Source organism: Tachypleus tridentatus, chromosome 9, assembly GCF_004210375.1.
Source record: "Tachypleus tridentatus isolate NWPU-2018 chromosome 9, ASM421037v1, whole genome shotgun sequence".
NCBI classification, from domain to species: Eukaryota; Metazoa; Arthropoda; class Merostomata; order Xiphosura; family Limulidae; genus Tachypleus; species Tachypleus tridentatus.
This window is the reverse complement of record NC_134833.1, coordinates 153,785,713-153,929,891: the sequence shown is the minus strand read 5'-3', so window position 1 is coordinate 153,929,891 and position 144,179 is coordinate 153,785,713. Positions and strand designations below refer to the sequence as shown.

Here is a 144,179-nt window from a genome sequence, read left to right as displayed (position 1 = left end):
GCCTCCATAATGTCTGTGGCACACTTATAAAGATACCCCATTTCATCACAGAAGATACAAGTGTTGGACTTGTTGGTATTTGGCTTTGAACATCGGACACCACTTGAAGTTTCTGAATCTTCATTCTATGATTGTTTACTTTTTCTTTTGATTTGTTATTTAGTATTTATTCACTGAATTTCTGATGACATGCACAATGCTATGATGCTCTGTTTTCCACGATTCATTCTAGTGTGCCTTTCTTGTCAAAGCATGCAGGAATAAATAATGCATTAAGAACTCTCTATTGCTGTACATGTTCCAGAATGTTTGTGTATACTTCTCTGGCATCTCGAGTTGGACAATGATGAGGATACGATAAACGTGATGTACTTGTTTTGTTCTAACACAAAACACAGCAAGACCAATCAAGGTTCGGGATGTTATGTGGTCATTATCTGTAATGAGACAATAATAATAAAATAAAACGTTTGTAAATAATTGTTATTTATATTTAACTATTTCACTATAAAAGCTTTAATTGCTAATTTTAATTAGTTATTACTTTTAATTAAAAAAACCTGAAGTGGAAACTTTAAACCTACTTGATAAGGGAACCGATTCAGCATGGCAGCAAGCAGCCTGAGTTAAACAAGTGCTCGAGAACAAAGATTAGTAGACAGGAAAGTTCAATATATTTAGGGAAACATGTGGGCATTTGGCATCCATAGAGATATGACGTTTAACAAACTATTATTCCAAGAAAGTGCAAAATATTACTTTTTCATATCAGATGGCCATTTTACGTACTGTGTTGTGTGGTTTATCCACACACATACTATAGGAAATATTATGCTTTTTGAACAATTGAACTAATATGATGTATCCAGTTCTGGTATTTTTTAAAGTTAATTATGGTAAAAATATTTTTATGCATTTTATCCTAAAAATAATGATAGTAATGAATTTCTCAACATTGAAAATGTACAAAACGATGAATTATATCAACTTGTATCGTACTTCGTAAGAAAATATGACATGAAGTAAATTTTAAAAACATTCATGGTGGCCATCTTGGATTTTTGCAAATTTTGATTCTCTTAATATGGTCAAAATTGTTTGGAGCACGAGGTTGTTGATTTTTTCATCTGTGTATCCAGTAGTAGTTTTTTTAAATGGTGCTTTTGTCAATAATAGAACAATAAGGTATTTTTATATCGCTGAGCCATTTCACTATTATCAAACGAAAGTGAGAATTTTGATTATTTTTATAAAATTGGGATCGATATAATATTATAAATAAAAACAGTCAACTCGTTTTATTCAAATTTTTAAAACGTGTAGTTTTACTTACATAAAAACAAAGGTAACAGAAAACCAAGAGTAAAATTCTAGCACACGTAACTTTTTAACGGCCAAAATTCTAAGAATGTTTAAAGCAGGATTACAAGGTAAAAATACAAGGTTTTGAACTTGTTATGTGAACTTCTTTCGTTGAGAGGGTTCTTTGAAGTTATTTGGTAAGAAAAGACAACCTTCAGTTGCGTAAGAACTACAGAATGGTTTCTTTCTTCCTTGGACCCGACATGGCCAGGTGGTTAAACACTAGACCCGTAATCCTAGGGTCGCGGGTTCGAATTCCCGTCACACTAAACATGCTCGCTCTTTCAGCCGTGGGTGCGTTATAATGTGACGGTCAAACCCACTATTCGTCTGTGAAAGAGTAGCCCAAGAGTTGGCGGTGGATGGTAATGACTAACTGCTTTCCCTTTAATCTCACATCGCTAAATTAGGGATAGTTAGCGCAGGTAGACCTCGTGTAGCTTTGTGCGAAATTACAAACAAACCAAACTTTCTTTCTTAACGTTTCTCCAAATTGCACCCACTTGTACACTGTTGTAACCTATGGTCTAAATATAACACTCGTCAAAATATATCACTGAATGACTGGCAATAAAAGAAACTATCATTTCTTCACTGTTTCATTACTAGCTTACTAACAGCCTGGCCTACTTGTATTTATGTCTCATTTAAAGATGTTCGTTGAAGTTTTTAGCTTTTATGACGTCGCCTAGGATATTCTGGGTATTTTAGGCCTACTCTAACGAAATGCGCCATCTAGCGAACAACTAAATTGAAATAATGAAAATATAGCTTAAAACACCGCCCCATCTTGAACAATCTTAAAACATAACATATGACATTACTATAAATTGTCCATTTACCAAGTCTTTATGGTGCCTTGCTTTTCTAAGGCCCATGACATAGGAATGAGATAATATATTGTCCTTTGTTATCACTGGCTGTTTTGTTGTTCCGTTGCTGGAGTAATTCTTCCTAGGTAGGTAACTGAATGAATATACTGGCAGGTTTATCCTTAATGATTCTTTTAGTGTGGTCTTAACAAACACTCCTCTTTTCTATAGATACCCTGTTTGCCATTGACGTACTTCTAAAGGCAATCACTGTGGATGACTTTTGTCTTAGATTACATATCCTTTTGGACCCTGTAAACCACATTGTTTATTCTTTTCTGTACAGCATGCAACCCTTTAAGTTTGGAGTGAGTCATCTGCGACAAGAACCATTTCGTTATATCATATCATCTTGATAGAATTCAGTTTTATCAGCATTAACATCATATTAATCTTTGGATTTCTAACAAGTCGTTTTAACTTTTCTCAGAGAAAGATCTTGTCCAATGTGTTCATTCTTCAAATACACAGGAACTGTTTCAACTACCAGTTCCTCAAGACACTGAAGAATTCAATTCCACTATGCCCCAAACACTACGTGTAAATTTGTTGGTGATAACATAACGTTTAGGGACAAAAACGAACCTGTTGGACCCTCTTGGTTGTCCAGTTTTCTAAGCCAAACTAAAACTATTAAGTATATTTAAAAGAATTAATACCAGTTCTTAACATTTATCAAGTTTTCTTTTAAACGCACTCAACTTTAGTGCCTCTACAAGATCCAAAGGCCACCCACCCACAGCCCAACCACCCTATTTGAAAAATAAAATTATCTTATCTGAAGACGGCTTCTACCTTACCTAAATCTATATTTGTGTCCCCTAGTTCTATAATTCTCACTGTGAAGTATGAAAAATGTTGGTACATCAACAGTATCAGTTCCTTTTACAATCTTAAAAACTTCTATCAGATCTCCTCTGACTCTTCTTTTTAAAAAAAATACAATTTTAAGGATCTAAATCTCTCCTCTTCTGACAACAAAATGGCACAATCCCAGGTGCCATTTTAGTAACTCTTTACTAAAACTTTTCCAACAATTTAATGTATTTCTAAAGACAAGGAGCTTAAGAGTGAAAACAGTACTCCATAACTGTACAATGAAATTTAGACTTGTATTCAACATTTTTATAGGTAAAACGTATAATCCTATTTGCCCTATCATTAACAACAGCACACTTTTCAGATGGCTTAGAGACTGATTAATCATTACACCTAGATCCTTTATCCTATGCCAGTATTAACGTTATTCCCATCCAAGTTATACTTATAATTCAAGTTATGATAATAAGCCATATGCAGTATCTTGCATTTATCATAATTAAAAACCATCAAATATTTATTTAAACAAATAACTAAATCCACCCTCTTCAAAGCCAACAACACCCAATACCTTAATATGATCCGAACATTAATTTATTGAGCATCTGTTATTAATTCAAACCAAGAAAAGAGTTATGATCCTAAGAATGAGCCCTGAGGTACACAACTTGCAACATTAATCCAGTTTGACTGAACTCTATTTATAACAACCCTCTGCTTTTCTTCCATCAAGCCACCCTTCTACCCAATTAGTTAATTTATTCCTCACACCTATAGACATAAGTTTCCTCACAAACGTATGTGTCACTTTGTCAAATACTTTCTGAAATCCAGATACATTAAATATACACTCTTACCTCATCTACACATGCAGTAACATTTTCAAAGCATATAAAAATATTTGTAAGGCAAGATTTTCCCTCAGTGAAACCATGTTGACAATCCAATAAATTTCTAAACTTTGTTAAATGGCTTTGCAAAACATCTTTAATTAGACATTCAAAATTTTTTTTTTCACAATTGTGGTAAGACTAATAGGCCTGTAATTACTGGTACAACCTTTCTTGATGGTTGGAGTGACGTTAAATAATTTCCAATCTCTTGGTACTTATCCAATATTTAAGGAATTATAAAAACGTTGTGGCAAGTGGCTCACATATCAAATCCTTGACTTAATTTAAAACCCTTGGAGACATGTTACCTGGCCCAGGAGCTTTTGTTAAGCTTTCCAATTTAGTAATAAGCCCAATAATTTCCTATCTTTTCGCCAAGCCTGGTTAGGTTAGGGTGCTGGACTCCAAAAGTGAGGTTCGCGAGTTCGAATCCCATTCACGTCAAACATGTTCGCCCTTTCAACCATGGGTGCGTCATAATGAAACGGTCAATTCCACTTCTAGTTGGTAAAAGAGAAGCCCAAGAGTTAGCGGTGGGTGGTGATGATTAGCTGCCTTCCTTCTAGTCTTATACTGCTAAATTAGGGACAACTAGAGCAGATAGTCATTTGTAACTTTGAGACAAATTCAAAGACAAACCTATCTGGTATCTAGCTAGTGTTTTATTATTCCTCTGACCTGGTTAGACCATGATATGCACCCCCGTCTTTTTATCTTAATAACAACTGTTAATTCCCCAACGTCTTGGCTGTGATGTCCAAATTATAATTTTCTGGCACTTTCTTCTTGAGAAGAATGTTTTAACAGAAACTGATGTAATTGATTTAAAATCTATAATAGAATCGCAAGATGATAACAGTGTGAGAGATTCAGAAGATGAACAAAATGGAAAAGATAGTAGTTTGGTTTGTTTTGAATTTCGCGCAAAGCTACACGAGGGCTATCTGTGCTAGCCGTCGCTAATTGAGCAGTGTAAAATTATAAGTAAGATAGCTAGTCATCACCGCCCACCGCCAACTTTTGGGTTAGTCTTTACCAAGGAATAGTGGGATTGACCATCACATTATAACGCCCCCACGGCTGAAAGGGCAAGCATGTTTGGAGCGACAAGGATTCGAACCCGCGACCCTTAGATTACGAGTCGAACGCCTTAACCCACCTGGCCATATAATTAAGGAAATGCATATTCACTGTCTAAGCCGGAAAATCTGCTTCAGTCGGAAATTTTACTCGGTCCCGTGCGATTCCGCCTTAGACAGGTTTTACTGTATATTCTACTGAAAATAATTTGCTAATGTCACTACAACTAACGTATAAAATAAACTTTCTGGTACATTTTCACAGTCAGTCGACAAATTAACTTGTCAAAATCCTTCACTAACATAAAATACTTCACTGAATTACTAGAACTGTACAAAACGACCTAATGTTTCACTGCTAACTTACTGATTAGTTCACTTGTATTTACATTTCATCTCTTACTTGTAAACGTCCTTCAAATTTACTATATATTATTCTAGCATCATGTAGAATACTATGCATCATAGATCCGTTTAAACATTACCTGTCCTTTAGCTAACATTTAAATTGAAAGGTTAAAAATATAGCTAATAGAAATATTATGCAGCCAATCATTGTGTCACTCCGATGTGAAAATTACATGATACGTTTAACCATAGCACTATTAAATAGTTAACTTATTATAATCACAATCTTTTGAATAGCTTAGTCAGATTACGTAAGCTTTATTAAACTTGTTAAGTTCCCTCACTTCTATTCGAAGTTTCGTGACAAACGCTGTTATAGCAACGACACAAAACCAGCTAATGGTCACGTTCCCGGTATTACGTCTTTCCTTCACCCATATTCGAGGTCTTATTAAGTTTCAGACCGTTTCCAATAAATTACTATTGACACACAAATCATAGTTACAGAAACCGGTTCATGGCAGCCACAACTGTCGAGGTGAAGTCAGTTATTATCCACTTTCTTGAGTAAAGGAAGTAAATTTTACTTTTACTGAATGCAAGAAAGGGTAAAACAGACTGAACTGTGGATGTATTTACAGTAACTGAATTTTCGTGTAATTTGTTTGAAGTCACTGAGACTTCCTGTAACGTTCTCTCGTAAACGGTCTATGAAACCAAAACATTTGATCGAGGTCATATCTCTGTTACAAATGTCAGTTGTCAATGTCGAAATATCCATTTCTCGCTCCTTTCATTTGGTTCAGTTCTTCACAGTAAAAGTTTTAAATTAACCACCGTATACATTATCACAATCAATTGTGGTTATTGATTTACGGAGGTTTTCTGGGTCTACAATAAAAACCACTGATTTACCTAGTGTGTTAAGCGCAAAGCTACACAATGAGCGATATTTACTGAATCCCAACGGATGTTTCCGTGTAATATTTATGTTCATACGCATAATGCTTGACCAAGTTAGAACACAAACCATTCATAGGGTTGGATTTAAACAATGACTTACTGTTGAGATTCTTGATGTTGTTTGTAACCACTTCAATAAATCCATTACATAAGTTTTGCCTGTCACATTTTGATATCTTTCTTATCCATATAGCTTTTATTGGGGGTTAAAAATATAATTTTATTAATAAAACATAGAAATATCTATCACTATACTGTTTAATGACCAAATGTTCACCAGTGGCACAGCAGCATGTTAACGAACTAACAACGCTATAATTCTGGTTTTGATACCTACGGTGGGCAGAACACAGACAGCCAGCTTTGTGTTAATTACAAAGAAACATTCAGCTTCAACAATTCTGAATTCAAGCCATCTAATGGCTCAGTGAGTATATGGGAAAACAATTTCAAAATAATGTTTCCTGTAGATACTGAAACAAATCGGTTTTGAACCCCTAATATGCTTACGTGTTTCAAATGCACTATAACACTTATTTTCACAGGGGTACAGCAGTATGTCTACTGGCTTAAATGATAGAAACCGAGTTTCTCTATGCTCGTGGTGGGCAGATTACAGATAGCCCATTGTGTAGCTTTGTACTTAACTACAAGCAATCAAACAATGGTATGCTTGTCACATTTGGCTTTATTGGCCAAATAAAAGAAAAACCAAAACTTGCATCAGTGCAGAAAGTACGATTTAGACTTAAATCTCCTCCTTTCTTGACAAGTTTCTTGTTTTCATCATTAAAATTTTGTCTCTGACTATCTCTTGCTAAGACTACTAAGTGAACTTTTCAATTTTTTTTTTTTTTAATTTCACGCAAAGCTACACGAGGGCTATCTGCACTAGCCGTCCCTAATTTTGCAGTGTAAGACAAGAGGGAAGGCAACTAGTCATCACCACCCACCGCCAACTCTTGGGCTACTCTTTTTGCCAACGAACAGTGGGATTGACCATCACATTATAACGCCCCCACGGCTAAAAGGGCGAGTATGTTGGGTGCGATGAGGATTCGAACCCGCGCCACTCAAATTACGAGTCGAACGCCTTAACCCACCTGGCTATGCCGGGCCTGATTTTTCAATTAAATTCATACGATTGTATTTAAACCAAAAAGAAGAGGTTGTGAGCTCCATCTGTCACTTCGAAATGTAAAATCGAAACCTATCATTACTAAATTCTAAATCACAAACAACTATCACGATTTTTTCTCTATTGTACGATAAAAAAAGATTATTTATATAATAATAAAATTTATAATATCGTTTCACATCACTACTAGTGACAGAAGTGCTTGTTTGTTTGTTTGTTTTGTTTTTTTGGAATTTCGCACAAAGCTACTCGAGGGCTATCTGTGCTAGCCGTCCCTAATTTAGCAGTGTAAGACTAGAGGGAAGGCAGCTAGTCATCACCACCCACCGCCAACTCTTGGGCTACTCTTTTACCAACGAAAAGTGGGATTGACCGTCACATTATACGCCCCCACGGCTAAGAGGGCGAGCATGTTTAGCGCGACGCGGGCGCGAACCCGCGACCCTCGGATTACGAGTCGCACGCCTTACGCGCTTGGCCATGCCGGGCCTGACAGAAGTGCACTCAAGCTTTCTAATTTCTAAAAATAAAAAATACAGATAACAGCAAGCTATTGAAAACGTAACCAAAAGCGTTTCTATATTATTGCGACATCTGTCAATATACAAGTTAACTACGTACAGTGAACAAATCAGCATTTAATTTCTTACTGTACAAATAACATAAATATTTTGAAATTAAGTGAAATTAACAACTTTTAAACACAAAACAGAACTGTGATGTAATTAAATTGTAAAACGTTACATGTTTGTTTTTGAATTTCGCGTAAAACTACTCGAGGGCTATATGTGCTAGCCGTCCCTAATTTAGCAGTGTAAGATTAGAGGGAAGGCAGCTCGTCATCACCACCATCCGCCAACTCTTTTTACCAACGAATAGTGGGATTGACAGTCGAAATATAATGCCCCACGGATGAAAGGGCGAGCATGTTTGGTGGAACGGGGATTCGAACCCGTGAACCTCAAATTACGAGTGGAACGCCTTAACCCGCCTGGCCAAAACGTTACATGCGTGATATTCAACATATCATGTTTTCTACCTGCTTTAAGTTTGTTTTCGGTTATTTAATTTCTAAGCATTTTTGTCTAAATCACATGGTCCAGAAAGTCACTGAGGTTGCTTTGTCATTTATTTTAAGTAATGTCTATTCTTCCCAAGGAGATACTTCAGTAACATATACCATTCGTCTTGAAAGGATCGGTGACTGTAAAATCCTTTGCTGGTCAAATTGACAATGTCTGTATGTTACAGCTGACCGATACTGTGAAAGAACAAAGACGCATGACGTTGTTAACTAATCAAAGAAACTAAGTTTACTCGTAGAACTGAAGTGTTTTGTTAGATCATTTCTATCAGAAGATTCAACGTGTTTTGTTCTACAGAGAACTGGTTGGATCACATTCAGGATGTTATTGCACAAGTACAATTCGATTGTCTTACGTCACCACTAGAGAATCATATGTATATTCCAAAATGATATAGATAACTGACAACTACCACTATATAGCATTACGTATGAAACCATCGTTGTATCCCTGAATTATATTTCTTAGTTACGGTTTCACAACACAAGAAAAATACTTTTACGAACATTTTGTTTCTTTTACTGCTACCGCTAATTTTAGGGCTCTGATCGCTGAAATTTAGTGGCTGATATATTATATATCGGACGTGTAATATACATATAGATATTACTGCTTTGGCTTCCCTTTTCAAACTCATTCTGAGGTTTTAGTAAGTAATTTTCAAATTTGACAACAGCTTCCATGCTTGGAAGTAGTCAACTATAGTGCTAAAGTTTAGTGCAAAGTTTCACGAAGACAAAACCTGTAATAATAATTTAACATTTCATTAAATTGTTGATAAACAAATTTGATTCTTTCTTTACTTCGTGCTATTTTTACCACAATGAGAGTTTTTATGGTTATTTCAAATGTTTTTCTTTCAGAAAAAGAGGTAGCAGATCCACCCTTATCATTTCGTTTTCCCATATTCTGTAACCAATGTCGATTCTCACTACCAACAGCATCTGATTAGTTCACTCTTTTCTTATACATGTCTTACACATTTGTAAGAATTTGAAGCGAAAACTGCTATCCTTTCAAGCAATCCTTACAGCAGTTGTGGCGACACTAACATTTTGGTTAAAGCTAGGCTGAGAACATTATTATAAAGTTAAGATTGAATTGGAAGTCTCATCTTTCATAGTGTCTGACGGCTATTTTTGTGCTTGGCTCATGTTTCGTGCACCATCATATGCAAGTTCGACAACTGGTTTAAACAATACAGTCCATTTTTCTAATTGTGCCTTAATTAACTTGTAACGTTTATGACACTCTAAAGTAGTGTTAACCAGTTAATCTAAGCAATCATTCCTTCACATTATTGACACACAGTGACAATGGATTTAGTAATTCTAACGAGGAATGTACCATTAGGCAGTCAACTGTGCCAACTCGCTCCTTTTATTTCTTCAGTAATTGACTGTCATATTAAAATGCTACAACAGCTGAAAACTGTATTCAGTGATGGAATTCAAAGCTACAGATTGTAATCACATTTTACTTTGAGATGTCAAGCTTGAAAACACTTTCTATTTTGTCATTTGTGCATCTCTTAATGTTTCTAACATAAGTCTTTTTTCTTACCTGGATTGAAGTCCACATCTGTTTCAAAAGTTATCCAAACAAGAAGTTCCTAGAGAATACAATAACAAAGTACATTCATACCAAAGATAAGGAATAGAGGCCATATTTCTGGAAATGATAGTATGGGAAAAACCTCCAAAACATTCAAGTAGGTGGAACCATTTTGGGGATGGAAAAAACAAAACAAAAAACTCTTACATCAACTGATAATGAAAAACTTATTTCAAAACCATTAAAAGTTCTAACAGATGAGGAATGAAATTGTGGTAATTTGTTTTTATTATATATATATTTATTCACCTTGGATTTAAACCCAAGGCCTGTTGCATATCTAGTGAATGTTCTACCGATTGAGATATAAGGTTAAACACCTAAAACCAGATAGTAAGTTACTTTTTAACATCTCTAACTTCTAAAAACCTCAGTCGTATTGACACAGCATCCTCTATCCCAAGATCTGCTTCATCATAAAATGCATAAATAACATGAACCTGATTGGAGCATTAAATATTAAATATACAGTACGTTGGACTTTGGAAGCAACCACATCAAACTTGATGTGCACTGAAGTAATATAACTGAAAGAACAACAGAAAAACACCAAAGAAAATAATGTTTGACATCAGTTTATTTAAAGAACACTTGATTGTTTTCTGTGATAAGTATTACGGTGCATAATTATGAGTACACAATATTGTTCTTCAGTAAACATTCAATATCCAAAACTAAGTAAGACATTACACAATAAACATTGAAAATCCAAAACTAAGTGAGACATCACACAATAAACATTCAAAATCCAAAACTAAGTAAGACATCACACAATAAACATTCAAAATCCAAAACTAAGTAAGACATCACACAATAAACATTCAAAATCCAAAACTAAGTAAGACATCACACAATAAACATTCAAAATCCAAAACTAAGTGAGACATCACACAATAAACATTCAAAATCCAAAACTAAGTAAGACATCACACAATAAACATTCAAAATCCAAAACTAAGTAAGACATCACACAATAAACATTCAAAATCCAAAACTAAGTGAGACATTACACAATAAACATTCAAAATCCAAAACTAAGTGAGACATCACACAATAAACATTCAAAATCCAAAACTAAGTAAGACATTACACAATAAACATTCAAAATCCAAAACTAAGTAAGACATCACACAATAAACATTCAAAATCCAAAACTACATAAGACATTATACAATAAACATTCAAAATCCAAAACTAAGTAAGACATCACACAATAAACATTCAAAATCCAAAACTAAGTAAGACATTACACAATAAACATTCAAAATCCAAAACTAAGTGAGACATTATACAATAAACATTCAAAATCCAAAACTAAGTGAGACATTACACAATAAACATTCAAAATCCAAAACTAAGTAAGACATTACACAATAAACATTCAAAATCCAAAACTAAGTAAGACATTACACAATAAACATTCAAAATCCAAAACTAAGTAAAACATTACACAATAAACATTCAAAATCCAAAACTAAGTGAGACATTACACTATAAACATTCAAAATCCAAAACTAAGTAAGACATTACACAATAAACATTCAAAATCCAAAACTAAGTAAGACATTACACAATAAAATGGAGCTTCAAGAATCATTCTTTTATTTTATTAAAGAGAAAATAAAACGTAAAAGTTGAAACAAGACTCTCTAACCATTTTGTACATGAAAATAAGGAATAGATAAGCCACAGAAATGTTGATTGAAAAAAGACAATTTATTTAATACACATACATATATTTAAAATGGTACAAGAAAGAAAATGACTACATGTCAAATGTTTGTTGTTTAGTCTGGCCTGTTCATGGAAATCACAGTACCATAACAGTTTCTGCCAAGTTGTTTGTTTGTAATTAAATGCAAAGTTACACAATTGGCAATCCACGCTGTGCCTGCTATGGATATTGAAACCTTCAGACTCATCAATGTGCCACCAGGGGGCATGCCAAATTGTAAACAAAGGAAGACATTACATTTTGTGCTTTTGATCCCAGATTAAGATAAAAACTAATCCCAAAACTATTTCTGTAATACCGAAATTAAATAATAAATACTTTAATTTACACATTATCATCAGAGACACACCAATATGGGTTATCTTCCATTTTTAACACGCTTTATTGTTCACATATTTTAGAAAGTAGTGTTGACCTGGGTTCTTTGGTTCACAAAATTTTTTTAAAACATTAACCAATTTTGTGAAACTAAGTAGACCAACTTGTGTAATGTGGAATTTTTAAGGTTTTGATACACCATTACCATATTTACTATGATTTGCTCCCAATCTGTCTGTGTTAATATTTTCTGCCAATTTCAATTATACAATTAAGTCTATCTTATTAAAATACTTCAATATTGAAGTATCAAGACTTTGCAGAATTAAACAAGGACTGAAGAAGTAATCCTATATTATCTGATAATTCTACTAAACCAAGTGCTTTAACCCATATTTCAAGGTAAGCATCTTCTATTCTAAAGGACACTGAAACATTGTTTGATTCTCAGCAATGTCAAGAATCTTCCGTCTGTGTATGTTTTTGCAATAATTTAGAAAAATGAAACTATTTCACAAGATCCAGGTAAAACTATGGAAGAAACTGGAGAGTTTTAAATACTTCGACACAGTTCTCTCTACATAACAAAGGCAGCATTACTACTATCTTGTCTTTTTTCTTCTTCTCAAAGCTGTTCACAATACTCATTGTCTAACGTGCTACAGACCATGTGCCATGTCTGAACAGACAGCTGCAGTGGTTATTATAAATTGAAACTCAAAAAATTATTTTTCAATTTGTTTTAGAAAATATAAAACATCTTTTTGCAATTATCTAAAATTTGGCACTAGAACTGGGCAAAAATGAATGTTTACTATTTTGTTATAATATCCACACAGTATACAAACAATATATGTTGTTCCAGTTATATTTTGTATGTCTTATCACAGGCTAAAATAGTTGGAGGTAGTGAGTCTGTGATCCTATCATAATCAGGAGCAGATTTAATAGTTAGCTAAAGCTGACTGGGCTTCTATTCATACCAACATTATACATCAAGCAAAAGCAAATATGGGCTTGCTAGTCCTCATTTTGCTTTAACTGACTATGCATATAGGCTTAAATCCACCCTGGTCATAATCTGGTTCATTGCACACACAGAAAAATGTTTATTTACAATAAAACGTTACTACATCACACCACATGACAATTATTAAAATTAAACCCAATGCATATGAAAAACATCATTTTAAACAAACTTTGGGTTAGCTGTTTTTGATTATCTTATATTCCAGATTTAATTTTCATTGATGTCAGTTTAGCCCAGCCTCTCTCTCAATCCTATGAATGCTGTTCTATCACAACGTTTCTGTTGCACAGAAAAAAAATTATTTTATATTCTCGGAGCAGTCCCAAAGGTTTTCCTCCTTAATATCAATAAATCCCAGAATATTTTCTGAAACATTTTCTGTATTTTATATATTTATAGCCAAATTATAGGCTGAAAAAGATACCACTGCTAAATGAGAAGCTAAAGCCTTGGTACAGATATCTCTTTGTATGATTATGTAACAAAATAAAGTTCATCCTTCACCTTGTAATGGATGTGCCAATGTAGCAGTTCAAAGATGGCAGTTACAGAGTTTTTTATGCCTCATTTTTAAAAGAACTTGTACCATTTTTCAACAAGCAACAAACTTGGATGTTTCTCACCTGGGTTACTAGACCATGTGTGAATAAGTGAAACACTTGAAACTGTTGAAATAATAAAAAGATTTAATCAGCTTCAAAAGCATCATGAACTTCTACTGTTAATCATCAGGCACTTTCACAATTGAAGTGCTACTTAATTAAAAGCCAGTAGCTTTAAAATGTAGATTACACCCTACTCTCCAGTAACAACTTGAAAATAATCATACCAGTCTCATGTTGTACATAAAACAATTGTTCTAAAGATAAATGTGGATTTCAGGGTTGACCAGCTGAAAGCTAGCTAGCTATACAATGAGAAACATCAGTCTCTCTTTATATATAAAAAATTACTATTAAACATTTTTGGGTGACCGTGATTTGAGAAATTTGTAAGTGTTTTTGGAGAACATATAACTCACGCCTGAAGACACGGTCGTGACAGCAGTCAAGTACCTGAAAAGGAAACACGTAATGATTAACTATCTTGGTTCCATTATGATAATTAATTAGTTAGACACCCTTATATGGTTATGATATTTTAATAATGCACAAGTTGATACAAGATTACAATAAGAATAATACAATTAAAGTTGGCGTTAAGTGTTCTAAGCACTGGACTTATGGAGTTTCTAAATGTTTTGGTCTCAGGATTGATATCTAATGAGAGATACAGAAAGGTTATACACTTCATAATTCCCATAAGACATAGTGTCTGGAATGTCAGTTATCCCTTAATTTCCAAACAACTGAATTTCACAAGAAATTCAATACCAGTACTACACACTTTGCTTTAAACTATTAATACTAAAGTAATGGACATTGGAGTTGTAATATAAGAAGATTTATTGGATAAATAACACAAAAACATAATACTTTAACAAGGCGTAAGCAAGAATGTTTGAAGATATTATTACGACAGAAATAAATTACATAATTACATCAATGTCTTTACTCTTAGGTCAAGACTTCTGGTTGTCTACAGAACAAAGAGGAGCTACACATTTACTTTAATTAAATATTTAACTATTCTCTTCTACTTTAAATCCTGTGTATTATACTATATAGCATATTACTGTAAACTTATGTGATGGTTTTGCTACTTTTAGGTAAACAAACTTTTTCTTTACCGATTTCAAAACAAACTGATTTAACACCATCATCAACACTAGAATTATTAGCTTAGAAAACACTTTGCTACACTATTCCTGTGTCAAATTACTTGAGAGTCTATGATTTGTTTAGGTTACGTGATCCCAAATAAATTACATAATAAAGAATAAACACAAATACCACCCATACTGTAATTAACCCTACTGATTACAGCTGAGGTCTTCTAAGTATTTTACATAAAATTACATGATTTCACCCAATATTTATCATCAGTTCTTTGTACCAAGTGTTGTAACTGAGAACAATACCCCACACCATACCATACAATGAGAGACACTGTATTTGGTCTCAGCAATTTTCACCATGAGAGGTGAACACTATAGAAAACAACACCTTGAGGGTTATGTAAATAATGTCCTAAACTTAAGGATTAATATTTCAAAATTAATAAATATTTTAACGACTCACGTTTCATACGTCACAAAAGAACTTACCACAGAAGTTTCATGTATGGATGATCGACGTATCCAAACACTGGAGCTGCAAGTGTGAAAGCAACCAGAGAGAACTGGATTGCAGTATTCACCTATAATAATATAACAAAATAAAACTTAGACTGACATTTAATGAATGTATTAAAACACTTACCGATCACACATGGATATTTAGCTAACATTCACTGATCACACGTAATAACTTCTTGTCCCATTTTACCTGATCATTCACAGTAACTTATTTAATCAATGTTCCACTGAACACACACCAGTATTATTTTACATCAAACTTCTTGCTAATCCATCTGCTGTAACATGTACTGACTACATTTAATGGTTCCTTGGAGAAGTTTTTGTTGATTACAGACAACAATTTGTGAAATCAAGAAATACATTTCATACTTAGTAACTAAAAGGAATGTTCATAAATTATGAAAATCATAACAACAAACACAGATAACCTAGAAATCCTGTCTAAACATGACAAGCATATGCATTTTTAATGACATTTATGTTCTGTTTTTAGCTCAAAATAAATATACTGATAAGTCTATCTCTTTGTATCTCAGAACAGTTGGTGTGGGTAGTAACACCTTTACTAACAAATTTCGACCTTCCTAGGTCATCTTCAGGTTACGAAAGAGAGAGTTTGAATGTGACCATTGACGGGCACGTCTCAGGGACGAGAGTATAAACAGGGGGCGTTGCAGTTAGATGTTAGGTTATTAATTAGTATAGATATGAAGGTGTTCCTTTATATTGGTTTTAGTTGTTCTATAAGTAGGGCTTCTTTGATTTTGCATTTGTTTATATTTGTTTCCCTAGTTAGTATCTGGATGTTTTCTATGGTTGTGTTTATTTGATTTGCAGTGTTCAAAAACATATGAAAGTGTTTTCTTGTTTTCTTTGAATCTGGTTCATACTCAAACCAGCTGTTCTGAGATACATTTTTATTTCAAGTGGGTTTCTCATCATCAAGAATTACTTTTCCCTCTCTTTGTTTATTATTATTATTGTATTTTTCTTTTAAAACTGAACTTACTTTACTGATGAAAGTGGGAGAAAGCTTGGCTGTAGGGAAAGTCACGTCAAAGTATCTGGAGAGAGTCCTCTGTGCCAAGTAAATAATCCTCATAAAAAAAAAGTTACTACAAAAATCCTAAAGTAAATTAGTTATTATTTTTAAAGCATTGGAGAAATGTCTTCTTTGCAGATACTCTATCTATGTGGCACTAAATATATTTTGGTATTTTCAATACGAATAGCACCTTACGTAACATACAGGCTAAATGGCTAAGCCTTGGAACCCAAACATCAGACCTTTCCCTTCCTAACTAAAACTACTCATCACAATGTTCTGGACTACAGAATGAATAAGGAATCAGATTATACTAATCTAATATTAATTAGGCAAACAACCAAAATGAAGTGATTTATTTATTGTGGAGCACACTATCACCTGAATATTTCATATTCAAACACCACCTGAAGAAGACAGACCAATGTTCTAAATCAGTTCATTAGGGTTATAAATTGTTGTTTGCCTAGTTAATTAAAGAATGAATACTTTTTAACCTCAGAAATGTACGTAGAATTATACACAAAATATTTTCCAGGTTAAAACACAAAGTATGAAAAGAACTGTACATAAAGTCTATGTATAATTCTGCATATTAATTTACCTGTCTTATGCATCTTAAACAACAATTATTAAAATGTATGTTTGGAATGCAGAATGAATACTTTTAACATAACCGTGTTAACTGACAAACACAAAAAGTATACGGTAAATGAACCTCAAAAAGTTAACATTTTCTTAAATTAAAAATCTATTTCTAAAAACATACTTATCTCCACTCCAGTTACAGCTGTCACTCTACTGCCAGGGTTTCTTCCTTTGCCCACTTAAGCAGTGGTCTGATTTTTGTTCACTTGCTCCAGTCTTTTATAACCCACTTAACAGCTCTTGGTGATACTGTCTTGTGACAATCTCCACCTATTTTGATGCACCCTCTATCCCAGTACACCTTTTGCCTGGAAGTTAACTCATGTACTTTGGGTGGAACTGTGCATGATCTGTCATCTCTATTGGCCAGGCTCTGCCCAGATAGCCAAGATTCCATTGCCTGGGTCTAGAATTATGGGTCATGGTTCCTATATCCCACTTGGTAGCTAGGGCAACTGGACCACATGATATATTTATATACATACACACACTCTCTCTCTCTTATGAGTACATCTCAACCTGTAGCCATAGAGTGATGCATTCCAAGACACTGGAATCACAATGTGAGGTTAAGCAACACTGAAGTAAACAAGGATTGGAATAACGGAATCTTGTATACCTCACAGAATAGGACATTGAGCCCAGGTCATCAGTGTGGTAAATCGGTAAACTTACCATTGTCCTGCAGGCAGACTGAGAAGCCAACAGAATAAAAGTAGCAGGAAAAGGAAAATCAAAATCCTCTTCAGAATATTTAGGATCATTGTCATTTGAAGCCCTGGAGTAACACCACTGAATGGAATATATGTTTCCATTTCACTATGAATAAGATCATTGACAGTCCCAACTGAGAATGACTCCCTCCTAGACTCTTGTGTGACACTAGATATCACAGGTGAGATAGGAGAGACCTGATTCACCTATGTGCTGGAACCAATATTCTAGGATATTCATACTGGATATCAGCTTGCCAATGAAAATCTTGTTCTATGAACAAACTAAACAAAGAATGCTCAAAGTATCTCAAATGGTTGTAGTTTGAAGAAACTGATTAGTGATCGCTCTGTTGAGAAAAAGTGATAACATTATCTGAATGAATTGCTTACGCACGGCAGTGCGGATAGAGGGTACACTGAGGCAGGTGGAGAGTGTCACTAGACATATCACTAATGGCAATTATGTGGGGTATGAAAGACAGAATCAAGTAAAAAAAAATCAGACCAATGCTTAAATGAGCAAAGATAGAAACCTGGGCAGTCCAGTAATAGCTATAGTGTGAGGGAAGGTAAGTATGTTTTGGAAAAATGTTTCTAATATATATGTTAATCAGAATCCATATCAAATATCCTTAACATAAGGAGTGTATGTTGACTGAAATGTATAATGAATATTTTTAACACAAGTGTGTGTTAACTGAACTTTATAATGAATATTTTTAATAAATGTGTATGTTAGCAACAGCAAAATAATTACTTTCAACTGAGAAGTACAAGTTAACTTTAATAAAGAATTAATACTTTTGATATGAGAAGGATGTTTTAACCACATCACAAAATGATTAACTTGTAATGTAAGATGACTGAACTCACTGTAAGCACTTGTATACAAATGGAAACAGTAACATTAAATCTGAACCTTGTATGATTGTTTTTAAATCTATAATTTTACAGAAAGATAAGTTACAGAACATAGACCATGATCTGCTTCAACACACAACTGTAGCATAATAACAAAATAATATTTTTTCAAAATCTTAACATATCACTTGACAACATGACAGCTAAAGAACAAATTACAGGTGATGGCAGCGACTTGTATCGTATGTAGAAACCAGCTGTTACCAAACATACATCCCTTGCTACAATCAGAGCAGTCAGAGGAACTAGAAGTTAAAGACAGAAATTAAAAGAATATTATTCAAAATTATAAAAGGAAACAATCATTTTTGAGATAACATATATATACATACAAACTGTATGGTAACAAATACAAATACTGTACTTAGCAAATTATCTTAAAAACAGTTAAGAATCAGCACATAATTTTATTCTTTATAAACAGAGTGAAATAAAAACTACAAAGACTAATATAAGATAAAACAATGAAAACTACCTAGACTAATACAAGATAAAACAATGAAAACTACCTAGATTAATGTAAGATAAAACAATGAAAACTACCTAGACTAATGTAAGATAAAACAATGAAAACTACCTAGACTAATGTAAGATAAAACAATGAAAACTACCTAGACTAATGAAAGATAAAACAATGAAAACTACCTAGACTAATGAAAGATAAAACAATGAAAACTACCTAGACTAATGTAAGATAAAACAATGAAAACTACCTAGACTAATGTAAGATAAAACAATGAAAACTACCTAGACTAATGTAAGATAAAACAATGAAAACTACCTAGACTAATGTAAGATAAAACAATGAAAACTACCTAGACTAATGAAAGATAAAACAATGAAAACTACCTAGACAATAATGTAATGATAAAACAATGAAAACTACCTAGACTAATGTAAGATAAAACAATGAAAACTACCTAGACTAATGTAAAATAAAACAATGAAAACTACCTAGACTAATGTAAAATAAAACAATGAAAACTACCTAGACTAATGTAAGATAAAACAATGAAAACTACCTAGACTAATGTAAGATAAAACAATGAAAACTACCTAGACTAATGTAAAATAAAACAATGAAAACTACCTAGACTAATGTAAAATAAAACAATGAAAACTACCTAGACTAATGTAAGATAAAACAATGAAAACTACCTAGACTAATGTAAGATAAAACAATGAAAACTACCTAGACTAATGTAAGATAAAACAATGAAAACTACCTAGACTAATGTAAGATAAAACAATGAAAACTACCTAGACTAATGTAAGATAAAACAATGAAAACTACCTAGACTAATGTAAGATAAAACAATGAAAACTACCTAGACTAATATAAGATAAAACAATGAAAACTACCTAGACTAATGTAAAATAAAACAATGAAAACTACCTGGACTAATGTAAGATAAAACAATGAAAACTACCTAGACTAATGTAAAATAAAACAATGAAAACTACCTAGACTAATGTAAGATAAAACAATGAAAACTACCTAGACTAATGTAAGATAAAACAATGAAAACTACCTAGACTAATGTAAGATAAAACAATGAAAACTACCTAGACTAATGTAAGATAAAACAATGAAAACTACCTAGACTAATGTAAGATAAAACAATGAAAACTACCTAGACTAATGTAAGATAAAACAATGAAAACTACCTAGACTAATGTAAGATAAAACAATGAAAACTACACAGATTAATGTAAGACGAAACAAAAACTACCTAGACTAATGCAAGACAAAACAATAAAAACTACACAGACTAATGTAAGATAAAGCAATAAAAACTACCTAATGTAAGACAAAAACGACCTAGGCTCACTTAAGACAAAACAATAAAACTACCTGGACTAATGTAAGACAAAAGTATAAAAATTACCCAGACTAATGTAAGATAAAAATGACCTATACTAATGTAAGAACAAACAATAAAAACTACCTAGACTAATGTAAGATAAAACAATAAAATCTTTTCTCCAGCTGCCTTACAATCAACACCTGTATGAATGAGGATCTTACATCAGTACAATTAATATAAATTTACGGTCTTGACAAATATACATTTATATAAGATAACTAGATTACATCAATAAGTGTCATGTAAGATAACAGATCAATCAAAATCAGTTTCCAGTTATTATTATTTTTTATTATTCCAACAATATGGGCCTCACATGAAAACAGTTTATTAGTTGAATGCAATTTATAAATAAGTTCAACAGCTAATTGATTTTCAAATTCCACTAATTGCTCAGCTCAACTGACAACATCTGTGGAGGCTGATCTGGCCACATGGTAAACTTGTTCCCTTGAACTCTGACATGGTCAGAAATAAAATAAAAACTGAACACAGATAAGGGATTAAAAGTAAAAAAAAAACAACAAAAGAATATATTTGATGACAAATCTGAAAGTTATGAATATTTAGGCTGTTTTATCAGAATAAGTTGTTCAGTGATGGCATTGATTTTAAGTGTAAAAAGAGTGAAACTCAAGATACAGCTCTCAGATTCTGTGAATTTATGTGTGACAGATAAGAACAGTATACTTAAAATAACCTCTTCACAAAATGTTACATTTACAAATAGCCATCCAATTTATAAAACCCTGAACTTCTGTGTTACTTCGTAAGTACTCTGATGATAAAAGAAATAGCACAAGATGCTCCCTTTTGAGAAGGACCTCCCTGATTGGTGATTCATGTCCAACCAGATGATCCACGGTGAAATGTTATATGACAGAAATGTTTTGTTATTCCAGAAAATCAATAAGTGTTAACCCTAATCTTCAAAACTATACACAGACATCTCATCAAAGAAACAGGCCTATAATTAAAAGGAATCTTGGAACCCTTCTCAGAGTTATTGAAATGGACAACAACAGCACAATGCCAGCAAATCAGAACACTTCTCTTCTTGCCAAATCTGATGAAAAGAACTAGAAGATGAAGAGAGACAAGAAAGGTATGATTTATCATCTCATAATGGATGTCAATCAGTTTAACTGGTGTAAAATACATTTAATTTTCACCAGAGAGAGTTATCGGTAGCATTCAGAATTACAGTCAGGTTGAAAAGAAGGTGGAATTCTTTTGTCTTGGACTTTATTGGTCATAATGGTGGGTGAACAGGTGGATGTGTAAGCCTCTACATTAGAAATACCCTGTAAATCGACAGTTTCTTGGCTGCTTAGTTGTAAAATTTATAGAAGATGCATCGCGTACTTCACATTCAATTATTAAATCATGTTCCAAATGTTCTTGAAACTGGTGGTGCAAGAGATGTAAAATGAATAATGCCAAATGTTGATAGTGTTTGCAGCTTTCAAAAACCTTTCCCATAAGAGATACATACAGGATGTTAAGAATCAATCAAGGTTTTTATCATGGCACTCAAATTATGGAGAAAATCTCCATACTTTCACAATTGCCATTTTCATCTAGAATGTTGAAGAGATCTTTGTGAAGAGCTGTTTAGATTTATGATCATTTTTTACCATTTATCAACAGAAGGTCAACTCCATGGACTATGTACTGGAATGAATGGAAAGGTTCCCACTGGTCTGTTTAGAGAGAGCAAGGGAAAGAGTGAACTACAGTCCTGCACACTGAAGCTGAGTGAACAGGTCACAATCACACACATTCATCACTGTAGATGGGAGTAAATGTTGACTTATCTACTTGTTTGTCTATGGACAACAAAAGAGCATTAGCAAGGCAAAATAAAGACTATGTAGGTGAAATGTAGTAACGTGTCAACGGTTTAACAGCATAATGCCACACTTATTGATGATAACAAGTAACTCACTTGAAGTAAAATGTATCTCAAGACAGCTGGTATGGATATTAAAACTTTAACTAAAATAGAGTAGAGAACAATGTTTTAACCTTCTTAGGTCATCTTCAGGTTATTCACTACTTTATTTTAATAAAAGTTTTAATACCCACACCAGTCATCTCGAGATACAGAGATATTTTTGGTAGTTGTTATCCTCTGTACCTCCTCCATCTACTTTGGGCATGATCTAGGGTAAGAAGAATGCACTTATGGCTGTCATGGTCCTTACTCCCACAACAAGCACAAGTTAAACCACCGTGTTAAGGTAGTGTCCGAACCAATGACAGTGAAAACATCTGAGAGTTTGTAATGCATGGCCTGACTCTACAGTTCTGATAACCTGTTGCCTTAAATTTGGTAGATGCACACAGAGACATAAATGTCAAAATCAACACTCTAGTTGGTTCATATCTTCCATTCTTATGAGTGGTGATTTGCCATAAAGATAATGCTCATAGACTAAAGTGATCAGACAAGAATCTCTGACTCTCAGACAGTAAGGAGATCCTTAAGGTAGCATGAGAATTTCAACTTCCAATACTGTATATCTCACAAGCCCCTCTAAACATTTTTGCCTGAAAAAGGCAAAACCTTAAAAAGAGGTGTATCTGGAAGAGTATGTACAATAAAGAAGAAACAAAACAGAACAGGTACTGCAAGAAATGGTGTGCGTGTGTGTATGCAAAATCATAAATTTGTGGTCACTGATTTACTGTTAGTTTTTCTTTTTTCAAAAAAACAACACAGCTTTACAGATAAAAAGAAAAGTCAATGCCCAATGACCCCACCCACCATGAAGATCTGCTCCACTGTCAAAAACTCAAAATACTACGAACAATGCAGAAACACTACTATTTCATGAGCATTATACTCAAACACTAAAACCAGTCATAGCATCAACAATTCCTCTTGTATAATACTGGCACACAGTTGATTATATTTACAAATGAGAAACCAACTAACACCGAGATAGTGACCCCAGGGACCCGATGTATAGGAACTACAGGCCAAAGTTCAGTGATCCAAGCACCACTTAACAACCAGATTCTTCACCAGCCCTTCATAATTTGCCATAAATAAAAACACATAGATGAATGTTTGAATCTACAAGAAGGTAACCAGAACAGAGGAAATCATCTAAGAACGTACAGGAATCTACACTGATGGAACCAGAAATCTTCATCTGGAACTTCTATGAATATCCTTTAAATGGAATGTTAAACCTAACTACATAAAACTTCCATAGCTCTCCTACAAACACATACTGTAGAATCTAGGTCCTCACCCGTATGCACTATAGCTGTCTTACAAACAGTTTTCTAAATGTCAGAACACTTACTTAAAATTAGTGAAAAACTTTCATGAATAATAAAACCAGCTGTTTGAAACTAACCAGGAAGAAGTCCTGCAATGGTAAGTGTGATAAACAATGTTGCAATAAGGAACTTGTCGGCCACTGGATCAAGAAAACTCCCAATTACTGACTGCTGGCTTGGAAACTTTCTAGCTATGTAGCCATCTAGCTGATGAAGGAAAGAAAAACAAACTAGTTAAGAAAATAAAGATTAAACTGTAAAGAGAAGTAATGAAAAATACACAACATTTTAATATATAAATAATATAATATTTGACAGATCTGGTATTGTGAGTAATAGAGCTCTTGTAACAGTGAGGCCATATATTAATCATGAAAAAATAGATTAACTTGAAATTTTAGTATCATGTAAATTTAATACCATTTAATACAAAACACAAATAATTGGGCTTACCATATCAGTTACTCCGGCTGCAGTAAAAATACCAAATGAGGCTTCATAATTACCAACAAGGATGAGGTAGCCAAGCAGAGGAGTTGCTCTATTCTTAAGAGACACAGTCCATTTGGAATTGTCATAACATTTTCCTTCTGCAAAATAACTATTTTGTTAAAGCTAAAAAAATTCCACCTCACAAAAAAATTAATTTTTTGTAAGTGACGAAAAGCTTGTATTTTAAGAATGACAAATTAAAATCAGTTTAAAAAATAAAAAATTCATACATTAGCAGTGTATAACACTAGCAAAACTAGCAGAAGAAGTTTTATAAACTGCTCAAATTAGTTTTCTGTATTTTAGCTATGAGAAAGCATATCTGCTGTTATTAAACAGTATCTATGAAAACCTTGAAATCATGTTTCAACTGTAATTAAAATCAACAGAAATGAAGTGTGTTTTCAACATTTTGAACAATGGTTGTATGAACAAAGAACCAGACTTTTTTAAGAACTAGATATTATGCTGTATAATACTTCTTATATATCATTTTGATAATTTTTATCACCATTTTCAGTCAAAAAAGTTTGTATTTTTTAAACATGAACCAATAAAAAACAGCATTAAAGTTCTAATAGTTTACATTCCATTTTTAAATGTTGTATTCATTACTGATGTCATAAAAACATTTAGGTTCATGAAGACTTGATACATGAAAGTATCAATACAAAGCTGAATACATTAGTTACCGTTCTTTAAGGAAAATACTAAGAAATATTTGTCAAAGCTGGAATAGCAAATGTTATCACAGAGCAATTGGAAGTAACTGGTGAAACTCAATCCACAACAACAACTGAACAAATCATTTTACAGTTTAAAAAACATGCAACAAATGCACAGCACTCAACCAGCAGTTCCCTGTGGTTTAGGCCTTAGTCACCTCAACACTAATAACTTCAATAAATTTCCAGAGACTCCAGATCAAATTGAGAGAGTTTCCAGGAAAGGACTTCACTAGTTGTGTATCCAATGTTCAATATAAAGCCTCATTAATCTTGTAAAAACGTTTTCATTATAAGACATCACCTGTTTTGTAGAATGTTATGATTACCTCTTTATTCTTAAACTTAAATTTCTGTAAATAAAATCTATACCATCTTGTTGTATAATGTAAAAGCTTCTGTTATATGACAGTAAAACCTGCAAACCTCATTAATGACCAAGTTTAGTTTATATGTATATTTTTACAGTACTAATATCAGTGCCAACTGTTATTCATTTGTTTATAAGACTAGATTTGAAGTACATTTGTTAAAATATATATATGAAATAATCCCAGACAACACTGCACAATTATTAACATTAAGAAATGGTAATGGTACCCTTAACTCATTTTTTATGTAAAGTGTGTCATGTGATCAGCCACGTGATGCTAAATATTACTGAAAAATACATATACTAGTATAAGTCACACATCAACATAGCATAATCACAATGAGTTTCTTGAATGTTTTATGGTATGACCCAAACTTCTCCATTACAATTCCTTCTAGCTCTTTAACAATGTTTGGCACCTTCCCAGAACATCTTACCCACATTTTCAGTCAGATTCAACTCTTGAAAAGATGTTGGTCAGTCAGTTCATTCAATATCTAGGAAGTTAGTAACAAGTTGAGTTGTAGTGGTAAATGTTATCCTACATGACAAGAAAGTTCAAACTGGTCAGTATTACCTAATTATAACAATGCTAGAGATGGTAAAGCTGCATTCCTATACTGAATAGTATTTATGTCACAGCACATAAAAGTCAGTGTGGCCAGGAATACTGTCCCTAGCCTGAACTATTTTGCCATAGCCCACATATGCATGACTTACCCTCATATAACTGACCATTCCCCAAATTTACATATTCTTTGTAACTTGCTTTGAAGTACAATTGTACAATTTTTGTTTGAACAAGACATTTTCCTATATAATACTTTCCGACAATGTTGAAAAGGGGAAGTGAGAACCTGTCTTGTATAGTTTGTTATAAAGTTATTTACATTAAATATACAAGTCTTGAGATTGCAAAACTGTAAGTTGAAAGTTCTGGACACAAGCAGAGAGCAACTGTAGTTGTGGATAAATTACAGACTTTATTGAGTTTCAGAGCTTTCACAAATGATCTTGTTTGGAAGACAAGTGAAGCTGGAACAATTCTTGTTGACCACAACCTGCCATTAGAAGCTAGAGAACACTTAGGCCTAATGTGCAGAAGAATATTCAGTGACGTGAGTATTGCTAACCAAAATGTATGTGGACTACAGCCATAATTAACAATACTCTCACACCATGAAGTACCAATGCAATTATCATAGTGGAAGTAGTGATGTGCATCTGGAGACAAGTTGAATCCTTTACTGCTTCACTTTTTTATTATTCTTCATCAGAAGAAATTAGATGGTGATGCTAGAAGTACCTGATTGCAGTGACAATGCTTTTGCCAATTAAATTTTAAAAATGGTCAATGACATTGTCTTGAATAATGGAAGCCACAGAAATATTGCATTGGGTTATCCAGTGAGAATGTAGGGAGATTTAAAGGGAAGGGCTTAAGATACTTGTTTGAGGTTAAATCAGAAATGTATACATCACTCAATTAACCCTACATGCATAGAGGAAAACCAAACACAGTGAATGCACCACAACTTTTAAAGAGTGTAATTCATCATAGTATTATATATTGTATGTCAGATTTCATCCTAAAGTTGTTAATTTAGTGAGAGTTTATGGGAGAGGAAGGTTACTACCAGAAACAATACACAAGAATACAAAAAAAAAAAAGTAGATATTCATCTGGGAGATTATGTAACTGCAGTATATAAACTGAAAGTAAAATATTTTTATCCTGCACATAAACACTCCCTTGCACATAAGTCTGACTCAGACGGAAGTCACCAGTTCAGTAAGAATACTTTGAAAACGTCTTTTTTTTCTAGTACAAAATACTTGTGTACTTTACTCAAAGCTTGCCACATTTCGTGTATGTTTAGGGACAACAGGGGAACTGTTGGTTCATCTTAGCTTTCCCATCCTCTAAGTCAAACTAAAACTATTAAAAAAATCTACAGCCAGCCCTTATCATTCATACCTCTATCAAGCTTTCTTTCAAACTCACTCAGATTTACTACCTCCACAACATTTGAAGGCCACCCAATAAACAGGCCACTCACCCTATATCAAAAATAAGTCCTAGCTAAAGATGACTTCTACTTTCCCTAAATCTATATTAGCATCTCCTAGTTCTATAATTCTTGCTGTTAAGTAATAAAAATGTTGGTACATCAACATTATCAATTCCTTTTACAATTTTAAATATTTCAATCAGATCCTCTCTAACTCTTCTTTTTCAGGAGAAAACAGTTATAAGGATCTTTATCTCTCCTCATATGACAACCTCTCCATCCCAGGTACCACTTTAGTAACATTCCTCTGAGCTCCTTCCAGCCTTCAATGTCTTTCCTGAGGTAAGAAGCCCAAGACTGAACATAATATTCCACATGTGGCCTATGCAATGAAAGTGTAACCCATTTTGACTTTTATTTCATACTTTTGTAGGCACAACCTGAAATTCTATTTGCCCTACTACTAACAACAGCACACTTTTTAGATGGCTTAAGAGACTGATTAGCAATTAAACCATGATTAGTTTCTTTCATGACACTATTAGGGTCATACTCATCCAATTTATATTTATAATTCAAGTTATGATAATAACCCACATGCAATATTTTTGTTATTATTAAAACCATCTCTATTTATTTTCCCAACTCATTAGATCTAGTAAATTTGGAATTAAAGTCAACATTCCTTCTTCAGAGAAAGTACTGAGGGGGGTTCTGAATTAACTGTTACTTCTCAAATCATGTGCAGCAATCTCAAAGAAAAGGTTCACAGAGATTAAATATGATCCAGCTACAGTTATTTACTGTTTGTAAACTCAGTACTCTCTGTACAAATTAACACAGTCTTAAAGAAGGAACAAAGCATTCCTCATCAAGTGATTCCAGTTCTCAAAGAATTTTTAAAGTAGTAGCTCAGTTGGTTCATGAAAGAAAATGTTCTTACATCATTGAAAATAATGAATGATGGTGTAAGAAACTCTTCGCACCACTTAAACACAATGTGTTCAACAGACAACTGAGCAGTATATCAGCTTATTAACACCAAGAGATCTTGACAACTCTGATACAGATTTAACAGCATTTCAGAAGAAGATGCTAATTCTTGATCCAATTTTAATGTCCCTAAAAGAAATTGTCTTCAAGAGCGAGGTAAACGTTATGGCAACTTTCCCGGTTACTCGAAGAATGTATTAACTATCAAATCCTATAGGACTGTGAAATACTGAAAATGCAAACTGAAGGTGTACCACAATTACTACAGAAGCTGTGGTTATTTTTATAATGAAATAGATTTTTATTGGTTTTAGTTATTGTCCTCTATTATGGAATGTCATTAAGCTTCCATAGCAATGTTAATCTAGAAATACTATTTTCCTTAATAAAGAAAAAAGAATACAAAGATGAACCATTTTATAAATCTACCCTGTCATCTTTAGTTAAATGCAAGATAAGCATCTTTGAGACTTACAACTGCCACTCTGTTCAATATGGAAATGATATTATACACCAGACAAAACAGGCAACCTACATAGCCACAAAACAATGCTTTCTGCAGCAACAGCCTGAACACAAGATATAACTAGTAAAGATAAAGGGAAAGGTTTACTTTCCACCACTAGGTACACCAGTAACATGTATTATTATTAACATTTATTATTTTACAAATGCCTCTTTTGAAGTATATTTTTAAATTAAGAGTATGTTACAAAATGGGAAGCCATTTTACAAGGGGTCAGTATCAGCTAATTCCAAAAGTTCCTACATATGTTGAGGTATTATACTGAAAACTGCACATGACTTATGTGGCTTCATATTTAACAATGGGTACATGATTAATATAAAATTTAAGGAAAGACAACAAGGGGCCTACTGGTCTATCCAGACCATCCTATTCACTCACATTTTTTTTTCTAATTAAAAAACAACTGAAAGATAGTCATTGCCTTCCAAATATTTATCAAGCCTTCCATTAAACTCCCTTATATTTACTGTGAACACCATTTCTGAAGACATTCCATTCCAAAAGCCAGTCGCCCTGTTAGAAAAATGAAACAGTCTTAGACAAAGATGAGTCCTACCATGCCAAACTTTATATTTGTGTCTTCTAATCCTATTGTTCTCACTGATAAATATGATGTATCATCAGTTCTCTTAATTTTAAACAACTCAATCAGATTCCCTCCAGCTCTTCTTTTTTTCCAAGAAAAATACACCTGAAAGATTTCATTTTCCCCTCATGTGATAACCCTTCCATCCCAAACACCATTCTGGTAGCCCTTCTCTCGACCCTTTCCAACAATCCAATGTACTTCTTAAGACAAGGAGCTCAACTAATACTGAACACAATACTTCAAATGTAATTTAACCAGTTATTCATACAATAAAATTATAACCTTTTTAGACTTTGATACAATATTTCTGTAGCTACAATCTAAAATCTTATTTGGTATGCACAAGCAACAGTACACTGTAGGAATGGCTAAATATACTGATCAACCATTACACTAGGATAGTGTCTTTCTCCATAATACTGGTAAAGGTATTCCCATCTAATTTATAATCAGACCAGATGCAGCTTTAAACACGCTAAAGGCCATCACAAATCCCTTTCTTGCTCTGTTCAGTGTGGCTAAAACCACTTATCTCTGAGAAAACTAACTTGTACTGAATATTGTCATTAGACTAGTGAGAGCTCATACTAAATACTGTAAGTGGTTTTAGCTACTCTTTAAAAGGAACTGTTGAAAAGATCACCAAAAACAGGATACTTGTATAAAATAGCATATAACATTTATAACTATACAAGCATCTTAAAGACAAGCTCCCGCCCACTTTTTTGGCATATAAGAAAAAAACGTTACTGGAACTAGAAACACTAGATTGGCTTATAAAGGGTTAAAATATAAAATTAAAAAAAAATTAAATATAAGAAGTTCACAACAATGCGAGATTTTAAGGATTATAAAAGATCAAGAGAAGTGGTCAAATGGTAAATCAAAAACATATTTAAGAAGGTTGGCTGAAAATATAAAAATCAATAGCATGGATGTTTTGAATACATTAAGGATAAGCAAAATACTAGGATAGGAGTAAAGCTTTTAACAGTTGATACAGGAAGATTAACCTCTGATGATTATAGAATGTTTTAGTTATTAAATTTTGTTTCTTCAATTTTTAATAATGAAGAATTGAGCAACATTCCTCATTCTAAACAGTTACAAGATTGAAGCAAAAGTGAACAAGATATTTAAATTTTTACTGAGTTTAAGAAAAATTAGGAAATTTAAAAAATGATAAAACCATGGATTTTAAAGAAGATTAGAAACCAGATATGTAAGTCACTTGTTACTATTTTTTCTAAGTTCATGAATAGTGGGCAGGTACCAGAGGATAGGAAGTTAGCTAATATAACTTTTCTTTTCAAGGAAGGTAATAAAATTTGTCCCAATCATTATATGTCTATTAATCTCACATAAACAATGGAAAACATTTTTGAAAGTCCAATGAAAAATCTTTTGTAATATCATGTAACAAAGTTAAAAATTTTCAAGGCTGTATTGAACACTGATGGTGCTCTGTGCAATATTAAAAACCTGCACTTCTCCTAAGGAAACCTAATTCATTCTTGTCTTCAAAAATGCAATTTCTCACCCCAAAGAAGTTACTGCTCTGTATGAGTGCAATGCTTGCCACCTTTGATTGGTCCTCAAAATTCTGTTGAATAGTTAAGATGGTTTTGTTATAGGAAAATAAATCTGCCTTAACCTGTTGACATTCTTTGAAGGGGTTACTGCTTACGTATATAACAAAAGTACAGGTATAAATTCAATGTATTTATATTTTCTGATAGCATATTATACATAAAAGGCTTGTCACAAATGTTATCTACATTGTTCTGAGGGAGAGGTTGGCTCCATGGTTAGAAAACTAGCTGGAAGGAAGAAAACAAAGTTGTTATAAATTACTTAAGTCAAGCTGGGCAAAGTCACAAGTACCTCGGGATTCAGTGTTAGGACCTTTGCTTTTTTTCTGACTTAATGACATAGATGAAGGAATAGTTAATAAATTACTTAAACTTACAGATTACATCAAAGTCTAAGGTTTTACTAGCTGTGAAAAGAATGGTGCTAATTTACAAAAAGATTTAGATCATTTAGTGAGATGGACAAATAAATGGTAAATGGGTTTAATTATAATAAATGCAAGGTAGTGTATGCAGGATACCATAATATTAATTATAAGACATTTGAATTGGAATACTCTCAACAATATTATGAAAGTAAGCGATCCTGATATAGTAGTCAATCAGTCTCTATGTGCTGTTGTTATAGGTGGGAAAAATAAACAGGTTATATAAACAGAAATGTGGAATATAAGTCTAAAGATCACTGGTTAGGCAATATTTGGAGTACTGTGTACATTCTCAGACTCTTTAACTTTGGAAGATCTCCAAGTTGTTGGAAATGGTTCACAACAGGGCTACTAGAATGATACTGGAATGGAAAAGTTCATAAATTTTTATTTCTCTAACAGGGTAGTTGACATCTGGTATACGTTGTCTACAGTTATGATGGGCTCTTGTTAATTTAAGAGCACTTAAAAGTACACTTGATAGTTATTTAACTTATAAAAACTAATTTTGAGTGTCCTATTTTACATTTTAGTACAATGGATGGTCAGGCCTAATGGACAAACAAGCCTCTTGCTGTCCTTAAATTATATGTAGTTAAGTTTATTTGAGTTTATACTTTTTCAAATTGATATTAGACTTAATATTGGTGCAATAACAAAAAATATATATATAAAATTGAATTTTAAGTCATAAGATCATATCATGGAAAATAAAATAAAAAATAATTATGAACCAGTAGACTAATTATCCTAATAAGTTACAATTAAATTATTCTGGACTGTGATACATATACACAGAGGGTGAAATTTGGCTTATTTTGCTCACAAGTTATTTCAGAAGATGCTGAGAGGTTCTTTTTTTTTGTTTTAATTAATTAATTTGCAAGTAAATGGTTTCCAGCAATAAAAAAAAACTTATGTCAAACTTTTTAGGAGTTTCTACAAACTAATAACAGGTCTATAAACCTAACTGCTGATGTTTTACCTAACTGGGAAATTAAATTTTTTGGATTAGACCTTTAACATCATACATATACAAGCATTGTCTTCAATACAACCAAACACAAATGTAAATGATGAATGTAAATGTGCTCGTAAACTTTGAAATAACATCAATCAAAAAATGTTTCACTTTTCTAAATATTGTCTCACTTACACAAACGTATATATCTGATCTGACAGTTGCTGAGTAACTAAAAAATCTAGCAATCTGTATAAACAGTTTAAAACTATTTCATTGTTATCTGTGCATCTCCAGGCAGCACATGAACTCACAATTTCAACCATTCTTCTTGAAACTTTCTTCCGAGTTTCCAGAAACCTAGGACTTGTTCTGGGTAATCGTGACTTTGAATGGCCAGTTAAGGTAACTGTTATATCTTGGCTTTCTTCTTCTGGATTGTGTCTTAATGAACTTCTTTTTGCAAAGGCTTCTCTGTGAGTTGAGAAATGTTTGCCAATCCCACATAGTTTAAATGAAAAACAGTTGGTAGCAGATGTTGAATTAAATTTAACACAGTTACACATGCTAATCTCAGAAAAGGACCAACAAAAGGCAGGCCATGGCCTGACTCTTGATTTTGATACGTACAACAAGTTCGTGTTATTTAGTATACTTCTGTAAAAACAAGATACACTTCTATTTGTATGGCTATAACATAATACTTCGTAAGTACAGAATCTGAACAGTTTAATAGGAGAAATCAGGTTAGTAAGAAAGTTTTTCATGACGACATCAATTTCCAACAGGAATCACATCAGAAAACCGCCTACTGTTAATAAATTAATTAATCCTGATATCCAAAGGTCATGCTATTTAACACCACACGATCATTTAGGCTTAAAAATTATTTATAACTTTAAATGTTTAATATACATGCGTATAAAGTTTATGCACGAACTGTTAGTTCTGTTTCAACTTCATAATCACTGTTACAACAAAAACAACGAAACAAAACTCGCATGAAACTTTATGTAAATAAATTTAAACCCGAACTATAAGAACGTGTTATAAAACACAATTATTAACTTTCTTGTGCACAATCAGTTGTTAATCTCACTACCAATAGACCGTAAGTAACGACTGTTTGTTTTTTATGCATCTTAAATAACTACTATACTTCCGTAATTGAAAATATTTACTTGAGAAAGTTTAATGTTATTTTCTGTTGATAATAAATGAGAAAAACTTATTGTTTAAGTCTTTAATCTTTATTCAATGTACGACAAAAGATAGCGCTCTCCACAATACGGAATACTCTATACATGTTATATATATGGTTATAAGAGTATACCTATATATATATATCGTCGAATTGTCTATAGAGTATTACGTGATTTTTAAAAATCTAATCCCAGACAGTGGGAATTTCTTCTTTCAAAATTCATAAAATAAAATACAATAAAAGACCTTCTACGTTGATACCTGCTCTTCAGTCTATTTTAACGCAGTTGTAACTAACTGATAAAATTTTATTTCGTATTGTTGTAAACCATATTTTATGTTTTAATATGCTTCTTTGCTAGAGATTGTTCTTCATATGATAACGTAAACATATTTAGAAAACGTACAAAGGTATTATTAAAATGCCTAGAATGTTCGTGAATATTAACGATTGAGAAATTATGTAAATATCTAGAAACAAAGACACGTCATAAACATGAGAATCAGTGAAGCATCAAGTCCGTTTTCAGTTGCTTTAGTGATTGAGAATTTATCAAGTATTCAGATCAGTGTTAGTTACTGAGCGTGTTCATGTCATTGTACAATTTATAAGTAAGTTTATATGTTCGTTAGTTGTAATAACACTTATATATTAACGAGAAAATTCATCTTGAAAGTGAAGATAAAATTTGTGAACTACGACCCACAACTGTGTACGAATAATGGTAGCCTTTAGCAAACATTAAACTAATTTGTTATAGTTACATAGACTGGTTTGCATTATTTTCACAAAAATCATTTCAAAGGACCTTTCCAACAACAACAAATAAAATATACGTTATAACAGTGTATACGGCAAAGTAATTAAGGCTATCTGTCCCTGTCCCTAATTCTACACTACTAACTGTACAGAAGGTAGCCAGTCAGCATTATCCACCAACCATATAGAGTCTGACTGTTATCTTTATAAAGCACTTAACACGGCGAATATTTCAGGATATTGTTCAGATTCGAATCCAACTCTCACCTAGACCAATGTTGTCAATTCCACAAAATAGTAGGTCGCCACAGAAACCTTAAAAAGTCGCTGATGTTGCTATTTAAACATTCTGAATATGTCAAAAATGTCACAGAAATTCTATATATACAGGATGGGAAATTTTCCCTACAATAAGGAGACGTTCCTGATGTAACTAATACAGTATAGAATCTCTGCATTCACTAATGTGGTAAGTACTGAAAATGTATTGTATTAACACTACTGAGCTGTTTGCGAGTGATTTTATGACCTATTAAATTGACAATTTCTTTCTCTGAATACCAGTATAGTCGGCATTGAAAGTCACTAATCTCTTTAACAAACGATTTTTTACAAGGGGAACCCAAAAGTTCTTAGATCTAGCAGCAAAATCGCCAAGTTGACAACTCTTAAGAAGTTCCAAGTCTTAGAGCATTTCCATACAGTCAACCTGTACACATCCACTATAAGAAAGAAAAACATATTTGTACACGGATTTTTCTCTGAGTTAAAATAATTTTATTAGTGAGCTTTCGGCCCTCTTATATAACCCTTTATCAAAAACTCAAAAATGAAAGTATTTTAACGTAATGAAAAGTCTATGTATAATTCTATATGTTAATTTACGTACGCCATGAGTCACACATAACAAAAAAAAAAAAACATAATTCTACAACATACTAAAACATTTTCGTATATAAAGCATAAGATATAAAAAACAATATGCCATAAAATTTTTTTATGAAAAACAACAAAAAACTGATAAATAAAAGTATACAAGTACTTGAAATCCATTAAAAATCTGACTACTTTTTAATATAGTTTCAGAAAAAAAATGTTTTCATAATCTACTCTACCTGAATGCTTTCCAGTTGACTTGTTTGTTTGGGAATTTCGCACAAAGCTACTCGAGGGCTATCTGTGTTAGCCGTCCCTAATTTAGCAGTGTAAGACTAGAGGGAAGGCAGCTAGTCATCACCACCCACCGCCAACTCTTGGGCTACTCTTTACCAACGAATAGTGGGATTGACCGTCACATTATATACACCCCCACGGCTGGGAGGGCGAGTATGTTTAGCGCGACGCGGGCACGAACCCGCGACCCTCGGATTACGAGTCGCACGCCTTACGCGCTAGGCCATGCCGGGCCCGTTCCAGTTGACAAAATGGAAAAATGTAATTAAGGATATTGCCTCGTCTTTGTGGGTGTGTATATATCAAATTAAAATAGTTTGCGAAAGATGACAAAGCTCTATTGACATCTTGGAGAACGGTATTCAGAAGTAATATTGCTTGTTTTCGAATTTCGTGCAAAGCTACACGAGGGTTATCTGCGCTAGCTGTACCTAGTTTAGGTGTGTAAGAGTATAGGGAAGGCAGCTAGACACCACCCACCGCCAACTCTTGAGGACCTCTTTTACCAACAAATAATGGAATTAACCATCACATTATAACGCCTCCACGACTGAAAGGGAAAGCATATTTAGCGTGACGAGAATTCGAACCCGCGACCCTGGGAGTATGAGTCGAGTGTCTTAACCACCTGGCTATGGCGATCCTCACAAGTAATATAGCTCTTTACTTTACCGTGGTGTTTATCTTTCTGCCTCACCGTAAAGGCTCGGCATGGACAAGCGTGTTAAGGCGTGCGACTCGTAATCTGAGGGTCGCGGGTTCACATCCCCGTTGCGCCAAACATGCTCGCCCTTTCAGCCGTGGGGGCGTTATAATGTGACGGTCAATCCCACTCTTCATTGGTAAAAGAGTAGCCCAAGAGTTGGCGGTGGATGGTGATGACTAGCTGCCTTCCCTCTAGCCTTACACTGCTAAATTAGGGACGGCGAGCACAGATTGCCCTCGAGTAGCTTTGTGCGAAATTCAAAAACAAAAAAGCAAATTACCGTGGTGTTTATCTTTCTGCCTCACTGTAAAAAAACAGAAAAAATATATAAACAACAACTAATAAACACTGTTAATAAGAAAAACTATTAGGTACGTCGGTTGCGTGACAATGTTTATTTTTATCTGGTATGCTTGTTTCTCGCATAGCTGATCAAATAAAAGGAAGATGTTACATTCTCGGTGAGCTCCCCTAATTGAGATGTTCAGTGGTTTAAGACACTAATTTATTTATTTAATCGTGAAAAATGCTTTTATGATTTGTTCACACACACTGAACATAGATAATGTTCCATCTGTTATCTTTGTTCACTATTTATTTTCACTTACGGTTTGTGTGACGCAATTTTCTTTCATCGTCTGAGAAACATCAAAGAAATAAATGAATAGGATTTCCGTTGTTTATGCTCTTTATGCTAATTTAATTTGACTTACCTTTGCAAGATAGCTGGTATATACATGGTACACGTACAATGATATATTTCCATATAAAATATCAGTGCCCTTAAACAACGAATGTTAGTGATAAGCAAGTACGAGCACATATGAATCCACGTTTCAGAAACTAACCCGATCATTAATTTCTAACGAAGTTGAAGGATATTTGGTTAAACTGTACTTACCACTGCTGCTCTGAGAAGTCTTATTGTGGTGGTATGGCAGATAGATCATATATATACCTAAGCCTTCTACGATTTTGTGTAAGTTTTAGAATCAAAATATTTTAAGCTTCTCTTAAGGTGTTTTTACAACCAAAAGATCATTATAATTCATGTGTTGAATACCACTCTAGGTTCTTATAGTCTTTATAGCAGGAGCTAATCCGAGTTGGATTCACTATCACAAGTAGTTTTTGTAACGGGCATGGTGTGAGGCAACTTTTACGAAAGTGGAATGACAGTGGAGATAAATTCAAATCCTTCTATATCTATCGTATGCTTCACCAGACCATAGAAAGCTGCGTAAATTGTGAGAACAGTTTGATTTTCTGGCAAGGCTTCAGTTGTGTGAAATTATCAACTGCAGCTCAGTTTCACAGCTCTTATAAGACAGTGTTTTATTTCAAATATCTGATGACGCTACAATAGATGTCGACAAAGAAAGCTAACTCAAACGTAGAAGAATGACCAGTCGCAAAGTAGGCCTGCATAAATGATATGAAATGGTAAGATTGTGAGGACTTATATTTAAATTAACGCATCTCCTTAGACATTCTATAACAGGAACTCACAAAACTTTATAACAACAGGAGTGTTTTCACAATAATTTCTTACAACAGGAATGGCGATCCGGTTCGCTCCCTCTCAACTCAAGCCCTGTTTTCTAAAGGTAGATTCTTTAGGCTTTGAAGACGCCATACCTCTTTGACGTCTTCATTTCTCGCTGAGATGATTTATTTTAAGTTTTATCCAACATTGTCCAGGATCTTTTCTGTTTGTAAGTAAAGTATTTTAATTTATTTTACATCTGAGTTTCACCTGATTCATTTTAACTAGCCAATAAATCACTTACCAAATCTTATAATATCTTTGTCATTTCAGTGAAAAAATACCCGTTGGCTTTAAAAGTCCTGAAATACCACTGTGAGCCCTTCAAAGAAGTTAAAATAAAGATTAATTCTACGAAAAAAAATTCCATACTATTATGTTTTAAATTTTTTTAATTTTGTTGCATACAAAAATTATGGAAACAATATACAAATTCTGACATTAACAAACTTGTTTGTGGAAAAGGTTTGACATTATTCACTACACTGCAGATATAACAATGTAATTTGTTTGCTAGAATACTATAATTAAGATTTTGAATTATGCGTATAAATATTTTTAAATATTTACATTTTCTGAAATAATTGAAATACTCCCTTATATATTTGTAATTAAATAGATTCCAGTGAAAATAACTGAGCGTCAAATATACAAAGTTCTAATAATAATCCACGTTTTAATATTCAACCAACATAAATTACAGCCCGGTACGACCAGGTGGATAAGGCACTCGACTTGTAATCTGGAGGTCGTGGGTTCGATTCCCTCACACCAAACATGTTCGCCCTTTCAGCCTTGTTGGCGTTATATAATGTGACGGTCAATCCCGCTATTCGTTGGTAAAAGAGCAGCCCAAGAGTTGACGGTGGGTGGTGATTTGTCCTCCCTCTTCTCTTACACTCTTAAATTGGGAACGGCTAGCGCAGATAGCCCTCGAGTAGCTTTGCGCGAAATTCAAAATAAGCCAAAACATAAATTACACACACCTGTAATGGTTTTATTGACTTGAGATTTTTATATGTTCTGTGTAATATCTGTACACTTAATTCGAAAGTGATACCCATCAGGTACAGATTTTCCACATAACGTCATATATACAAAGAATGGACTGAAAATGCTAATTTGTTACATCTTTTATTAGATAACATGAAAACATATTTTTATATTTTAGAACGCACTTGACGACATCTGTTCAAATATGACGTCAAATCCTAATTTTAACATTGACTTTTGTGAGTACCTAAACTTTTCATTATTTGTTCTCATATAAACTGTTGTAGTTTATTATATCTTCTTACTCCAGTTAGCTTACAAAATAACCAAACAAGTTTATTTATAATAATCGAATTTAAAAATGAAACTAAAAATAACACAAGTCAGTTTCACAAGTTAATATTTAGTCAACATTCTCTTGTATTTCACTACTACAACATCGACGTGGCATGCTTTCATTGAGTTCGTACAGATATTCCTGAGTGATTGACTACCATCCTTCTTCGAATACTTCAAAAATTCATCTTCCGTGTTTGGCTTCCGATCGTTTGTTAATCGGTTTAACTCACCCCATAAATTTTCAGTCAGATTGATATTAGGTGATTGATCTGACCATTTTATAACATCAATTCTCTTATTTAAAAATTTTTTTTTTTTTTTTGACGACTACACACCTGCAGATAAATTTGTTTGATAATTTTATAGACTAGCTGGAATAATATTTAAGAAACTACAGCAGATACACAACACTCTCTTCGAGAAAAATTAACTAAAATCATGAAAAGTTTAGGCATTTACAAAAGCCAGTGTTAACATTGGGATTTGATTTCATATTTGAAGTCATCTCGTCGAGTAAGTTCTAAAACAATATGTAGTTTTACATATTTTCTGTTATCTAATAAAAGATAAAATAAATCAACATCTTCAAGGGAGACACTTTTATAAGTCCACCTCCTGTATATGTTGACAACCACTGGTTATAAATTTCTTTCGACCAATTACGACGTGAGTTTTATCGATCGTTCTAAAACCTGTGAGAAACACACCGCTAGTATATAAACGGTTAACAGGCCGTATGACGTGCTATTTCTAGATAACTTTGTTTGTGCGAGCACTTTAACATAATTTTCTCGTTCCAATATTATTCATTCGTCGTTGTGTCAACAAGATATTGTGTAAGTGACCCAAACATAATCTGTTTTATTTGTAATAAATTTATTGTGAAGAAACAAAGGCAAAACCTCACATGAACTATTTTTTAAAAGCATGGTATGCATACTTTGGAATAGAACTTGTGAACCAAGACAAGTCATGTGCTCCGCATAAAATTTGCAACGTTTGTGTTGTTTGTGTCGAAGAGTTGAGAGAATGAACTAAGAGTAAGAAAATACAGCCTCCATTGTTTCTAGGTTCACGCTACGCCATTCGAGATGACTAGCTCATGTATCATGTAAGGCTACAACACTCGAAATAAAAAGGATATTTCTTATCCAAACCTTCAGCCTGCTATAAGACCTGTTGATCACGGGCCTGATGTACGTGGACCTACTCTGCTGGAGACTCTTGATACAGTTTCATCTTATGTCAACAGAAATGATGATAGTGTCCGTTTTCAAAGCGAAACTTTAGTCACCCACTATTTTTCATACACGGTGAACTAAACGATTTGGTAAGATATGTGGGCCTTTCAAAGGATTTTTTAGAGAATTGGGGTCAAGACTTCGGACTAAAAACGTACTTCCTCCAGAGATGTTATTTGTTATTTTTGAATTTCGCACAAAGCTATTCAAGGGCTATCTGCGGTATTCTCCAGAGATATTATTTTGCTGGTACAGATGTATGAAAAAGTTCACTGGTTTATTGTAACAATATTGTTGAATTAATATCAGCACTAGGAGCAGTAATTTATGAACTAAGTTAATGGTGATTGTTCATTGAGTTCTCTAAAAGAAGTCTAGAAGGTGTTCTCCTTCTCGATGGTAACATGTATGCATATGTTTCTTTTGCTTTCTCGGTTCACTTATAGGAAACTTACGAAGATCTAGAACTTTTTAATAAGGACAAATACAAAGAACATGGCTGGCTACTTTGTGGGGACTTAAAATGTCCTTTGTTATGTTTTGGGGTCAACAATCCGGTCATATAAAGTGTATATAACCTGAAAATGACCTAATAAGGTCGAAACGTTGTTCTGTATTTTATTTTAATTAAAGTTTCAATACCCACACCAGCTGTCTTTAGAATATATTGTGTAGCTTAACATTGTTGATATTCAACCATTTGAAAAAAGGTAAATATCCAATTGGCACAATACAAAAACAAGTCTTTCACGGTGATTCTAAAACCTTTCAACTGATAAAAGAAACTGTTTGAAAATGCCAAAACTGCATTCACAATTCACCATTAATCTGGTTCAGAACAATTCGAAAGTGTCTCTACTCCAAGCAAGAGTCCCACCTAAACACGACAAAATGGTATACAGCTATCCCATGAAACAATGGATAGCTTAAAGCGAGCAGACCACCATAAAAGTAACATCTAGGGTTAAATTTAGCACAGAATTTTGACCGTACTGAGGAAGCCTGGCAAACCTAGGTAGTTGGAGCGCTCGACTCTCAATTAGAGGGTCACGGACGGTTATGACTAGCTGCTTTCCCTTTATTCTTATACTGCTAAATTAGAGAGGGTAGCCCTCGCGTAACTTTGTGCGAAAAACAAACAAACTACAGTGAAGATCTTTAAAAACAAACGCAGAAAAATTCAAAAGTTTTAAGAAAGTGAAATATTCAGTCTAGGAGAGGGAGAGATGCGATATTCACCATTTAGTTTTGAAATATATGTAACTAGATCAGCGGTACTGTTACAGTATTGATTTCTTTTTCTACGAACTATCCTATAAATGATCTATGCTCTCAGGAATTGAAAATTATTTTATTATTTAAAATCTTTAGGTTGGGCTTTTGGTTTGTTTTTAATATCGCGCAAAGCTATACGAGGGCTATCTGCGCCAGCCGTCCCTAATGTAGCAGTGTAAGACTAGCGGGAAGGCAGCTAGTCATCACCACCCACCGCAAACTCCTGGGCTACTCTTTTACCAACGAATAGTGGGATTCAACGTTATACTATAACCCTCATGGCTGAAAGGGCGAACAGGGATTCGAACCCGCGATCCTTAGATTACGAGTTGAGTGCCTTAACCACCTGGGCATGCTGAGGCCTCTGTATGTTAGGAATAATTAACTGAATATAATATTTCAGTTCATTTGTTAAGTTAATGAAATGAAACTTAAAATTTTACAAACACTCTGTGGAAGAAAATATCCAACATAAATAAAAATAAAATAATTACATACTTTCTTTCCAATTGCCAGACAGAGGTTTTTATAACTTTTACGAGTAATCTATTAACGTTTTCCTTTTTCCCATGATAAATCAAACCTAAGTTGAACATCCAGGGAAAAATACCTTGGATTTGAATTCATGTGATTTACAATGTTTAACTCATTTTGTGACTTTGAGCTAATAAAAATTACACACACACACTTTAAACTGATGTTGTTCCCAATATTCTAAATACAAACAGTATATTTCGGACAGAAATACAAGATTACGTTAAAATCTGAATAATAAATGCATTTATATTATACACCCAAGTCACGTGAAAAAGGTCTTTGTCGTTGAATGAGAAATGCTAACAGTCTTTTTTTGCTACAAATTTGTAATAATACTCATTGACTGAAATGCATCTGTTTGACACTACTTTTACTGGGATTTACACATCCTGATGGATTTCATATACCATCCGAAAGAGATTCATCAATGTCTCGTTTGTTTTGTTTTTGGAATTTCGCACAAAGCTACTCGAGGGCTATCTGTGCTAGCCGTCCCTAATTTAGCAGTGTAAGACTAGAGAGAAGGCAGCTAGTCATCACCACCCACCGCCGACTCTTGGGCTACTCTTTTACCAACGAATAATGGGATTGACCGTCAAATTATACGCCCCCACGGCTGGGAGGGCGAGCATGTTTAGCGTGACGCGGGCACGAACCCGCGACCCTCGGATTTCGAGTCGCACGCCTTACGCGCTTAGCCATGCCAGGCCCTCAATGTCTCGTACCTCTTGTCAGAGGAATACAGAAATCTCACACAGACACATTAGTGTCCACTGCGCCCGAATCAAATTACATCTAAAAATGCAGTCTACAAGATGAAGGTACAACATTCACGAGGATAATTTCCCAAGAGGTAATCAATTGAAGTCATCAGTTCATTGAATGTGGTCACAGCACCAGTGGGAGATTCAAACAGCCACCATCGTGTAGTAATATCATCATGCTCTGGTGCTTTAACTGTGCACATTCACTCGGAAGCAAAGCACCATAACCTTTGAAATATTTAATTTTTCTTGGTTTAAGTTATGTATAAATATTTATACAATTTTGAACAGCTTCTTAGTTGAAAATATTTGGTAACCAACAACCCCATAGTAAGTCCCCCTGGCTCATAAAATGTGTGTTAAAAATAAAACAAAGTTAATATTCTGAGAAAAAAAAATTTTAGGTAAAATTAAGTTAATAATATACACGTGAGACATTTTCTTTCTCTCTCTCTCTCTCTCTCACACACACACACACACACACACACACACACGTTCTGACTAATAAACGGAAAGACAGGTTGTTTCATGTGTCAAGCATTTTCAGCTGGCGCCAAACATGCTCGCCCTTTCAGCCGTGGGGGCGTTATAATGTCACGGTCAATCCCATTATTCGTTGGTAAAAGAGTAGTCCAAGAGTTGGCGGTGGGTGGTGATGACTAGCTGCCTTCCCTCTTGTCTTACACTGCTAAATTAGGGATGGCTAGCACAGATAGCCCTCGAGTAGCTTTGTGCGAAATTTAAAAAAACAACAAAAAACAATTTTCAGCTGAGAATCTTAATATAATCTTTTACTACTAACACTCCTGTCACAGTTAATTATATTGTAGTTAGGATTTAAACTGAGGGGCTATATTCGAAAACTAGTTCAAAGTGCTTGTTTATTTATAATACAGTGCGCTTCTAAGTGTTTTATTTTCAAGGATTAAACTGGATATATAACATTCAAAACATGGTAGTTTGAGGTTTTAAACAACTGAGATAGAGCATTTCAACTGTAGTTTTAATTAACGAGAGACAAAAATAGATACCTTAAGAATAGCATTTCTGGATCAAATTAAAGTTTAAGAAAAGTGAATGTTCAGGTTTTATTTTGTATTTTGTAAAATGGTTTATTATAATCCATAAGTGACAAAGCTAGAATATTAACCAAATGAACAAACTGCTAAAAATATAAAGCATTTTATATTCAATGGATAGTTTTAAACACCCAAGGGGATTTCTGTTTTTTAAATAAATCTATAATTAACCAAACCAGTAAAGAGAGCTACAGGTTCGCTTTAATATTACATGGCAATTCTATATTCATAGGGATTGTTAGAAAGTTTTCTAAATTTCTGGATAATTTAAATATTTTTTATAGAAAACCAATAAGAAAATGGAGCATTTAAAATCAGTTTTTATTTCATGATTAGAATAACAGTATCAAAGGAAGAAGATATCCTGACATGTCAGGAAATAACATGCAACATGTTTATTCATGAATTTATCAACAAAAGATAAAAAGACAAACTTCTGTTTTTTATTGACATATCTACTAAACACATTTATCTATTTAAAATGAAATTCCAGCAATTTCTATGTATTAGAGAATAACCAACCACTCACATAAACAGGAACTCTATGATGCTACGAGGCTGGTATTATCAACTTGCACTAAAGAAACTGACCATCCAGACAAACATGTGACTAACACCAGCTAGTAATTTTGTTTTTTTATTGTCCTCACGAAAGAAAGACATATATATACATACATGGAAATGTGAATTTTTATTCTTTTAGGATACAGTAACGGTTTTCACGTGATAAATTTCATCCTACATTGGAAATATTTATGAAGTTACAAATGGATTTTTAGTAGCTAGTATTTAACACTTTAATGACTAGATGAGAAAAACATCTTACAGAATATATTTTCACCAGGCATAAAAAACTGTAAAGAATAATATTCAGAAAAATATATTTAATAACTTTCACTATAAGACAATGTACAAAGCTCATTGTAGAGTAAGTAATAAACTAACTTATGAACTAATATACACTCGGTAAAAGTAACTTGAACAATGTACAATCATTTAAAGACAATTATATACATATCAAACCAATATATTTATAATCAATACAAATAAATTATGTAAAATAAGATAAAGCTATACATAGTATGCGATGATAACATAGTCTTACCTGAATATTTTGAAAACCAATTACTTCTCTCCTGATAAATAAAAAGTTTTACTTTGATAACAAAACAGCTGTTGTAGTTTTAATAAACAAACTTTCAAATCTTCCATCAAATGTTATGTTTTACTTTAAAATCTGTAGATTACTATAATAAAGGCTAATAGCTTGTACAGAAAATGTTTAATCAACAAGCACAAATTACAATTGTTTAGCTAATAGGTTTTATGTTAATCTTAAAAATACACAAAACATTGATTCTTATTTAGAATATGTGCACCTATGTTAATTAAAATGTTATGGAAGGAAAAGATCAAGGGTGCTAGAAAATTACACGATCAGCTCTAATAAGAGATATGCCCATTGACTACAGGTCTGGATAAACCAAAATTAATTATTTTTTTTTTTTTATATATAAAGAATAAGAAAAACTAAAGTATATTAGTACAAAGAAAGATTAACACATCACGCACTAATAGATGACACAATAAGTCTACAGAAGACACAAAAAACATTTGGCAAATTATATAATTATTACAGCCATAACTAATACACAGTGTGAACTGTGTTCTGATACTAAACCTTCTGACACAAATATAAAAATTCCAGAGGAAGATTTAATGTAGTTGTTTGAGGAAATATAACTGGTTAGGTATAGACTACACACAAATAATGTCTACACCATAGCCTCACAAACATCAATGGGGAAATTATAGTTGTAAATATTATCTGGAACATTTCTTTATCTCTGTTGCTAACAAAATTTCAAATGCAAACATGAACATGATTGGAATGGTATAAGATAATGAAGCAAACTTGAAGAGTTAAATCTGAATAATTTCACACCACATATTTATCACCCACATTCTCAGACTAAAGCTACTGTAGATCACGTGTACATAATAAAGTTCTAAATCTAAAACAACAACACTGGTAATAATAATAGTAATATGGTACAACTAAGTAAATCACAGACAAAAACTTTAACGAAGGTCAGGATTTTCCTGCACAGTTTTCTTAATGTGCAACAATATGTTGGTGTACCACTGATCCAATCTTGAGATGGAGTCGTACTCTTTGACTGCATCTGTGAAACCATCTAAATCTTGCTCTTCAAGTTTCTCAATGAGGGTCTAGATTAAAACAAATTAGGACTTTTACTGAATTATATAGTTCAACACTCTTCTGGATATGTTAAAATCTTTCCAGGAGGGATTGAAACCACAAAGTATCCATCAGTTCATATTGTAACTTCTAATGTTTTGTGAATCTTTGCAACATTTCCTGATATATATGACATTTCAAGTTTTTGTAATTAAATAATATCACTAATGATTTATCTATAAACAGATGAGGTCATACTGTTGAGTGTTCAGAGTGCAAGGAGATTTTCATATCATGATTAAAAATATATACATCTTTATCTGAAATTTAACTTTCACTTGTGTTACACCTATAAAAACATCCTAAATAAATAACAATCATTTATTGTTTCAGTAAAGCTTTTTGTTTTATGTTATTTTCTCTATACCAACTGTAAATGGACTTCATTGATTCAACAGACCTTGCAACCATTAAAAGTAGGAAATTAATCTAAATTATGCTTTTTACCTTTAAGAATAACTGCAAATTGTAACAGAAAACTGCAGTTGTTTATCATAAGTAGATAAACATTTGTAATAGTATACATATCTTTCAACTTAAAATCATTGTATTATTTCATTTTGAATAATATCTGATGATTCTGCCACACAGGTTGTAAATCACTTGGCAAACATGTAGCTCACATTACTGCATTACATAATGCATGAGCTGCTAGTAGAGAATTTCATCAGGAATTTTTATTATTTTTAACTAACAAGCTTTTAATGTTTATACTTTAGTGACTTTTATAACAATAATTAAAAATACATATGAAAAACAATAATTATATATTTCTTACGTTTTGGTTTAGTGTTTTATGGCACAAAGCAGCTAGACTATCTGTACCAAACATCTAACCGTTAAAAAGGTAAAAGTAAATTCAGTCAAATTCATAAAAGGAAATTAAAGTAAAACAAAACAAAGTGAAAAAACAAACATAAAACCAATGTTTACATCTAGTCTACAATGTTAAGAGAAAAACTACAGTAATACAAGTTGTAAAGGACTTTCTGTAGCATAACTCTAATTATCATAACTCACCAGGAAGACTACCAGGTAAGTTCAAAAACTACTGTCAGTCAACTGAAGTTCACCTTTCCAGTCCTGGTTGAGTTACTTAATGTTATGGTCAGTTTCTAATTTCAAATTGAACTAGATGAACTGTGATTTTTAAAGCGGAGCCACATTAAAAAGATGTAAAGTATAAATTAAAAAATGGCATTAAAAAGATTAATGGCCTTTAAAAAAGTAAAAAAAACATTTCCAAGGTGGACAATGTCACCATCACCAATAACAGTCTTACATTATGGATAAACCTTGGGACAGAACATACTTAAAATGGTGCCATTGTGAATCATAATGATGACATGAAAGTAAAATGTGGTTTATTGTGATCCGAGTATTACACAAACTATACACTGGTGCATCACTTCCAAATAAAAGAAAATGATGAGTTAAAAAACTGTGACCAATGCGTAGTCTAGTTAGAACAACTTCCTCTTTCCGATCCTTACGGTAACAACACGGCCAAAGTCCAATATAGGGTTTTATTTGGAAAAGCGTGTTTTCACATTACTCACTCCAAGACAACTGCCAGCTGTCATGGAGCCAAACCTTGAATACAGAACCATAGTCCATGTGTGGGACAGGCACAGCAGTGACAGTACCAGAGCAGATAGATTTAGCTGCAGTGTTGGCGAGCTCATTCCCATGAATACCAGTGTGGCCTGGTATTCAGAAAAACTGGATAGAAGTAGATGTTAAAGAGAAATGGGCCAGTTAGTTTTGAATATCGGTGAGAACAGGGTGTGAACCAATGCGAAACGATTCCAGGGCCAGTAGAGAACTAAGAGTCAGTATAAATCATACAGTTCGAGTACTGCTTAGCTTCTATGTTATCAAGGGCAAAATAAATGGCATACAGTTCATCAATGAACACAGAAGCTATAGAAAGGATTCTGCATGCAACCACTGAACCACAACAAACCATGGCAGAGCCCATACAGTCACCTGATTTCGAACCATCTGTACAAACAGGAATGGAAGGATGGTTCAAAAAACGTTCAGCAAATAACAGACAGTATTTCCAATCAGGAGTGTCTACTTTTTTCGGATGACTTAGATAGGTCACAACTGGGGAGTGTAAGAAGCCATGGTGGGATGGGCCAACCAGTTGATACAGTCATGTTATCCAAGGACAGACCCAATTCATTGAACTGCGCCAAGATACGAAGGCCAAAAGGGGCAATGGCAGACCGTCTGATCTGAAAAAGCATAAGCCATCATGGAAGGAAAACACAACCCCAGGTGGGATGCTTTGGTAAGAAATGAAGTTTCAAAGTATATAGTAAAGACAGTTGCAAATGGCAGAGGTGCAGAGAATGTTCATGAGACAAAGTTTAAGCTCGGAACTGGGGAGGTTCTGAAAGCCCCAGTGCAGAGACGAAGTCCTTCATAATGAATTGGGTCTAGCAACTTTAAGGCCGATGGTCTTGCAGAGCCATAGACCAGTGATCCATAGTCAAGTTTTGATCGAATAAGAGCACGATATCTTTAGCATAGAACGTCGATCCACTCCCAAAGTGGATGGTAGAGAGGACACGGAGGATGTTCAATGCTCTTGTACATTTGACCCAGTCAAAGATAAGCCCCAAGAACTTACTCTCAGAGACCACAGGCAGCACAACTTCACCGATACAGAGTTCAGGATCAGGGTGAATACCCCATTGGTGACAAAAGTGCATGCAAATGGGTTTAGAGAGAGAGAAGGTAAAGCCGTTTGCTGTGGTCCACTTCAGTAAACAACTGAGAGCATTCTGTAGCTGCCACTCAATATACCTCATGTTCGACGACTGACTTGAGATGTGAAAGTCGTCGACAGAGTCCGTTAGCAACAGAGAGAGGGAGTTGTTCAGTGATGGCATTAATTTTTATACTGAAAACTGTGACACTCAGAACACAGCCCTGACAGACTCCAAGTTCTTGTAGAAAAGTAGAAAGTGTCGAAGTTAGAATTTCTTGTCCATTAACAAATTTTTAATAAAAATTGGCAAATGACCATGTCACCCATATATATATGGAGGTCTTGCAAAATGCCATACCTCCATGTTGTATCATAAGCCTTCTCAATGTCAAAGAATATTGATACAAGATGTCATTTGAGAAAGGCTTCTCTGATTGACGTTTCAAGTCGAATCAGGTGGTCCATGGTGGAGCACTGTCGTCGGAACATACAATGGGTGGGTGAGAGGAGGTTGTTTGATTCAAGGAACCAAACGAGACAAGCATTAACCATTCTCTCTAAGGTCTCACAGAGAGTTTGTCAAAGCAATTGGACGGTAGTTTGAAGGAATTTTGGGATCCTTCCCAGGCTTGGAGAAAGGCAGGACAATTGCCTGGTGTCAGGCATCAGGAAAAGCATTCTCCTTCCAGATCCAGTTAAAAAACAATCAGAAGAATAGCAAGAGAAGCAGGAGATATATGACACAGCATCTCATAGTGTATATCATCAGGTCCAACTCATGTACTGTTAGACCGATGAAAGGCCAGTTAGAGTTCCACCAGTGTAAAGGGATGATTATAGTCATAGAGACAATCAGCTGGAAAAGAAAGATGTGATTGCACTGCCCAAACCTTGATGTCCAAGAAGGTGGAAGAACAAGCAGAAGTGCTAGATACCTGGAAAAGCTTTCACCTAGAGTATCAGCAATGCTCTAGGTGTCAGTAACTTCCTGGCCATCAGAGAGCAAGATCAAGAGGGGAACAGAGGGATATTGCCCACTAACCTTTTGAATCTTGTCCCAAATGACTTTGGAACTGGTGGAAGAGGATATACTGGTTGTGAATTTAATCCAAAACTCCTTCTGGCTTTGACTTCTTACCCATCGAGCATGTGCACAGGCCCACTGGAAAGTGATGCAGTTCGAGAGTGTGGGATATCTACAGAAAGTATCCCAGGCTAGTTTTTGAGCCTTCCGTGCCACGTGGTAGGCAGGATTCCACCATGGACGAGGACATAGCGGAAAACGTGCTGAAGTTTTAGGAATACATTGAGCAGCTGCTTGTATAATACTGTCAGTTACTGCTGCCACACAGTCGTCTACTGATGGCTTACAAACAATGACAGGACCAAGTTCTGCGAGAGCAGTGAAGGAGAGCCAGTTTGCCTGATCCAGCTTCAACCAGGGCACGCGGGTCGGGTGGCATCGACAACGGCCTGTCTCTCAAGATTATAGGAAAATAATCACTGCCTCGTGGATTATTGTCAACCCTCCATGAAAAATGGGAAAATAATGAAGGGGAGCAAACAGAGAGATCAATAGCAGTAAAGGACTGACTAGGTGCATGAAAGTAAGTGGAAGAACCAGTATTGAAAAGAGAAAGGTTGTGATCAGAAAGCATACACTCTACAGAGCGACCCCTCCTATCAATACAAGCACTTCCCCAGATGGGATGATGTCCATTAAAGTCCCTCAGGATGAAAGACAGCAACTGTTCAATGAGAGCATCAAGGTCTGATTTATCATAGGTCTCTCCAGACAACAGGGAGAGAGAACCAACACTGATGGCATAACCCAAGGAAAAAAGGATGGCTATGGCCTCCAAGGGTATGTTGAGTGGCAAAGAGTGTTATTTCTATACAAAGAAAACTGCTGAAAGATGACTGTATCGGCAGGTTTCAGAATTGTTTCCTGGAAGAAGAGACAAACAGGATGGTAGGAAGCAGTTAGTGTTTTGATGTCATCCAGATTAAAACCTAAATCTCAACAGTTCCATTGTATCATGGTGGCCATTTATTTACGTGTAGGCAAATTGGGCAGAGAACCCTTCTGTTTACAATCGCGTGTTTTTCCTTACTTTCCTTATTTGAGGGAGGTCTATCAACCTCCATGGATCCTGTTCTGGGTTGATTGAACAGGTTTTTGCTGTTGGAAGGGGATTCCAGTGACTGAGGACATAAACAAATGATTGTTTTGCATTATGGGGTGAGAGAGGAAGATGGATCCGAGGAAATGCATGTAACTGGAACCAAAGGATGTGAATCTTGGGATTTGGTGGAATGTATATAAAGGAACCGAGATGTGTCGAAGTTGATTCATCAACTTTAACCATGGAGCTCAAAAGACTTTATTTGTTTGGAGAACGATTCTTTAGGAGGCACAGAGATTTGTTCTGCACTCCCACAGTAGCTGTGGAATGAAGTGCAGCAGCATACGTCCAAGATGAGGAGGTGAGCAGCACTTTTGAAACTCAGGAAAGGTAATATTATGAATCGTTTTCAAATGCTGCACCTCTTTTTCTTCCAACCATTTAGGAGAAGAAAAAAAGTATGACAGGTGAGAGCCATTGCAATTGGTGCAATGAGGGTCCATTTCCCACTCATAGGCATCATGATCCTTGCCACTGCAACAAGCACGTGTCAAGGAACCACGACATGATGTCTTCGAGTGACTGAACCGTTGACACTGGAAACATCGAAGAGGGTTTGGAATGTGTGGCTGTATTCTGCAATGAAGATAACCTGCTTTGATGGTGGCAGGCAGATGTGATGATGTAAATGTCAGAATGAGGACATTGGTCGGCACCATAAATCCATCTTTACAAGTGGAGATACATCTCACTGCAGAAACTCCTCGGGTGGAGAAAACCATCAAGAGTCTCTGACTCGGGGATGTTTTTCAAATCCCTCTCAACAATAACTCCTCGTGACTAATTCAAAGCAGCATGAGGTGTAACCTCAATAGGTATATCCCCAACCACCTTTGAATGCAAGAGGAGTTCACTGTGTTGATATGTGGATGTTTCCACCAATATATCACCAGATCAAAGCTTTTTATTGACTTTGCAGAGCCAGCAAGTCCCTTTAGTCCCTTCTGAATGAAAAAGGGAAACATTTGCCCTAAAGGTTTATCTAAAAGTGAGTGAAATATAAGAAAATGAGGTAGAACAGGTGGTATGGATAGTGAGGATTGCTGCTCAGAATATTCAAGACATGGTTGTTTACCTATAGACTGTTTTCACTATTTTAAGATTTCTTAATTGGAGTATCCATAATAAAGAAAGGGAAATTTCGGTGCCTACTGACCCCACCCACCATGGAGCCCTACGAAGGGACGCACTGCAATGTCAAACAAGGACACTGCAGCAATGCCAGGGTTTCATGAGCACTATACCCAAACACCAGCATCAGATAATGTCACAACACCTGTTGAGAACATCCAACACTGGTACTTGGTTGACCCTAACCCGAGTGGACCAGCCAATTGACCCAAGGGGGCCACCCCAAGGCTGACCGTCTACAGGAATTCAAGGCCATAGTGGTGTGTTAGGGTTGGACCCCTAAAATCACCAGGATCTTCTCCTGCCCTTCACGGGTCGCCACGCACAGCAAACACGTGGGTGGATGTTTAGATCCCAGAGGAGGTAAACTGAAAGAACAGATCCTTCTCTGGAAGGTCCCCTCACCACGTACAGGAATCCACACCGAGGGTGTCTTACATTTGAACTCTTGTTTTTATGACAACTAAGATGTGTTAGTAATATCTGTACTATAATGAGTAACTTATATAAAACTTTGTACTTTAGAGAGGGAATACCTAGAGAACAAAATGTCACAGTTTAAATACTTGGAGAGATTGAAAATGTATTTAAATATTTTCATGTGAAATTAAAAGTTAATTTGTACAATATTAAAATCTGGCTTATTAACTACACTATGATGTTAAGTTTATATTAACTTTTGAATATAAAACTAAAAGGTCATGACATGCAAACTTTGATCTATCTGTAAATAAAGGTTCTCAAAAACATGCACTACAAATTAAACACATTTACCTTAAGTAATTTGCATTCTCTCGAGTCAGAGAAGGATGGACACATCTCTTCATACCTGTTAACAGCATGCTGAAAGGATAAAAATACAAACTATATTATTTTCAAACACAGCAACAACATAACCATACTATTATTGTTACTTTCCAATGTCTTAATTATATGTTTAAGTAAAAATGACATTTAAATAATGCATATTTAATATATTCCACTTATAATAAACACTTGAAAAATGAACTTAAAGGCCAGATTCTTCTTAATATTTGAGCTTTTTTTGTCAAACGAAATACATCTGTTTAATACTCTAGCATAAAGTATATGAGTTATTGTAATCTAAGTAATTGTAAGTACAGTTACTGATATAATGAACATGTAAATTAAGGGATATTATATTTTCAAATTTCGTATTACGTTTTTAGTTAATTTATAATCTTCAGACATAAAATAATGTTTACACATATCTGTTCATCTAGTTCTAAAGTCACTGTTCATCAAATTATGTAGATGAACATTATTTTTCTGATCTCTAATTTATGAAATAATGTGTCAGTCACTACTCACCTACTGATAAAGAATCATAACTCTCATTCAAGTCTTTGAATTCAGAGTTTGAGTTTTATGGAAATGTTTTCCTACTTTTGCCATTTTTCAGAGTTAATGGTGTAAGATAGTACATGACAATTTTTGTTTCTTTAAACATCAGAGTGATGAATATAGAACCTTACACCAGTGTGAAAATTAACAAAAAATACTCAGCACAAGTACACACATGAACTCTTGAAACTAAGCTTCCCTTACACAGATGTTTAAATCCTCATAGAAAATATTGACACTAATATACAACTAAATTAATACCAGCAAGCTTGTATGAGATAAAATCATAGTTATTCCACATCCTGAGAAACACAAATATTTTCTGTATACAGTAATCAGGTTTAGGTAACATTAATCATACTGAAGGTGCCATTCATACTGAAGACTCTTTTAAACTACTACTCAGACTTAACAAGTCTGTCAAGCAGACATTAATCACACCAAACAGAATGTAAAATTATTAATTTAGATTTGTGGTCAATGTCACTGAGCTCCAAACAAAATCATTAGGATCTTTGAAGTTTGAGCATGGTGTGGCACATGTACTCTACACCCCAAATCAAGTACTAATTTCATGTTGTAACCTGAACAAAAGTGAAGCTTCACTAATTTTAGCCTGTCAGTTTTCTGTCTTGGTTGTCATGGTAATTATCTATATCCTACCTTTGAGAAGCCATTTGGCTAGTGACTGACATGTAACAAAACATCTTTTCTGTACTTTTAAACTGTGCATCTACCATAGCTTCCAGTTCAGTGAATATTCACACAGAGATCACAACAAAGTATAGCTTGTGATATACTGAGGAAAGAATGTATTTAAGAAGTACCTTAACCACAGTTACAGACCCTGTTGTTCAACATTTTATATTACATTGAAATCATGATATTTCAACATATGAAAAACACGTTTTTCATGAAATAAGATGAGATAGGTATAATTAACTAACACTGTACCATATCAAGTTTCATTCCATCAACAAGGCTGCTGTGTCAAGCCTTGTTTGTATTATATCTTATTGGTTTAAATTACCATTTGATTAAACAAAGAAAAATTGCATAAACAATGAAACTTAATATAAAATTAGTTTAAATGTATTAGATATACATCAGATTAAACTCAATTAACACTTTTTAGAAAGAGTTGTCATGATTTTAACTAGCTTGGTAGTTATCTTTATTCTTCCTTAACAATCATAAATATATTGAAGCTGCAGAGTGACAGAGTGTACACACAGAAGTTTTTGGTGCATCAACACATGCAACCAGATGTCATATCTGAGCATTCAACACATGACACAGAGCTTTCACACCCCACTATTTAGTACATCATCACATGAGACAGCACTTTCACACCTGAGCATTTAGTACATCATCACATGAGACAGCACTTTCACACCCATTTAGTACATCATATTTTCACACCTGAGCATTTAGTACATCATCACATGAGACAGCACTTTCACACCTGAGCATTTAGTACATCATCACATGAGACAGCACTTTCACACCTGAGCATTTAGTACATCATCACATGAGACAGCACTCACACCTGAGCATTTAGTACATCATCACATGAGACAGCACTTTCACACCTGAGCATTTAGTACATCATCACATGAGACAGCACTTTCACACCTGAGCATTTAGTACATCATCACATGAGACAGCACTTTCACACCTGAGCATTTAGTACATCATCACGAGACAGCACTTTCATACCTGAGCATTTAGTACATCATCACGAGACAGCACTTTCATACCTGAGCATTTAGTACATCATCACGAGACAGCACTTTCATACCTGAGCATTTAGTACATCATCACATGAGACAGCACTTTCATACCTGAGCATTTAGTACATCATCACATGAGACAGCACTTTCATACCTGAGCATTTAGTACATCAACACACATGTGACACAAGGCTGCCTTGAAGAAATGTTCCTTGGCACTATACTTCAGCAGAGAGCTTTCCATGGACGATGTTCCCACCTGAAATACAAAATTTAAATAAAACCTTTCACTTTTAATGCATGAATTTCAGTAATTTCTATTCAAGTAGATTCAACAATAACTATGTTGCTATTCAAACGAAACACACTGTCAGGCTGGTGATACATTAACCTTATCTATTTCTTCATACTAGGTTACCTTTCTATAGGCTTACAACACAGGAAGCACTGGTTATGTAAAACAGTGATAGAAATCAAAGTGGCAAGTATGAAATTATTCAAAACCATGCATTGTTTAGATATAAAAGTAATCAAAAGATGGAAACCTTTAGCCAATTTGATATGACCTATACAAAATCATTTGATACCTTCGTAACTTCTAGAGTGAAGAAAGAAAACTCAAAGCAGACCATTTGTGACATAATATAACAAGTACATTGTTATATCCTCTATCCACTGCTATAGCTTTTAAGTATATTTTTTGTTATTTATATCTATGATATCTGAATATATATAAATAGCATTCAAAGCATGTGTGTGAAATATGTATAGTTAATGACTTTAAGGGTGGTTAAAATTATGTTATGGCATGCTTATGGCAAACAATTTGAAAAATATAGAAAATTCTAATTTGTTATTACATCTTTAACAATAACATCTAAGAAGGCCAGCTTATTTATTGAACTCTATAGTAAATGTATGATCATTGTTAACTACATGAATAATGAAGGAAGAATTACATTTACTATGTTCTGATATCAGACACACAATGAAAAAATTTATTTAAAAGCAGTAGTTGTAGATAAAAGTTATAAACCTACAGTCATTGACAAATCTTTCCATAAAATGAGTGACAAATAAAAAAACACTAGGGATTAACTTCATTAAAATAATCACAAAATAACTTCATTAGTTAGCCATCTCACCTGGAATCTCATAAAAAAAAAAATTGCTAAAGCATTTAGATTCACCCTTTGATTTTAGCTACCTCTTTAAACCCTTTCTGGGCATGTCATGATACTTTAGCTAAGCTAAATTCAAAACTATTAAAATCAGTTCTATCAAGTATGTTATAACAAAGTTTTAATATCTAAGATTTACTTCTTCATATTAAAAAGAAAATTTAAAACAGCAATTAAAACTGTAGGTTTTACTGTCACATGATCTGCTTTCAATTACAAGTCTAAACTTTACAGGTAATTACACATGATACTGTGAGACAATAATGTAGTCCCTCAACATAGGTGAAATTAAAGAGCCACCTGTCTTTCATTTGTTTAGCAAATTTCCAAGAACATCTTAATGAGGGTTTTATATTCTAATATTTCTAAGCCTAAGGTCAACCACACTCACTTGCAAAGTCATAGATGTGTTGCCCAGTGACAGTCCGAAGTTGAATGGCATGCTTATAACCAATAGGAAGAGCAGGTTTCATGCTATTTAGTTACAGTCTGAAGAAACATCTATCAATGTAACGATTTGTAGCACAAGAGAGAAAAAAGCTAAGTTCATTCTTCTCTTTAAGGGGTGTATTGTGCTTGGCAAGTGTTTCATTTTTTACGTATTAGTCTGCTAAACTCTTCGATTGCATTTAGAGTTTACATTTATATTTTAATTAATTAATAAAGATGTGGAATTATATATGTGAGTTTTGTATATATTTTATTGCATTGTACACTGATAAAATCTAGAATTCTAACAGAGAAAATGGAAAATGACATCAGTATTTACTTTTTCACCAACTAGTTTCATTTTTATAAAAAAACTTTCATGAGAGTTATATACCTACTTACAACATAAGTAGGCCATTGTCCAAGGGACACAGGATTACAAAATAACATTCATTCCACAAAACAAAACTGTCAACCATTTACAAACACCCAAAGATCCAAAAATGACTGAAGTTAAAGATTTAAGTTGCCAAATCAGTTGCATTAAAATACACATAGGACAAACAAGAAGGAAAAAACACCAATTTAACATAAAACATGACATCACAATGTCCTCTTTTGTAGCTGAACATTTATGGAACTGTAGTAGTAATTGACTGGAAAAACGTATATATTTTGAGAAATACAGAAACCAAACATAGAAAGGATCTTAACAGAATGTAGGTATAGCTAGAAACAGGCCCGTATCTCATGCAGGCAGTACTCACTGCCAATAGAGGGATGGATTCAATTGTTCATTAAAATGGTCATCAGAACTTTACCAAACAGTCTTTTAATAACAACATCTAAGTAATGAACGTCTGTAAATATAACAACATCTAAGTAATGAACGTCTGTAAATATAACAACATCTAAGTAATGAACGTCTGTAAATATAACAACATCTAAGTAATGAACGCCTGTAAATATAACAACATCTAAGTAATGAACGTCTGTAAATATAACAACATCTAAGTAATGAGCGTCTGTAAATATAACAACATCTAAGTAATGAACGCCTGTAAATATAACAACATCTAAGTAATGAACGCCTGTAAATATAACAACATCTAAGTAATGAACGCCTGTAAATATAACAACATCTAAGTAATGAACGCCTGTAAATATAACAACATCTAAGTAATGAACGTCTGTAAATATAACAACATCTAAGTAATGAACGTCTGTAAATATAACAACATCTAAGTAATGAACGTCTGTAAATATAACAACATCTAAGTAATGAACGTCTGTAAATATAACAACATCTAAGTAATGAACGTCTGTAAATATAACAACATCTAAGTAATGAACGTCTGTAAATATAACAACATCTAAGTAATGAACGTCTGTAAATATAACAACATCTAAGTAATGAACGTCTGTAAATATAACAACATCTAAGTAATGAACGTCTGTAAATATAACAACATCTAAGTAATGAACGTCTGTAAATATAACAAAATGTTTGAATTTCTTGTTCTATCTGCTGCTTCTTTTCATTACGACTCAAAAACCCAAATAATGTCAACTTATTTTACTTACATGTTAGTCAAGTGGATTATCCATTTTATAACTATTACTAATAACTAACAGAACAGAGAAAACTTTAGTGTAAACGATGTCATAATTACCCCTTGAATTAATGTTTACATAATTTTGGTGTTCTTTTGAAAAGATTAAATACAATATGAAACAGGAACTACCAGTAAACAACAGATATACAATGAATATTGAAGTTGAAACCTCACTGCATTTATGTTATAAACACATCATTCCCATATCTACTGATTTTCTCAATATGGACTAGATCAATTTCACTGACCATGTGACCTTTATACTCAAAATTTTTATAGATTTACTACTACTGTTTTTTGATACAGTGTATCTTCAAAATTTTTATAGATTTACTACTACTGTTTTTTGATACAGTGTATCTTCAAAATTTTATAGATTTACTACTACTGTTTTTTGATACAGTGTATCTTCAAAATTTTTATAGATTTACTACTACTGTTTTTTGATACAGTGTATCTTCAAAATTTTTATAGATTTACTACTACTGTTTTTTGATACAGTGTATCTTCAAAATTTTTATAGATTTACTACTACTGTTTTTTGATACAGTGTATCTTCAAAATTTTTATAGATTTACTACTACTGTTTTTTGATACAGTGTATCTTCAAAATTTTTATAGATTTACTACTACTGTTTTTTGATACAGTGTATCTTCAAAATTTTATAGATTTGGTACTACTGTTTTTTGATACAGTGTATCTTCAAAATATTTGACAGTCTTTCGGTAAACATGTATTTCACAAACAAACTCATTATTTCATGAAGTACTTTTAATAAACTAAACAATAATAAGGTCTGTCAATAAATGTATTGAGTATTTGTTTGAATAGTTCATGTTCAAAGCAATTTTCATGTTGAGATTACAAATGCTTTTCTTCATCTCAAAAATCTCTAAAGTCTATTAAGTACATTTCAAATGTTTGTTTTCAGTAAACATTTACATTCTATCTGTTGTTTTCTGCACCCATTGGTCAATTTAACTGACCTCATAACCACCAAAACAAATCTAAATTACTCTCCTATTCATTTATTTTAAGTAGTTTAAGTTCATAACAGTATACATTTATTTATGTTTTATTATTTTGCTGCCTTTTGAACTGTGTCAATCTAGTGTTCATGCTATTACAAATTCTAAACCAACTGGGGAACGTAGAGGCCATGTTATGCTATCAAATTATGTTACCAATAAGCTGCTTGCAGGCATTTTGAAAAAAACTTACTTTTTTTTATATTACCTAATCTAACCTTAACTAACCTAAAGAGATCCCTATTTGTATATTTTAGTTCCAGCTGTAATAATTAATAAAAAGACAAGAAGTAAAATATTTAACCAAATCTTCTTGTTGATAACCCTACATTAATACTAATGGTAATAATACACTCAATTTGTATTTAATTAAATAATGCATCAAAGAACACAGGCATAAGAAATAAAAAAATTCCCCTAACTCTCACAAATTTTCTGGCTTTCTAACTATGCGACAAGAGCTGCTACAAATTCATCCAAGTGAGCTATCTTTCCCGTGGGAACAAAGCTTGTGTTAAGAGTGAAATAGACAATTCTCCATTCAGAAAACAGTGTTATATAATTTGATAGATGAAAACATTGAATTTCTAGTGGTTACAGATGGAGAATTAAATGTAAGAACTATTAACAAATCCTGAAAGGAAGTTGCAGGTGGGTGAGACAAGAGGGGTCTCATTTCCTACTTGATAGTTCTATAAATCAAACAAAACTGAAGGTTATAAAATGTATGGTTTGTCTGAGCAAGAACAATTTTACATTGAGTAATTTATGTTGAAGTCTTGTACTTATGAGAGAGGTAATAAATAAAATAAAGAGGAGGTACCCACACAAAACGTGTCCCACGTGTCACGCTAGGGGAAATTCAAGATTTTTCACAATCGTGTTAAAAACTATGAACTTAAAACTTGTATATTATTAAAATACGGATTACTAGATAAGAGTTTTTGCTACACTAATTGGTATAGCATAAATCAAAAGTAGATCAATACAATTCTGAATGCACATCACTACAATCACATGTGCAGTAATGGGTGCCCATTGGGTCAGGGTGAAAACGAAACCAAACAAATGCAGAAAAATTTTCAAAACTAAGTAAAGGTAGGGATGCCTAACAAACCATTTAATAACAATGTAAACACAATATTAAGGATGATGTTTGTACAATTCTTAGGTAGGGATGCCTAACAAACCATTTAATAACAATGTAAACACAATATTAAGGATGATGTTTGTACAATTCTTAGGTAGGGATGCCTAACAAACCATTTAATAACAATGTAAACACATTATTAAGGATGATGTTTGTACAATTCTTACATAATGTCACAAACAATAATTAACCTATAACTGTCAGTCACAATTCAGTTGAATTCATTATGTGCGTTTCTGTTAACATTCTGCTACAATGCATGTATTATGTTGGTTTGATGCCAAACCTACTACTTTGTTTGCACTGTTTTTGAAGAACTGATATCAGCCATTCTTACATTTATCACTTTTTAGAAGGTTTTTTTTCTTTATAAACAGAGATGACACACCAACAAATATCTTATTAGAAGACCTGTTCTGCAGTAATCCCTCATTTAGGATATTTTCCTCCCCCTGTCTCCTGACTTTTTAAATTATCTTCCTCATTAACTGTGATTAAACAAACATTGTAGACATTAGCACTGATGATGGTAATTGTGCTACCAAAACCAGTTAAATGTAATCAATAATAAAGATATCTTTCATTGTGCCAAAAATAGCATTTTTGTGTTTGTACTTTTAATATAGGTTTAAACTTATGATATTCATCTGTTTGTGCTCAAATTATCTTTTATTGCCCTTTGAATCTCTCTCTCATTGCACTGGCTGTAAATTACTTAATAAACATGTAACTTGTATTACCCTACTGAATTACATGGTGCTTGTTCTTCATTAAGTTTTGATGAAATCTAACTGTACTTTTGTTGAAACTAATTGTACTACTGGACTAATTTTTTTTAATTTAAGCAAATAATGGGCTAAAGAACACTGAATAATAAGATACAATAAGCAGCCAATATCTCACAATTATCACACTTTTTCTGGCTTTCTAACTATGCAACAACAACCCTTAAAAATTCAGCTAAGCTCATCAAGTTTCCAGTAGGAATAAAAATTGAACTTTGAGCAAAACAGTTAGTTGTATAGAAAACAACATAATACATCATTTGATAGAATACAACCTTGGCTTTATACTGGTTATAAATATTGTCATATTAAATGTTAAAAAAGTATTGGCAACTCTGAAAGAGGATGTGACAGGTAGATGTGGCAAGAGGTATGATTATTTTATTTTATGGCTATATTTAAATAAGATTGAATGCTATACAAATTATGTTTTGCCTTAGCAATGACAATATTATAATAAGCAACTGACATTAAATTTCTCACTTCTCAGAAGAATGATATATAAAGTAGAGGAAAGGAGATACCTAGAGAGCAGATGTCGCAATTCCTATAGTAAGGAAAATTTGACATTGTTTTAGTAACGTTGTATAAGTTTAAAAAACTTGTATAATATTAAAATTTAGATTATTACTTATGTATCACAACCAAGTTTATGAATGTATCCTAATAAAAAAGGATTTTAATTACCACCTGATATATACAGAAAAAGATTACTGTAGCAAGTGTTAATGAAACTTTCTTGCAACAAAAAATCACCTCTCCATATTTTAAAATTATCACATTATGTATACAGGCAATAATAAAGATTACCATTTATAGAGTTTATATAGATGACAGTAGCAACTAGTGGAATTAATTTCAACACTGATAGTACTGATTCTAGGGTTATAGAGAGAATGTGGAATATGCACTTGAAAACAAGAAATAATAATACACTTAAAACAATGTCCTATAACCATTATAATCTGACTTTCTAACTAAGGAAAAAAAGTCTCGAAACAATAGCAACTTTGAATCCAAGCAAAACAATTACAAATCTATACTGAAAACAAGATCACATTTGTTAAATCTTGCTTTTCATTGGTTATAAATGATGTAATAGCAAGTTTCAGAGAGAATTAATGACAATTTGTAAAGAAAAAGGATGTGACAATAAAGCAAAGCAGTTTTACTTTCTGGTTTATATCTTTTAAAACAGATAAAATTGAAGGCTACAAAAATTAGAATATATTTTAGTATTATCTATACTATGACAAGTAACTTAAAACAAAGAACTTCAAAGAGGGGTCATGAAAAAAAAAACACAGAAGACTGAAAAGTCAGAAAAGGTCAAACTATGTTACACAGGCGAACAGAGATTAAGAATTAAATACTTCCCTCTGAAATTAAAAACTTAACACAGTTAAAACTTGATTTATTATCTACATTTTGATGCCTACTTATGCATATAAGTTGATAATAAAGTAGATTAATTAGATTTGAAATATAACTCTGAAAAACATCGATATGTCCTTTTGTCTGCTTGTATCAAGAAGATTTACAAATCTGAGTAAACAAAATAAAATGGACAAAAACACTTCAGTACCAAAACCATACAACTTTCTCCTCACTTATTTCTTACCTGTTCATAAATCTCTATAGCTTTGTCATACTGCTGTAACTGAGCCGCATACTTGGCAACATTCAGTAAGCACTTATTAGCCGAACTGGAAAAAAAATAGACCATAAACTTTTAATGGCATGGGATTCTTCTTCTTATATTAGTCAACAGTTTTAATTATGAGCATTCAATCAAAACAAAAGCAAAAATCATCACACCAACAAAATATGTTGTTCTGTAAATAATGACATGTTGGGTATCTTTGTTGATATTTATGGCTATAATACCAATATGTTAGAAGATTTGGCAACCTTAGAAGATTTGGGTTAGTCCTAAATCCCTATAATAAATTAATTCACAATAAGTATTCCTTATAACAAAAAATATATATAACAATAATAATAAAACTAAAAGTGTTAACATTTTAACAAGTAATGTTAATGAAACTATCATTAAAAGAAAGAATAGAGTATTACCTATTTACAGAACACAAACACTGTTGGTTCAGTTTATACAGTCATTACTTTGAAATACCAGAAACATCTACATCACTTATTTACACATTCATTGCCTAGTCATCATATGAACAGCATCTGCAAATTTGCTACTATACACATTATTTATTAATTATTCATCCACGTAACATTATATGCAACACATACACAGTTGCAAAACATTTGTGGTCAAATTAGTATCATTATTGTAACTGTACTTCTTTAAATACAAGACTTCTAGAGTGATATGAATGTTTGTTTTTGAATTTTGTACAAAGCTACATGAGGGCTATCTGTGCTAACCAACCCTAATTTAGCACTTAGCCTAGAGGGAAGGCAGCTAGTCGTCATCACCACAAACTGTTGGGCTATTCTTAAAAATGAATAGTGGGATTGACCATAACATTATAACACCCCTATGGCTGAAAGGACGAGCATTGTCTTAGGCTTCACCAATGTTAAGCCTTAAGAACACCATATGTTCTACAGAGGTAAATTAACTAACTTGTCTGTGTTTCTTGCTTTTGTTTGGTTAGGACTAAATATTACAGTACTTAATACCATTTGTACATAAACATACACTGTTATTTTAGAACTAATCATTTGACCTTTTTAGAAACTTTTATAAGCTTTTAGAATGTTACTGTAAAAATGTTCACTAAATTATATTTACATCCACTAAAATAAAGTTTATGTGAATACACATTTAGATAGTAAGATATGCACCCACTTTCAAGACAGACAAACTGATTAAAATGCCTCATTCATTTACAAATCATCCACATGTTATCTTAAACACATTATTCATCCACATGCTTCAAGTTTTAGTTTTTTTACAGCTATCATTATACAATGAAAAAAAAATTTTTCATCACTAAAATAAAGAGCTACTTGGAGAGATTATTCACTTGTCATTCAGTGTAATTACATTAAGATTTCTATAGGCTGTTTGTAGTTCAAGAGTAAATTTAAAAACTAATATTAACAGCTCACATTACATGCAACATTGTTGTTTATAAAAAGCAACACTAAAGTTAACATCTAGAAAGTTTTATCAAAGTTTAACACTATAGATAAATGTTAATTTTTGAATATTCTAACACACCTGCTGGATTCTTCACCTTTAAAATAATCAGCTGCTTGTTCGTAGTGAGAAATTGCCTGATAAAGAAAACATCGTGGAAGTTAAGATATGAACTAAAGAAAACATCGTGGAAGTTAAGATATGAACTAAAGAAAACATCGTGGAAGTTAAGATATGAACTAAAGAAAACATCGTGGAAGTTAAGATATGAACTAAAGAAAACATCGTGGAAGTTAAGATATGAACATAGTTTAACAACAACCTGACAGATGACACCTATCAATGTGAAAATCAAATCAATTGTTATTTATGATACTTGAAATAGAGAGAAGTTGAGATATTTAAGATTAAGTTAGTGGTTGACAGTAGCATTGAGAATAATTAGTATTAGGCTAACAGTTGTTTCTGACACTGTTTATAATTATTGAGAAATTAACAATTAATTACCAGTTCTTGACATGAACAACATTGCATCATTGGTGGTGTTAGTTGTCTAAAGAGTTTTTCATGAGCATTCACCTTTATAAAAGTAAGTTGTTACAAAATTTAACTAATTTTGTAAAGAAATGAGAAAAGGTTACATACTTGAACCTGTAACATTTTTTTCTCCTAATGAGAAACTTTTTCCGAAATTCAGAACGTAAGTCCAGAAAATATATGAAGATTACTTTATTAATGTACATTAAAAACTTTCAGTAGTAACTTTTATAATAATTGAATTATAGTGACTCTAAGGACCAAAATATCCAGGTTTATACTGATATTATACAGTCATTTTTAAAACAGCATTGTTGAGTTTCTAAAAGTGTTCTACACAAATGTTATGTCATTCTTAACACAGCAATGTTGACTTTGCAAGTGTTTGAACCTTCTCTCATTGGGCCATGGGTCAAAGGTCATGTTATCACATTTGTTGGCTCGCATTCAAAATTTTATTGAACTACTATTCCATAATTTTACATCAGTAAGTTTGGAATCAAATTGTAGATTATAATTAAAACTAATGTTATATATGAGTTACTTTCTTAGTTTAAAAGTACATATTAAAAGAGTACAACTAAACAGATTTTAGTGAGTCAAGTCGTACATATGGTTTTTTTCATATGTTATAACACAAAAATACAGATGTTTAGTTTAAATAGCTTACCTCTCGTAACTATATATATTTATGTATATATTGTTTATTATACTGACCTTCCAGTCATGCCTAGCTAACATTACACAACTTGCTAGGACATGGTGTTACATATCTAATATAAGTTGATCTTTAGTCTTACCTGTCTTGATTGTGTTTTAGTGGACTAGTATTTTGTAATGTACAGTCTCATTTAGATTATTATACATTATATATGTATATAGATTACTACTATATAGAAATAAATTAAACTTTTCCAGCTATGACCTTTGAACTTGGATGCTGCTTGACATTGCCTTTTAAAATTTCACACATGAAAAATATCAAACAAAGTTTTGTTTAGGTTTTATATATACAGTTGAATAACCAAAAAAATCATAACTACACTGATACCACAGAATTCCACTGTAATTTATTAAACTTAAGATTTGTTAAGATTTTTAAAAAATATGAAATTTTGAGCAGACTAAAAGGCACAACCTACCTTCTTGAAACCTTGGTTCGAAAGAACATGGTAGCCTTTATACAGAAAACACCACAAGGGGACATTCCAAGCTGTCGATTGGTTATATATACTTCAACGCATAAAAAGTGAATAAGGGACCGTTTCCAAAAATGGAAAAAAGTGAACAGAGCCACTGTTTGATTCAGAACATAACCCATACCTCAGCAAAATAAAAAGATACGATGTTTGTATTTTATATTCTAACTTACTAATATTGGTGATTTGAGTTTCTGATTTGTACTAAATGATGGACTAAGTATTTTGACATTACAAACATTAATTTTAAACTGCTACATTCAGCATATCACATTATTTAAATATATATTTAGTTGTGCGTTTTCAATACTTATTTATGAATTAACTCATATATATAGTAAAGTTTGAATTATAATCTATAATTTTATTCTAAACTTAGACATAAGTTTATAAAATAATATTTCAACAAACACAATGACATGGCCTTTGAGCTGTGACCCATTGCAAAAGGATCAAAATTAAAAGAAGATGCTAAGTTCCAAGAGTGCCTGACACAAATATTTCATTCTTAATATAACAAAAGGTGCCGAGATCCATGGGTGTTCTAAACAAATGTATTGTCACTCTTAACACAGCAAATTGTGCTGAACTTTCATAAGGTTCTAAAGAAATGTGCATTTTAACTCAAGCAAAATGACAGCTTTCAGAGACCTCTAAAGAAACAAATCAAGTATTCGTAACACTATCAATAATACAGAGTTCAAAAGAGTTCCACACAAATACACCATATCATTTTTGACATGATACTGAGTTTCAACAAATACATTTTTTTAACACTAACAATTTTTTAAAATTATTGAAACACTGAAATGTTAAAGATTTAAAAAGTCCTTTTCTGCTCTAGAAACAAAAATTCACTGATTTATTATCACCTTTTCAATATCAGCAATTTCGTTCTCAAATATCTCAGCAACAGTAACATGATGTTTAGCAGCAATGGTGAACCGGCCCTAGGAAGTAAAAGATTTGTGTGGATAAAGTAATAACTCAAACAAATGTTTTGTTTGAACAGTGAACTGACTGAATTTTCATGACAACTTCTGAAAGCTAAAACTTTTCAATAATTGAACTAAGATATTAAACAAATATTCTGTTTTGATTTTTTTGAATAACGACAAGCTAACATTTTATAAAAGAGTTCAATATACAATGGGGAACAGTGAGAAAATTACGATATGACAGTGCTATGTAAATTCATTCCAAGTGTGTAACATTGAAATCATGTCTCTCCATGTTACCAAATCTGATAAGCTTCCAAAACTGAGTTGAGCACTCTTTCAAAATGATACAATCGACAGTGTTTAAAAGCATGTTATTTGGTACAATGGATTTTTTTTCAATAAATAGAATATTGTAGTTACTATTTATTATAAAACTGGAAAAAAAACAGTTGAGGAAAAACATCAATTTCATTTATAAAAACAATTTATTATCCTTTACCTCTTACACAGATTTGTCTAGTCACTCTCTAAGGATGGAAACTACATACATAAATGTATCTTTGTTATAGAGTGATGACTAATATGACTTGCTTTCCACAAGTGGCTAGTCACCATAGAAGGTGTGACAGTTGGACTAGATTTAAAATACAGAATATAACTAAATTCACAGTCACTTCCAACTTTCAAAAGTTTCAACAACAAAAGTCCCAGATATAAAGTAATTTAACTTACCATGTCTGTATATATCTCAATAGCTTTCAAAAGAGAACTCACAGCCTCTGCAAAAGATTCACATTTAATACATTTAAAACAACAAGCCTTCAAATTAATATCTAAACAGATTTAGCAAACATTATAGTTCTCTACACACACACACACACACACACACAGGTACCAGATAAAAGAGCAATGTCTGGGAATGTTAGTTAGCAAGAAACTGCTTCTAAAGCTGTGACTACAAGTGTTAAGAAGTGTTCACACACTCACACAAGAATATTCTGAGGCAGAATATGTTCAAGAAATATCTTGTAGCTAGTGAAGCTGAAGTATGAAGCACAATAAAAATATTAGGATTTTAATTTTCCACCACCATGCTACCACCTTGATAATCATAAGGAATATTTAATAATAGAATTAAATGTTTTTAACCTATTAATAGTTCCTTATGAATCCTTGATTCAATTATGTTACAGAGCACCTAATAATTACAGGTCACATTTAAACAGAAGACTATGGCTATTACAATTTATCTAACTTGTTACTCCTTGAGTAACCTGTACTTTATGTAGGAAATGAGGAATTTCATTCAGTTTAATTTGGTCATTTCTTTACATGGAGTGTTGTAACAGACAAAAATATGAAATTACTTAATGGATACAATATGTGCACCTCAAGTCAGTAATTTGAGAGTTAACCCCATTGCTCTGTATTTCTTCTGGTTAGATTAGTAAACATAATTTGTAGAATAATCTGAGTATTTATCATGCTTACAACGTATGTTATGTCAACCAATAAACACCTGAACGTTTGACATACAAATCTGTGTTTAGTGGACACTTCTAACTTTCTTCAAGTCTGGTTGAATTTAATTATCAGTTATGAACTTCTATTATGGAACACAAAAACTATTCAAGATGTTTTACTGAAAATTTAAGCCACTTTCTGAACAAAGAAAAATGTTTTAGTAAAACAAACACGTTAACAATGAAGTGAATTTTTCTTTTAAATAAAATTTACAGTATTATTAACTGTTTGTTTTCTTAGCAAAGTGTGCTGAAGTACACCCTTGTGCAAATTAATGGAAACAAGACGGAAAATTACGATATTTTCATTTTTTGCGTTTTATTTCTGAGAATTCAAAAATTACTCACAAATTAATACATGATATGACCACCTTTATTTTTCAGAAGATCATTAATCCACTTTGGCATCGAGTCCACGAGTTGATTACAATCTTTAATTTTTGGATTGCGATACCACACCTCAATTACTGCCTCAATTAGCTTATCTTTCTTAGTAGTCTTTTCCCCAAAATTTTTCTTTAGAAATTGCTCAAAGATTTTCAATAGGATTTAAGTCCAGAGAGTTTCCAAGCCAGTCCAGCACCTTTATTCGCATTGTAGTCATAAAATTCTTCACAAGTTTCAATGCGTGGCACGGAGCCATATCTTGCTGAAAAATGCCAGATCCATCTGGAAATCTCTTTTTCTATTCTGGAACGACTCTTCTCTGCAAAAATTCAATGCACTGTGGTCCTAGCATCATACCTTCTATGATATGTAAGCCTCCAACACCATAGTAGCTGAAAGAGCTCCAAAATATCTTCTTCAAGGGATGTTTTACGAACTGATTGATGCGAGATTCTCGAAGTTTCTCTCCTGGAGATCTACAAACATGCAGACTTCTTTGACCCTGTATGACAAAATGAGTCTCATCAATGAATAACACCTTCCTCCATTGTTCTTGCTTCCAGTTCTTGTATTTCAGACCCCATTGATACAGTTTTTTCTTCTTTATTGAGTTGGTAAGACGTTTTTTAACTGGTCTCCTTGCCCTTCTAATGCAATTTCGAATGACGTAGTATTCGTCAAAATTTTGTCACATATACCAAAAATAGGTTGAACATACTGCAAAACACAGCTAATGACGCTGTCCATGTGAAAAAATGACCATTAAACGAAATCAGCAGGTCCAGCTAGCCTACACCAGCCACCATGCTGAAAAATACAGAGATGCCAATTACTTCAAATGACTGAGCATAATGATTGTAGACAGAGCCCTTTCACAGTTTTAGTCCTTTTCGACTTGCTAGAAAAAAGACAATCTGGTGAACGAGGCCTCTTTTTTATCTTGTGAACGATCGCATTGGTGTTTCTATGCTGCTTAGAAATCGAGAGATACCCATCTACGCGAGCGCTGATTGGCTGACAAGCACTGATGACATAACTATGGATTCCCTCACGTACCCAGTAGGAGAAGCACTGCACTTAAACTATTGGTAGACGTCAGAGATACAAATATTTGTTATTATTTCAAGCACAAACATGATTATTGCAAGTAGCCATTTGGACTGTCTTTTATTTATTATCAAAATTTATTTGTATCTCACTAGAAATTTTCTTTTCACCCCTTTCAAGCCCTGGAGGAACAATTTATCACTTTATTGTATAGGCCTATATAATATATAATAATTTGGGAGTTGCAACAAGTCGTAATAGTTGTCTGTATGAGCGTATAGTCCTAATGTATACACCAAAATCGTAATGATTACACTCAAATTGTAATGGTTGGCATCTCTGAAAATATTGTAAAGTGACCATTCATTTCAATTAATCTCCACAAGGGTGTAACCAACATAATGAAATACAAATAATTATAATTAATGTGGATCTTGTTCAAAAGATTGGTGTTGGCACACACAATTCTACAATAGGTAATATATAAATTACCCCTCAGTCAACCAACATACCATTAATTTATGTATATAAAAAGAAAAAATATCAAAAATACAAATTATCAACATAGAACACAAACAACTTCAATGATTTATAATCTGATGTCAAAATTAATTCACAGCAAGTCTTGAGCATATAAATACAATATAATCGCAAGTCCTTACCATCTTAAGATTATACTCCATTTTTATGTTCACATCTTAACCATGAGAACATAAATACTATCTAGTTTTGAGTTTTAAACTACCTTGAATGTATAAATACAGTATAATCTTAAGTTTTAACTATCTTGAACATATAAATACTGTCTAGTTTTAAGTTTCTTTCAGAGGGAAAAGTAGACATTACTTCAAATCCATCAATGGTACTTTAAACACCAAATCTAAGAACAAAAATGTTGAAATTTTACAGTGAGACTGTCAAACCTTGAGGATCCGACTTTTTGTAGCAGTTGCCTGCATCCACGTAACATGATGCTGCATTGTGACGACTGTCAACTTTCTGATGTAGTGATGCAGCTTCACAAAACGCACTTCCAGCAGCTAGGACAGAGAGAAGTATAACAAGTGACATCAATTATACACTTGCTTTTATCTAACTCATTAGGACTAACTTTAGTTTTATTATCAGGTCAGTAACATATTGAAGACCAAAGCAGTAAAATAACATTTCTTTATTAGAGATCAAAATATACTTTAAGTTTCTTCATTCATCAAATGTATGAGCTGCACATTTCCTATAAAAAATGTAGGAGTTGTAATATTAAAAAACAAAATTGTAATTTCTTAATACCAAACTTAAAAGTTTCTTTTAAATAATACTTATAACTGTCTATAGAGTATCATAAGAGGTCTTTATCATAGAATAGATATAGAAACAACAAATGTTTCTTTATTAGGTCATCAAATTAATGAGTTTTCAAAGATTAACATACAATGAAAATATTTGGCATTCAAACATTTTGTACTGAGATAGAAAATATGTATGTGTGTGTGCATGTAGATATATTAATCAGGAATAGACTAAAAATATAAATATTTAAAGTGCTTCTGACAGACTGCTAATTATAAGAGTTGGTAGGAGAAAAATTTACCCTCACTGGCTGACTTCTGAATTATGACATATACTAACAGACTATGTGACGTGAAGTTTCTAATTTATTCTGACAATCTACATGTATCTAGCATTGTACAGATTTCGTAATTCTTTTTCATGTATTGATTGTTAAGAATCTTAAAGAATAGTTTATGAATAATTTGTTTTAAACTAAATTTAACTAAGATATTAGGATTTTGGAGTTGTTCAAAAGTGACTTATTAGCAAGTATTAGTGGATTAACTAGTCTTTAGGTCAGTTGGTGGAGCATTTGCTTGGCATATGACAAGTCATGGTCTAAAGTCCAAGGTGAATAAACATGTATCCATTATTAAAGTAAATTACACTTAGTGGAGCATTTGCTTGGCATATGACAAGTCATGGTGTAAAATCCAAGGTGAATAAACATGTATCTATTATTAAAATAAATTACAGTTGGTGGAGCATTTGCTTGGCATATGACAAGTCATAGCATAAAATCCAAGTTGAATAAACATGAATCTATTATCAAAATAAATTACAGTTAGTGGAGAATTTGCTTGGCATATGACAAGTCATGGTGTAAAATCCAAGGTGAATAAACATGTATTATTGAAATACAATATTAATTTACCACTCCATTTCTTGGCCATTTTAAACATATTTGCAGCTCTGGTATATAACTCACAAGCTTCTTCAACTTTCGTTGAGCCTCTGGAAAAAAAGAAACAAAAAACAGTTCCATCATGGATGATTCCATTTTAGAAGTATTTTTTGTTAATAAAATACAAAAATAAATAAATAAAAATAAGAACTTTTTTCTTTTGATAAACTTCTGAAAGCGAAAAACTTGCACCAAGTTAAAGAAAGGTAAAATTCTCAAACAAAAGTAGAGGTACTCAAGCTAAGTGAAGTGGACCTGTTTTTGAAAAAAAAAAAAAAAAAACAACCTCTATGCATTTAAAAAATGACAAAGCAACTCAATTAAGTCTCAGTACTAATACCACCTTAAAAAATAGTTCTGTACTTGGAAACAGCAGAACTTCACCGTTTTATAGATAGCGAGCCCAAGACTGAATATAATACTCTAAGTGTAGCCTAACCATTGGCCTAAACTATACAATGAAATTATAAAACTTCTTTATTCATGTGTAAAATTTATGTAGATACAACCTAAGGCCCTATTAGCCCTGACACCAGCAACAATACTTTGCTTATATCAAAATACCAATATTTTTATAATTTAAGTTATAACTCCCATCCATCATCTCACTTACAATAATTAAAATCTGTTATTTATTCATTAAACTCATCAAATAACCCAAATCCTTTTGTAAACCAACAACATCCTCATGTTTCCAGCAACCAACCTCCAAAATCATTTCAACAAATTTAGCCAATTAATTATCATTACTTCATCTAAATCATTGATCTAACAAGAGAAGAGAGTCCAGCTATTTTTCAATCCAGTAGGCAAATTTATCCCATCACACTACACCTAGATTTTTTAAATAAGCTTTTTATACGACACTTCGTGAAATGTTTTCTAAAATCCAAGATTTAGTGTACCACAATTCTGTTCTCTCTATAAACAGTAACCTCTTGAATGGTCATCAAAACATTAGCAAGGCAAGATTTTCCACAACTGAAGCCATTTTGACTATCCATCTAAATTTTGACTTGGTTAAATAAATTTATAAAATATTTCCTAGCAGAATATCAAAGTTTTCCCACCACTGACATAAGACTGACAGTTTTTTCCCCTTGAAAAAAAGAGCGACTTCAGCTAACTTCTAACACCTGCTCACTATTCACATTTTGTTTCTTGAAATGTTCAGAACTAACGTAATCATCCAGTTAAACGATATTTCTATTCAGCAGCTATTCAGGAACAGCAATGGTGCTTAATGCTTTAGCAGAGAAAATTGAAGAAAATAATAGAATTTATTAGGGTTGTATTTAAAGCTTTGTTTTCTAGACAGGAATATGAAAACAGTTTTAAACATCTGAATGACCATTAGGTACCATTTGAGGAATGTCAGATTACTTTCTCTTCTTACTAATAAAAACTGATGTTTGAATTACAAACAGGTCTTAGTCACAAGAAAAATTCAAACTTTTGACTTGTGTAATACCAATTACTTTTAAAATGCTATACTGAAAAACACACACATACACATTACCAAAATGTTATATAGTGCAACTATTTAGGCTATGGAACAAGTCAACATGTTGAGTGGTTGCATTGCTTCAACAAAATTTCTCAACTGTCTAATATTTGACAGTTTTATTTATTTCTTAACTAAAGTATTATAGCTTCTATATTCTTAGATTCTTATTTATAATTTTTTTATTATTATTATTATATACTCATTTATCAGACAACTATATAAGGTGTGGTTAACTAAGCAACAGTTTTATTCAGAAATACAAACATGACTGAAAACAACTCTCTCTTTCGTAACATTTTATATTATAGTTGTCTTGCTGCTTATTTATCATGTTTATGTGGCATGTTTAAGTAATCAATTTAGCTATCTCACAAATTAAAAGTTTTATACATTTAGTCAGTAACTCCAATTTGATATCCTTATGGAACAAAACATCAAATCTCACTGAGCAAAGGTTACTGAAATCCAAAGATTTCTCAATCTCCACCTTTTTAACTACTTATTTATTACAATCTAACAACAAATCTAAAATAGCATTGTTCTTAATAGGTTCCTTAATGAATTGACAAGAAAACTATTATTAACAGTTCATAAAATTAATGTCTTTTCCTCATGGTTTAATTCAAAGTATGCAATGTACACGTCTGGAATTTAAATACTCCATAATTATGACCATATTAACAGTCAAAATATTAATCACCCTGTAACATTTACCTATTTTGCTAATTTCATCTAGTAATCAATTACAAATTTCAACTAAAAATATTATACCCTCAATATAAACTTACAGAAACCCAAATATAATCAAACTTGTTGTTATGATTCACATTTTCAACTACATCATGTAATACATTTTGTGTATAAACCCACTTTTTCTGGAACTCTGATTACTTATAACCCTGCATTTCAAAGATATTTTTAATATAAAAATTGTCTATATCTAACAAAATTTCAGCATTTTCCATAACATCAGTGTCCTCCATTGTGACTAGTGTCCTACGTTCTAGGAGAGTTACCAGATTTCTCAACAAAAACAAGTCCAATGGACTCTCAACACAAACCACTTCTTAACCAACTAATACTACCTAAAGCAATCCTGTTGTAAAACTATTGTGATACAAAATAATTCCAAATATTACAGCATCTGGTAGAAAACAAAATTCCCAATTCCACAGAAATACATGCATTTAGCATCAATAGGTTTTAGACATTTATTTCTTATAACTCCAGTTCTAGATTGATGATGGCAACAGCCTGTCAAACTGTACATCTGCAATGAAGTTTACTTTACTACCACTTATGCTATATACAGACTTTATTCTAATTCCAGCATTACAATAGCAAAGAAAGCAAAATCAAAAATGAGGTGCCATCCTTGAATTGACCAAGCAAAATAAATAAATCTCCAACATAGGCACACCCATTATGATCAGGGTTCAAAGCTTTGGAAGATCTTTATTTCTGGAGTATATTTAATGCATTATTCTGATTCTCCCAACAGTAATTTCCCTAATTTAATGCATTTTACTGCAATGAATAATAACAATTTAAGCTACCTTTAAACTGTTTTTGCACTTTGTATCAACAGTAAACTTTTCTCTATCGTATTTTTTACTGCACTTAGTTTATTCCGGCTTTTACCACTGTCTATTCCTAGATAAAACTTAAATTTGCTCTTACAAATTACAGCTAAAATAATAGACTTGCAAACAAGCCAGCACCTACCCTATTTAACTACAAACCAATCATTCCGAATACCTTCCTTCTATCAGTGAAATTTACAACTTACCACCACAAGTTCAGTCAAGCTCTTCGCCCTTACATATTATCTCAAAAATAATATACCTCACTATAATACAGACATAACTGTTAACATAACAAAAATAAACAAGCAGTAGGCGGAATCTTACCCAAATAATTGCCCAAGAAAACCTTGGGCTGACCTAAGTTTCTTCTCAGCATCAGCAATAAGCTGCATTGCTTTTTGTTCATTATCCGCCATTATTGCTAACCGGTAACAATTAAATGTTCGTTTATTAGTATTTTCCTGAAAACCCGAGCAACTACGTTGAAATTGCAATCTCAAATACCGAATAGTGTAACAATTTATCGAAATACCCTGCTTTGTTTTAACCTTCGCTTTCCGTCGGTGGTGGTAGTTACTGTTACCAAACGAAAGTCGATTTTATGATAGAGAACGCGCTGCCATCTACTGGTTTTGCTGGTACATTCTCGAAGTTTTTATATAGAAAATAAAAACAATAATTTGTTAAAATCGATTGTCCAAACGCAATATTTAGGGCACCAAGGTTGTTCAGATTTATATTCGAGGGCTTATAACGCTAAAAAAAAAGTCGGAATTCGATATCTGTGATTGGCCTATTGTCTATATTTGCGCTTTATAATAAATAAACAAATCAAACCAGGAAATTCATAAACAGTTACAATGTATTGATCAGGATATCTCTAAAAAATAAATTACAACCTTATAGTTATTAGTTGAAAGTGAAAAATATAATTTGACAGCAGTTAATAGATATATGGACTACAATTCAAAACAGGTAAATAATTATTTAAACAGATTCTAAGTTAAGTCACATTAATCTGTGCAACATTTCTCTTCTTACATAAAAAATAGGCCCGGCATGGCCAGGTGGTTAAGACACTCAACTCGTAATCTAAGAATCAATGGTTCGAATCTCCATCGCACCAAATATGCGTCGCCATTTCAGCCGTGGAGCATTATAATGTGACAGTCAATCTCACTATTCGTTAGTAACAGAGTAGCCCCAGAATTGGCGGTGGGTAGTGATGATTAGCTGTCTTCCCTCTTGTCTTATTCTTCTAAATTTGGTACGGCTAGTGCAGATAGCCCTCGTGTAGCTTTGCGCAAAATAAAAAACACAGACAAACATAAAAAATAATAATTGACGTATTCTAAGAGTTCAAAGCACTACCATATACTGCCGGATGAAGCTATCTATTGTAGCCTCTGCATCCAAGAACTAATGCTAAGCGTTAAAATTGGTTCACTTCGTTAATGCTTTCATAACGTTGATCTTTCGCTGGCTGGTTCTTTTAAATTATTCGATAAAAATAATTCAATGTCAGAATAGATAATTTTATTGTAACTGAAATAATTTAAATCGTAGACAATTTTGTTGACAGGATTTTTTTTTTTCGAATTACAGGCTTATATGCCATTTAATAGGGATGAGGTACTAAATGGGTGGGAGAAGTGGCTTTATAAAATATAAGTAAAATGTGAGTTACATCGTGTTCAAGTGTAAAATATGAAAGACAATAAAGATAAATCTATTTGATTTTTTTTAGTGACAATAGAAGATATGGTTTTGAATTTCACGCAAAGCTACACGAGGGCTATCTGCGCTAGCTGATCCTAACTTAGTAGTGCAAAACTAGAGGGAAAACAGCTAGTCATCACCACCCACCTCCAGACTATAGTAGAAGAAAGTTTTTAGTTGGAATTCTTTAAAGAAAAACAGATGAAACTCATGTTATTAAAGAGAAACTATACAGTGAGATAAATAATTAAACTGTTAATGAGATAATAATTATGGAAAATTTTAATTTCAGACAAATAGCTTGGGAAATATTGGAAGCAAACCATGAGGAAAAAAAGGTTTTTTGAAACTTTTCAGGATTATTTTCTTCAACAACTTTGAATTTCGCGCCAAGCTACATGAAGGCTATCCGCGCTAGCCGTCCCTAATTTAGCAGTGTAAGACTAAAGTGAATTTCCTGGATACAAATTAAGAAGTCATTTAAAGCTAGTTTAATTCCGCATCCATGTTTCTGTAAGAAGTTTGTTCTAAATATGAAATCTTCTTCGGTCTCAGTTAACCAGACATCATGAGATGTTATAGAAGTCTCCTAGAGTAAGAGTAATTTCAAACTTCCCAGCTGTTGTGGCCATGTTTCTCTCAACTGTATGCTTTGAGAGATGTTATTCCATAAAGACTTCGGCCTACAGTTTGTGGTAATATGTCCCTTGAGGTTACACCTTTATTTATTACTTATATTTATTAAAATATTATTTTAATTATTTTGATGTTTTATTTCCCCTATTCTATTTAAATAGCTGTCTGATGAATTATTTCAGTTCTTCTAGACTGTTGGTGGGAAATTGTGTTTCAAAATTGCATGATTTAACTCTTGATTACGAAAAACCCACTTGAAATAAAAATGTGTCTCAGAACGGCTGGTATGTATATTAACACTCTTATTGATAAACATGGAACAATGTTTCGCAAAACGAAATTAGACTAGCTTTAAATAACTTCTTAGTTTGTGCTCAGGAAATTCCTTTTAGTCAACCTGAAGATGTCCTAGGAAGGTCGAAACGTTGTTCTCTGCTTATCAACAAAAGTGTTAATACCCATACCAGCTGTTCTGAGACACACCGCATGATTTAATAATCCCATAACTTTTAGACAATGTCTTTATTAGTTCATTTGCAATCTTGATTAATTCTAGTTCCATTCTCAATTGTACAGTTTCTTTTAAGTGAGTACATGTATTTTGTTTCAACCTAATTCTCATACTCTCGTCTTTCATGGCATCTATAAACTAGTCCTATGCCGAAAAATTCATCATTTCACAAGGAAAATTTGGGCAAGATGACTATGCAAACCTTTTCATATCTTTTTTCAAGCTCAGCTGAGGTCCTTTCTTTCCTTTGTATCCTGTGTAATGGATTTATTGTTATATGTTTATTTTAATACCTATACCTTCTCCAGTATAGTTTTTTGATGTAACGTATATTTTTTTACTGTATATTGTGTAAGTCCCGCCTGTTTTCGTAATTTGTAGAAGATTCTTGAAAGTAAGAATCAACAACATTTGTTTGACGAAAACGCGCTAGAACATTGTTGAAACTTCGAAAAATCACGCGATTCTTATAAAAGGAGTTAAGCGAGAGACAGAAGGAGAATATTATTCGTCAGCTGCAGTCCTCTATAGGTCTCGAAAGCTATAATTGTGATTAACGTTTATTAATAGGAAAACACATACTTCGATCATTAAAAACCGATGAACTTCAGTGAATTACTTAGGATGTTATTATTTCTATGAGGAAATTAAATGTCATCATTGGTAAAAGTTAGATTATGGGGTGTGTGAGGCCAAACAAGAACCAAGCTAGCTAGCGATAAGCGAGGTGCAACAACATCAACTCAGAATTAATTCATTCGTCGTAGACTTGGTTTATTGTATAAATATTCAGTTCTAAACCAGATATAAGAATTGTTATTCTTTGTATGTTTGTTAACTAATTGTACATAAGCCGTTATTTTAATAACTATTCATAATAACCGTTATTTCAAATGTTGTTTTTTGTTTGTGTATCAAAATTTGTTTGTGTGAAAAATGAAAATTGTGTGAATCATTCTTGTTGGCAAATACCATTAATTTGATAAATCGTAATACATAACGTACATAATACAATAAATCGGAGACTCGTCCGAGATAAATTATAATATGTAACAAGCTTGATACATATTTCATGGTAACTTCCCATTACAGTCTGCTGGTTTCTCGACTGGCCTATGTTGAATTGTTCAACTAAACAGTAGTAGTGATATGGTTGGAGAAGACCTAGAATATACTTCGGTAACATATGGTGTGGCAGTAGTGATAAAAGTGTAGACTAATTAAGCCCTTCTGTTCCATATCTTGTAATCAAAGACGCTTTAGGTTGAAGCACTTGTGCCAATACAGAAACAGGTAAATCTGGTTTAATCCTTGCATTCAATAATCTATTTTCCAGATGCTTTATTCTGTCACCACTGCTCGTTTCTACTTTACTCTCGACTTTCTTGAAACTTTTTGTACTTTTTCAATTTTGTCCTTACAGCCTTTCTACACTTCTTCAATCTTATTGTTGTAACCACAGTGTATCTTAAGTAGTTGTTTCAATCTAGTATTCAATCTTATTGTTGTAACCACTGAGTATCTTCAGTAGTTGTTTCAATATAGTATTCAATCTTATTGTTGTAATCTCTGTGTATCTTCAGCAGATGTTCCAATCTAGTCTTCAATCAGACTTATTTTGGAATTCAATTCTTTCTTATATATTGCGTGTTTTACTTTTAACTTTTCTCTTAAATTCTTGTCACATTCTTTATGACCATCTTTGATTTTTTTTATTAATTCCTTCTTGGTTTCCTTCCATTTTTTGACTTGCTGTTTTTTGTTTTGATTTTCTTATTTGAATTTTCTGTCCAGGTATTCCACTTTTCGAACTCTTTTTTCCCTCATCTTATCTTAACAATAATTTATCTTAAGCAATTCATAAATATTACTACTTTATCTCGAGTTGAAATTCTGTGTCAAGTACATTACAAGTTATCTTCAGTTTTCGCTAAAATAAATCCAACTTTTGACAAATTGTGGTAATGGAGTTTTTTTATTTTCGGTTTTTAAAATTTCATAGTGTAAATAAGTCAACGTCCAATCCAGTGACCGTCACAAATTAGTTTATTTCCTCCGTAACACTATATAATTTTGCTTTTTACTGTAGGTCCACGTTCACAAATAACGTTAACTTTCTAACAACGCACAGTCAATCTATTTAAGTTGTACAAAGCAGTGCAATAACTAACACAGATTCACTCTGCTATTTCTAAAATCACTCAAAATAGGTATTCTCTTTGTACGTCAGCTAACTTTATTTTTTACGGAAAGTCATATATATAAACTGTTTTCGAAAGGGCATTAAAACCGAGACGTTAAATTAAACATTTTTAAGAATGCGACCTTTGAGGCCGATTGGAGTTACGGTCAAATTCCATTACTTAATCAAATTAAACATTAGTTAGTACTGGGTAGGTACTGCTGAGTGATTGTTCTATTTCTGTCTGTACGTTGAAACTAGGGACAGCTGTACGCAACTAAATTTTATGTAACTTTACTTGTAAAATTTAGAAAAATCAAATGAAAAATATTTCTAAAATTTTGTTGCATTCCAGTCGCTCAGAGGTAAGTTTAAGGGCTTATAATGGCATAATTCGAAGTTAGATTTTTGCATGAGCTATCATAGGTAAGCCTTTGTGCAGCTTTAGGGTTAATGAAATAAACAATAAAATTATATTAGCATTTAAAAACTAAAATTAATTTAACTTTTCAACATGTAATTTCTCTTTTGGGGAATGTAGCTTTATGCGAAATTCCAAAAATAAACAAACTTTTAGAGAATGAATGTTAGAAGTTTCAATATATATTAACGAAGCAGTTAAATATATCGTAAATATTTATTTTCTTTCATACATTTCGAGCACTTTATCTGTTCTTCTAATAAATCGATTTTATTTAATTTTCAAAAACAAATATGAAAAAGATAAATTAATGAATCATGAAAATTACAAAAAGTAAACTATTTAGAAAAACGAACAAGTGAACCACATACCAACCAGAATGTACCACCAACCAAAACAAGTTAAATAATAGATGATAAACGAAACACAAGCTAAAACACAACAGAACCTGACAACAGTAACAAACAAAATTCCTTATCCGATATTTGCAAAAATATTTCCACTGATTTTATAGAAAAATAACCAAGGCCATTAAATCAAAAGATTACTTTCAGACATTCAGAACAGTCGTAAAAGAAAGAAACAACAACAACAAATCTCACCACTACCTCTAGAATTAATTTCATACCTTACAAGACAATTCATTCAATGGAAATTCATACTTCAACATGTCACCTTCAAGATGCACGTTCTTCCAAGAAATATGGCATTGAAGACATTGTCAAAGAAACAAATACAATTGTTTTTATCGGAAACAGCGCTATATAAAAATAACAGACTTAGAATACCAGGATATTTAAATAAGAGAATTTTGGTTTGTTTTGAATTTTCGCGCAAAGCTACTCGAGGGTTATCTGCGCTATCCATCCCTAATTTAGCAGTGAAAGACTAGACGGAAGGCAGCTAGTTATCACTACCAACCGACAACTCTTGGGCTACTTTTACCAACGAATAGTGGGATTGACCGTCACTTTTAACGCTCCCACGGCTGAAAAAGCGAGCATGTTTGGTGTGAGGAAGAATCGAACTCGCCACTCTCAGATTACGAGTCGAGTACATTGATCACCTGGCTATGTCGTGCCTAATTGTTATAAGACATTAGTGTTAGGCCTATTGTATTTTAAACGCTATGTTCTTCGTCTTGTTTGGCGTAGCCTGATGGTTAGGGTGCTCGATTCTCCGTTTCACCCAACATACTCGCCCCTTCAGCCATGAGGGTGTTATGAAGTGTCTTTCAAAATTTGAACCCGCGACCCTCGGATTACGAGTCGAACGCTTTGACCCACCTGGCCTGAAGTGGCGATTTGGAAATATTCAAAGCATGCTAAATAAATTATTTCATTAAGACATTTTTGTTATTATTTTTCATTGCAAAAAATGAGGGTGCGTAAAGCGAGATAGAACCTGTTGTTAAAATTTTTGAACCCCACCACTGGTTACAGCTCAAAATATATGCAATAATACAAATTGTTTAATATAGCTCAATACGCATGTTAAGCAAAAGATGGCGCTATTCTCGATGCTAATTGTTTTTTTAAAAATTGTATTTTAAAATTGTTGGGATATGGGGAGGAAAAAATCAGAAACTAGAGGTTTCCACCACCTAACTTATACACCCATCCACCCTGTTGAATGTTTTCTCCCACCCCAAATGCTCTCTAGTGTCTGATCTTTTTCTATTCATACATCTCAATAATTTTAGAATTCGAATTTGCATTGTCACTAGTAATAGTCTTCCAATCACACTATATTCATTATATCTACTGTTAACAACGCGTTTCGCTGAATCCAGAGCTCTTCGGCTCGGCATGGCCAGGTGGATAAGACACTTGACTCGTAATCCGAAGGTCACGGGTTCAAATCCCTCACACCAAACATGCTCGTCATTTCAGCCATGTGGGCGTTATAATGTGACGGTCAATTCCACTATTCATTGGTAAAAGAGTAACCCAAGAGTTGGTGGTGGGTGGTTATGACTAGCTGCCTACCCTATACTTTTGCACTGCTAAATTAGGGACGGCTAGCGCCGAAAGCCGTCGTGTAGTTTTGCGCGAAATTGAATAACAAACAAACCAGAGCTCTTTGTCCGGACTGGATACAAGAAACAGGTAAATGGCCGAAACCATATTTATATAAGTTTATGCAACACATGTTTTGTGGCAATTGTAATATAAACATAAGACATTTACATCACAGTATATGTTGTAGAATTCACAATGAAAGTATCATAACTAAAATACATGTGAAATAAATAATTTACAAAAGGTCAATGATCTAGCCCATATTTTGTATAATACTGGACTTGAGATGCTGTTGTTGTTTTGATTTAAGCACAAAGCTACACAATGGGCTATCTGTGCTCTGCCCGGTTTTTAGCGTAATAAGTCCGCAGACATGTCGCTGAGCCACTAGGGGTAACTGAGACGCCAGTAATTGATATTGTTATGAATTTCGTGTACAGCTACTCGAGGGCTATCGGCGCTAACCGTCCCTACTTTAGAAGCAATATACCAGGCTGAATTGTGGGGAATAATACGACATATTTAAAATAATACTCCACGATCGTACATTAATAAACAGCAGCATGAAAACAAGATGTAATACCGTGTAAAGCAAAGGTTTATATATAGACTAATAGTGTATTATACGACTGAGTTTTATGCGAAAATATTAGTTAATAAACTCACTACATACGTAATATTACTTATTGTTTGTAACACTTTCTTGTACGTGTATCACTTGCGTTTCTACTACGAAAAACGTGTGTGTGTGTATACAGTTATATTTCCTGTAGAGTTTAATTTCGTACGCATAATGACTTCTTTAGCTTATTTTTTTAACTTACAGTCCCAAAAATCTTACAATAGGTTGTTGTTGTTTTGAATTAAGCAGAAAGCTACACAATGGGCTATCTGTGCTCTGCCCACCACAGGTATCAAAACCTGGTTTTTAGCGTTGTAAGTCCGCAGACATACTACTGAGCCACTGGGGGGGCCTAACAATAGGTATACGGACCGTTTGAGAATACAAATGGACCACCTTCATGACGCCATATATATATATATAACCCTAATGCATAAATACAGGAACTCACTAAAAACCAAATAATGCAAACGGTCATACCACCAACGATAGCGGTCCGGAAATTATCCATATTTTCACGAAGTAACTCTAGAACAACGAGAAGGAAGTAATAAAAAAATTACCAAGTCACTTGTAAAACCACTTATTGTTGTGAGTAGGGTGACAGAGCAAAATCAAACAACATATTTTCCAGTTCAGGAACAGAGCAGACCCTTCATACTGTGAAGGTTGATGTTGACCCAATACCATTAGAACTTAAGTTTCACAGCAAGTACTATGATGGCATATCTCACTCTGAGTTGCATCATGTGGCAAATCCTGTGACCTTCACATATTTTGCTACACTGTTACCCTCTTTGAGAAAATGTAATATTTTCAAATTCAAATTTACATAATTCTTTGATAGTGGGCACACCTAGGTTTGGATAATTTCCTTGAATGCCATGATAAAATATGCCATATTTTTTATAGTTTGTATGTTATTTGGGAAGCAATATAACCACAACTGATGGTCACTCTTATTCAATACTTCACAGTTATTGACCAATGACCAGATGGATCTCATATGCATTCAGCCCATGTCACAAAACAATGCCATAAAGGTTAGAGAACTACCACTCTCCAAACCTAAGCCAAGCTATGCCATGAAGGTTAAGGAACTACCACTCTCCAAGCCTAAGCCAAGCTATGCCACAAAGGTTAGGAAACTACCACTCTCCAAACCTAAGCCAAGCTATGCCATGAAGGTTAAGGAACAACCACTCTCCAAACCTAAGCTAAGCTATGCCATGAAGGTTAAGAAACTATCACTCTCCAAACCTAAGCTAAGCTATGCCATGAAGGTTAAGGAACTATCACTCTCCAAACCTAAGCCAAGCTATGCCACAAAGGTTAGGAAACTACCACTCTCCAAACCTAAGAAACTACCACTCTCCAAACCTAAGCCAAGCTATGCCATGAAGGTTAAGGAACTACCACTCTCCAAACCTAAGCCAAGCTATGCCATGAAGGTTAAGGAACTACCACTCTCCAAACCTAAGCCAATCTATCACTCTTGACAGTTTCATTGCAGAAATGTCTCAAACAATCAACTTCTAGGGGCAACCTTTTCCACTAAAATGGTATGGACTTCCACTGGCCCAGATTCCAAATGCCATACTTGGCACACATCCATGATTCTGCCCTAAACATTGTAAAAATTAGGCCAATTCAATATTCATGGTAATATACTCTTCAAAACAAGAAACACGAAAGGCAAAATATGAGGCAAATTGTTAACAAGTTTATTCCAGGTAGTTCTATATGACATGTGTGAAACTTTGCACATTCACTGCTGAACATCTAAAGTCTGCAAAGGCGAAGTCCACGCTCACTAGGTGAAGTTTGACATCACTCATCGTCAATAATGAGTATGCCCCCCGTGAGCATCAATAACTGCTTGGCATCTCCTGCCCATGGAAGCGATGAGATGACGAATCACATCCTGTGGAATGGCTGTCCACTCAGCCTGCAAAGCTGCTGCAAGCTGAGGTAGAGTCTACGGTTGAGGTTGTCGCTGTCATAGACGTCGGTCCAACTCGTCCCAAAGATGTTCGATGGGGTTTAAATCTGGTGATCTGGAGGGCCAGGGAAGAATGTTGATGTTGTGGTGTCTCAAGAAGACAGTGGTGAGTCGGGCTGTGTGAGGATGGGCGTTGTCATGTTGAAAAACGTCGTTGACGTTCACCATGATAGGTTGCACATGGGGCATAAGAATCTCGTCGACTGTTGCGTACGGTGTGATCGAAAATCCTACGCAGGCCTGGTATGGTTGAGGCAGTAGACGTCGCAGTGGTGGTCCTATCCCGAAGGTGATGTAACCGGATGTTGCAATCTTGTGCGGGCGTGGTCACACGAGGTCTGCCAGATCGTGGACAATCACGAGTTGATCCATGTTGTTGGTGATGATTCCATAGCCTTGTGATGGTACTTGGGTGGACATTCACAGCTCTGGCAACATCTGATCGAGATTCGCCTGCTTCCAAGTGACCAATGGCGTTGTTGCGTTGTGCTTCAGTCAGTCTTGGCATAACTGTATTGCGTGTCGGTGGCTTAACACTGAGCTACGGAAACCGAGAACCCGTCACTTTTATATGGATTTTGCACATGTTGCACTTGCATAACATGCAGATCTCTCAAACAAATTTATTGGACACGCATGCGTTTTGGCGAAAAATCCGATGTTTTCAAGGTGCACAACTTTTATTGTCATTTTGGTCTGACAATCAGTGCCTTAACACGTGTAACATCACATACTCTGAGCTTGTAAGGTTATTACATATATTTCTCTTTAAAATAACAAAAATATCCCTTTTGCATTTCTTGTTTTGAAGAGTATATTTAACCCTTTGGTTATTTAATAAATTACCATCCTTTTTGGAGTGAATGCTTGATTACTTGTTTATTAGTAAACTAAAAAAACCTGAAAACATGAATAACTACAATGTGAAAGAACAAACCAACAGTACTTATCCAATGGGTGATTTGACAGTGCTCAATGAGAAATGAATCAATGACATTAACTTCTAATAAAAGCAAGTTACCTAAATAAATCAGAACAAAAAATGTATGAAGTAATAAGCAGAGGCCATTGAGTAAACTCTTTAAATGATTCTAGTAATAATGATTAGAAAGCAATTTCATCACTTGGGTATCCTTACATAAACTCAAGGGATACAACATACTGTATACTATTATTGTCCATATTTGTATGACTCAGTACAGAACTATGGAAATGAACAAGATAAAGGATATAAATCCTTTTATTTCTTATCACATACATCACATATAGATGACACTGCTAAAACTTTCCAGTATAAAACAAGAAACAAAGAACAGACCTAAATAATAATTGAATAAAGAAATATTAAATCATATTATATGCTTTTAATTAACTACATAGGGGTAAAAATAAACAACATAAAGTTAATATAAATTACTGTACAAAATATGTTTTTAAAAACAACTTGTATGTATTCCCACCCCTTGTGGTCAAAAAGGAAATTAATATAATAATTTATAAAATATAAACAGTAAGTCAGAAGCTTACAAAATGAACAAGAATATTTGTATAAATGTGTATATCAGTATATACATACCATTAATATTGAAATGCATTTCAAAACATTAATGGATGAAAAACATTAAAATATTGTAAACCTTAAGTTATTTCTGTGGTATTTTCTTCTTGTGAAGAAAAAGGAAGCTTATGTAATTGTTTTTTTTTTTTAATCAGACACAATCAGTTTATTTTATATACACCACAAAACAATATAAACAGATACCAAACCCTACCAATGTACATTTCATGCTCATAAAAGAAACAAGATGTATATTTTAGATAATACGATAAAACCTTCAACTCTTAAATTTGCACCTGAAAAGAAATATTACTGCCCTTCTGAACTTTGTTTTGTAATGACTATTTTTTACTACCTTATGCAATTCAAATATACACAGTACAATCTACATGAATATATTAAGATTATATCCAAACACTTACAGATATTTCTGCTACAAAACCACTTGCATCACAATCGAGCAAGATCTAAAAGTTTGTAAATCGTAATTCAAGAGCATTTGAAAAACAGTTGTACATTTTTTTGTTTTACTAGCTAATAGAAGGACAAACACATCAGAACTACAAATCGACTGTACAATGAAGTAAGCTCAACCACCAGTGAGACAGTAAATGTGTTTTTCCAAGTCATTCAGGATAATAATAAAAAAATTTATGATCAAATTTAGCATAATATACATGGGAAATAGTATATAGTTTATCACAGCGACAAAAAAAATCCATCTTTGTCAAATAATTGTAAAAAAAAAAAAAACATTTGTTAGTCCTCATAATACAAATGCCATTTTAAAAGATTTATATGGATTAAATACCTTACTAGTATATTTACCATGTGATTAAGTTATCACACTAATGTTATAAGCTGTATCCACAAGTTCCAAGCAATGTACCAAATGTTAACACAAAATAACACCAATAATTTTCAGTAAGACACATTTCAGAATCATAACTAGAACAATTTTTATCAAACATACATGTATAAATGTTCAACGAAACCACAAATTTATTCTAATGGTTCATACGATGTACAAGACTGAAGCAATATATATATGTGTGTATACACACATCCTTTGATATGTTCCTATGCTAAAATATTTGAGAACATTATTGTGTAATATGAGGTGGTAATATTTTTTTTGAAGATCTTCATGGAAGTTAAACATTTGTAACATTTTTGTGCAGCCTGTAAACTGAAAAATGGAAGAACAGCCCATGTACAGAATCACAGCTAACAAAATAGTGATATTAACTGGAATTGCTTTGTGATAGATGGGTTTGATTAACATGTGAAGATATTTCAATTGATGGTTTTGTCTCTTATAAAGTAAAACAAAATGCAAATATTTCATGAACAAAACAACCAAGTCTATGTACAAAAACAAAGAAATTATTATGATTACCATTTTAGACATAACATCAGAAAGATGTCAAGTTTCTAGACTAGTACACTCTACTGATGCAAGTCAAACAAAATGATGTACCTTAGGCAAAAGTAGTGTTCATCACACCAAAACTAAGAAAACTGAAGGGGTTGTTACTCCAAAACCAATAAAACTGGAAAGGGTCGTTACTACAAAACCAATAAAAATAGAAACTCCAAAACTAATAAAACTGGAAATGGAAAGGATCCCCCAAAACTAATAAAATTTCTGAAGGACAACACATCCAAAAGAACTTTCAAAATTAAACATTACAAAATTTTAGCAGGTTTAATATAAGATAATGAAGTGGGTGTCGGTCAGTAATAACAAACAGAAATATTTTTTTTAAAACATTCTACATCCCTGCTTAATATCACGTTCAAGTAAGTACTAATGAAAACTAAGATGCAACACACGAATTACACACCTATGTGAAATTTATATTTATTTGTGTATGAGAAAGCTATTTAAAACCACACATTAATTGTTTCTGTATACAAGATCATGAAAACAGTTACCCCCAACACAAAAAAACATTTATAATACTGTTACTTAACGATCAAATAAAATGTGTGTTTAAAAATATATAAGTTAATTACAGACACATTATAATGTACAATATTTATAAACCATTACTAAAAGCAATTAAAAAATTCGGTCCATATTTAATACATAATCTCATAAATAAGTTGAAAACTACATGCAATATGTTACTCGAATATTTCTATGTTTTATAATCAACATTATTATTTGTTATATTGATTTAAAACAAGACACAAAACTGTCACAATCTCTTACATCAATATGTCTGAGAAATGAAATATTTACAGAATTACTTTTAAAAACATGGAAGGTCACTGTTTAAAACTCAAAAGCCATTAAAACTAAACCACATCACTGAACAGCAAGTTCAGTTTAGTGGCAATATGTCAACACAGTGGTCTTTCCTGGACAAAAATATGAATGGCCTTCTGAGAAAAAAAAACACCCAAAGGTCATAGAAACCTTACAAGAGTGTCTTCTAAACAGTTTCAATAGATTTGTTATCACATTTAGAGCAGATTCTAAGTGTGTAAGTCTAGCAAAGCTGTTAATATCAATGTTTTCTGATGCTTACCTATATATGTTCAATTATTAAATACAATAGGATGCATGAAACAGCAGGACATATAACAAGGTAAATAACATAATGCTTCAAATGAACAACATTTTCTTAAGCCTTGCACCTGTTATTTTAATTGAATACGTCTCTAATACCATCAAAACAGTGTTCAAGCAAGTGGCTTAGGTCAAAATACAGATATATCTAAAAGTGCACCATGTTATAAGCCTTAAGTCACCGTTTTTGTTTCTTACAGTTGTGGATCCACTTAGTTCTCAAAGCACATTTTATCACACATTTATAAATCTATAAACTGTAGCTTACCATTAAGCTGTCTACAGAAAAGACATCCATTTTTATATCACTTCATCCAAGTGGTAATTATATGAAAATCCTTACAAGATATGTATAATACAAAGTTCTTACAATTACTGAAGTGGTCATGTTTCTAGACAAACAAAATAATGACAAAACACAAACAAATGCCATATACACTGCACTTTTCACAAGCTTATCACTCCGAATTGTGCAATTCAGGGAGATGTTGCACATCACATGGATGTTGAAATGCTACAAGCAGTGAAGTGATTTTGATGATAAAATTAATGAAATAAATAGTTTTATTTTCCACAAATGAAATAAAATGAAACATTCATAAAGTTTCTCACGCTGCTTTGCATAAAATTTCAAATAGTTAAATATTACTCAGAAATAGAAACATGCATTTTAATATATATTTACAAGAACTTATGCTAATGTAAGTTGTTAATGCAACAAATAGTGCCTTGACCTCAATATATTTGTACATTTTTAATTTAAGGCTGACAGTTCATAGATGCAAGCTGAAGATATCACACGCAGAAGGGGTAGTTTAACAACCCTGAACAAAACATGTGCCAAATGACCGTTTTAGTCTAATTCATTGTAACAAATATTTATGTGTAACATTATAAATAGTGTGTACAAATAATACTGATGAGGGCCTAGCAACAAATACATTTACAAGTTGAAAGGTGGAATTACTTTAGTTGTTTGTAAACATTTTATCTGTCAGCTTAAGATGGGTGTTACTCTCAAAATAAATTTTCTCAAAAATTAAATAACATATTTTTAACAAAAAAGAAAATATTTTGTACATCCTAACAAAGAGGTACTAAACATTATACACTGATTTCTAGAAAATTAACATACATACCTAATATACATGATAATGATAAACCATATGAGAGATGGTTCAGTTTAAATTTCTTGAGCAAAATCAAAATTTAAATTTTAAAGTGAGCTTATTACAACTTATATCTAAAGCACCCGAGTCCTTTAATTTCAGCACAAATTTCAGGCATTCCTTTTTAATACGTTATGTGCCAAAAAAAGCTGAGTAAAAAAAATTAACTTTATTTTTAACTACAGATGACAGCTCTAAGTAATGTTGCAACAAAAAATGTCCTCACAAAAATAATGACAATATAACAGACTATGTGATGGTACCTACTTCGGTTTCGTACTATGAAAAGTCTAATGTCTGGATGCCTTTTTGTCATTTTGTGGATGAACCACATTAGAAACAAACTAAAGCTGTCGAGTCACACGTGACTTGCAACACTATCAACAAACGAACGAAACTTCTGTATTCCCTTTTTAGATTTTTTCTTTAAAGTGTTAGAAGAAAATTCTGGATTGATTTTAGGCCGGAGAATAAAGTTCAAGTCGTACTGCGTATTCACAGCGTAGAATACATTCGCTGAATAAGGGAAAACAATCTCTCCATCTGGAAGAAGTTGGGCAAGACTGTAGTCTTCCGGCGAGCCCGATATCCCATGCTTTATCATGGCATTCTGTATGACTTCCTTCGTGTGGTCCTGGTTACTTAACATTATACTCTTGTATACATTAATGCCTTCTTCCTCGGTTTTACCCGGTTGGCTCAGGCTTACACGAATTATATAAAACTCCGTGGACTTCGGACTCAATAAACCAACTGTCGATAACTCTGTTAGTGATCCTGGAGAGTTTGACTGGGTCAGAGAAGTTAAGGATAAGCTGGAACATGACAAGCACACTTTGCTGTCTGCTAAACACAAGCTGACCATGCTGACATCGCTGGCACTCTGGTCACAGAAGACACTGTTTGACGATGAAGTCGATGTCGATGAAGTCGAATGGGTCTTCTTGTGGCATGGTGAATTGCGAGTTCTCGTATTTTTCACAAAGAATTTTTTTTCAGATCCACCGTGAGCATAACGGGGTTCAATGATACATGATAACTCATACGAGCTGTTTTCATTAATCACGGGAACTGAATCAAACCAGGCAAAGAAACGAACATCGGGCACAATATTATAGTTATTGGCAGCACTTTGCAATAATCGGATATGTGCTAAAACTTCAAACTCTTTACGATGTTTGTCGAAGTTGATCAAGCCCTCGTTGGTGGCGTCAGGAATAGCACTGTCAATCATGGTGAGATCTGTAAGAAAAGTTCCAAGGTATGGGATAGTTCCCTGCATGGGTCCACAACTTCCAGACAACATCTGTTTCTGCAAAGCTTTCTGGAGTTGATGATCTTCTTGTCCAACAGCAGAAACAAACTTGGCAGACCCCTCTCTCTGTAAAAGGTTTCGACAGGTGTTATAATTGTTTTCTTCTGAGAATATTCTTGCTAACTCTGTAAACAATTCAAATTTTTCTCTTGGTATAGCTAACCAAACTTTCTTTAACCGATGAACAGCATTACTTTGAAGGGCTGATATAATTGCTTTGAGGGAAGAAAAATTTTTAAGAAAACGCAACTCCTGTGCAACTTCAATCCATTTTGATACAATTTTTGCTCGTTCCCCTAACTTCATATCTGGGTCACGTAAGACTGTTGTTAATACACGCAAGAGGACTGCATTGAACTGATCCACAGTTGCCATGACAGAGGAAGGTATAACTTCACACCCCGAATCCCTATCACGACGTGACCACGCTGACCCAAGACACTGGTAGGAAATCAACTTCTTGAAAAGTGTTGCATCCATCCAGGTCAGCTGAGAAGCAAAATGATCTTCAGGAATCTCCAAAAAGTTATATGGCAAAACAGATTCACAGCTGATATGTTGCTTGCTAAGTAAGCTACACCAATGATTAACAATTTCATCATCTTTCTGTTCCTTCTGATCTTTATATTTTTGTAGTTTTTCTAACGAATGGCAATGTAAAGCACCTTCAGGATTAACAGACATTCCAAACTCAAGGAGCTGCTGTAGGGTGTAAAACTCTGGAGGTTCATTGAAATCTTCTGGATATGTATCTAACCAAACATGTAAAACGTGAATGATTGTTCTGCAATGCAAATGACGAATATCCTCCTTCATGTTCACCTCATTTTTTGTGAGCTGCCAGTACCTTTCAAGAAGTAAAGTAAGTACCTGTCGAGTATTAGCAAATGTCCGATATGTTGCTAGGAAAATATTTACGTAAGTTGACTCAAGCTCACCAGATTCTGTAGCTAAACTTTCAACTAGTTTCTTCAATGTCCCTGCTTTAATCAAACGAACCTGGACTGTTTCCCATTCGAGATGAGCTATTATTTCATCAGTTTCCAGATTAGTGTCGTCTGTTAAACCTGGATGATATCGAACTTTTTTCAGATAAATACTATATACTGCTTGATCTGTCTTTTCCTCTCCCCACAGTCGCCAGGAAGGTTGCTGTCCCTCCGTTAGGCTTAGTGGGTTCATTCCTACAAACACTCAGCCACGTATTTAAAAGCTGTTTTTAAAAGCCTTGGGCTACAAACACCTTGATTTCGTCCTACGATAACACAACCAAGACTCAGATTTACACATGAGAACAACCGAATAGTAACAGACTTTCATAAAAAAAGAAAAGAAAGTAAGCTTAGTCACTAATAACTCAAATTATTTCGTGTGATAGATCTCATACACAAACCACATTCTTATATACATAATTCACCACGGAAACCACATACACCACCCACCTCCATGCATCTACGTATTTCCGTATTGCCGATTATGCCTCCTTTGGACGAGATAATATGTCCAATTCTCTTGTTTTTATTTATTCTCTTCTTTTCTCAGACTCTTTTTTTTTTCCAGAAACAGTTACATACCTCAGAAAAACTTTTTACTCTATAATTTTAAACATTTCTTATCAATGAAAATAACCTACATTCACAACACATTTTCTATATGTAGCTCAAATGATGTATGAAAAGTTATTTTGCAGTCAATCAATAGATGACGCTATAAACATAAGTAGGTGTATAACAACTATTACCTAGGAAAGTAAAAAAGGCACATGATATTTCCAACATTACTTTTGTAGTGATCATTTATTACATTAGATACCGAAAACAGCTAACATGATCTTACGATGTCATAAATGGAAATTAATTCATAGCATATTATATTTAGTGGCTATGGTCGTGTCTCTTTCAGCTGTTCTAAGTTTTTCGAATGTTGAAAAAGACTTTATGGGAAACTGCCCTTTGTATGCAAACTTAGTTATCTTTAAAGTAAAAAATTCGAGTAACAGCTTTTATTTTGAAGAACAAGATTTCCTGTCTGACAAAACAGTATTCACCGAGTGGGGTTCATCTTCAACTTGCACGTTTTGTAATTTTACCATCGTAACATCTTTTGTGTTTGCTTTTATCCTGGTTTGGTTTTTCTGTATCTGTCCTGAAAAAGAAAATACAGGAAATTTCAGGTACGAATGTTTAAACTTCCGAAAAATCTAAATTTAACACTTATTATGAAATTAGTTATTTATTGTTTATTATTCCTAGAAAATTTAGTCTATGAATACAGTTAAAACTACCACAGCATAGCACCATTGCAAGAGTGGTAACGTAAAGTTGTAATTTAGTGATTTTAAACTTTATTACATATCCAAGATTGTAATGCTGTCTACTTCAGCACCTACATCAATTTTTGAATGTGACTTATTTCTCGTAATTATTTTATACAGTGTACCTATTAATGAAAGTTTATTTATCATATTTTTATAATTTCCTTAAATTACATGCAACTTTGTTTTGTGTATAATTAATTGTGACGGAGCTTCTAAAACTCGTTCCTTTTTGTCGTTTGTTATTAGGCCTACAGATACACAATACACACTTGGGTTGTTATGTTATGCTTATCATGAAGTGTGAATCCCGATTTTTTAGCGTTTTACGCCCGCAGATTTACCACAGAATTACAAGGATCAGTTTTAAAAAAATAGTTAATGAAAATTTATATATTCTGCAGTGTAATACAAGACGTCAGATCTGATGTAATATATTGTGCACGCGATATGTCAATGCTTCATATCAGCATCTTGATTTATTATATCGACATGTCTATATAATAAATCTATATATGCTAATAAACTAATTTCTTTCGGGTTTAATAGATATACATCAAGATTTACTTTATAACTTCGTAGACCTAATATTTAAAATACCTCGCAGTGTATGATATAATTGGTTAACCATGTGCAGTTTAATTGGCTATTCGTACGTCTATTTCATAGTATTTAATTAATAAAAGAAATACACCATTTAAACTATATAGTCCCCTGGTGTGATAAAGGTACGTGTACAAATTTAGAATGCTAAAAATCTGAGGCTCGATTCCCCGCAGTTGACACAGCAGATACCCCGGTATGGCTTTTCTCTAAAATCACCCAAAACCAAACTAATGAACTATATGTTACTGAATCATTTCTCGGGTTGAATGGACATTACTTACTATAAAGAATACAGGAGCAAAACAAATAGAACAAAGCTGTCTCAGTGACTTCCTGGATCACACGTTGCCATCATTACAACGTCTAGGCTAAATAAACAAAAAACATACTAAAGCAGATAGAAAACGTAATATGCTTGCACATATCTATATTACAGTTGAAATAAACTAAATTTTACCCTTTCATAATTAACTTGGAATATATCTGGGATAAGATATATTGAGATGAGATATCAAATTTTCATGCAGGTGTTCCTTATATAGAGTTAAAGTGTTATTATTAACCAGATATTGAGAGGATATAACCATGGACTAATATTTTTCTTACGGTAAAGCTTGCTTGTGATATCGCTTAGCAACTATAAGTTTATACCAGTTTGGCCCTGTGTCTGTGCTCACAACTTGAAGTAGGATAAGGCCATTTTAGGTGAAACAGATACTTGTATAATTGTTATGACCTGATGCTTTTTTCCGTCATTACTGGTGTAGGTAATTTATACAGTGAAATAGAATGTTTAAAACTGAGGAGGTCAGCAGTGGTTGCATGTGACACTCACTTGCTGACAGTGAAGTGCCCATACAAACTGATGGCTAACAAGTGGCATAACCTCCCTTACATTATACAGATCTTAATATTTTTAAACATAATGGTAAAACTCCAGAGGCACCAAACGACCATTCCTACTACATTATGGGACACCACAATCTGACTTGAAAATGCTGTATAATATTTTTTCTTGTCGTTAATAAAGTGTTACCTTAGTTACCAAGCTGGTTTACTTAAATCGTTTGTTATGACAGAATTGGCTAATGCGTAGAGAAGGATTTTCATATGCATCAACACAGATTAAGAGAAACAAGAAGCAACATTTGCTGTTTGCGTTCAATTTAGTTGTTATATAACATTTATTAAACACGTATTTTTATGAAATTCTCAATTGCAAAACAACACCTGTAATATTATGTTTATATTTTTCTAATTTAAAATTATTGCTTTGAGTCTTTTTTTTGTGGATTCTTTGAAATTATAAAATAAAAATAATACAACATTAACTCACTTTCATAAAAAAAAGCTAACTTATTCCTTTTTTATTGTTATTGGAGCTCAAACACTTGCAACGTTTAAGTCTGAGTATTCAATTACCCTAACTGTACCACACAACACAAAAAATTAATTTCTTTGTACAAAGTAGTGTACTACTAGCAAGCACAGATTCACTCGTTATAATCACTGTTGAAACAACACATCTTCAATTTAATCAGTGCTTTACAGAATGCCATTAAATGATCTACGTTAGATTATACTAGAACTTTACGTGATATCTTTTAAACAAGAGTTTATATCACATTATTAGAATGTTCCAAATGTTCTAGGCTTATCGTAACTTCTCAAGCTTATTGTCATAATGAATCATCTATCGCTCCCTCTAGAAGCAAACAATGTCAGAAATATATAGAACAAAACAATCTCCCTTTCCTGGATTGTAAAGTCCGTAGAACTTAAACAAAAAGTAAAATAATTGCTACGCTAAATTATCCATTTACGAAGTCGTTTGGGTGAGTTTTCTTTTGGGAGCCATATAATATAGAAGGGATGGTGTTTATCCTTTTTTATCACCGGACGTCCTGTTTATCTGCAACTTTGATGCATTATTATTTCATCGCTAACTATAGGGCTATCTTTAGAGAAAAAAAAACCTACAATGTTTCAGTATAATTTTCATATCTTCGTTTGTCATAATAGCTACAGCCTGATGGCATGCTAACCAGCCCATTGTTTAACAAAGAGCATCTGTTAGGATTGGTGGATAAATTTTTTTTCAAGTTCAGTTAATGTTTCTCCTTCCCCTGTACCTTTTTCTGGAACTTTGTTCTAATTAATTCTTTCTGGTTTGACTCTCCATTTCTATTAGACAAAGTGGTTACCAATACTTGGTCACTATTACAACTCTCAATTGAATGGATATGGAAGTTTGTCAAAGCTTGTCTTTCTAGAAGGACAGCAAGACGGTTCGCATTTGTTCACTGTTGCACTTGTTCATTCTAGAAATGATTTCATACTTTACTTGCTATGACTCCCATTGCATTTTCCCTGCTGGTTTTTAGATTGGCTAATATTGAATTGGTCAGCTAAACTTTAGAACTAAAGTTTGTAATGTCTTAGTTGAAGCAGTCTATGAAAGTGTTTCAGTTGCAGATGGTACGGTAATAGTGGTATCACTCAATTATAGAGCACCTTATAACTTTGGTGTCACAAGTGGAATTATTTTGGTGAAAATAAAATCGCTTTTATTAAGCGAAATCGAAACTTTGTTGAAGATAATGAAATAGTAGTAAAAAAAGGACAAACAGAAAGAGACAGCAAAGCCACCTTTAGTGGCCTATGGCAAATCTGAAGGCTTATGATCCTAAAAACCGAGTTTCGATACTCGTGGCCTGCACTGCATAGATAGCTAATTGTGTAGTTTAGTGCTTAACAAAAAAGGTAGAAAGAAATAAAAAAGACAGTTATTTTAAAGAGTATGGAGAAGAAAGATTAAAACTTTGATTAACATTTCAAGTTATTAACATAAACATGAAGTGAGATTCCAGACTTGTTTATGATGAAATAGTGGAAAGAACAAGTAAAACAGAGGTAGACCGTTAAAAGAAGGTCAAAAAGAAAGAGACAGAAAACCGGAAATACCAGATGGAAAAATATTTTGTTTATTTATAATTAAGCTACATAATTGGCTATCTAGGCTCTTTCAACCACGGTTATCGAAACCAGTTTTTTTAGCGTTGTAAGTCTGCATACATGCCACAGGAGAGCAGGAAAAATAAAAGAATGCTGAGAAGAAATTTATAGAAGTTTTAAAAAAAGATCATGAATTCGGAGATAGGAATTTTAGAGAAGAGTTAAAAGAAAAAACATGGTGTCCAAAGAAGAAATAAAAACAAGAATAAATCTGACTGAAAACAAAATCGGCAAAACTATTGTTTGCACAGAGGAATCACAACAAAAAGATTGAAGAGGGTGTTAGGACAATACTGAAGAAGGACAAAAATAAATCAGTAAGACAGAAATGAACACCGAACACGTAATAATAAACATTGAGAAAATGAATTAATAAATGCAAATATCATATAACCCACACCTCTTTTTCACATCCACTCCAGAATTTTAACCTGAAGCACTACTTGCTATATGATATTGAATAGTGGTACCTAGTTGATATAGTCCTGTTTCAGTGCCATTTACAACTACAAGACTTTTCTGGACTACTCCATTAATGTCAATGTTAAGTCAGCCTCCAGAACCTAACTCGCCAGTCCAACACCATTTGAGAAACCAATGGACTATCGTGGATAGGTACCGTGGGAAGTGTCAAACTTAGTTCAGAGTAACTTTGAAAATGAATTGGAAGAATAGTAAACAAAAGCTACTCATCTTATTGGTCATTAAAAAGACCGCCACCACCACTAAATGGTCTTAAAAATAATGTTACATATATGATTAAAGGTAAGGTTGATATTTACTTAAATATTATTTACTGAGTTGATATATTCCATCTACATTTCATCACTCTCATGACCTTCCTAATGGGGAGTAGACTCTAGAGAAATATATTTGGTGTATTCTTTTTGTTGATGGGCGTGGCTTTGATGAAGTTAAGCAATATTCTAGCTGAGAGCCGTAATAACTATGAGGACTGGATAGTTGTCTTATCAACAGATTTGGAGTGACAGGCTAGAAGAAAGTATCCAAAACAAAATTTCACAGCATAGTAGGAAGAAAAATAGTCTTTAGCTGAACATGTGGAATATTTGAAGAGGCTTGTCCAATTATTATACGTAGAAGCTTGACGTGAAATAATGGATTCGGTGGCTCGTGACGAAATTATAGATGTCATAACAGATGAGGATATGAGAATTAGGCTGATGTTAAATCTTCATATGAAGACAGCTTACCGCCTCAATTACAAGAGTTGCATAACTAGAACTGTAGAGGTATTACAATTGACCAATGTCATAGAGAACATGAAGAAAGGAGAACAGGACTGAGTGTTATGGACATCACCTGTTGTACTTATGAAGAAGAAGGACGGACCCACGATATTCCACAAGTACTTCTGGAAAATGAATGAAGATACATTACCAAGAATTGACTTTTAACATTGAATCTAAAGAGCAGAAACTGAAAATTGTAAGTTGACGAAAAGAGAAAGAGAAGAGTTTGCTACAAGAAACAGATTGTGGCAACTTTTATGCCTTATAATTATTTAGTGCACTTGATATGTTTCAATTACTAACATAGGACACTGTTTCTGAAATACCTTGGAACATCATACTCATTTCCATGGATTCAAAAATATCACATGAGAAAATCTCTAGCAACGATTATAATGGGCTGAGGAAGAGTTTGGATCGATTGAAGAAAGATAACTTTAAATTGAACCGCAATAAGTGAAAAAAATCCTTCTGTTAATAAGTGAATTCCTGGAACACATAGTCAGCAGTCTGAGAGAGAATGTATCAAGAACTGATGAACACCAAGGATCTTGCATGAGGCTAGATGCTTTTTCGAGCTGAGCTCTTAATATTATAATCGTAAAAATTATGTGTTTGTGTGTTCTCTTATCGCAAAGCCATATTGGACTATCTGCTGTGTTCACCAAAGGAAATCAAACTCCTGATTTTAGCGTTGTAAATCCGTAGACTTACTGCTATCTCAGTGGGGGACCGTGGAAATTAATTCTGTAACACATTTTGTCCATTTCACAACTAATTTGTTTGAAAAACCAAATAAGGTTTGTTGAACTGTTAACTGTAGACAAACATTCAACAAACTGAAGGAAGAATTAGCTACTATTCTTGAATTAGCACAATCAACTCTTGTAGATCCACTAAAATTATATACAAATGTTAATGATTCTGCAGTGTTATCACAAGTTATCTTCGTCATGTGTCATCTGCTCGAAGCAAGTTGACTCTCAAGGAGAGCCAGTGTTCTCTCTACCATTATAACACTGTTACTATATATATTTTTTCTATCTACTCTTTAATGCTATCCATTCACATATTTCTTGATCTCCACTTCCTCTTTTTCCCTTTAATTTATTCTTCTAGCAACAGTGTTTGTATTCTATTTTTTTAATTATATGTCCAAGGTACTCACAATTTCTTTTCTTGGTAACTGACAATAGTGTTCGATTAGCTTTCATCATTCTAATCCTTGTCCATTTGTCTTAAGTTTTGTACAAGATATTTTCTGTACTGTCTTATATATTCACATTTGAAATGCCTAAATCTTTTCAGTAATAAATTTATATATTGTCTACATTTCAGCTCCATATAGTAGAGCTGACCACACGCAGTATTTGGCTAGTCTCATCCGTGTTCTTATGTTAATGTTTCTTGATGTTAATATTCTTGACGTGATATTAAATGCATTCCTGGCTATTTCTATTGTTGTTGTTTTTTAATTTCTACATCACTCTCACCATCTTCAGTGCTCGTATATCCTAAATATGTAAGAGTTTTTATCTGTTTAGTTGATGTTCACTCTATAGTTAGATTGATTTTAGGTACATGTTGGTTCTTAGTTTCTACCATTGATTTGATCTTTTTAGTATTCATCTGCATTCGGTAGTTTTTTCCTTTTTCATCTAATTTGTTTACTAACGTTTATATATTTGATGCACTTCGAGTTAGTAGTGCTGTGTCATCTGCATATCTTAGGTTGTTGATGCAAATTCCACCGATAACTACTCTCTTTATATATTCGATTTCTCTAAATATTTTTTTCTGTGTATCGGTTTAAGAAACAAGATGATAATATAGATCCTTGTCTTAAGCCTTTTTTGATCTAAAACTGTGGTGTTGCTTTCCGTTCTGTTATTAATAATGCTGTTTGTTCTGAATACATCTTTTAGGGGATCTGAAGATTTTTCCCATCAATTCCTATATTCATTAATCGTTCTCTCATCTTTAAGTGTTCTATCTTATAAAAAGCCTCAGTGAAATCTATGAAGCATATATATATATATCCATTTTGTTGGACCTTTATGGCACGTTCACTTATTAAAATACTTTTTTTTTGTGCCACATCCTGGTTTGAAACCACTCTAAAGTTTCTTATTTCTTGATATATATTGGTTGATATTCATTGCTGCATTACTTTCAAGAGTAGTTTGGTGATACGACATATTAACGTGATTGTCCTGGAGCCTGTACAATCCTGTACTTTTCGTACAACCTTAGTATTATCACTGACTCTTGTAATATAATATATATTGGTACGTATCCAGTGTTATATATTATATTACAAGAGTCAGTGATAATACTAAAGTTGTAATTATCCAATGCTTTCAAGATTACTTCTGACAAATCATATGGTCCAGTTGTCTTTCCATTTTTCATCAGACTGCCAGCTAGTGAAGCGTGATTCATCACTCCAGAGAATGCGTTTCCACTGCTCCAGAATCCAATGGCGGTGTGCCTTACACCACTCCAGCCAACACTTAGCATTGCGCATCGTGATCTCGGGCTTGTGTGCGGGTGCTCAGCCATGGAAACCCATTTTATGAAGCTCTCGACGAACAGTTCTTGTGCTGATGTTACTTCCAGGGGCAATTTGGAATTCGGTAGTGAGTGTTGAAACTGTGGACAGATGATTTTTGCGCGCTTCAGCAATCGGCAGTCTCGTTTTGTGAGTTTGTGTGGCCTACCGCTTTGTGGCTGAGCTGTTGTTGCTTCTAAACATTTCCACTTCACAATAACAACACTTACAGTTGACCGAAGCAGCTCTAGCAGGGCGGAAATTTGACGAACTGACTTGTTGGAAAGGTAGCATCCTATGACAGTGCCACGTTGAAAGTCACTGAGCTCTTCAGTACGGCCCATTCTACTGCCAATGTTTGTCTCTGGAGATTGCATGGCTGCATGCTTGATTTAATGAACCTGTTAGCAATGGATGTGGCTGAAATAGCCAAACCCACTAATCAGAAGGGGTGTCCACATACTTTTGGCCATGTAGTGTAAGTCACGTAGCTGGAAAGCACCTTAGGAAGGAACAACTTTCATAAGAATCTTATAAGAACAAGAATAATCAGAGATTCCACATCCAGTCGCTCAAATTCGACGTTGCATGTGTTTATATTTTATAGCGGAAAAAATTCATCTTTAAGAACTTAGAGAATCCTTCCCTGATCCAGAATGACCAACGATCCCGGTCATGTTTTTATAGTGTGATGAGGAGTCTCAACCTTAATATAACCATGAAATGTTTTACAAATCCGATCTCACTTTACAAAGTTATTAACCGAAAATATACCCTCTCTCCCCATTATAAAAAATGCTTCAGAGTAATTCAGAAATAGGATCCGAACTAAATTTATGAGGATTTTTTCATATCGACTTACAATCTTTTGTAAAATTTCTCTGTACTTCGGTCTTGTTGTTTTGAGATACATGCGCGCGAGGACCCGATTGCAATAACCACCGGAAGCTAGAGTAACAAGAAAGAATCTAAACAACGAATTACGTATCGTAATACTCACAGATGCATAATTAATATGCAGTATCAACGAGAGACTCCAACATGTATTAATTACTCATAGAACACCTATAATGTTACACGCACTTCTAAGACACGAGAGGAACGTGTTTTACAAAGTAACGTGCGGTTTATATCGGTGAAACATAGCACCATTTGTAATGGTGAGAAATCCACTTGAAGTAAAAATATATTTCAGGACGGCTGGTGTGGGTATTAACACTTTTACTAATAAAGTAGAGAACAACGTTTTGACCTTCTTTGGTCATCTTCAGGTTAACAGAAAAAGAGAGCCATTGCATCCAACCAATATAAAAGCCAGTGTGTGTCACATCACGCTTGCTTTTTCAAAATAGTAGGACTCATAAAAGTCAAATGCATTTATTTTTCTAGACGGAATAAATAACTCGATTAATGTCTGTCCATTACGAGTTTCGTGACAAAGGTGAAAGGGTGGCGTGAAACCTCATAAATGTAGTGAGTGTTGGTATAATAAGCCTTAAGTGCAGTAGTGCGGGACCATCTAGCTAAGAGTCAAATACATAAAACTTATCATTACAGCAAGAGTATCGATTCAATTTTAAACTTAAATCGTTCTTGAATTAAGTCATTTTCTGATATATAAAACGTTTTTAATATAAAACAAACATCTTTAATCAACGGAGACTATAAATTAAAAAAACAACAACAATAGATATTTATCCAGTTTAGTTGTCCATACATTTCTTATTATACTTTCAGTACCTAGACAAACAATAATATTATATTATAGTTGTAATCCCTAACCAACATGACATGAAAGCCATTGTTTGAACTAGTGTTACCAAAACTCACTGGCTTTTCGATATATTAGAAGTTGTTAATCTAACTGATTTTAAACAATAATTCTTCTACGAATTAATTTCATGAATGATTTTAAGTTTTGATTGGCTCACAAAGGAATTTACCGACGTTTGACTGCTTGGACTACACTTTTCTGCTTCTTTATTGGTTAAGCTTGATATCGCAAAATTTATTTATTTTAGTTAGCTTTGAAATATTAGGTTAGGATATACTATGGGGTGAGGGTGGTAGTACTTGCCACATCATTTTAGACGGGCTATACGCTGGTATACATTATAAGGATCACATAAGATTATCTTTTATAAGAAATGCCCTACGTGTATCTGAAATATCTGAACATTATTTACCACATTTTAAAAGTTAATTAAAACTACTTTCTTTGTTTCTAATACCATGTAAGCTATAAGAATTGGTGTCTATTCTGTTTAGTTCACTTATTTTTTGGACAGTATGGCTCATTTGTTTGTCAATGACACGGAAAGCTAAACAAGGGCTCTCTGTGAAAATTCATCGCTAACTTTGAAATGAAAGACTTGAGGAAGGTAGCTAGTTACTATCATCCAGTGACAATTCCCGTGTTACTGTTGCTTGACCATTTAATTGGATTTGACTGTAACTCCAGTAACATTCCCACGATTTTAAAGTATGGTGCCCAGATGTATGGTAACAGAACGTGAAACGTCAGTTTTCCAGTGAGGAAATGTTTGATTTTGGAGGATATAATGTCAGGCCATATTGATTTAAATAAGACAAAGCCACAACAATCATATACAGACGTGAGTCTATAAACACCATCCCAGTCTGGCCAGTGTACTTTTATTGAAATAGTTATGTAGTCCAGGATTCATAAAAAAGGCTAAAAAAACGGTTATATTATATATGCATATTCAATAATTCTGTGAGAAATAAATTGTAAGATGGCCTAAAATCCTTGAATTTGGATGCAAGGTTTACTATTGTGTTGAAGATGTGTAATCACACACAAATGAAGGTATTTATCCATATTTGAGTCCATATTCACAAACAGGAACATAACAAATGTCACTAAAATTAACACCTTGAAATCATATGTATGGTCTGTTCTCTTATATGGCTGTGAGAGCTGGACAATGAACAAAGATACAGAGATTAGAAGCTGCTGAAATGTGGTTCCTTAGAAGGATGCTAAAAATATCATGGACTGAAAGAAAAACAAATGTGGAAGTCATGTGACTGGCAGGATACAAAAGGTCACTCATGAAAACTATGAGAAAGAGACAAATGGAATTTCTAGGACACATCTGTAGGAAGAATGGGATAGAGAAACAGATGCTATGTGGTAAAATAGAAGGGAGGAAAAGCAGAGGGTGTCAAAGAACTAAATATATCGACAGCCTCAATAACTATGTCACCAAGAACTCAATGAGCAACATCGAGTTGATAAGGAGGATTGAAAACAGAGAAGTCTGGCATGCCATGGTCGTCGATGTCTGCCGCAGATTTGACACACGAAGAAGAAGATCTATATTTGCCATACACTTTAAATAATCTCAAAACTTATCACATAAAAAGGGATACAAATATTGCAATACTTATTACTTGTTTGTATTCAATATTGAGAATCTTATCTGAAGGAATCATCTGTCTTCATGATGGGTATCGAGTTGAAGAGGTCGAACCTTACCGAGTAAATGTACCTATGAATTATGATTTTGTTGCTGTTTTCGAGTCTAGGGTAAATTTAGGCCAAGACTATTACACAGTGCGAAAATTAGCCAGTTAGGCCTAATTCACTCAGTAAGTTTTTATTAGTTTTTCATAGTTGCTAGTTTCCTTATTTTTATCGTCTGATATTTTTTTCCTGGTGTGTAAAGAATTTATCATTCTTAATACAAATACATTAGGCAGGTTAACGAACATGATGTGAAAACAGAGACTACCAGCCATTTTTGTTATTGACATTACGTAGTAATTATTCTCTTCGCCAAGATCTGGAATGCATCAACCAAAACAAAAACTAATCTCGTTCTCATTAGCACAAGTGGACGACGAAAAGTAACAGTTTATATAGTATCATTCAACACATACAGAGGAAGTGAAAGAAGGCACTTACTTATCAGCAGGAAATGCTAAAACTCACACATGAGTATGCATCTTACACATCAAGCAATGATATAAGTATGGTACATGTACTAAAGATAATGTTGAACTTGTTAAAATAAGTTCAGAACCGATACGTAACTGGAAGCTAGAGACCTTTTTTCGATATTGATTGACATCTGGAATCGGATATTTCAGGGTATATGGAAATATTTATATACGTGTATGTACTCCAAAACTATATTCTTTATAAGCCACCATTAAAAAGCTTTATTAAAAATATGTACTCACATCTAGAAATCAACACTAGAGGGAAGGACTATCCGACCAATCGTTTGACTAATCTTTCCCTAATTTATCATACGGAGAGCTCGATAAACTTCTGACATGACTTTTGATCCCTTATGAACAATACAAATACAGATGTGTAAAGAATGTGTCCTTTCTATGTTGACGTAGCAAATAGTTTCTGTCGATTACGGATAATATTATTTAAAGTAGCGAGAGAGTAAAATAGCAATCGATATAGATGACATTTTAGTCACTTCTTTTTAATGTGTAAGAATGAGCTGATTTTCTCACTGCAGATGTGCGGACACTTATTTGCGACGCACATCAGTCATATTGTTTTCTAAGTATAAAAAACTTTAGTAACTCAGCACTAGGTCTAATATGGGTTTGTGGCGCTAATAGCTCGTTATGTTTGTTTGTTTGTTTTTGAATTTCGCACAAAGCTACTCGAGGGCTAGCTATGCTAGCCGTCCCTAATTTAGCAGTGTGAGACTAGAGGGAAGGCAACTAGTCATCACCACCCACCGCCAACTCTTGGGCTACTCTTTTACCAACGAATAGTAGGATTGACCGTACCATTATAACGCCCCCACGGCTGAAAGGGCGAGCATGTTTAGCGCGACGGGGATGCGAACCCGCAAATTACGAGTCGCACGCCTTAACACGCTTGGCCATGCCGGGCCTAGTTCGTTATGTACATTTATAGTTAACAACAAGCAACATAACACTATGTCCGTGAAATTCATTCTTTGACACGTATGAATTGAAAAATGTGTCAGTGTAAATAATAATAAATAGGTTTCAACCAGTGTAAAGGCATGAAAATGTTTGGCTAACGTTAGCTATTAACTTCTTTTCCGTTACCTTGATAACAACCACTACCAAACATTTAGACTACACCACGCGATAAAGCTAATTTACGTGTAACTTCTACCCATTCATACGCCAGTTTGTGCGTGTATTTGTGTGAGTGGGAGTAAAATCAATTAGTGATTTATGACCTTCAACATCAACAAAACAAAAAGAGACAGAAAATACCATGAAAAGCCAAAAGATAAAAGAACATTTCCTTGACCTTTGTGGTAAGACCAAGACGTTTATCCCTGCAAAACTCTTTTGATTCATGGGTTCCGCACACCATTCCTAACTGATTACGTAATTTATATGCAAAAACGGCTCGTTTGGGTTGAGAAAATATTTTACATAGAAGAGCGAACAACGTTTCGACCTTCTTCGGTCATCGTCAGGTTCACAAACAACATAACACTATGTCCGTGAAATTCATTTTTTGACACGTATGAATTGAAAAATGTGTCAGTGTAAATAATAATAAATAGGTTTCAACCAGTGTAAGGGCATGAAAATGTTTGGCTAACGTTAGCTAACGTTAGGTTCCCTTGTGAACCTGACGATGACCGAAAAAGGTCGAAACGTTGTTCGCTCTTCTATGTAAAATATTTTCTCAACCCAAACGAGTCATTTTTGCATATAAATTTCTCAACAAGTGGGTTTCTCGACATCACTGATGATTACGTAATTCATAAATATATCACGGTTATAGCTTCATTCGGTTACTTGAAATTCTATACATAGCTACAAGTTGTACTTTTCTTCTTCTAATGTTATATCATATTTGAGTAGCTAATGAACAGAGTTTTTCAACTCAGAAACTGCAACCTGATTCAATTTAAATCGTTGAGAAACAAGAAAAAACACAGCTTTTCTCTTTACTATTATTTCCACCAAAAGATGGCGCCACCAAATAATACATGTGTGTTAAACGTTACTTAAATCAGATGTAGGTTTAACTGCAAAGAACTGTACTGAGGTTTATGACGGGTTGCTAAGAGTTACGTTAAGTCACAACACACAGCAAGAGCCGTTGACAAAGCAAACGGATATTACAGAACTTTATCTGTAGGGTTGGGTGCTGTTACTGCTAAATAGTCATAAATGTCGCGGCTTCGACCATCCTCATGGAATATCTTGCATGTTATCTTTTACGTTGGGATCACTGCTTCTTCACTTACGAATTTTATATCCTTCTTTCAACTTGAAAGAAAATTTCAAGGTGATTGTCCAATCTATGCGAAACTGACAATAGGAAACGTGACATCGCAATCTTCTAGCATATTTCACTTTATAACTGATCCAATAGCAGAAAGTCATACAGAATGGGGCTCGAACCAAAGTTGCTCATTTTGCGGCTTTACTTTTGTGGCTTCGTTTATGTACAGCATTATATGGATGTGGTTTTTCTGCGTATGTTCTCCTGGTAATGATGGAGGGGCAGACTTCGGGTAAGAACATTACTTAAATAACAGTACATTAAACAATAATTTGGACATTTTGGTTTTTCGTGTTTACATAATGAAATTTATAGATATTTGTAATTTTTATTTAAACTTTATTTATTATTATTATAATAATGCATAAATGATAGATTTACTGTATGAAACTCAACAGTTGGTGTGGTAATTCATGCTTTCAACGAAAACTTATGATTAGCCTTCTAGATAAGAATTTCACTTGAAATGTATCAATTCATTTTTCAGTGGCCAGATTATTTCTGTTTAAAACCTGAACTAGTGTCCATTTTACTACTTTAGTCCGTTTTCTGTTATGTGTTTTTTTTTTTTTTAATATTTCTGTCTGTTAGTTAATTATGTGGGCTTGCGCCATCGTCGAGGGTTTAGGTTGAAACGCAGTTTATGAAATACTGGTAAGAAAAAGTTATTTATGTGATGTGCAAATATTCTGAGATGTAATTAGGCGTTGTCATGGCAACAAAGGATGAAATTAGTCATAATAATGTAATACTACCACCTTTTAACATTTAATAAGGAGGAGTTGGTGATAATAATGTCATTTTAACCCTTGTCACCCTCAAACTACGAACAGTGATAACGTCTTGTTTTTTCAAAAAAATTATATATAGGGTCACACAGTATTATCATTACCTTAACTAGAAAAATAATATCGGTCCAATTTAAAGAAATAAACTATAAGTGATGAGTCCATGATATGAATATTTTATATAGCACCTTTCAAAAATAACCTAGTAAGTTATACCACCCCTATCCCATATTACACCCTCCCCTAATAACAATATGTAACAAAAGTTTTACTTTTTCTTGTTCCTGAGCAGAAAGTGTTATTTCCCAATTGCTTATGCCTAAAGTAAATGGAAAAGACCTATTTATTTCTTCAAACTTTGCTTTTGTGATTTACATTACAGTCGCAAATGTCGAAAAACTACTCACTTCTAAACATTTTTGTTCATTTTTGTATAACTTCAGAATAAATGTAAATCTTGTTTCATATGTTGTTTTATTCAGACCTAATGTGAAAGAAAATGTGCAAATCTGCCCGTTTTTACATATATTAAATAGGTTATTTTTTAAATATCATTATCCAGGTCACAAAAGCAAAGTTTGAAGGAAATAATGGCCATTTTCTGTATTTTTCCAACATAAGCAATTAAGAAATAACACGTACTATTCAGGAACACAACTTGTGTTACATAGTGTAATTATTGGTAAAAATAAGTTGAATTGGCAACTAATACATGGAAAGCTAGTAAGTTTTGGTAACCCTAAATTCTAACAATAGATTTAATGTCAGGTCGCTTAGCAACAAAAGTGTAACTTAATATTGTTGTTACTTCATACAAAAAGTGTAAAATGAATGTATATACAACAAAACTGGAAAAAATATTTGTTTATTTCTAAATATAGTCTCCATAGCTGAAAGAGGTTTGTTTTCTATTAAAAATGTTGGCGATACAAAATAGCTTAATTAACAACTATTTAAGTTTAAAGTTCAATCGATATTGTTACTTTCATGATACATTTTATGTACATGGCTCAAGGCTTAGTGATCTCGCACTACGTCTTATTATAAAAATATTATACTAATACTCGCTACAATTATGTTTCACGGTACCTCCTTCCCTCACGGCACTGTTGCACCCCTGTCACTAAAATGTTAAAAGGCGGATAGTAATTTAACTATTCTATCTAAATAAATTCATAACTTCTATTTCGAGAAATAAAGCGTGACGTGACACATATATAAGCTTTTATATACATTATATGCCCTTTTTGATCGGTTTATGATATGTACTTTATGTAGAATGTTCTCTCTGAACAGTTTATGGTGTGAATATTTCATGCGGTTCTCTCTGAACAGTTTACGGTGTGAATATTTCATGCGGAATGTTCTCTCTGAACAGTTTACGGCGTGAAAGGAGGGTTCTGAACAGTTTACGGCGTGAATATTTCTGTTCTAATCGTTTGAAGTCCTGACGTTATCACTAAACATACGTTAACCCACCTTTAGATAATTTATTTGATTTAAAACCAGTTTTATATATTTCCGGTTTCATGAAGGACGCTTTTTCCTCATTAGATAAATGAACAGAATTCAGTCACACTAAATCGAGATCACTATTATTTCCTTGTTTCTATGAGGGTAGCACAGACTAAACAACCATAAATTCGGGAAAAATATTTTCATTGTATATGCATTCTGACGTTTCACTTTTGTACATTAATCGAGGGTTACGGCCGCTAACGAGGTTTGGATATATCTGAGGTGGTTAATCAGTTATAAAGTAATAAATAATATTATTATCAGTACAAAATAAATATTAACAGCTTTTCTTTGGGGAATTCAAGTAATCAACTCTGAACTAATAATTTATTAAATGAAATTGACATTTGTAAAGTGGTAATTTTAATAACATTTAAAAAATCAAACTTGTAACTCTTGCTTGGAAAGTAATTTTTTAATACTAATTCAAAATCAAGTTTAACTCTTGTTTGTAAAGTAATAATTTAATACCACTACAGACTTTTATTTTATTAACTGTACGTGAATTATCGTCATGTGAAACACTAAAATATTTGAATTCTGTAGAATGTGACGTCACACTTAACTGTGATAAAGCTTGTATGAAGTGGTTATATGTCACTATTATTATTTGTATCGGACTTGTGTGTGGGCGTGTACGTGTATGAATACAGTAACACAAAAAAAAACCTTGCTGTAAACAAATAGCTTTGACACCTACTGGGGCTTCGCGTGGTTTGCAAATAAGTACCCTAACATACGAAGAAAATGAGAAAGGCTAGAAGAAAGTACCCACTTCTTGTAAGAATAATGAATGGGGAAATTAAAACTTTAAATTACCAACAGTAAGGATGAAACCCAAGTCGCAGATTTTAAACGTAAACTTTAGTAGTGCATAATGGTCTCATAGTACGAGTTTGATTAGATAATTCAATTCAAACAAAATTGATAAACACTTAAGTAACCTCCCGTCTAATTCTGTTTCAGTGAGTTGGTTTAGTAACACTGCATTTTTCTAGTAATTAAACTGACTAGTTTCTAAGTGGTAAGTAGTAACTTTCCTTTGTTAAAGGGAAGGGTCTTGTCCAGTAGCGTGCGGTGTTTGTTCTGATGCGGAAGCAAATGCACGAGAGGTGTATTATAAAATAAATTATGTACAGAATGGCCAATAAAGATAAAATTAATTACTTGTAGTCATGAATCATTCAAGAATAAATATTTCCAATTAAAGATAAAAACAAGGCATTCGGCCTACTTTATATATTTATTACATTTTTCATAGAAACTGTCAGTTTTTATTTACAAGTCCTTTTGGATTCTATTTGACAGGCCACAAAAAACACTCGATTTTTCTAAATAGTTTTAATAATGGACCATATTTCGTGCACAAATTTACCAATCCCACACTATTGCCTTGGTTAGAAGACTAGTGACACATCATGACCTCTAATTGTTAATAGCATACCACGTCGATCAGCATTTTTAAAATGTTTCTTCCTTTTTACTTTTGTATTGTATATTTCCACGTGTATATTATGTTGACTATTTAGTTTGAAATCAGTTTGTTATTTTTCAAACCTAGCAAAACCTAGAGTTAAATATATAACTGAAAGAATTTTCATGTCTTTTTAATTGTCTTATGATTACTTAAAAATTAATCAAATCTGCTTGAGTTCCATGTCCCATATTTACTGTTGCATAATAAACAGAAAAGCTTATGCAACTTGAGACAAGTAGTTAATCAAGATGTCTAATCATACTGGTTTACATTGAATTTTCGAACGCACAGCTTTGTTCTTCCAGTCAGGCTTAGTTAGAGTTGGCATTGCTCAACCATTTCTGTTGACTGTTTCTTTTCGGGCCCGGCATGGCCAGGTGGGTTAAGGCGTTCGACTCGTAATCTGAGGGTCGCGGGTTCGAATCCCCGTCGCACCAAACATGCTCGCCCTTTCAGCCGTGTTGGCGTTATAAGTTACGGTCAATCCCACTATTCGTTGGTAAGAAGAGTAGCCCAAGAGTTGGCGGTGGTTGGTGATAACTAGCTGTCTTCCCTCTAGTCTTACACTGCTAAATTAGGGACGGCTAGCGCAGATAGCCCTAGTGTAGCTTTGCACAAAACAAAAAGCTTTCTTTAACCCTAAAACTTTCTACCAAACTTATTTACTAATAAGCTTTCAATAATACAGTTACAATTTTTCGTATTATTTTTTGAATCTATATAAATCTGAAGTGACACTTCAGAAAAAAATGTACGCATAAAAAAATAATAGTATAATTTAATACGATGCCCAAAGCAGCTGCACATCTCGTGACCTCAGAGAGGTAATAAACAGCCATAAGCGTGAGGTGCAGGTCGTGAAAAAAATACAAGTTTCTAAATACCACAAGAAAATTAATCACAAATTATTTTTTTATTATTATATTTAATTTATTTATTGTACATTTTAATAATTTATAAAATAGTTATTACGAAACGCTAATTTATTTATAAATTATTTGTCACTTAACTTTTTTAGTGATTTTAAATCATTTAATATATAAACTCACTAAGTTCCAATTTTGCGTGTATTTTGAAGTAGTAATAATTGGTAATCATTTCCTTCATACCGTAGAAGAGGTCAATATAACATTCAAGACATGTTTGTTTTAAATAAAAGTATGGCCCCAGTGACTCAGCGGCATGTCTGCGGACTTACAATGCTAAAAACCGGGTTTCGATACCCGTGGTGGACAGAGCACATATAGTCCATTGTGTAGCTTTGTGCTTAATTCAAAATAATAATAATAATAATAATACAAGTATCAATTTAAATTTTTTATTCAGAAAATTATTAATAAAAGAAGAATTTTTATAGTTTATAGAATATATTATGTAACAAAAATGTTTTTAGTTAGAAATAAAGCCTTTAAATAGCAGAATAAAAACTAAAATCAACTCAAAAAAGGAAACCTTTTGTGAGTTCTTGTCCAGATTCTTCCAAACAGTGCTATCTCCCATACAAGGCGATCACTGATTATGTACTGTGTAGTAGAGTGCTTCCGTGTGAATCAGTTGCAAGTTCAGAACGCCATATTTAGCTGGTACTTAAAAATTATTATTTTTAAATATATATTGGGAAAGCACTGCTTCCCTTACTTCCATGGACCATACGTCTTTGGTCTTGTCCATTTCGGACCCCCCCCTAGTATAGCGGTATGTCTACGGATTTACAACGCTAAAATCAGGGGTTCGATTCCCTTCGGTGGGCTCAGCAGATAACCCGATGTGGCTTTGCTATAAGAAAAACACACACCATTTTCGGGTTGGCTTAGTTTGTGTAGGGCAAAGGTCTTAGTCATTTCCGGGTTTGTCTTCTTTGATTTGTAATATCAACCAGTTGATTTTGTGAGTTAGATTACAGTTTCATCTAGATGACCATGACTTGGGTGAAATGCTTGTTTTTTATATTTGTTGTACAGCACTAACTTTATATTATTCATATCTTCTTGGTTCTGTCGAATTTTAACATTTATTATTAACAGTTCACTTTGAGGTTATTATTATCCACTAGCGGTCCAGCGGAAAGTCAATGGTCTTGTAACGCCAAAATTCTAGTTTCGATATCCACGGTGGGCATAACACTGATGCCTTATTGTGTGGCTTTAAACTTCACAGCAAACCTACAAACATTCCTATTAACACATTATATTAACATTCATTGTTATGAATATACTCCTGATGACGTTTGTTCCCTGCTGAAGAAAGACATACTTTCCAAAAACGCTGGTAATAATGTTTTATATTTCTGTATTTAAATTTACAAGTATCTAATGTTATCTGATATGCACGTTTCAGTAAGGTTTCGTAGTGAAGGAAACGCAGCATGTGGCCTTTTATTATCTTCAAGAAAGGCACAATGGATAAGGGATCAAAGTGTCTGTGAAACTTCGCAACAGAAACATTCAAACGTTTTCATAACTTTGAGAGCAAGAGCTTGGTCGTAGAGGCCGCTCAGTCACAAATTGTTTCAAATTGAATACAGGTTGACCAGATTTACGTCAAACAAAAGCTGCTGCAGAGTGGATACAAGTTGATTAGAAGCATACCTTGCATACCTCTTGGTAGAATACATACACAAGAACTAGAAGCTGTTCAGATACAAATTATTGTAGGGTGGCCTTTAGATCATTAACACAGCTGGCTATAGACCTGGACAAGATACCTTATTGCTGTCAAGCCTGCGTGGCTACTGTTGATCATTAACACAGCTGGCTATAGACCTGGACAAGATACCTTATTGCTGTCAAGCCTGCGTGGCTACTGTTGATCATTAACACAGCTGGCTATAGACCTGGACAAGATACCTTATTGCTGTCAAGCCTGCGTGGCTACTGTTGATCATTAACACAGCTGGCTATAGACCTGGACAAGATACCTTATTGCTGTCAAGCCTGCATGGCTACTGTTGATCATTAACACAGCTGGCTATAGACCTGGACAAGATACCTTATTGCTGTCAAGCCTGCATGGCTACTGTTGATCATTAACACAGCTGGCTATAGACCTGGACAAGATACCTTATTGCTGTCAAGCCTGCGTGGCTACTGTTGATCATTAACACAGCTGGCTATAGACCTGGACAAGATACCTTATTGCTGTCAAGCCTGCATGGCTACTGTTGATCATTAACACAGCTGGCTATAGACCTGGACAAGATACCTTATTGCTGTCAAGCCTGCATGGCTACTGTTGATCATTAACACAGCTGGCTATAGACCTGGACAAGATACCTTATTGCTGTCAAGCCTGCATGGCTACTGTTGATCATTAACACAGCTGGCTATAGACCTGGACAAGATACCTTATTGCTGTCAAGCCTGCATGGCTACTGTTGATCATTAACACAGCTGGCTATAGACCTGGACAAGATACCTTATTGCTGTCAAGCCTGCATGGCTACTGTTGATCATTAACACAGCTGGCTATAGACCTGGACAAGATACCTTATTGCTGTCAAGCCTGCATGGCTACTGTTGATCATTAACACAGCTGGCTATAGACCTGGACAAGATACCTTATTGCTGTCAAGCCTGCATGGCTACTGTTGATCATTAACACAGCTGGCTATAGACCTGGACAAGATACCTTATTGCTGTCAAGCCTGCATGGCTACTGTTGATCATTAACACAGCTGGCTATAGACCTGGACAAGATACCTTATTGCTGTCAAGCCTGCATGGCTACTGTTGATCATTAACACAGCTGGCTATAGACCTGGACAAGATACCTTATTGCTGTCAAGCCTGCATGGCTACTGTTGATCATTAACACAGCTGGCTATAGACCTGGACAAGATACCTTATTGCTGTCAAGCCTGCATGGCTACTGTTGATCATTAACACAGCTGGCTATAGACCTGGACAAGATACCTTATTGCTGTCAAGCCTGCGTGGCTACTGTTGATCATTAACACAGCTGGCTATAGACCTGGACAAGATACCTTATTGCTGTCAAGCCTGCGTGGCTACTGTTGATCATTAACACAGCTGGCTATAGACCTGGACAAGGTACCTTATTGCTGTCAAGCCTGCGTGGCTACTGTTGATCATTAACACAGCTGGCTATAGACCTGGACAAGGTACCTTATTGCTGTCAAGCCTGCGTGGCTACTGTTGATCATTAACACAGCTGGCTATAGACCTGGACAAGGTACCTTATTGCTGTCAAGCCTGCGTGGCTACTGTTGATCATTAACACAGCTGGCTATAGACCTGGACAAGGTACCTTATTGCTGTCAAGCCTGCGTGGCTACTGTTGATCATTAACACAGCTGGCTATAGACCTGGACAAGGTACCTTATTGCTGTCAAGCCTGCGTGGCTACTGTTGATCATTAACACAGCTGGCTATAGACCTGGACAAGGTACCTTATTGCTGTCAAGCCTGCGTGGCTACTGTTGATCATTAACACAGCTGGCTATAGACCTGGACAAGATACCTTATTGCTGTCAAGCCTGCGTGGCTACTGTTGATCATTAACACAGCTGGCTATAGACCTGGACAAGGTACCTTATTGCTGTCAAGCCTGCGTGGCTACTGTTGATCATTAACACAGCTGGCTATAGACCTGGACAAGGTGCCTTATTGCTGTCAACCCTGGACAAGGTATATTACTGGTGTTAGTCCTCCAGGATAGCTGTTACTTGACGGTACGACTCCCATCTCAGCTTTCCTACTGAGTTAAAAGGTCAAAGCAGCATGCAAATGGTCCAGTTAAGGTTATTATATCAGTCAATCAATGATGTAAGTTACTATATCAACACCACAGTACTTCCCCTGTGTGTCAAGATCATAAGGCTTCATTAAAAGACATGTGGACGAATGTTTTGTTCACAAATTAGTCGTACTTGACATTACAGCCAGATAGGAAATGTGTGTGCTCACGTGGAGAGTGTTCAGAGCAAACTCTACCGTCAGTTTCACGAACTACAGATTGTAAAGGTGTCATTAAGTGCAGAGTGCATTCGGTGTCTCATTGTAAAAGTTCTGTCACGTAACAAGTTTTTCCTATGGTGTTGTTTTTGCGACAAATGAACACCATGTTAGTCTAGTCGGGTCAGTATAAATGAACACACTACAGACCTTGGTGAATGTTATGGCAAGACGCAGATCATCATGCCCTTGGAAGAACGGACGTGTCAAGCACGTGACCGGATTTAAAATTTGCAGAACAATCTAGATGGTCCAGGAAGACCCTTGGCACCACGTGACTCGCTTCCAAGCAGTTTTGATGGATTTGAAGAATCTCTGCAAGGAAGTCTCGTATTGTTCTAGGACCTCACTGATCCACTTTAAACTTATTTCATTGACGTGCATCATGTATTAGTACCAGAGGTGATTCAGTGTATTAGTAGCTTAAATTTTTAAAGCTTCTAGTACTAACTGAAACGTTGATAAATAGAACTCTGATATGTATATTTGCATATGAAATCACGTGACGGGTTACCTGTTACTTGTTTTGCATAAATATGAAGTCTGGAATATTACAATTACTTAGTGGTTGTGCCCTGGATGTAGCAGGAATCCTATAGAACTCTGACTATACTTCCAAAGATTTGAGTGGTGTTGATTTTGTATTTTAAAGGCATGCATCTTGCAGGGTACTGAAGTGGTTGTCCTTTAATTGTAAAGATGTCGCTGAAGGTTTGGTACGGGGACAATATAGATGAGGTAATCCTGTATGCTGAATCAGTGAACTGGATAGAAAAGCTTTATCACATATGTTTGTTTTCTGCACGTTTTTATAGAGTGGAGCTACCAGATATCGTAAAGTTACACAAGGATTTGCTATGTTAGCCGTCCATAATTTAGATTGGTTTGGTTTGGTTTGAATTTAGCGCAAAGCTACACGAGGGCTATCTGTACTAGCTGCCCGTAATTTAGCAGTGTAAGACCTAGAGGGAAGGCAGCTAGTCATCACCACTTTCCGCCAACTCTTGGCCTACTATTTTACCAACGAATAGTGTGATTGACCGTAACATTATAACGTTCCTACGGCGGAAAGAGCGAGCATGTTTGGTGTGACGGGGAAAATATATACCTAATCGTTCGCGACAGGATTCGAACCTGCAATCAGACGCCTTATCCATTAGGCCACGCAGACTGTTTGATTGTATGTAAGTACAGAGAGAAGTGGCTGTTTTGTGTGTGTGTGTGTGTTTCGAGCAAAACTACACAAGGGTTATCTGCACTAGTTGTCTCCAATTTAGCAGTGGTAGAAAGAAGGAAGACTGCTACTCAACATAATAAATTGCCATCTCTTGGGCTACTCTTTTATTAACGAATAGTGGGGTTGATCGTCACATTATAACGCTCCCACGGCTGAAAAGTGACGGGGATTTAGAGTGAAGCGTCATAACCTTCAGGCCATATCAGCCATGGAAATGGCACGGGTCCGCCAGGAGGAGCCTGAATACGGCTAGAGCGTACGATACTAAACGTAATTAATCTCTCTGGCTGAGGGGCTGCTTTGTGGTACATTTACACAATCACAACTTTGATATAAAAATTGGTATGCTAACCAAATATACCTAGCACATTCATACTTAAGAAACTTACTCAACAAATTGTGTTAAAAATAGAGTAAAATATGTTGTTTGACTCACGAAGTTGACGCGTAAAGTTTAACGTTGTAACACACGTATTAGGCGTTACAGGGGTGGGAATAGGGGTGTTATACCCTTGACCCCACAGATTTATTGTAGAGGGTGGCATCTACTTAACATTTCCGAATAACGTTTGGACCACAGGTGAAACCGTTATGAAGTGACTGAATGAAACCTAAATGTTGAAGTCGTTGCTAGGGGTAAAAGTTACAAGATCAGAAACGAAGTTAGCAGTTGTAAACATATTGTAGCAATGTAGCTACAGTAATATCGAGGCCTAGCCTCAAGTTAAAAATTTAAATTTAAAAGTGTATTGACGTCCATTGCATATAAATCATATTTTGGTGAACAAGTATATGGCTTTAAATTTTTTTCTGTGGGGAGGACATACACCTTTTTTGTAAAATGTATAATTCGCCCTTTCAGCCTTGAGATTTAAGTGTACAATCAATCTCACAGTTCCTTGGTAAAAAAAGCATCCCAAGAGTTGGCGGTGTGTGGTGTTGACTAGCTGCCTTCCTTCTAGTCTATCACTGCTAAATTAGAAACGGGTAGCGAAGATTGGCCTCGTGTAGTTTTGTGTAAAATTTATAATAACAGAAAAAGAGCTTGAGAATCCATATGTACGTACATCCATCAACTGGAACAAAAGTTGATATGCCAGTCGAGATGTATATTAGCGTGTAATTGTACATTAGAGAAATAAGTTAATATAGCCACAGTTTGGACACAGCGGCTTTCTTTCACACTATGATTTTGACATTGATGTCCGTAATTCTCTGGTGAGTGATATTTTAATTTTCTGATCATTAGGGTAATGTCAAAAGTTGTTTTTCTCAGTCTATAACTTAATTAAAAAACGACTTCTAGCCTAATAAATAAATGTGTATTTGATGACGAATGGGAGATACCGAAAATAAATTCACTTTGGTTATTATTGAGTGAAACGTGCTGTTAAAACAAACGTATTTCATGTTCAGTCGTGTTTAATAAATTAACAAGAGAAATAAGTAGTGATCACTAGAACATTTCTTAAACAGCGAAAGTAATTAAACATTTTCAATTCTGTGTCGCCCCCCCTCACTAGTACAGCGGTAAGTCTGCGGATTTACAACGCTAAAATCAGGGGTTCGATTCACCTCGGTGGACTCAGCATATAGCCCGATGTGGCTTTGCTGTAAGAAAAACACAAGAAAACACAAACACAATTGTCATTGAAATAAATCGAGATAACTGAACTTCTCTCCTCACTGGCATAAGTCAGTTATATGAGGCCTTTTTTCCTTATTCATATGGATGTGATGTAAGTTTCAAGAGCGCGAACTGTTTTACTATTATAAGGACTCTAGTGAAACCAGAGAACGTCCTATAATTATTATGTTAACCACACTAATCTGCCGTGTTAACTGCTGACGAGGCCTTTTGCCTAATATCAGCATTACCAGAGATGTATTTAAGAGTCCTCACTAGGGGGCCTCATAATCACACACGCTACAAAATAGACAAATACGAAAATTAAATAACACTAATACATAAAAAATGGACTTCATTAATGTTATGTTTATATCAAAGGACTCACAATAATATAACAAACAACTTTAGAAGCAAAAAACATTCGTATTATTACTAATAATCAAAACACATTTCCTTTGTTATGTATGTACCTATTAAAAGACAATATCCACTGAACGTTTTTAGCTAAGCAAAATTTTTCTAACAGTCATAATACATGGTAAACTTCCATTTTTGTGTAAACTGTCATGAAAACCTCTTACAATAATTTGTTTCTTCAGATTAAATGATATTACATTTCGATAAGTGATAAAATAATATCAAAAACTAATGCCACAAAGGTTGACACATTGGACACGGGCAACATAAATGTCTCGTCGTTTTCGTTTCTTTACCACATGCTCTGCATAAACTGGTATCTTGTTTTTGTATATAAACAAGTTTATTGTTCGTAATTAAGACATTGTGATAAAATAAATAATCCATATCAACAAAAACAAGCCCCTGAAATGGGTGATAAATATATTTATGTTTATTTTCCAGTTAGTATCTGTCAAGATATCTTTCCATAAAGTAATCTCCCGCTGGGATTGTAAGTCTACAGATTTACAACACTAAATTAGGGTTTCGAATCTTTTCGATGAACAACAGCAGATTATCCGATGTGGCTTGCTGTAAAAAAACAAAACATTCCAAGCAGTAATTTCTTCCGTAACAGAAGTAGAAAGCTTGTGTAATAAATTAGTTTGTTTTTAAACTGGTAGATCGTTCAAACGAATAGCATATTCACCATCAGAATCGAACACATCCAAAGTAGAATGCGCCTGATATGCAGTTTTAGGGAATCTCTCTTTTCACTAAGTCTTCCATTCTTGTAGAACAGCAGTGTATAATATTTTGTAGTACTGATAAACTTGTAGCACACTTTCAGATACATCCTGACATAACTCGATTATGGTTTTCAAAGGAAATCCACAAAGGACGAATTCGTAAGGTAAGTCCCTTAAGCGAATTTAAACCGGCACGGATAAAATTATTTTAAAAGATATACTCAACCCTGGAGTAAAGAACAAAACTTGTTTGTTTGTTTTAATTTCGCGTAAAGCTACACGAGGGCTATCTGCAATAGCGGTTTCTAATTTAGCAGTGTAAGACTAGAGGGAAAGCAGCTAGTCATCACCACCTGCCGCCAACTCTTGGGCTACTTTTTTTTTACCAACGAATGGGGGGGACTAACCATCACATAACGCCTCCATGGCTGAAAGTGTGAACATATTTGGTGTGACGGGAATTTGAATCCGCGACCCTCAGATTTCGAGTCGAGTGCCCTAACCATCTGCCCAAGCAGAGCCTTTGGAACAAGGACATTGAAAAACAGTCGTTGTCGGAAAATAACTTCACTACTATTTGGAAAGATTTGAGGACAGTTAGTGAGCAATTTATGTGGCTTTATTACTTCACAAAAAATGTAGGAACATTAACCAGGTGTCGAGGAAGAATGGTATAATACCACACATGAAACCCGAGATTCAAATCACCATATTGGTCCAGAAGATGAGAAAAGAGGATGGACAGAGAGAAATTTGTAGTTATCGGCCAATCGGAAGAACCATTTCTATCTAAGCACAGCCTTCTTCGTCCTGGTGTCAGTTAAACGACTTAAACCACTTTTATAGTATGACGAAATCAAAACTTTAATAACCACTTTATGTACATCACAATCTCATGTAAACTATAAAATATTATGTTCATTTGTCAGATACACTCTATAAATTTGCACGCGCTGCAGTTGGATGTTTTTCTTAATTATTTAAACAAAATAAAATCTTAGTATTACTGTTTTCAAGACAATTAATAAACGAAGTAAACAAAACTTTCGAGAGGTGGATATCGGTAGGTTCGTCTTAGAGTATGGGTAGGTGTCCATTCTAGTGTTTCTAAAATACACGCAAACCAAAACACGGTGTCCGTCGTGTGTGGTAGTGTTTGTTCTTTAAACGCACACAAACCTGAACACGTTCTGTTATGTGCAGTGGTAGAACCTAAAATACACAAACCAAAACATGTTATGTATTGCGTGTAACGTTTGTACCTATAAAATACACACAAAATATGGTAACTACTGTGTGTAGTGTTTGTAAATGAAATGTACACAAACCAAAACACGATGTGTACCGTGCGTAGTTGTTGAACCTAAATTGCTCGCATACTAAAACGTGCATAACAACATTATTGCTATAGTATAATGTGCTACACTGTGTTCTCAACAGCAGACACACGGTAACTAGTAGCGAATTCTACCTTTTATTTAAACGGTTGTTAACTAATACATATTTAGAAGTAATGTTTTGCTGTTTGCCTATATTTACCAAATTTACCGCAATGGGGCTTTTCTCTTTATCCATCGCGGGTAATCGAATCCCGGAATTTGGCGTTGTAGGACGTAAACCATATCGTTGTCTCACCGTGAGACAATTATTTATTTACTACAGTTAATGAAGATAAAAATAAGACAACTTGTATTAACATTTCCATTACTGCTCTACTTTGGTAAGTTTCGTGTATAAACAACGCATTTCTTGAATATTTAATGTTATTCTGCCCTTTCTAACGTATTGATTTAAATTTGGTATGATCCAATCGCTTTCATTGAACATATTATCTATATATCATTTTCAAGCGACTTCCTCTGATTGTTCTTTTCCTTTCGCACACGCCTTGGGTGTTACCCTATTATGAGCTCGTATCGCATAGTTTGATCATTTAGTAATGAAACTCAAATATAAAGAAGTAAAAATACGGTCGCTTGGAGAAATACATAGACCAGAACTTTTTACATATCCATATCCGTAACATTTTAACCTTGGTTGCGGATATAGTGTCAGGAGTTAGGTAGTTATTTTTAGTGTTTCCTTTTTTATTATTTTCATAAATGTGTCACCTCAAACAAGCTAACGTTAAGTGAATAAAACCACAGTTTTAAGTATTCCCGCATGGGGTAGTTCGTTGCGTTTTTGTTCTATCGGGGAAATTCGGCGCCAACGCTGACAGACTTAACGTTACACACAAATTCTTTATGTATGTGATTAAATTAATTTACTGTCGTCGTTTTACTTAAATTCGAGGTGAATGGACGTCACGTGTCTTTTTCATAATAATTGTAAGAAAACCTAAAATATTGAGGGTTAACATTATAAAACTAATATCCTGAGTGTAATAACAGGAAGTTGGAATAGTAAGGGTTAAGAAAAGGAAGCTGAAAATTTTCTCAATTCTCAGTGTTTCACTGAGCGTTAAGAAAACGGAACTAAGTGAAGATTAACAAAATGAAACTGGAATAGTTAGGGTTAAGAAAAGTAAAGTGGAATACTAATGGTTCAGAAAACTAATATTGAAGGTCAGTAAAAGGAAACTGAAATAGTTAGGGTTAAGAAATGGAAACTGAAACATTAAAGTTAAATTTACCAATTTTTTTTTTTAAACCTTATTCTTTCTGTCCATTCGACTTTCAAATTTGATTTTAAGTAAACATCTTGTTTTTTGTTTTATCAGGATCTCCAAACCATGGCGATTGGTACCTCCGTCCCTCATCTTTACCAATCTGATGGCAATTGTTGTGATGGTTGCAGCCGTATTGCTAAAGCAAGGGATGTCGCACTTTTGTGATCAGATGGAGAAGTCTGTGGTTGGAAGGTAAGCTCGAATGATGTTAAGTATGGCAGCCATTCTCGCTGGATGTAGTTGAGATTTCAGTTCTTTATAAACAGCTGCAAATGTCTGAGGAGGATGAAAAGTAATGAATCCGTAGGTTAAATTGGCATCTTTTGAATGAATGTTATAAAAGAGTGTTGCACCACATGTTGCGAGGTTAAGTGATAGAATGATCTAAGTGTTGGTAGCTTTTTAGGCTTATCAGCGACTTAGTTCGTAATTGGAGGACTTGATGAAATACTGTGGTCATGAACATTTGATACGGAACGGAAGATAATAGACAGCCACCCCCAGTAAAAGCTTAATATAACAGACACAAAAATGTAACATAGTTTTCATAAAGTGACATATGTAGTATTGATAACTAGCAAGTGATAAAAGAAACAATGGAGCTCTACCGTATGCATTTGAATAAAAAAAAATCATTATACTGTGATCCTAAAATTCACTTAGAAAGTGATCACTGGAGTTTAGTGTGATGTTTAACGTTTTCAACTTGCAACGTGTTTCATGTGCACATCGGTCAATTTATCAGGTTACATGTTCTTAGGTTTCAGGTTTAGCAGTCTATAATTTTAAACCACTGAACAAAGGAAAGGAAGCTAATCAGCAGCAACTGCCATCGTAATGACTTTACCCAGCTTTGAACCGGAAAATGGAAGTGACTGTTGCTCTTATAATGCTTTCACTTGTGAACGCTCGGAGCTTGTTCCGTGGAATAGCTGTGCAAACTCTGAACCATCCAACACGCAGCCCAGCACGGTAATCATAACTCATGCTCGACTTTGAGGTTTAATTAGTATTTAATAAAATATCGTGAACTGACTCGAACCGAGTTCACATTTATTGTTTGGTACTAGTTGAAGAAATATAAGAATCTTTGTTTGGAAGGTTAATATCAGGTGAACAGAAGGCCACTATTATAGTAGATAAATAACCACATGACTAGAGAAAAAATATAGTGAATTAACACAAACCAAGATTAAATTTTACCAAAAAGAAAAAAAAAACAAACAAACTCGTAAATAATATTTATTTTTGCTGAGCAGGTTTTCTGGAACTTTATAGTCTCGGACTACAGAAGTGACTAAACCAGCTGACAACTTTCAGTCGGTGACTTAGTAGTTCATTGGTTTCAGTTAACGACTATAGAGGTGATTGTACCATTTGATCAATTACAGTCAATGACAACACTATAGAGGTGACTGTACCGGTTGATCAGTGTTCGATATAAAAGATTATTCAGTTTAAGGTTTATTAAACAAAGTTTTATTTGCAAATTATACCAGTGACTTTAAAATACCACTGATTGGATGAGCAACATTCAGTAGTTATGTTTAATCACAGTGACAATTCCGTGGCGATTTGAAACTTATGCACCATAAGGTTCTTTATTTAATGTGGTAGTATAATTCTAATGATAACTACTAGGGAGAATGGTCGTCAAACATTTTTCATATTCAGAAAGGTAATTTAGGCTTAACTTGATGTATAAAGGTTATTATCTGATTAGATATGAGAGAAACAGAATATATGAAGGCGGTGTGAAGCTTAAATGAATGGCGAGTCAGTATTTTTAACCGTCATCTTAATACCTGGTTACTACTAAATTAATTTTGGAAGTTTTATCTATTTTATAATGGGTCATTGTTTTCGATCAAAAACTCGAACAAAGTTGGGTAACTGGTAAACCTACTGAACTAACAGGGATACGATTCGTAGAGGGTGCTGTCCCTGTGAGAAGGATTCTTATCAAGACAGTCGTGTACAAATCGTGAAGGGGTGTATACAAAACTGAACTTCTAATGCCACAAACATTTACAGAATATGTATTTATATATCTTGGCATATGAACTCAACCATTATAAGTATTTTTTTCCTCTTGATTTTCGCTAAAATTTAAAATTCATCCGTTTTAAAAACCTCTATTGATTATCTAATTTATTTATATTTTAAATTTTAAGATGCCTTTTGGTTGTAAGCACGTTTTTTTTTATTTTTATTTTTTTTTCATTTTAAAATCGAAAAATTATCTTCCATGATTAATGTATGCAGTTTCAATAAAAAGCACAAAACTTTTCTCGGCAGATTTGTTAAACTTTCTAGCGCTACAATTTCCTTGGATTATTAATATTTAAAACTCGCAAGGAAATTTTATTTTAATAGCCTTATCTAAGTTGTTGCAGACGCCTCTGAGCAAAGAGAAGTTTCCACTCAGGCTCGTCAGGCACAGATCGATTTGAAATGTCGACCTCGCGACGACATGTTTCACTGCACTTTTGTGTGAGATAAGTTTATGCATACATATGTTAAATGCGCTTCGCCTTCTTTACCACAAAATACGTAGTTTTATATACAACAATGCAGAGAAAAATAGGCAGTGTTTTATTTATAGTCATTTAAAAATGCAGACGTATAATAATGATACTCTTGCTTATATGATACTCGAAAAAAAAAATTATTACGCGATGTGCAGACCCTGACTTCGCGAAATTTTTATCTTGTGTATAGGTAGATTTGAAATAGGAGTCACGATTTTTCCCCTTTCGCCTCCATTTTCTGTCAGGGAGAACTTTATTTTTCCCCATTCGAATGTGTAAAGAAAAATTGAGGAGCTGAATTCGCTGCGCATAGTGGAGCAAAACAAAGATGAAGAGATGACACGCAGAAACGGTTCTGCGTATCAGTTTTTCAAGTGTCTAACGAGTATTCAAGCGAAACATTGCCATATGTGGCCAAAAAGTGAGAGAAACTTCGTAGAATGAACGAAGAATACGTGACGGGTATTTTGGTTTAAAACACATTTTAGTCAATTTAAAAGTTTAAGATGTTTATTGTAAAATCAGAAGATATAACTAAGCTGACGCACTGCTTGCGTCTCTCTGCTCGCTCACTCCGTGTTAACGCCAACAACTTCTTCTTTCCTGATGTGATTCTGCGAACTTTGGTGGATGTGATGCTGGACCTTTTCATCATTCTTCGTTGTCTCCCTGGCCGGTAACTGTTCTCAGTTTCTCTTGACGCTCCTCAATCAAATTCAGTAAACTGTCGAATTCCAGGTAATTTGTGACCATCGCGTGGGTTGAACAACTTACACTCCACTTCAGCCCAATCATCTTTTCCCGTAATCAGTTCGTTAATTTATTCTTGCCTTGTGTGGGGTGAAGAGAAACTGTAGTTTCTGACCGCCCCTGGTTATTTTTCGTTCCACCAGAACGAAATAATAATTTAACCAAAATTCCTACCTAGATCTGTGTGTGAGGACAGATGTAACTGGGACTGCTCAGAAAATTTTTCTGTTCACCCCGCTCAAGACAATTGGTAAAACTCACTACCCAGGGAAAAAAGAAAAAAAAAAATTGTTTCATTAACTTGAATTTGAAAGATTGCTGGCAAGCGGGCATCCATAGAAAATCCGACAAGATACTGATTGGATAAATGTTCTTGAACACGCAGGGTGCAGTGTGACGACATGAATACGTCACACGCGAATCTAATTGTTTTTCATGAATTACAGAGTTGCAAAGTGACGAATAGCGAGAAGGGTGTAATTCACTAATGGCCACCATGCACTGTCACAATCCCCTATCAATTGCTGGCACCCCAAGTGAGCACTGGCGCCACGGGTAATCGGCTAGTGTATAATAACACCAAAATGACTACGTAGTACTGTTATATTCATAGGAAATAATGCTTTATGCATATGTACTAAATGATGTAAAACCTATAAGAAGAAAAAATATATCTTTTTGTTGTTGTTTTTACTTACAAACTATTTGAGAAAAAGTAATTCCTGTGTATTTGATTTCTTAGCCATCCAGGCCCGGTATGGCCAGGTGGGTTAAGGCATTCGACTCGTAATCTTAGGGTCGCAGGTTCGAATCCCGTCGCACCAAACATGCTCGCTCTTTCAGCCGTGGGGGCGTTATAGGTGACGGTCAATCTCACTACTCGTTAATAAAAGAGTAGTCCAAGAGTTGGCAGTGGGTGGTGATGACTAGCTGCCTCTCCCTTGGTCTTACACTACTAAATGAGGGACGGCTAGCGGATATAGCTCTTGAGTAGCTTTGCGCGAAATTCAAAACAAACAAACAAATCTTAGCCATCCTATAATTGAAATGATTAATCATTTTGTTTAAAAAATCTGAAAACTGAGTCTAATAATTTAAAAATTCCTTAAATGTTTAAAACTATATAGTATACAGATCCACCAGACTACGATATCTATTGTTTAATTGGGTTCATTTGACTCCCCTTCAGATGATTTGTTGTTTAACTTCAATAGACTGTATCAAGTCGTTAGGTTATTATACTCATGTGATTAGTTAATTACTACAATAATTCTTTTAAATGTCTGTCTCGCTGTGGGACAGTAATAAGTTTACAGACTTGCAACGTTGAAAAGTGATGGTTCGATTCCCCTCTGCTGACATAGTAGACAGTCCAACGTAGCTTTACTCTGATATAAAAAAAAAACAACAACAACAAAAACAAGCAAACACTGTAGTCTCTCCTTTACAATGAAAACAAATTGTCAGAGTTTATTAATAACACGACATTGAAATTTGTTTATAATTTAGCACAAAACTAAACTGGTCACGTGTGATTTCACAACTTTTGACCAATCACTCAGATTAAATTCCATATTATTAATCCACGCTTTCCCCTTAATTATTATGGTCCCCTTGACAGAATTTCATTACTGATGAATTAATTCATACTGCATGAATCTGAACACAAATACAAAGAACGTGGTTGGCTACTTTGTGGGGACTTAAAATGTCCTTTGTTATGTTTTGGGGTCAACAATTCGGTCATATAAAGTGTATATAACCTGAAAATGACCTAATAAGGTCGAAACGTTGTTCTGTATTTTATTTTAATTAAAGTTTCAATACCCACACCAGCTGTCTTTAGAATATATTGTGTAGCTTAACATTGTTGATATTCAACCATTTGAAAAAAGGTAAATATCCAATTAGCACAATACAAAAACCAGTCTTTCACGGCGATTCTAAAACCTTTCAACTGATAAAATAAACTGTTTGAAAATGCCAAAACTGCATTCAAAATTCACCATTGCTCTGGTTCAGAACAATTCGAAAGTGTCTCTACTCCAAGCAAGAGTCCTACCTAAACACGACAAAATGGTATACAACTATCCCATGAAACAATGCATAGCTTCAAGGGAGCAGACCACCATAAAAGTAACACCTAGGGTTAAATTTAGCACAAAATTTTTACCGTACTGAGGTGGCCTGGCATGGCCAGGTGGTTTGAGCAATCGACTCGCTATCTGAGGGCCACGGGTTCGAACCCCCATTACATGAAACATGCTTGTCTTATCAACCGTGGGTGGCGTCATTATGTGACGGTTAATCCCACTGTTAATTGGTAAAATAGTAGCCCAAAAGTTGACGGTGGGTGGCAATGACTAACGGTCTTACCCTGCTAAATTAGGGACGGTAGCGCAGATAGTCCTCGTGTAGCTTTTCGCGAATTTTAAACAAATGACGGTGTACTCTGCAGATAGACGCATATGGCTTTGGTATAAGTGGAACAACAAACACTTCATGCCTCTAGAATTACCAAATCACCACAGACCGCCGTATTATACACGGTGCAACTTAAAGAGTATTAGAAACTTTTGATTTCTTTTTTACCACAACTTACAGATAAAATAAATTGTTTCATAGCCTAAAACTAGGTACTTCTTTTGTTCCAAGACTTAACGTCAAGTTTTATTATATATATAAATTAAACCGCACTACTTTCGATTAATACGGAGATCGTAAGTTCTCTTTCAACACCACAAAAGTTTTGTGTGCCAAGGTCGTGCTTAGCCTAGTGCGAAATGTAAAATTGAGGGTTCATGATTCGCGTTCTGTTGCAATAATAAAAAAAAGTGTTCCACACTTTAGGGCTGTGGGTCAGCTATATATATATATATATATATATATATATATATATCCAGTTAAATCACACTTTTCATTCCAAAAGCGAATAGTCCAAGTTCTTGCGATAGGTGCTGTTCACAAGTTGTCTAGTATTATTTCAAAATTGGAGACATGCGCAAATAAGACATGTGTAACCTGACGCGAAAATGCTTAACTGAAAACAATGTGTAGTACATCTCGTGTTCCCGACAAGAGTGAGGGTAAAGTCGGTAGTAGCATTCGAAAGGTTTTCAAATGATGCTAAATATTTTAGTGAAGTTATTTTTTTAAACAATCTACGGTTTTCACACGAATATTTACTTTACTATCAACACATTAAATTACTCTTATCAGTACTGGTTTATCTAAGAATCACGAATTACAATCGGGTTAGTGTTTTTTTTGTTGTTGTTTTTTTCAACGATTAAACATGTAACACCTTTTTTTTTTTTAAATCGAATATGCTTTCAGCTTGATTTTAAAGACAAATTGCGAACTGAAGAATCAAGACTAGTCAATCATCGTGGTGCATCACGGTAGGACATTAAACTGTTCCACTTATTCTGTAGCCGAGATTGAAAGAATATAACAGAAGGGTGTTGTTATAAGCGAGGAAAAATGACAGAAAACAACCAACGCCCTAAACCACTAAACCTTACCTGCTACTTGATCAAACGCCGAGATATTTTCTCGGCAACCCTGTTAATATACTGTAATGAACTAAAATTACAGCTACAGATTTATTTATTTATTCACACAGTCAGTTTGTTTTTATATGAATAATAAACAGAGGCCGTCGCACTAAGAGTAGCGCGAACACTTCGCCCAGAAGTGAACAATGATCTATTAGATTTGATGTTACACTGCATATGGAGATCAGGCTTAAAGAAATTTTGGTTGTAAATTTCAAAACTAACATTTGAAATGATGTGATCTGAATTATCTGTTGTGAATTGAGCATCTGAGTTAGTAGGAGACACTGATCAAATCTGGATTTTTTTTTTTTAATATTTAAGGGAAGCTTGTTTCTTATAGAAATAAAATGGTAGCTAGAAGTGAAAGCTACGTTCGCTGTAGAGCAGCTAGAAGTGAAAGCTACGTTTGCTGACAAAGAGTTTCAGAGATAAAATTAAATACAAATATTACAGATTTTAGATGATTAAATTACTGGTATGGGAGGAGACTTGGAGACCAAGAAGGTATTTGAAATAGAAAATTAAAACATCAAAGAGGTTGACGGATTGTGTAAAACTCAACAGTGTGAATGTCTTTAAATACATTAAGGGTTTAAACAATGTTAGAATGAGGGTATGACTCTTGAGCGATGATAAGGGAAGGCTAATTGATTTGGTTTGAATTTCGCGCAAAGCTACATGAGGGCTATCTGCGCTAGCCGTTCCTAATTTAGCAGTGTAAGACTAGAGGGAAGGCAGCTATTCATCACCGCCTACCGGCTACTCTTTTACCAACGAATAGTGGGATTGCCTGTAACATTATAACGCCCCCAAGGCTGAAAGGGCGAGCATATTTGGTGCGACTGGGATTCGAAACCGCGACCTTCGAATGATGACTCGAACACCTTAATCCACCTGGCCTAATCCATGCAGGGCCTAGGAAGGCTAATATCTGAGGGTTATGATATGATTGGGTTATTAAATTCAGTTTTTCTTTGGTTTTTACTAATGTGGGTTTAAACAGTATTTATCATCTACAGCAGTTGATAAATGGTAAGAAGGTTGGGCAGTTTGACTGTATTGATCCTGAGTGTGTTAAGGAAAATTGGAAAGTTTTTAAATTATAATTATAATGCTCCTGGACCAGATAATATTTCCTCAAGGGTTTTGAAGGAGCCATTTGCTAGTATTATTTGTAAGTTCTTGGATAGTGGACAAGTGTCAAAGATTTGGAAGTCGGAAGCTAGTCGTTTTTTTATGAAAGTAGTAAGAATTGTCCCAGTACACACATGCCTAGCAGTCGTACATTAGTCATGGGAACTGTTTTCGAAAGTCATTTAAAGGAATTTTAGAAATTTATTGGATACTCAGTATGGTTTCACTCTACATTTTTTTTAATATTACTTTTTAAATATATATTTAGGGTTAGGGTGTAGACCTGATTGGTCGGTATGGTTTCACTTTTGACATTATTTAAAAATATTACTGTTTAAATATAGGATTAGGGTGTAGATGAAGTGTATCTGGATTTTCAGAAATCCTTTGACAGGATGCTATATAAAAGATTTGTAAAACAATTATCTTTGTAGGTGTGGTAACATTAATCCAGTTTTAGTAAACTTCATTTGTAACAACCCCTTCCTTCTATCCAATAAGTTATCCACAAGTGGGATACCTCAGGTGTCAGTCTTGGGACCTTTGCCCTTTTTTGTTTACATCAGTGACGTAGATAAAGGAGTTGCCAATAAATTATTTATATTTAATGATTATATCAAGTGTCTTTTGGTTTTGTTAGCTGTAAGAGGATGTTGCTGGTTTACAAAAGGATTTCGGTTATTTAGTGAGTTGGACAAATAAATGGCAGATGGATTTTAATTACAATACATGCAAGATAATACATGCGTATTATCATAGCTTGAATTATAAATATAATTTGAATGGGAAGAACCATAACAGTGTCGTGAAAGAATGGGACCTGGGTAAAATGGTTGATCAGTCTCTTAAGTGGTATCCTGTTGCTTGTGGTATGGCAAATGAGATTTGAGGTTTTATCCACAAATATTGAATACAATACTGAAGACGTTTTAATTTCACTGGTTGGGCCACGTTTAAAATACTGTGTTAATATGAATCAAAAACAGACACATAAATAATACTATGATGAACTTCCGCTTCTAAAATTAACTAAATAGAATACCGCTGTACTTAAATAGTTTAGATAAGAACAGTGGCAGTAAACTGAAACAGTCGTGAATATCCAACAGTCTTATGCTTTGCTTTGCCATCTGGTTACAGAGTCTGTAACCAACTGAAGTTTTTAGGTATGCAGATGAAGTCACTTGTGAAATACAAGGAGCAAGGATATTTTGAGCATGTTAATTTATTTGCAACACGCCGATTTTCATCATCTACTCTGAAATACTTCCCCTAATTTTTCGTTGCTGATAGAGGGCCTTCTTGTTCCCGGTCGCTGTAGTACACTACCAGTTTCAAAGGGTTTCTTCATCCATTCCCGGTTAGTTGTGTTTAGTGGTGTTTTTTTTTCTTTTTTTTTTCTTTCTTTCTCTCCTGTATTTGGTCACAGTCAACGATTTGTTCTCTGTAGGCCAAACGACGGATTGATCATTTTACGGAATAACACTACTTACCGGAATGAAATAACAACATGACAAGAAAGTTTGAGAGGATGATCAGATTAGGTTAGTTTGGTGATGAATCCACAAAACCTATAGAAATATCAATCCATAAGCTGTCAGATATTTCCGGTAAAAACTTGTACCTACAGCTAGGCCTAACATGGCCAGGTGGGTTAAGGCGTTCGACTCGTAATCTGAGGGACGCGGGTTCGAATCTCTGTCGCACCAAACATATCGCCCTTTCAGCAGTGTGGAGCTTATAATGTGACGATCAATCCCACTATTCATTGGTAAAAGAGTAGCCCAAGAGTTGGCGGTGAGTGGTGATGACTAGCTTCTCTCCCTCTAGTCTTACTCTACTAAATTAGTGACGACTAGCACAGATAGCCCTCGTGTAGCTTTGCGCGAAAAAAAAAGCAAAACAACAAAAAACCTACAACTGAATTCTAATTCCTTTCATTTGCACGAATTCAGGTTTGAATAAAAGTATTTAAACCGAATAATACCATAAGCTTGTGACAGTGGATACTTATGTGGGAATTTTTGTGTATTCAGTCTTACTCTATTTCTGTACGCTTTGGTATTTCCATCATTTTGTTGTTAAAATAGATTTTATTACTCATCCACTTTGTTATTATTGTTATTACTATTAAACAACACCAATAAATATTTGTGAATTGCGAACTGAAGAATCAAGACTAGTCAATCCTCGTGGTGGATCACGGTAGGACATTAAACTGTTCCACTTATTCTACAGCCGAGATTTGAAAGAATATAACAGAAGGGTGTTGTTGGAAGCGCGGAAGAATGACTACAACGGGTATCAAAACCCGGTTGTTATGTTGTAAGTCTGCAGACACGCCCCTACACACTGGAGGGACGACATCAGGTATCAAAACCCGGTTGTTATGTTGTAAGTCTGCAGACATGCCGCTATACAGTGGAGGGACGACATCGAAATTAGCAACAGGCTTTTTGTAAAGTGTACATTATTGTCCGCTCATTTATTGTAGGGGGTTGTTGAAGTTAATGAAACGTAATAATACTTCTGTAACTCTCAAGTTTAAAATACAACACTTTGGTTTGTAACTCATCACAACAACTTCAAACACTGGTGAACTAACCCTTCTGACGTCAAAATCAGAATATTTAGCAGAACATATGGCTGTTACGGTATTTGCTGGTTCTCTACTATAGTGATGTTTCTTGGTTAAACTGAAGGACTTAATAGCTTTAGAAATCTCCAAAACCTAAGTTAGGTGTATATAGAAGTCTCGCAGATTATTATAAGGGAGATTTGACACAATTATGGCAAAAAAATATGCAACAGGCGCCCCTTCCAAATGTACAGAGCACAACTATATGTAGTGATATAAATATTTCTAAACAGTTGTTTTCACTCGTATAATGAGATAATCATATGTACTTAGTTGTTTTTTAATTGTTTATTTCTTAAGTTGTACATTATTTTGTTCATTTGATGTGCGAGACGATAAAATATTCCTTTTGAGATGTTTTATTTGTAGGTGACGATTGTTTTGTTTCGATATTATTGTTTTGTAGGACGTCTGTTACTCTGTTCTGGTATTATTTGTTTTGTAGGACGTCTGTTACTCTGTTCTGGTATTATTTGTTTTGTAGGACGTCTGTTACTCTGTTCTGGTATTATTTGTTTTGTAGGACGTCTGTTACTCTGTTCTGGTATTATTTGTTTTGTAGGACGTCTGTTACTCTGTTCTGGTATTATTTGTTTTGTAGGACGTCTGTTACTCTGTTCTGGTATTATTTGTTTTGTAGGACGTCTGTTACTCTGTTCTGGTATTATTTGTTTTGTGAGACGTAGATGACGCTGTTCTAGTGTTGTTATATTGTAAGAAATATTGTTTTGTTGGACAGGTTATTCTCAATGTTTTTGCACTATAATATGTAAATTATTTCACTAATACTTGTTTGTACGATAAAGATCCTTACACTTACTGTGTTTCGGGTATTGTTCTGTGAGACAGATTTATTATAGCACTAACACGTGACTTATTTTGCTGGTTGCAGTATATTTCAGTGCTTCATAATCTTATATTACAGCATGCGTCTGCTTTTGAATGACGTGTGGTAAATCCTCACAAGTTCACTACGTCTAGAATCTGTACCCTCTCGTTTTTAAAATGAAAGTCAAAACGAATTGTGAGCTGACTGATATAAAGATTATGACGCTCATAGGGCGTACTCACCAAGCGGTAAGAAGTTGGTTGTTTGCCAAAACGTTGTTTTTACTAGTCCCACATGTGAAAACAGTTTTACGTGCTGTTGGCATTTTTTTCACACTCTTGTGAAGCACCTTGCGAGATGTGAAGTGAAATCCTTTTTATTTTTTGAGGGTGGTGGTGGTGGTTCATTAATGAAACTTTCTGGTAAATTAAGGGGTGTTAAGTTTGATAGCGGCCCGAGCGCTCTGTGTTTTTCTTTTCGTTTTATTGACGTAGTGTAATGAAATAATCTAATAGTTTGTCAACTTTTATTTTTCTCGAATTCTGAGCACTTTCGTTGTTTAGCTGAAAACACGTCGCAACAAGAAGTTCATTTTATCTACCGAGAATCCCCCCCCCTCAAATAAGTCTGAAAGGTATGCCGACAAAATTTCCACTAAATTGGATGTGTCAACAAGTTAATATTGGGACACAATAACTGTGATATGTGTTACATAAAAATACCGTGTTTCTTTTAGTATTTTCCTATTTATTAAAAGTACCAATCTGTATGTAGGTTTCACATGACACGTGGTCGAGAAAACTGAAGTTGATAGTGTTTAAAGTTGCTTTTTTATTATCGAAGTATTTATAGCAGACGAATCCGATATATTGAAGTCTGAATATACTAAAATAATGGTGTTCTGTAGAACTGGCTACACGTGTCGTCTTTGGAAATATAGAATCAGCAAGTGTTAATAAACATATACGCATGTAACATATTTCTACTATATATGTCATATTTTAATAATCACTCGCTGATTTATACAAAATTTATAAAAATCTACTTTACCATTTTATGAAAAAATAAGCGTTCGTTTTAATTAGTCAGATTACACTTATTTGTATCAACAATAAATTACCCAGACGACGTAGGGGACGATACATGCAATTTGATTTTTAGTTCTCTGGCGGTTTATAAAATGTATTCAGGAGCTTTAACTGTATAAGAGTTGGCGGTGGGTGGTAATGACTAGCTGCCTTCCCTCTAGTCTTACAGGGGGCATTATAAATGACGGTCAATCCCACTATTCGTTGGCGAAAGATTGCCCAGCTTTGTGCGAAATTAAAAAAAACAAAATTCTATGCAGATAATTTAATAATTCACCACAGGTTGCTACAATCAGGACATTTCAAGTTTATCCCTTATTCACGTTCTTTATTGCCATGCCCTGAATCGGGACGTTTCACGTTTATGTCCATGTTCATATTTACTTTAACATCTGATAGTCGGGATTTGGTCTGGCTCGTTTCTCTGGTGCTACCTTTGTCTCGCTCATCAATATTATGACCAACCTCACTACTACACCTTAAAAAAAAAAAAAAAAAGTCAGAACAAAACCCCTGCTAATTTCAATAATCTTTCATGAAAGGGGACGAAGAGGAACCACAACGTTCCTGATCACCCCAGTTGGTGAAAGAATTCTTCTGATTTCTCTCTTTCTCTAAACTAAAGGAGCCACGTTAGTTTGAGTTTTAACTGTTTGTCAAAAATTAATTCTAGTTTAAAGTTCCGTGTTGTTGTTGCAAGGCAGCACGTGCTTGCTTTAATCTTGTTCGCAGCTCAGTTCTTTGTGGTTTATCAACCTTGAGAAACGAGTTTAACTTCGGCCTTAATCTTCCATACTGATAATGCGTAAAGGTAGGAAGTTTCTACTTTCTGATTCTATATAATTACAAGAAATGATATGCAATAAAAAGATAATTTTTCCAAAGTTAGAGTAGTGCGTATTAGAAAGTTAAAAATAATAAAGTAGGTATTTCTTCCCAAACAAACAAGTCACTACTTTAATATAGGCGGCGATATTCTTGCAGTAAAGATAATTTATTGTTGGAACACAGTAACGTTTGTGCACGTACTGCAAAACGCATACAGTTCGAGTTGATCCCGAATAGCTTCAGAATATTTTACTTTATTTCTACCATGTAAGTAACTTGACTATTTTGTTTTTTTTTTTCTGCTCTAGTTGTTACAACGCTCAACAAGTTACGTGGAAGAACTATCCTCAACTAGCTGACTTCTACAACTATTACATTGTATCAGAGGTAAATTGTAATTGTAGTAACAAACAAACAAATATGGCGGGGTGAAGTCACGTGAAAGAACCACTCATTGCACGAGGACGCGGTTCGGCGACTATAGTGACGAGTAAACAATGCAGCACGTGGCTTTTCACAAGATATAGTGAAGGTGCTTGAGTACCAGTCTGTATGTCTTCAAATCACTTTTTGTTATATTACTAGGTAAACTTTGTAACTGTAATTATACTAATAGAATCAAAAATTACCAGTTACGTTATATTATTACCCAGTAATTTTCGGCCTATTGGTCTTATGTCACTTGTAGGAAAAGTTTTGGAAAGTATGATAAAAGATGCTTTACAAAGTTACTTAACAAAGTTTGGAATTTTAGTGGGTAGTCAAATTGAGGTAAAATATTGCTTTAAATATCGTTTGACATTTTGTGAAAAAGTTACAGCATACGTAGATGAGAGTAAGGATGTGTATCCAGACTTTCAGAAAACATATTCAAGTATTAGGGCTAATATATTGTTGAGGTTATTTCTATCCAAATTGTACTTAAAATTCAAATTATTATAACCTATATGCATTATTTTGCATTTATTATAATTAAAACTCACCTGCAACTCATTAAGTTGTTTAAATCCTTTTGTAAATTAGCAGCATCCTCATTATAGCCAGCAAGCAACTTTAAGTAATATATTGACCATTTCTATATCGCTGATATAAATCAATGAGAGTAGAGGTCCTAAGACATGGGCTTGAGGTACTCCACTTCTGATATCAATCCAGTTTAATTGAACTCGATTTATAAGAACCCCCTGCTTTTAACCACACAACTCTTTTTAATCCAATGAGCTTACGTCTCACATCTTTAGAGATGATTGTTTTAAAAGTGTTTTACGTGGTACATAGTCCAATACTTTATGAAAATCAGGATACACTCTTATCCTAATCTCGTAAGCCCTAAACCTCTGCTATGTTTGTATTTTATCCTATTTCAATTCTTAGGCATTGTAAATGTATTCTGAAACATGAACATCAGAATATAACGAGAAAAGATTATATAGAATAGATTTACTAATATACAACCAGCTATAAAGTATAGAGCTGCTGGTTATAATATAGGCCTAAAAAAGCTTCTATTATTGTCGTACTTATTTTCCTCTTAGAAAACAGAAGAACACTGTTAAGCCTTAAGTTTGGAAGGAGTAAAATTTGACAAGTTATATTTGTGTGTAAATCTCTATATTTAACCTCCTGATGATATAATAGTTAGTATGGTCAGACTCTGCTTTGTTTACTCGTCAAAATGTTCAGCCTCAAGAGTGCTGGTATGGGTATTAGTACTGTATTTTAATTAAAGCTCTGTTACCCATACCAGCTTCCTTGCGAATAAATTTTTACTTAAAAGTGGGTTTCTCGTCATCACTATTGCTCAGCCTCATTCTCGTGATAACCTTGACACACCATACAAGGAAAATCATGTCTGTGTTAGTTTGTAAATATCTTGTAACGTGTCAGAAGTTAAAGGTGTTATGATGTAAGTCACATGTTTATAATCTTTAAACATTCTGTAAGAAACATGATAATGTAATATATAAAAATAAAACATTTTTAGATTGCTTGGACAAAAAATAACTGACACAAGTGTAAATAGAAACCAATATTAAAATTTATCTCACGTTTCAGGTATCAGCGATACTAGCTGCCACCTGTTGGAGCTTTGCTGCTTTAATTTTGTTTATCCGCTGTTGTTGTGGGAGCGATTTCGTGACTCCAGAAAAGCAGGTATATTATTTAATGACAAACTGTTGATTGTACATGTAAAGAGGTTCATATTACGTATACTTTATAATTACGATACTTCGGTTAATCATGGAGTTAGTTGAATGCAGAGCTTGCGCTCCAGGAAGTGTAACCATCTTTATGAATTGCTGAAAAGGTATCTTTTCTACATTATCGTTCGTACACGGATATAATGTCATTGTAAGAGTTTAATAGCTTTTAACAAAAACCGTGTAATAGAGATTATGTAAGGGTTGCTGTCATATCGTTGTGTTGAAATATAGTACATATAATCTAGTAAAACATAATGGGAAAATTGAAAACTAAAATGAATGGATTACTTTTACAGTATCTTACAAGTATCGACGCTCGGACCGAGGTGGAAGGAAAAGACGTATGAAGATGTCGAACACCAGACACACCTCTTTGTTTTTATTAATTTATGCCTGCGATTTGTGAATATATTTAGACATCATAATAGTTGTGTTTTTTATATTTGTTATTTAATAATACAAAACCTCATTGTTAATTACAATAATGAATAGTTTTTTCTGTTAATCTTCTAAAAGTTTTATGCACATAAATCATTTCAGTTCCGTAGGATAAGGCTTTAAAGAGTAGTAAACAAATGACAGAACTTTTCACATCAAGGTTATAAACCTTAACTTTTATATATCATGATTACAGAAGTTTCAGAGTTGATGAGAAATTCATATTTTATGAATGAAAGTCAGTTTAGTTTTCTGTTTTGGGATGTGACCTAATCTTTAATATGTTTACTATGATTTGGAATAAGTCTAAATTAATATATGTACATATACACATATGATTGGGATGAATTAGGCCTTGTAATATAAAGTTGATAATTTATATAAAAAAGCGCTTTTTTGTAGCTTATTCATTTTACCTTTATTTATGTTCTAGAATTATTATCAGTGAAATACTTGTTACTAACCTTCTCGTTAACCACCAATGTGAATGGATATTACTCGTGTTTACATTGATATCTAAAATATATTTATGAAGTAGGACGTTTTGTTAATTACAAGATTTTGGTATTTTTAAAATTACTGAAACGACCCTGCAAAAAGTAAATACATTTAATTATGGATATTTATGGGTAAATACACTGTACACAATATCTAGAATTCCCGTTAGCTGAAGTAATGTTGGTAACCGAGAGCACTATGGTACAATGCCCTATTGTTACAACTCCAACTCAACTTTTACACAGCGGGGTAAGAATGTCTAATTAAAACTCGATAACATTGGAATGAACAAGTTTTCTAACGAACATCGTTTCATAGGGTGTTCCTCGTGGAATAATTTCCATAGCCTAATGGTAGTCCTACTTCTGTATCGATATTTAAACTGAATGGATTTTTGTAATTAATGTTCCCCAAATATCCTGTCCCTCCAAGCTAGTGCCCAGGAGTAAAAGAAAAGTATTATTGTGTATCATTGGGATGCAGGACTTTTGAAGGAATGAACTTTAACCTTTTTACAACCATTAGTGCTCCAGTGTTTAATATATTTGATGCAAACTTGATAGGTAATACAGTGTACAGTTATTATGGCCTTTACTTGGTTCTTAAATGAATAAAGGTAATAGTATGTATTATTAACAAGTAGTTTGGAGGAAGTTGGACTGATAATGGATGTCTTATTAGTGTGTATGTTACACACAACAGATCTGTTTTCATAGAAACTAAAGTAAAAAAAAAAAAAAAAAATTGGTCTTCGTATAATTTCAAATTTTCATAAGTTTATCCATCCGTTTTGTTCTCCAAACGTGAAACATAAGTTAGTAATATGAAAGATGTTCGAAGCAATCCATATTACCTTTTTCATTCCTTGATGTAGTGTTTTGAAATAGATGTCTTACCTCCTGTAATATTTGGCCAAATTTAAATGAAGTTGCCAAAACTGCAAGATCTTAGTCATGGTTATAGATAATAGTTATAAGGTTGTACAATGACAGTAAACTTGTAAATATATATATATATATATATTTACATTTTAATGTTGTATTGTGTTTAAACTGTTTCATGACTATGATGTTAAACCTATTTCCAGTTGAAATTCTAAAACCTTGTATCATCTGGATTATAGTACTTTTTGGGCAGATGAAGTATTCTCCAACCCAGACTCATGGGTTTACCAAGTTTATACACTGGTACTGTTGATGATTCTGAATTGTATCACTTGCCAAGTCTGGTCTAAAGTGATAACCAGTTCTATCTGTTAATGTTTGTATATATTTCTTTATATACCAACTGTGAAGCAGAATTATGACTGAGAAAATTAATGTTTGCTTTCAATATCTCGTTTTTTCGACATGTATGTTTTCATTGGTAAAATTTTTATATAGTTTGGATTTCTCCATAATCATAAATATGAAAGTTGCCAGTGAATAGTGCTGAGTATTTCAGGGTCCTATTTAACTAGTTGTTTGTGCCAATATGCTGGTTTTTCTTTACAAATGCCAAAACTTATAAAATATTTTATTTGATTTATTAATCTACACAAATTAATTACCATCAATTATCTAATAATAATATTGTTCTCACTACTTAATAAATCACACAAAGATAACGATTTAGTTCGCACAACAAAAAGTCTCACACCTGCTTGAGTGTTTATGAAAGGTTTCCCTGTTCAAATCAACAGTGAACAAGTAAGAAAACGTACTTTTGGTAAGAGCACAGATAAGTTTGTAATTAAGTTTTCATGAATTATTATCAGTACCTGGGTAGTTGTATATCCTTTTGCCCAAAAATTACATACACAAGTTTGAGTGTTTCTTAACTACTTCCATAAAGCACTAAATCACTTGTTTTACACACATGATGCAAACATACATACATTTGAGGCTTAACAAAAGGCTTTGAATGTTTTTATATAGTGTACATCCATTGATTAATTCTGTGTTTGTTTTGTACTTAGTAAAGAAATTTTGTTTGTTACTCTTTTCAGGCTTCTGCTGTATATAAAATGGAACAATAAACTAACTTGACAAATCATGAAGAGCCATGTTACATTTTTAGTTGGTGTTTGTGACTTTTTATAAAGCCATCAAAGTAGTATGACATAATAGTATAATGAATGAAAAACTTGTTTTATTAGTTTTATATTAAGACTCGCTGAATAAAACCTTAACCGTTATAACTACAACTAACCATGGGTAATTGTTACATATAAATTAGTAGGAAATTATCTTTAAAAACTCTCATTTCAACAGCATGTATATATAAAAGATTCCTTTAGGCAATATAAGGAAAGAACTTCCTTCATAAATCTCGAGTAATCTGATGGAAGTAAAAAAGACAACACTAACATAAGCATCTTTACCATAGAGACATTCTTACAAAGACATCTTTACCTTAAAAATCATAAAACAATATTCAAAATGAATATATTTCTTACAGAAAGAAAAAGGTAGTTGTAAGTAAAAACCCAGGTTGACTCACAAAAGATATACAGAATTAAAGGAAAGCATCATAAATTTAATGAACTTAAATTGATTGGTATTATAGAAAATCAATATTGGCCATCCAGAAAGATGTATGAAACAAAAATTAACAGTAAGGATGTTTTAAAATACATTCTAGGCAAATAAAATATTGGGATGGAGATAGGATCCTTGAGGGATGATAGAGGAGGCTTGCAACTGATTACAATGCACAATTTTTTTTGGAAAGTGTTTGCTGATTGTAACAGGTACCTCGTGGCTGTGCACAAATAGTTTTGGTTTTGCTTCATCACCTAGGAACTCTGAAATAGACAGTTAACTGTTTACTGACAATAACGTAATTAATTGCGTTTGTTTCTAATACATTATTAAATTCAACATAATTGTTGTGCTCCTGATTTTCGTTTGTATTCAATGTCTGTGTATTGCATTGCAATGTCCAACAGTAGTCAGCAAGCATTGATGGATTCCAGTTGTCCTGATATAATTTTTCCATTGTAGCAATGTCCTGGTGAAACTGAAGATTTCGATGAAATGGTACGTGATGGGCAAATTTGGATGTGATTTTCGTGATCAGCAGACAAACATCTATAAGGAACACCCACCAGTGTTCAAGAAGTAAAAACTTTGTTGTGCAGTGTTATTGTAAAATGACTGGATTATTAAATTCTGCTTTTTTCAGTTTGTATTAATGAAAACATTGCAGTATTCCTCATCTTGAGCAACTGATAGATGAAATAAAATTGGACAAGATGATTTCATAAATTATGAAGTTTAATGAATAGGGTTTCTGGACCAGATGACATTTTCCCATGCATTTTAAAGGTCAAGGATAGGATATGTGAGCCACTTATCATATTGCACAAGTCCTTGAATAGTGGACAAGTATCAACAGATTGGAAATTAGCTAATGTCACTCCTGTCCACAAAGGAGGTAACAGAAGTTGTCCCAGTAATTATACACCTATTAATCTTACATCAGTTATTGGAAAAGTTTTGGAAAGTCTTTAATTAAAGATGCTTTACAAAGTTTAGAAT

General features: G+C 33.9%; 3 protein-coding genes and 1 pseudogene across 7 annotated transcripts; 1 reads left to right on the top strand and 3 right to left on the bottom strand.

Moving 5' to 3' along the window:
* Nucleotides 1-13,924: 13,924 nt before the first annotated feature.
* On the bottom strand, nt 13,925-33,247 carry LOC143227529 (cardiolipin synthase (CMP-forming)-like; annotated as a pseudogene). The gene is made up of 8 exons (XR_013015008.1): nt 32,996-33,247; nt 32,009-32,082; nt 24,441-24,602; nt 24,065-24,194; nt 18,985-19,070; nt 16,505-16,573; nt 15,463-15,554; nt 13,925-14,311 (listed from the first exon to the last, which is right to left on the bottom strand). The product of XR_013015008.1 is annotated as a cardiolipin synthase (CMP-forming)-like (transcript).
* Nucleotides 33,248-44,921: 11,674 nt separating this feature from the next.
* alphaSnap (Alpha-soluble NSF attachment protein) lies at nt 44,922-76,591 on the bottom strand. Its single transcript, XM_076458026.1, has 10 exons — nt 76,293-76,591; nt 72,846-72,925; nt 71,563-71,679; nt 68,415-68,461; nt 67,614-67,691; nt 65,087-65,142; nt 63,509-63,593; nt 55,852-55,956; nt 53,374-53,442; nt 44,922-46,529 (listed from the first exon to the last, which is right to left on the bottom strand). The coding sequence occupies exons 1-10, from the start codon at nt 76,382-76,384 to the stop codon at nt 46,380-46,382; spliced, it is 879 nt and encodes a 292-aa protein (XP_076314141.1). The 5' UTR covers nt 76,385-76,591; the 3' UTR covers nt 44,922-46,379.
* A 10,713-nt stretch (nt 76,592-87,304) lies between these two features.
* On the bottom strand, nt 87,305-94,375 carry Rgl (Ral guanine nucleotide dissociation stimulator-like). The gene has a single exon (XM_076458013.1). The coding sequence runs from the start codon at nt 93,882-93,884 to the stop codon at nt 91,746-91,748; it is 2,139 nt and encodes a 712-aa protein (XP_076314128.1). The 5' UTR covers nt 93,885-94,375; the 3' UTR covers nt 87,305-91,745.
* Nucleotides 94,376-94,446: 71 nt separating this feature from the next.
* Nucleotides 94,447-142,692, top strand: LOC143226694 (uncharacterized). 4 transcript variants are annotated; one of them, XM_076458015.1, is made up of 5 exons: nt 94,447-94,875; nt 124,212-124,352; nt 137,827-137,905; nt 139,574-139,672; nt 140,019-142,692. In XM_076458015.1, exons 1-5 carry the CDS (start codon nt 94,529-94,531, stop codon nt 140,067-140,069), a joined length of 717 nt encoding a protein of 238 aa, XP_076314130.1. In that variant the 5' UTR covers nt 94,447-94,528; the 3' UTR covers nt 140,070-142,692. The 4 variants fall into 4 exon arrangements, 3 of the variants coding, with proteins under 3 accessions (XP_076314130.1, XP_076314129.1, XP_076314131.1); XM_076458014.1 differs by lacking the exon at nt 94,447-94,875 and adding an exon at nt 108,438-108,950; XR_013014710.1 differs by lacking the exon at nt 94,447-94,875 and adding an exon at nt 108,450-108,950 and having other exon boundaries at nt 139,574-139,826.
* The last annotated feature ends 1,487 nt before the right edge of the window (nt 142,693-144,179 follow it).

Coding starts and splice junctions, on each gene's coding strand:
- LOC143226694 (XM_076458015.1), top strand. CDS start 94,529: ATGATCTTACGATGTCATAAATGGAAATTAATTCATAGCATATTATAT. Junction 124,353..137,826: donor GAGAAGTCTGTGGTTGGAAG/GTAAGCTCGAAT, acceptor TTTCTGCTCTAG/TTGTTACAACGCTCAACAAG. Junction 139,673..140,018: donor TCGTGACTCCAGAAAAGCAG/GTATATTATTTA, acceptor TTACTTTTACAG/TATCTTACAAGTATCGACGC.
- alphaSnap (XM_076458026.1), bottom strand. CDS start 76,384: ATGGCGGATAATGAACAAAAAGCAATGCAGCTTATTGCTGATGCTGAG. Junction 55,957..63,508: donor CTATAGAGATTTATGAACAG/GTAAGAAATAAG, acceptor TTTGTATTTCAG/GTGGGAACATCGTCCATGGA. Junction 46,530..53,373: donor GAGAATGCAAATTACTTAAG/GTAAATGTGTTT, acceptor GTTTTAATCTAG/ACCCTCATTGAGAAACTTGA.
- Rgl (XM_076458013.1), bottom strand. CDS start 93,884: ATGAACCCACTAAGCCTAACGGAGGGACAGCAACCTTCCTGGCGACTG.